The 144,179-nt window shown below is 39.3% G+C and overlaps 2 protein-coding genes across 2 annotated transcripts; both read left to right on the top strand.

Moving 5' to 3' along the window:
* The first annotated feature begins 67,706 nt into the window (after positions 1-67,706).
* On the top strand, positions 67,707-87,901 carry IFNGR1 (interferon gamma receptor 1). Its single transcript, XM_030853358.3, has 7 exons — positions 67,707-67,927; positions 77,625-77,739; positions 78,431-78,594; positions 79,787-79,959; positions 81,893-82,082; positions 84,561-84,688; positions 86,784-87,901. Exons 1-7 carry the CDS (start codon positions 67,843-67,845, stop codon positions 87,336-87,338), a joined length of 1,410 nt encoding a protein of 469 aa, XP_030709218.1. The 5' UTR covers positions 67,707-67,842; the 3' UTR covers positions 87,339-87,901.
* Positions 87,902-97,000: 9,099 nt separating this feature from the next.
* On the top strand, positions 97,001-110,295 carry IL22RA2 (interleukin 22 receptor subunit alpha 2). Its single transcript, XM_030852858.1, has 5 exons — positions 97,001-97,061; positions 100,804-100,939; positions 103,306-103,484; positions 109,001-109,167; positions 110,146-110,295. The coding sequence occupies exons 1-5, from the start codon at positions 97,001-97,003 to the stop codon at positions 110,293-110,295; spliced, it is 693 nt and encodes a 230-aa protein (XP_030708718.1).
* Positions 110,296-144,179: the final 33,884 nt, after the last annotated feature.

The raw sequence follows: 144,179 nt of genomic DNA, 5'->3' as shown, positions 1-144,179 counted from the left end.
CAAACAGAGCTTCCTGCTGGCTTCAGTTACCTGGGAGTTTGGAGCCTGTGGTTTGAATAATGTTTTCCCTACAATAGGAATGACAGCAGAAGTGTGGAGAGACTGATGGGGCTTCCTGCAGGCTCAGCTTTTAGAGTTCAAACTCATTCTTTATTCTCAAGTAGAAACGATAACAAATGTATAAATAAATAGTCACTGATCTTCTGATGTTCCCTTTTTGGTGCTGGGAATTACATAACAGTTCACCCAGCAGAGGTGAGCTGACTGTATCAAACTGTATTCCAGAATGATGTAAGTTTTCAAAAGAGTTAGCAAAGAAGCATTTTTCATAATTTCACTGGAAAATAAATGTCTGTATATGAGGTTCCTGAAGAAATAGGGTTTAGGCAACTGGGGCATTGACTAAAGATGCTTTGATGATGAATAACATAAAACCTGTAATTCTAATAGACTTCATACACATGTTTAAGTTCTAATTTTAATAACTATGGTTTTGACTTCTCATTTCTGGAAAACATTTTGCCAGAATAATAAAAATTTAAATATAAAATGTTAAATTTTACTATGAAATATAGTACCTATACTACCATTCATACTTTTTTTTCTGAAAGGAATGGTTAGATATCAGAAAGGTATCTCTTTGATTCCTCAGGTAATTGGCTAGTATTTGTCTGATTTTCAGACAAGTCAATAAAAAGACTTAGGCAAAACATTTTATAATTGCATACATTATCCTCTAAGTTTCTAGCTGTTCAAATTATACTAATTATCAGTCCAATTTTTTGAAATCTACATATGTTTCTGTAATTTAGCAGTTATGTTTCAAGCAATGCCCGGAGGGAAATACTTTAACTTCTGATAAATTCACCTTTAAGTTACAGGAAAGTGGAGACAAAGAAAATTCTGGCATGAGTCTGACTGAGCTATAGAGCGGTAATGAGAGACCACCAGAGGGCAGCATCCTCCAATGATTGTGGGTGGGGGAGGGGCGAGAGGTGACTAGGATGGAATTGGTGTTAGTTAGCTACCACCTACTTAGAAATTCAAAGCCTCGTACTGTTTACTGATATTCCCACTCCAAACCCAGAAGTGCGAGAGCAAGGATTTTTTTCTCCAACTTAAAAAAAAAGTGCAAGAAATTCCAAAGCAGAAATAATAATAATAACACTTTACAGCACTTGCCCGGCACTGTTCTAAGTGCTTCATGTATATTCATTCATTTAGTCCTCATAACAGCCCTGTGATGTAGTTATTACCCCTGATCTTACAGATAAGGAAACTGAAGCAAAGGTGTTAAGACAAGTTCACGTGCCCGAAACACGGTGAGGCCAAACAAACTGAAACGTCGGAGTTTGGAGCAGAGAAAGGATTATTGCAAGGACGTGCAAAGAGGTGGCTCGTGCCCTGAAAAGCCTCAAGCTCCCAGAAGGGTTTTGGCAAAGCGTCTCTAAAGGCCAGAAGAGGGGGGTGGGTCGCAGGGTATGTGATCAGCTTGTGCACAATTCTCTGATTGGCTGGTGGTGAGGGAGCAGGGTGTTGTCACAGGGGTTCATATTATCAGTCCTAGGCTCCAAGAGGCCTGGGGCTATGTGCTCATGGTCATCAAGTAGTTCTTCCGTGTCTTGGGGGGAGGGGGGCAGGGTTCACATCTGCAAAACAACTCAGGAAATTTGCATCAAATGCTGTTATTTAGGTGCTTCAGAGAGCAGCTAAAGCAGAGGATAAGGCGGAAGGCCTGTCCCCGGAAGGCCCCATAGGGTCGTGCTCCGTTACACCGGAGCTTCAGTCATTTGCTCAAGCCAAGTGGTGGAGCTGGATTCAGACCAAAGCAGTTGGTTCCAGAGTCCAGGCATAAGACATCTCTCCTAGCACTGAGACTTCCCAATATACTCTCTTCTGTATTAGGCTGGGTCATTAGACCTCTCTGATAAACTGCAAGTTGGACACTAATTTCTTCCTCTCACCCCATCGTCTTGAAAGGGGTGAGAAAATTCCTTTTTTTCTCTTGTTTTCCTTAATGATAACCCGTCTGTGCCTTTTAAAAAAAGTCTGTACTTTTTAAAAAAATGCAATCTGTATTTCCTTGAAATTCACACTATTACAGACATATCTATCGTATTAAGACTTGTCAAAGAGAAGGAGGTCCATTTTCGGTTTTGAGTTTTCAGAAGACAGAAACCTCAATGTGCACAAAAATAAATGAAGACTAGAGTCTCAGCCAGCGCTGGGCTTATAAACTGGTTAAACCAACAGCCCACAAACGAGGAAAAAGAAAGAATATCTACAAAGGAAAGTATTATTAAATCCTCATTATGATATTGAAAAGGGTGACTAAAGAATGACTGACTCTGAGTTAAAATATAGAAAGAATGAATAGAATTGATTAATCAGAAGTATCAAATCAAAGCAACTTAAATTTCCAACCCCTATAGAACAGAGAAGTTGCCAATTGATATGAATTAAATCTAAACTGTCAAGAAGCTAGTTGTTCTCTCATTCATTCACTCATTCATTCTTTTGGCTATTAAGAAGAGTTAGAGGCAGAATGAGTGACCTCCTTGTAGAGTAGAGCCTTGAAATATAAGTAGGATTTTCTTAGAAGAGGTGAAGAGGGACAGATGCTTAGCAATGGGATCGACAAGAGACAAGCCCAGGGTTGTGGAAGAGCCGGCTGTGTTTGGGGAATAGCAAAAATCCCTACCTGGCTGAGCCTCGTGGTCCTTGGAGGGAGGTGTGGGGAGAGGGAGCTGCAAACCTAAAGGGCGAAATGGGTGTGAAGAAACGGGAACGAAAATCTTAGGATTTTCCTTGTAGGAAATTGATTAAATTCAAAGATGAGCTAAAGTGCACATCTAGTGTGCAAGTAAAAGGTCAGTCTTGGATGTGGTATTAAGTATTCGCATGAATGATTGACTAATGAGTCCCTTTAGGTTCACAGGGGCTGCCAGATCAGGAAAGCAGGCTAACATTTTAATTGTCTTGATGAGGTGGAGAAGCAATGATTAAAAAGAAGTAAGTAAAGACAAGGGAGGAGAGGAAGTAAGTAAGGACAAAGTGAGGACATTTAAAGAAGAGCTGAGAGGAGTAATGTCTCCAGAACATGCATGGGATGGGAGTTAGAAAACGACAATCCATTTGCCAGTTAAAATCCATCAGTCTCAGACCAGCAGAATGATCAAGAGGACCCAAATAGCTAAATCAGAACTTTTGGAACATAAGCACATGCCGCTCAAACATCTTGAGTGCCTACTATGTTCAAGGTACTGTGCTAGGAACTGGGTACTCAAAGATGAAAGAGAGATGATGCCTGCCATCAAGAAGTTTGCAGTTGTACAGAGACAGGGTAGAGGGGACAAATCATTACCCTGCAATTGAGACATTCTCATGAATAGCTGTCTGCATAGTCCTGTGATATTAGAGAAACAGGAAACTAGTCATTCAGAAGTATTCCCAGCTTATTGTTCTCTGGAACTCTCACTGTCCAGTATGCTCTTCCTGTCCTCCCCTCTTCTAGAAAATTCTATTTATCTCTCAAGACTCATTTTTCTGAGGTGGTCCCTAATTCTTTCCTTCCCCCCCACGCCCCCCACCCAGCACTTAATAATCCCAAGGCTACTGAGGGATTGTAATGATCCTGTCTGTAAATTGTGTGAGGCTGAATTGGAGAGGAACACAACTGCAGGGGGGTTACTGAGTGTGGCAGATTCCATTATTTGTTCGTAATTGTTTATTCCCTCCCTACCCTTGTCACATTCACTGACGTGCATAGTATACCTCTCTACCCCAACGACTGTGAGCTTGACCAAAACACTCACTTTGGCCAACAGAATCTTGCTGGACATGATGCCACTTCCAAGCAGAATCTTTCAGTGTGAGTGATAGGGCTCTGTCCCCATTGGATTTCTAACCTTGGCCGTGAGACTAGTAAACCCCAGAGAAAGCTGCTCCTTCAACCTAGGTCCCAGAATGAGAAGATGTGTAAAGCCCAGCCAAGTTCAGCCAAACTCAACCTAGCCCAACCTAGCCCTGTAGTCCTCATGAAAGTCAAGCACTAGATGAATGTCTGTTTTGTTCAATTACTAAGAGTTGGGGATTGCTTATTGTCACAATAATTGATCAGGTAAAATATTGTGCTAATCCAGGTGAAGAATGATTGTGGCGTAAATTAGAGTAGTGACATTGAGGTCGCAAGAGTTGAGGGCTATTTAGGAAGTGAAACCAAAAAAAATCTTAGTAATTAATTGGAGGTGGAAAATGAAGAAAAATAGAAGGATGAATCATGATATTCACATTCCTGGCTCAGCAACTGCGGAAGGGAAACAAAGACTTATGTTAAAAAATTAAAGGTGTCGTATTCTTTAGGGAGTGCAAAGAAAATAATGGAGAATCAGTTAATACTGAAAAATAATTTAATACACATGTGTGCGATTGTAATAATTAAAAGTGACTATCATCCATCTCTATTAAGGATCTAACAAGTGGAAATAAGCTTAATTTGCATGAAAAGGGGTTATTACACTCAAGAATGACACTTCTGACTAGAGAGGTTGTTAGATATTAGAATGCATTATCCATGGTATTCAAGGAATTTTCTTTTACAGGATATATTTCGTTCCAGATTAGACATGGAATTTTCAAATTAATTATGAAGGAAGATCTTTTCTAGCAGTGTGATTTTACACTTTTTTCCTATTCTCCAATGACTTTGTTGGGTTAATTTTATCTCTTCTGGGCCTTCCTTTCATCATCTCTCTAAAACAAGGAAATGAAACTAGATGATTTTCAAAGCACCTCAAAGCTTGGAAATAATAAGACAGAACCCCCCAGTACCACAGGATAAACCCACAGTCTAGGTTCTAAAAGGAGCTATAGGCACTATGGGAAAGATGTCTATATATCATGTCATTTTGGTATACTGACATTGACATTGATTGATAGAATATATTCTTCTTAAACCACAGATATACTCCTTTCCTTATGAGGAAAAAAAAGGTTAAATTATTTTTGACATTACAAACTGTTGAGAAATGTAACTTCCCGCAGATTTATTTTTCTACCAATATAAATTCAAATATTTAATGCCTTAATCCTTGCTCCATGAGCCAGCAAAATTAAACTTCACAGTTTGGTCCAGTTGCTACCCTTTGTCTTGGGGGAAATGTTAGGGTAGCAGGACTGTATCTACGTATGACTTTAGACCTTATGCGCATAAAATATAATATGTAATACAATTCTTGGGTTTGACAACTGAGCTGATTTTACAGCGATTTGGATCCTAATAAGTGGGTGCTTTAAGTACAGTTTAACGTTATTAAATAAGATTTTCCTTCCAAAAAATATATATATAAAATATATATAATATGCTAAATATTTTGTAAATATATATATATTTAAAGCCATTAGCATTTTCATGCTAGACCTGTTGCAGGGGCTCAATAATGCAGGTAGTTCTAAGTTTGATCCAAAATAACTGCAATAATAGATTACCAATCAGTTAACAACATTTATTGAGTAGAGAGTCTTGCAAAGTCAAACACTATATAATGCAGACGGGAAGGAAATCAGTGTTAAATTAGACTCTGCCATATGAGACCCAAAGAGGAAGTTGGGTTGCAAAATGTAGAAAACAAGGTTTCTGATCACAGAGTTCCTTAAATCTTAAAAATAAATAAGAATATGCTGACTCTTAACCTACCAGCTCAAGATAATGCAACAGTAGTCTTAAAACACCGAAGGAACCAGATGAAAAAACCTGCAATCATGAATCATGAAATAATTATTTACACTATCAATCCAACGTTCTTTCATACCCTTGTGGCTAACAAAAAGCTTTACAGAGAATTTCTGCTGGACTCAGAGTTAGAAGGGAACGATCTTTTTGAGCTAAAAATGTCCTGTATGTAATTTTTCACAGTTACTCAATAAAAATGAGTTGACTGATAGATTATTAGGGTTAAAAACCTGTAAAGGAAAACTGACTACTGTTTTATCTATTTGGCTCAACATATCCAGCATGGAATAATTAGAGTCATGACCATTTGCCAGAGATTCCTCCCTGGTAATTATTTGCAAGCGAGCATTATCTGCAGGCAACAATGTTTTTAGTGAGAGGGGAAACAACAAATAATGATTACCTCAGGTGTCATTCTCAGTATTATTATATGAAATACTGGTCTTAATTTATGCACCATTAATATAAATGTATAATAATGCCAAACACTTATGGAGCATACATGCACCAGGCACTGTTCTAAGCACAATTACGTGTATGTGTAAATACTCAGTTAATATTCACAAAGACGCTATGAGGTGGGTACTATTATCCCCATCTTACAGATGAGGAAACCAAGGCATAGAAAGGTTAAGAATCTGAAAAAGAACATGTACATATATATATATATATATATATATATAACTGAATCATTTTGCAGTACACCTGAAACTAACACAACATTGTAAATCAACTATACTTCAATAAAAAATAATAAATAAATAAAATATTTCAAAATTGGAAAAAAAAAAAAAGAGGTTAAGGAGCTTGATTCAGAGAACACAGCTGGTAAGTGATAGCACCAGAATTCTCTCTTGTAAGACTGGAATGTCTCCCAAGGAAAACTGCAGCGACTCAGGCCAAGTCTCATAAATTCTGGTGTTGCGTATTCTCCTTGGTAAACTTACAATAACTATTAATGTTACAGGGAAATCGCTTTAACAGATCTCTAGTCCCAGCTCAATTCAATCTATCCTTTCACTTTATGATATGAAAAACAAAACGGCAAATTTACATATATTTTAATGATTACCATATTTATCCGATCATCTAAACTTTGAATGGAAGTGGCTGAAAAATCGAGTTCAAAAGGAATTTGGTCATAGAATGTAATTAGATCTTTAGTTTGTGACCCTGTGTTTTTTTTTTTTCTGTAGGTGGGCCTCTCACTGTTGCGGCCTCCCCCGCTGCGGAGCACAGGCTCCGGATGCGCAGGCCCAGCGACCATGGCCCACGGTGACCCTGTGTTTTTCAACTTTTATATACTGTAAATAAAATTATAATCCCCCTTGTAATCATTTCCACAGACAGTGATTTTCTGAGTAATTTGAGTGATAGAAGCTTGTCAGTTTTATTATCAGTATGTATCAGGCAGTTGAGAAACCATTAAGTCCATTCCACCCAGACAATGCCTAACTCCAGGTATATTGGTCAAAGGAACCCTAATGATGACCCTGCTTCAGGAGTGCAGCACTTTTGAAGTGCTGCTGTAATATCCTGCCTGTGAATAACTGCGCAGGGTCTGAGATCTTTACCCTGCATGCAAGCTAACAATTTAGCGTGCCACAGTTCCACGCACAAAGGCAAAAGACATGAAAGCCTCCAGCACAACAGGCAGCATGAACTTTCATGTTCACACCAGTCCCCAATTCTCCTGTCAGCTGAAGAAGCCTAAACTTAGGAAACTCAATTTTTTTTTACGGGCTATAAGCATAGTTTCCCAATCTTTGCCCCCAGAGAAAGGGAGATTATTATACTGGACAGCAAACAAATCTGCCTTCTGCTTTGGAGAGAGACACTGAACTTTCTTCTTGTTAATCGGTCTATTCGGTTATTTTGCAGGCCACCAACCCTTGAGCTTAACATGATGGCGGAAAAGTTTTCCTCCCGACACTCTCTACACACATTACTTCCACTCACATTCATTGGCCTAGGTAAATTACATCGCAAAACCTAAACTCAAGAAGGTGGGAAAGTACCTCATTTCTACATGCTCAGAATTAGAAAACTGTCAGGGATTGGTGAAACTTTATAACGTCTAACTCAGTAGGGATTGGGAAAGAAAGGTGTTCACTCACAATTGAGTTTTAAAAAAAGTAGAATTAGAAGAAACCCAAAAAATGACTCTTCTGGGGATCATATATGTTATAAAAGATGTACCCTATAGCGTGAAACTGAATCCACTGATGCAAGATAGCTTTATCTCTTCTACAGGTGTACTTCCTAAGCTCCTAGACGGAGGAAAGCACACATATAAAGCCATTTGGCGGAAAAAGTCTATAATTTCTAGTTATCTAGGATAAGAGTAAAAATAATAGTTTTGATTTGATCACTTTTTTTTTTTTTTGATTTGGAGAAAGCCAGTTGAGAGGATGAATATTGGATTGTTAAGAGTAGGAGAGGTGGAAGTTGACACAAAAAAGGATTAGAAACTCTTATTCAGACTCTGCAGAAACTCAGGCTTCAGACCTGATCAAATATCTGTGTTTCCACTTGGCAGTAAGTTAGTAGACAAGCATGTAAAACTAGTTATTATTTGTATCCAGCAGAAGAATAGGTTAAATGATGAATGCTTACGTTGCATAGTGTCTGAAAAGTTACCCATCATGTTCCTGCTTGGAAACTAGTGTAGTCAGGGATGACACAGTCCGGCTGCCCTATCAGGCCTCCTGTGGTTCAAGCACAAAGGGAACTGCAGGCTTCCCGTCAAGCACATACATTTGCAAACTGCCGCCAGTCAGTTCCCAAGGCCAGGGACTGGCCATTGACAAAGGAGACTGAACTCCAGACTTATCAGTTCTACTCTCCCTGCTGGGCAGGCCCTGCAACTCAAGAAAAGCTACAGGATTCCTTCTTCAGAGAGCTACAGATGATCCGCAGGAATAACTCAACATTTCCTTTCCATGATAAAAGAAATACTTTCATTGAAGAAATAATTTTATCCAGGCTTCTCACACAGGTCACTCAGAAAGCAAGGAAAAGCTAAAAGAGTCATCTTTCATAAATTGGACTTTCAAAACATACCTGTTTTTGATGAGTTTGGTTGTTTAATAGGGATTAGAAGTTCATGGGCAAGAGTTTTAAGTAAGCTCAGTCCTTAAACAAGATGATTTTATCAAGGACTTAATGTCTAATTGGTCTACCATATCTGCACTTCTGAAGCTTTGAACAGACTCACTAAAGTCTGCCTAGACAAATTAATTTACCTGCATACGAAATGGTAAAATGCATGTACACTGAAAACACCTTAAAAAACAAAACTTCTCTTCACAAGTGTGCTTTTTGGGTTGTTTGATTTGCTTGGGTTTTTGATTTTTTTGGCCACACCACACGGCCTGCGGGATCTTAGTTCCCCGACCAGAGATCGAACCCACGCCCCCTGCAGTGGAAGCAAAGAGTCTTAACCACTGGGCATCAGGGAAGTCCCATAAGTGTGTTTTTGTTTTTGGACTTCCACCTTAGATAATGTCGGAAGTCAGCTGTTTACTCCCCTCCTCCAAAATTCTCAGTGAAACTAACAAAACCTAATATTTATGAAGTCCTTCTTGTACCGAAGATCCTGTACTAAACACTTAACAAGGTTGAATTCATTTAATCCTCGCCACAGCCCCTTCTGAATGAGTATCATTACTGTGTTCATTTTTCAGGTGATAAAGATCAAGGTTGTGAAGCTAGAATTTGGAGAGAGAATTAAATCCAGGAAGCCTGAATTCAGAGCCCACATCCTTCATCAGTACACTCCTATTTAAAGCAACATCTTGATTTTCCATAGGGCTTACCATCATGGCATGTAGGTCTTGGCACACTCCTTGAATATTAGAGATATTGGGCTCATTAGATATTTATCCAGTTTCAACTGCTTCGAGAAATTATTGTTCGGGATAAAAGATGAACTTAGAAGGGACATAGGTCAAAAGTTTTAAAATTATAAGTTTTAAAATGCTCAAGCTGGTCCAATATGCATGTGCTTCTTAGAACTACATATATGGGTGCCTTTGGCTCCATTAAGACAGACAGGAGCAAGGGGGACTGACATTTGTGTATTCGTGTGTCAGGGCTTTATGTGTTACTTGATCTTCATAACACTTCCAAACAGAGATTATTTTTTATTACCTCTGTTTTCAGAGATAGAAACTGACATTCAGAGGCATTTAGTAACATTTCAAATAGCCATTAAGAGCATAGCTAAGATCTGAACCTAGGCGTGCCTGGCCCTGGAACCTTTGGTCTCAACACGCCTATGTCCCCGGTGTCTCCTGACAGTGCAGTTGTATGGGGTTTAACTCCCGCCAGACAAGTGACGTGAGCTTAATCCAAATAATGGCTTCTCGGCATCTTCCGATACGCCTACATTTATAGATTACTAAGTGGGACAGAGAAAGACATTCTCAGTGGAGGTTGGCTTGCGCTGAGCACTAAAGGATATAGAGGAAAGAGAAGTGAGGAGAGAAATTGATGCTGTCAGACAGTCCATATGTGCCACCCTCTTGTGGAAGAGCATTAATGTGAGAGGTCAGTGACACATCGCCGGGCTGAGAGTCACATCATTCTAGCTCGGCCACCCTGCACTACTAAACACTAGTTACCTAATATAAATTGTTGTTGCCATGAAGTTCGTATATAGTAACCCATATACAAGTGATTATTTTAAGTTGCTGAGCTCTTAAATTCAAATGCACTCTGACATTGCTGCACTTTTACTTCCCCTCCCCCATGTTTAATGTTTTGACATCATACTTTACGCTTTTTTGTTTCGTGTTTCTCTTAACTACTTATTGTGGATGTAGATGATTTTACTACTTTTGTCTTTTAACCTAGCTTTATAAGTGGTTGATCTACTATCTTTACTGTATGTTTACCTTTAGCAATGAGACTTTTCCTTTTGTAATTTTCATATTTCTAGTGTGGTCGTTTCTTTTCCACTTAGAGAAGTCCCTTTAACATTTCTTATAAACCTGTAATGTGATGCTGAACTCTTTTAGTTTTTGCTTTGTAAAACCCTTTATCTCTCCTCCTTCAAATCTGAGTGACAGCCTTGCTATGCCCACTGGCCTTCTTCAAAGCCAGATGTTCTGGGGGACTCATCTTCCAGTGCAGGCTCCCTGGGCCGAGGAGTCCAATGTGGGGCTCAGACCACTCGCTCCTTGGGGAGAAACTCTGCAGTTGCGATTACCCTCACATCTGTAGGTTGCCCACATTGGGGTGTGGGTTTTGACTATTCTATGTCTCTGCCCCTGCTACCTGTCTAGTTGTGGTTCCTTCTTTGTATCTTTTGTTGTGAAAAATCTTTTCTGCTACTCCTCAGATTGTTCTCATAGACAGTTGCTCTGTAAATAGGTGTCATTTTTGGTGTGCCTGTGGGAGTAGCTAAGTTCAGCGTCTTCCTACTCTGCCACCTTGACCACACCTTCACTTTTGTGCTTTTTTGAAAAAAAAAAATCAGCTATTTCAATTTGGGATTTTATCAAAAAATGATAAATAATAATGATCTAGAAATTCATTGATTTTTGTTCTGGTCTTAAAGTTCTATTCCTATTTTTCTCTGTGATCGTTTTCTAAGGTTTATTTTCAATTTATTTTTGTCTGCGTTGGGTCTTAGTTGCTGTGCACAGGTTTTCTTTAGTTGCGGCAAGCGGGGGCTACTCTTCTTTGCGGTGTGCAGGCTTCTCACTGCAGAGGCCTCTCTTGCTGCGGAGCACAGGTTCTAGCTGCAGGGTTTCAGTAGTTGTGGCACACGGGCTCAGTAGTTGTGGCTCGAGGGCTCTAGAATGCAGGCTCAGTAGTTGTGGCGCCGGGCTTATTTGCTCTGTAGCATGTGGGATCTTCCCAGACCAGGGCTTGAACCCGTGTCTCCTGCATTGGCAGGCGGATTCTTAACCACTGCGCCACCAGGGAAGTCCCTGTTTTCTAAGTTTTGATTAACCATCTTATTATTTTCACTTGTTATAGAAAAATACACATGGATAAAACTCTCATAATTGAATTTTCTGTAGGAAAAATAGCTTTTTAATGAGCTTCTGAAACTCCCCAGTTTCTAACCCCCTTTTACCCAACTACCTAATTGAAATCAATATTTCGTAAAATATTTGTGAATACATGGGCTTCTCAAGGACCAATGATCACGTTATAGCAGAAAAGACTTTTCACAATATGATTATGATGCTAGCAGGTCAGCTGTCTCTTGGGATTCTCTCCCTGCTGTAAGCCCTTACTTTCTTCAAAGTCCACCTCAAATCCCATCTCCTCCATGACAGCTCTAAATACTCAAGCCAATACCAAATTTTTCTTTGTATGTGAAACACTTAGTGTTACCATCCTATAACAGCACTTAAGACTATTTTATGTGATTTCTGGTTCATGGGGTCAATTTTTTCTCCACAAGATGTCTATAAACTCCTTAAAGACAGCAACCTTGTCATATGTGAGCTTGTTACACCTGCTTCTGGGGAGCCCATTAGTGGCCGATGGTGCAAATAACTGAAGGGAGAAGCACTTAGAACTACATCAATGTAGAAGTTAGAACTTGCCTAAATTCCACACTCAGCCCACACAAACCACTTCCCTTACTGGTGTAGACATATCCATCTTTTTCTGGACTGTATCCAACTTTGAAGATAAGAATTATGTCTTATTCATCTTGGTGTTCTCTCCCCTTCACTTTGCAGCACCCACCCTCTCCCCACCATCCCACTAAAAAAGTCCACCAAAGTGGTTTGCAAAAACCTGAGCTGGCCTAGAATTTATACCAAAAAGCTATTTACCGAGAAATGAATCCTGATGCTAAAAAGATAAATTGTGGATCCAGCCCTGAGAGCACCTTCCAGCTTGGCTGACGGAAGTTTCTGCTCAGAGGCCTCCCTTCTTTACTAAGCTGAGAAAACCACACGTGGCACTTGGCGATATGATCAGTTTCCTACCATTGCTCCACCCCTCCCCCTCCCAACAAAAAAAATATAAATAAAAAGAGAAAAGGAGGGTGTTTCTCTCCCTCAAGACAGGGAAGCTAGAACTCTCCCAAATGGGACTCATCTTGTCTGTTCTATAAACTGGGTAGTCTCAGGTAGCTTCATATACCTTAAGGAAAGCCCTGTCTGGCCACTCTGATCAAATGGTCCTCTCCTATCAACTGAGGAGCCTGAAAGCCTTTACTCCTGCCTGAACCAGAAGTAATAAGTCTATGATTAACTGGGAAGGTAAATGAACTTTATTTACTGGGCAGAAGTAATCAATTCTACCACGTTTTTCTGTTACTTGGTGTTTTGCCAATGTCAATTCCATCTATATGTCCTTTCCAAGACTCAGACAATCTGTGTGTTTTATCTCATCTGCTTCCTGCAGATGAGATAAAACCCCTCTGTGGGTTTTAATCTCTATGAGCTGAGTTTCCTAGGAATTGAGGAAGTTGAGAAGTTGCATGAGCCAGTACAGTTGACATAATGTGTCAGAGGACGGAGAAATACAGCCAACAAGCACAGATTAGGCACTGACTTAACACAAAGTGCTGTGTTAATTGTTTGGACAGGAAGGTGAGTAAGTTACAAGTCCTACCCTCAAAGAACTCACAATCTGTTGTGGGAGATGCATACACACACACCCACACACCCACCCACCCCTGATACCAGTCAGAGTGTACCATTATTCCACAGAGGGATTAAAAAAGTGCTGAGGGAAGAGAAAAGAAAGAATGTACTCTAACTGAGGATATTAGGAACTTCATAGGTAAATTAATATTTCAGATACAATCTAAGACAGAGTTTCTTCCCCTCTCTCTTTTAAAAGGTACAACTCATTGATTTTTAGTATATTCACAAGGTTATAGAACAATTACCACCATCTAATCCCAGAACACTTCATTCCCCAAAAGAAACCTCATACCCATTTGGAGTCACTCCCCATTCTTCCCTCTTTCCAGTTCCTAGAAACCACAAGTCTACTTTCTTTCTCTATAAATTTGCATATCCTGGACATTGCATATAAATGGAATCACACATTATGTGGCCTTTTGTGTCTGGCTTCTTTCACTTAACATAATGTTTTCAAGGTTCATTCACATTGTAGGATGTATAAATACTTCATTCTTTTTCATGGCTGAGTAATATTCCATTGTATGCGTATACTATATTTTGTTTATCTATTCATTGATGGACATTTGGATTGTTTCCACTTTTTGTATATTATGAATAACGTTGCCATGAGCATTCATGTACAAGTGTTTGCGCAGATATATGTTTTCAATTATCTTCAGTATATACCTAGAGGTAGAATTGCTGGGTCATACAATAACTTTATGTTTAACATCATAAGGAGTTGCCAGGCTGTCTACCAAAGTGGTTACACCATTTTACATTTCCGATTTTCTACATCCTTGCCAACACTTGTTATTATTTCTTTTGTTATTTTTATTATAGCCTCCCCAATGGGTATGAAGTGATGTGTCACTATGATTTTGGTTTGCACTTCCTTAACAATTAATGATGTAGAGCAACTTTTCATGTGTTTATTGGCTATTTGTACATCTTATTTGCAGAAATGTCTGCTCATTTTCTAACTGGGTTAATTGTCTCTTTTTTGTTGAGTTGTAAGAGTTCTTTATATATCCTGAGTAAAATCTCTCATCAGGTATACAAGTTGCAAATATTTTACCCCACCCTCTGGATTACCTTTTCACTTTATTGATGGTGTTTTTTGAAGTACAAAAGTTTTTAGATGAATTTAAATGAAGTCCAGTTAATGTATTTTTTCCTTTGGTTGCTTGGGCTTTAGAAATCTTTGCTTAGTGCAAGATCACAAAATGTATACCTATGTTTTCTTCTAAGAGTTTTATAGTTTTAGCTCTTACATGTAAGTCAACCCATTTTGAGTTAAGTTTTGTGTATATTGAGAGATAGGGGGGTTAACTTTATTTTTCTGCACATGGATGTTCACTTGTGCAGTTCCTTTCTTTTTAACCTTCAAACTCCTCCACGGAAGAAACTGTATTTTCATTAATCTCTTGCCCACCTCTAGGGTTATATGAAACACATAGCAGATTTAAAGCTTTTATATACAAAAAGAAAACTGTATAATCTCAAAAACTTCAGCTGGAAACACCAGTGTATTTCCTTTGTATATCCACTCTTCTGCCTGGAGACTCAATTCTAACTTGACTGATGATTAATTAGCTTATAACACTTTCATAAAGGCTTGCAAAAAGATCTCAGGTTAATTCTTAGAACTCAGCTTTTCATTTTCACAATGTAATCATCTAATCATAAGGACAGAAAAAGACACTTGCCCAATAAGCCTCACTTAGACATAAGAATGGAAAAGAGGGAATAAGCAATATCAGGAAGCAGAAATTAATAGAAGAATACAGCTTGACCTACAATAAGATGAAGTGGATGTTTTACTAACATATGAAATAGTCATTCAAAGTGCATTTTGTAGCCTTGTAGGAAGTACTGGATCCTATTAAAATATTACCCATGGCTACATCGGCCTCAAACAGATGTATTACATCAGTGATCACTGCTACATTTATTAATTTCAGTGATCATTGCTAGACATTTCTTTAATGTGGTGAAATATATAGGACTCATCATGATATTAATTGAATTTTATTTTTGAATCATGATTTTACCAGCAAGTCATATAAGAACAGCAGCATCCGCAGGACACTTTGTAGTGTATTCACGTGTGTTGTCCAAATTCATTTTGATAATAACCACAGGAAAAGGCAAAACCAGTGTTATTATTCCCATTTTCTAGATAGAAAAACTACTAATTAGTTATTTTTATTTTGTTTCTAACATTTTGAAAACTCTTAAGAATAATTAAAATGTAAACAAGATCTATTAGCAGCTTTATCATCTCACCAATTTATCATACTTGCTTGATAGTTTTTAAAAGAAATAGAATTTATAGATACAATTAGAATTTTGGGAATAACTTTTTAATAGTAATTAATTTGTGGGGTTAGATTATTGTTAATAAACATTCACACATCTCCTCCTTAGATGGGATGTACTTGCTCACCCCTTGACTTGGACTTGGTCAGGTAGCTTCTTTGGACAATGGTATGAGGACTGAGGTGAGACTAAGGGTTTGAAATGTTTTGCATGAATATACCTTATATGCTTGTGCTTCAGCCCTTATCTGAGAAGAAAATGAACTGGCTAATCTGCTGGTCTGATACTTCCTGTGAGACAGTAAGAAATGTAAGTATGTGACTTCTAGAAAACGTAGAGCTATGTTAAGTTTCCAACAGCGGCAAATGCCACATCCCTGATGTTAATTAAGTGCCTTCTATATATTTGCTTCTTTTAACCAATTGTATCCTCTTTTTTTTTCTTTTGACAGTTGTTTTTGAAATTGTGGCTGGAATTTTAACTAAATAAAATCGATGGATAAATAGAAATAGATAGACAAATAAATAAAAAGAGAAGTACCCAGTCTGAGCCTATACAGGAAGCTCATAGTAAGTTTTCTGCTCGTTTAGGTTATAGAGTATCAGTGCAGATGGAGAAGCATATTATGGTCCAATGGAGTCCGGTGGCAAATTTTAGAAATGAAAATCATAATGTATTTCTTCTTTCATTCTTTTTTTTTTCAGTTTAAAAATTTTTTAATTTGTTTCAAAGTTAAACCCAAGACACATTGACTTTTTAGGAAATCCACTGAGATGTATTTTTCTAGGCTGAACACCTCTTTCCCTTTAGTCTCCCCCAACAGGGCATGCACATGTTAATTACTTTCATTTTATAATCACTGCTGTCCCACCACTATACCAAGATCACCTAAACTGTGTGTGTAGCATTCTGAATGTTCTTAGTTATACCCTAATTTCACTAACTGCAACGTTTAGCTTGTTTTTTGATTTGGGATGATCTGCTGTAAACCAGAGCCAGTTACAGGCCAACATTCCTCTGGCTGAAACTCCATCACCTGCCTCACACTGGCATTTGGTAACATGATCCGTCTCACTTCTTCCATCACTTTGTAACAGTCAGCAGATGCTCTTGTGGCTTCACATTGTCCCACCGTAATTCTTCATGAAACGACTTGCAACTGGTACCCATATTGAAAGATGACCTGAACTTAGAACACAATTCTCACCAACCAGTATTAAGGTTGAACTAATGTTTTCTCTCCTCTAATAAAAATGTTTACATAGAGTCCTTGCTTTTGGTTTCCCATTTTTGCCTTTAAAAGAGTAAAGAGGTTCCTTCCCCAGGAAAAGGGAAAAAGGATTCCATGATCACCACTGGTTTCTCTGAGCTGGGATTGTGTGATAAGTCATCCACGAGCTCTGCTTACCCTTTGGAAAGAATAGAAATCTATGGCTATTTTCAGCTGAGCTAGGAAATCATGAGCTTGCCAAAAGTCTCAGTTTCCCTTCCCCAGTGCCGTTCTTTCCATTGGACACACCCTCCTGACAAAGCTTCAACCCTGAATCAAACTTGGTATCTGGCTTCTCAGTGCCCACACCCAGGCTGCATGTGTAGCTGAGGGAAATCTCAAAATCGGGCCACTAGGAGATCCAGTCGTGGCCTTTGATGCTTCCCGAGGGTCCTCCTCCTTCCTGTCCCACTTGCAGCTACTTCACACACACACACACACACACACACACACACACACACACACACATACAAATAAAATGACAGCACATCCAGCCAGAACGACTCCATATTTCCCCCTGGAATATCTCCATTTCTACTCTCCTTCCTTTCTGGTTTCAGGAAAAAGGGTGCCCTGTGCTGGATGAGGTTAACCTTCCCCCAACACTCCAGCCCCTTGAAGATCTCTCCCCTGTGTCTCCTTTACCACCCACTGCCTACCCACCCGGCATGAGCTCTTGTCCCTCAACCCGCAGAATCGTGTCTCTTCCTGTATTTTAAAAAACCCTTCTTTACCTATCAACATCACTCTCTCTTTCCCATCACAGTCGGTCAAATTGTGATCATTTTTCAGTCTCTTTTGCAGGCTTCTCTTTTTCCAGCAGCCCTCTGGTGGCCTCCAGTTTCCATCCTTGGCCCTCCTATCAGTCCCTGCACTTTGCCCAGATCATCTTATGCTCATCGATGCTTCCATTTTAGAGACTCAACACCATACCCGTACTATCTTTTTTTTTTTTTTCACGGTACGCGGGCCTCTCACTGTTGCGGCCTCTCCCGTTGCAGAGCACAGGCTCCTGACGCGCAGGCTCAGCGGCCATGGCTCACGGGCCCAGCTGCTCCGCGGCATGTGGGATCCTCCCGGACCGGGGCACGAACCTGTGTCCCCCGCATCGGCAGGCGGACTCTCAACCACTGCGCCACCAGGGAAGCCCTATACCCGTACTATCCTGACCTGCATACACCACAGACCAGACCCACCTGAGCTCTTCAAATTCAGCATGTTCAAAATGGACTTATCTTCTCCCCTGCATACCTGCTCTACGTCTTGTACTTATCCACGTTGGTGAGGGCCACCACCATCCTCCCCGCTCACCCCAACCAGAAGCAGAAGCTGTCTGAGCTGCCTCATTGCTCGATACTTGCTGGAGAACTCGTGCTACAGCACCTCAGGGAATCTCTCTGGCCTCCACCATCTTCCTTCCTGTCAATCTGGTAGCTCTGTCCCACCATCGCCAGTTACTTTGTTTCTTGTCATTTCTGATGAACTATGCTTGTTCTTATCCCTGTGTAACACAAATTCAAGTGTTCAAGATATGTCATTTCACTCATCGTCTATAACTAAACAATTTCAATCCATGTCAATTCCAGGTAGCCTCAATTTTTTCAGCCCTCCTGTCCCTGCCCCCATTCCCAACTTTCCATAAAAGAAGGGTATGCAGAAGGGACTGACCACCCCAGGGAACATTGGGAACATGTGGTCTCTCCCTATACCAAGCAGGATGTGGAGAAATTCTTGCCACTATCCTACCTGTCTACTCAGGCAGCCACCTCTAGCGTCCCCACTGCACACATGCAAAATCGATGGAAAATCTATGTGGCTCGCTCCCTCTCTGGGCTCCTCTGAAAGCAAGCCTCAAGTGCCTTGGGCCCGTGGGTTGTTCCTGCCTCTCCAGGGCCACAGTCATGTATCCATCCCACCTTGAGGACTCAGCCTGGGACAGGGCAGGGCAGAAGAGGTCAGAGAGCACAGCTCCCTCTGGAGATACCTAATATCCTTCCAACTCTCTTTCCCAGACCAAGTACTCTTTTTTTTTTTTCTTTTTTTTCAGACCAAGTACTCTTAACCACACCTGTGTCAGAAGACTGCTTTAGTCATCACACATTGGTCTGAAGCTAATGTTTGCGAATCAGCTCCATGTCCTGGACATTCTAGATTTAAACTGTTGATTGTCAAGAGCTTTCAGAGTTCAAAGACCTTATTTCAGCTGTGGCATTCTTCTCCTGAGACTACGATGCCTCTAACAATGGAGGAAGGGCGACGCGTGTGTACAGGGAAGGAGAAAAGCAGGGAATAAAACCACCTCTAATGTCTCTCTGAGCATGATTCCAGGAGCTCTCAGCTCTTCGTCCAAAGACCAGTCCTGCTATCTCATGCTCCTCTTGACTAGGAATCTTCCAAGAAGTATCCTTAACTCCTCCTCTACTTCACTCATACCTTTCCTCCTTCACTTCATCTCTCAAATTATCCCTTCACTTCCATTCCAACGGCCACAGTCTTAGATCAACTAATCTGCCAAGATGGATTTCTAACTGTCTCCCCTCTTGCCCCTGACCTCCCCATCCTGCACAATGACCAAACCAGAATTTCCACCACAAATCTCATCATGTCCCCTCCCTGCTTAAATCCATCACTGGCCCCATCACCTTGAGCACAATTTTGGAATTCTTCAGCGTATCACAGAAGGCTCTTCAGTGGCTGCTTGTGTGTACACATGGACCTCAGCTCCCTCACACTCTGCCTCCGGCGCACAGCTGTTTCCAGTAGGGTTTCTAACCTCGCATCCTCTCTGTATTTTTCACGTTCCGTTCCTTCTTCTCGGTAAGTGCAAATCCACTCTTCACCACCGGCCTCACCACCCCATTACCCCTGCTTCATTTTGAACTCAGTAGAGAAGGCACTAAGAACAATCAAATGGTGACGTTTTCTAAAGCAGCTTTCCAGAGAAACGACAAAGGGAACTGGTTTTCTTTAGTCCACAAAAAAGTGGCATAATAATAATTGTTTGCTGCACTTCATTTTCTTCCCAGCGCTTCTCCATTTCCTTAGCTTAAAGATGCCCACTTTTTCTTTTTTTTTTTGCGGTACGCGGGCCTCTCACTGTTGTGGCCTCTCCTATTGCGGAGCACAGGCTCTGGACGCGCAGGCTCAGCGGCCATGGCTCACGGGCCCAGCCGCTCCGCGGCATGTGGGATCTTCCCGGACCGGGGCAGGAACCCGTGTCCCCTGCATCGGCAGGCAGACTCTCAACCACTGCGCCACCAGGGAAGCCCGTGCCCACTTTTCATACTGCTTCCTGGATGGGAAGACATAGCCTATGTGTGGCTTTTGAGCCTCACATATTCAGGTCCTGAAGAGACTCTAGTAAGATCCCAGGGCCTAGGAAGGGGAGCAGCGCCAGAGAGCAGGCGTGATCTTAGATGGTGGTGAGCCCTGCGCACTCCACCCGTGGGTAGGTTTGGAAATTTCAAGATCGGGAAGACCTTTGCCTTCCCTCAGTGAAGCCCAGGGGCTGGAACATCAGCCCCTAGGGTTCCCGTGACCAGAAAGCTGCAGAATCAGAAGAAAGGTCTGAATAGTGAGTCTAGGGAAGAGCCCTGAAACTGCCGCGTTCCCCCCAGGTCCAGGATGGCATGAGCAGGGGCTTAGGAAAGGTAAGAAAGGACTTCCTGTTTCCAGTATGCTGTGTGAGTGGGGAATGTTTTCTTTGTGCGCTGAAGAAAAGCAAGATGTGGATAACACTGAAGGAAGATGGGGACTAAATTGACTGAACTTACCTTCTGCCACTCGAAGGAATGGGGCATTTTCAGTGAAATCTGTTTCAGTTACAGATAAGCTTCTTACATGCTTGTTGTAGACTGAGGTTCATACTTACACCTCCCCCTCCTCCAGTATAAACCGAGGAGCACTTTATTACACACTTTGGGGTTTGGGAGGGACAAAATATGAGTAATCTGAATTGTTCATTGATTTTCACTTGAGATCAGGCAAGAAGAAATGGGTTTAAAAGGAGGTAGGAAGGATTTCAGTTGGACTTGAGGGAGATTTTCTGGAATATAAGGACACCACCAGAAAAAGCGTATGATTATGTCATTTTTAAAAGAGAAGATTGGCCTGTAAACCTTCTGAAATAGTCATTCAGATTTTGGCTCGTGAGGAGTTAAAATAAATAAATCAAGCCAGTTCGCAACATGTACTTCACCCAGGAGAAAGCAGTTTGGGCCAACCCCACCTTGGGTCGTCGCCACACACACCCCTGACTCATCAGGCTGCTCAAGGCAGAATAATCTAACGACCAACCCCTGACTTGTACACAGCAACACCCCCAGTTGCCGAGTCACTGGACGCAGAGGACACAAGGGTTTTCTGCAAGTTCAAGTTTGTATACGCATCTGAGTAACAGACTTGATGTATGGGACTTTCTTTCTCACAGTGAGAGAGGAGACAGGGAGTCAGGACTGTTCTTGTATTCAACCTAAGAGTTTAGGCTTTTCTCAGATTTTAAACTCTTCAATTCTTAAAAATATGTGACCAATAGTAATTATTATTTTGATATTTAAAAGTCTTACCAGGGTGTAAGTACTTATACAAATATTCCAGGGTGGCAAGGCCGGTGAAAATTTTTATCAGTTCAGTTGCCTATGCCTCTGTTGGACTGCATGGAACAAAAATGGTCTTCTATTTTTTAACTCTCCAGATATATTACATCGCAACACTTTTGTACAATGATGACAGTCTAATTAAAGTTGGAGTGAGCCTGGTGGCATGCTTCATACAGAAGCACACCTTGTTTTAATAAGTCCAAATTCTCTCCTGTCCATTTAAAGAAAGCAAAGCAAAATGATCACTGTTTTAACTGCTAGGTTTCAGAATGTTAATGACGAAATAGAGTTGTAAGATGCAGTGAGCAGGGAGAAAAATCCAAAGAACATATTCACACATGTGCCGGCACAAACACGCACAGATTTTATGAGGGCTGGTGTTTACCGAGGGCAGTATTTATAGCTCTGTGTAATTTATAGCTTTTAAATGTAATGGTATAATGCAAATAAAGTTTTTTCTTCCCAAGCAATGAGCTCATGAATAAACTTGAAAAGGATGCTAGGCTGGAGACAGAGATGGGAAGAGGAGGCTGAGAATGAATCAGCATGCCCTGCTTTCGCCAGCAACTGTCACTTACAACCCTGGGATCAGTTCCCCGCTCAGCATGAGGACTCGGGGCTCGTCTATGTGTGACACAGCGCTGAACAATTCCCATCCGGGGCAACAGAGCAGGAATGCTGCTCGGCCCACCGTGCAACAAAAATGTATGAAATCGCATTAGCAGAAAAACAAGATTTCTGGGTCTTATCACAGAAAGGCTTTTTTCCCCTCCTAGATGAATGTTCACCTCTAATTGAACAACTGCTACCCTCTTTATTTCTACCTGAAAGTGGCTTTTACAATTCATAATTAAGGGCAGGATCTTTATAATCCCATCAGGATGGAATGTCTTTTTAGCGCCTAAATGCTGTTCATTAACAGGATATTTAAGGCTGTTGTTGTTTTTTTTTTTTTCCAGTGGTTAATTGGACCACAATTCATTTGCATGTCCTGAACATGCATTTTAAGTCTATACAAGAAGAACTCCATTTAGACACTTTCTAAAACACATTCTGGAAGGCTGGCATCCTTGACCCTTGTAAAACAAACACGACAGGCGATGTGATTTGTACTTGAGAGGGAAATCACAGCAGGGAAAAGAGCTAAAACCAAATCAGCTATTCTCTAAAACAATTTGATAAAGTTGTTTTTAGGAGAGAAAGAAATTATACAGTATAATATTTTTAAAAGTTGATGCCTCTTCATTAAAACAAAAATGGTATAAAAGTTCTGTAAGAATCCAAATGTAGAATTTTCCCCAAAGGAACTGTGTGTGTCACAGAAGCAGGGGTGGACAGCACTCCTGGGTGCTCACAATGGACTTTTGGAGGTTGGGGAGGCTTAAGCGTTAATTAGGTTAAAATTCATGGCTGATTTTATGGGAAAACATGATCTATTCTACTCACAGGTTGTTAGATTTGGAAGACTATGGATACTATAGGTAGAACAATTCATTTAATAGCTCCAAATAGTACCTCTTCAGCAGATGAAAACAAGCCCAGCCAGAAAGTTATCAAATGATACAAAGTTACGAAATAAACACATTTTTCAATAGAGACAGATATTTGAGTTTCATACACTTTGTTTTTTTAGATTGCTACCCACCTACACTAACAGGCTCAGATCAGCTTTTCATATGCAATTCGTTTTATTTTCCCCACAAAATTCTATAATGTCTTTTCAATCAATCTTTGTGCATACGGACACTAACCAAAGCTATTTAGTCCTGAGGCTAACCTAGTACTATCAACCTTTACTCTCTACCTTCCTTTCACAGTAACTCTCAAGCACCCCGAAAACCCTCCAACCATGGATAATTCCAGGATCCTTTAAAGAATAGGTTGGTAAACTGGCAGGTCTTCAAACTGGTAATTCCCTCAAATTTCTTCTAAGAATAAATACAGACCTTCAGCTAAAGGCATGCTCCTGAATTGGACACATTTCAAAATTCTCTATAAAAAAAGAAAGAACATTAGCTCAGTGCTCTGATTTTTTTCAAGGACAAAAAGTCAATAAGTCTTCTAAAATTTATAGAGCTGTCTATAGAAGTTCTCTTAGTAATTGTCTACCATCATATATATACATATATATAATACCAAGACTCAGATTAAGTGATTTATCCAGTCTCTCAGCCAATCTAGAACTCAGATCTCTGTTTTGAAGGTTGAGCTCTTTCTACAGCACTACTCTGCATCTGAGGTTTTTTATTTAATTTGTTAAATATCATGTATTGCTATAAATTAAGTGGTAAGTTGAGATCACTACATTTCTAACAACCCCTTGAATAAAAACTGCTTACAAATCGATGACAAAAAGCACAAACAAGAAAAGCAAGCAAACAGACAAAGCCTTGTAAGATGAGTTTAAATAGAATACACAAAAATTAAATTTTAGGAATTATTTTTAAATTCTTGAGCCATAGATTAGATTAAGAACATGTTGCTTTAAAAATAATTTACTTAAGTTTTTAGTTTATTCACAACTCATTATGAATATAATTAGATATAAAAACTTTTCATAGTTATTTAAAGCTCTTGAAAATAAATCTTAAATATAGTGGCATGCATTTAAATCCATGGGTGTGAATTTAAGTTCCATGGTATGATTTTAAAACGCATGGTATGTATTCAAATGTAATGGAAGGAATCTGATATTTGGTCTCACTCATTGAATGTATTTTAATTAAAATAAGAACTTTGGCTGTTCACTTAATTGGAGTAAGTGTTTGCTCTATTTATTCATATTTTAAGATAAATTTTATCTCAAGATAAATTTTATCTCACTGTATCTCAATAAACGTTACTATTATTATATTTAACATGTTATACATAAAATATATATTAACATACAGACACTATCCAAAATGAAAATCACTTAAAATTACCTATTACATGCTGATAATAATTGCTAAAACTATTTTGTGTGAAACATAGCACCATTATGGTTTTCTCTAAGAGAATTTACAGTTTTGTGAACTGTCTCAAACTGAACTCAAATTAACTGACTCTGTGTCTTTGTGCAAATAAACACATAACTGTTTCATCGAAAGGATGACAAATGAAACTTTTGGGTTATTTTTTAAATTTTATTTTTAGCCCTAGTAAATTATAATGATCTCAGTGTCTAAAACCCCCAATGACAAAAAGACTGGAAATCCCTTCAATACTTTATCAGAAATGTAAAGAATATATTTTACACCAAAGAATACACCAATATAGAAATGTTTACATATTTTAAGTAAACAACAATACCTTTTACTGACACAAGGTATCAGACAAAAAATGTGATTATGTACATGAAACATTTTTGCTACATAAAGTTTGATGATTAAGCAATCGGAAGAATAAGGATGCTATCATTTTTACATGTTGAAGTATGCAGAAATCTTAACCTGAAATTACATTCATGAATCAATTCAGATGTATTTTTGTATAAGTGCCTTTAGAATTATTTTTATTTTACTATTTTATTAGAGATGTCTACCTTACATAATTCATCAAGAAATAATACAAAATGATTTACTAACATACATCCTTTTGCAGAGATGTACTTAAGAATTTCTCTGAATATTGTTCATCCAGAGTTTTCTTTAAGTGCTTACAAATTTATTCTCAGTCAATAAATTCCAATAATCTGCCCTTAGGATAATAGTAATTAAATGTAGCCCTTGGGTATTATATCATTTTTGGCAGAAAAAATCAGTTTTGCACAACAATACAAATTTCTTTCAAGTATGAAAAAGAAAATTTGAAATGGACCTAGTAAAAGGTCTATGATTAAATATATCAAACTTCTATTTTTTAAAAAGCAAAATTATTGCAAAAGTCACCTTGAAGTTTGTTTTATTTATAAATTTATCAGCACAGATTTTTCCAACCTACTTCTACAATAAACATAACTATGCTATATAAAACAGAGGTGGTTTGTTTTATTTCATATTGTGTTTTTTTCTTAGATCATTTTAGCTCAAAATGCATTAGTAATGTCTACATTGTGGGCAGGATTAAGTTTATGTTTTCACTATTAAGACCCTTTCTGCCCAAGTAGTATGCATGGAATATGTCGCCCAAGATTTATATGAAGAAAATGCTTCTTATCTTAAAAAATTAGCTAGTTAACAAAGATATTCTTAACGAGATGCAGAATTGATTTATATTTTATTTATAGACGACCATAATAATGCTGAATACACTCACAATTTATTTTATTTGTAAGTTTATTTTATTGTGTTAAATATAATGTTTAGAATAACATTTCTAGTGCAAATATAATGTTTAGAATAACATTTCTAGTGCTTTGGGTACTAAGACATCAAAAAAACCAATGTAGCTACATTTTACTTTTAAAAAATTTCAGATTCTTATTCTACTTTAATGATATTCAAGGAAAAAGTACTGTATAAGAATAAAATTATTTTATTAACTCTTAGATTTGACTCTAAAATATAAAGTGAAAAACTAGTGAGAATTACTTTCTTAATAAAGAAATTTATATCATGTTTTGATTATATTATCAAAGTCTATCTTAACAGGCTTTAATAATCTATATAGGCACTTATCATTCTTTGCCTATGATATGATTATATACCTGGATCATCCAAAAAAAAAAATCAAATAGCAACCCATAGAGTTCAGTGAAGTGAGTGCATACAAAAATCAACAGCCACAGTCTGACATACAAATGCCTAGAAATAACCCTACAAGATATGAGCAGGACCTGTTTACAGAAAACTGTAAACTTTCATGGAGGAATAATAAAAGGTAAGCTGAAAATATTAGAAACACTTCATATTTATGGATAGCAGAATGCATGAGTGTAATTCCTCCTAAATTAATTTTATATGTTAATGAAAACGAAATAAAAATAACATGGCAATGAGGTTTTATCTGAGATGGGATACACTTTCCAAAATGATTAGGGAAAAATTAACAAGAAAGAATAGCCCAGGGCTTCCCTGGTGGCACAGTGGTTGAGAGTCTGCCTGCCGATGCAGGGGACACGTGTTCGTGCCCCGGTGCGGGAAGATCCCACATGCCGCGGAGCGGCTGGGCCTGTGAGCCATGGCCGCTGAGCCTGCGCGTCCGAAGCCTGTGCTCCGCAACAGGAGAGGCCACAACAGTGAGAGGCCCGCGTACCACAAAAAAAAAAGAAGAAAAAAAAAAAAAAAAGAATAGCCCAGGAATATTTAAACCAAAACAAGAAAAGAGTGTTATGTTTATAAGTATTGTAAGATTTCAATGTAAGTGATACTGTATTGATAAAAGCATTAAGACAGATTAATAGAGCAAAGCAGTTCAAAAATCCTAATACATAAGAAATAGGTGTATTGTAAAAAAGCATCATAAATGCAAAAGAGATGGAATATTTATTCAGCAAAGACTTGGAAATTTATCTATTTGAAGAATAATTAAGATAAGTACTTAACTTATGTCATACTAATGGTTCTATTACAGATTTTAGTGTGAACAATGAAACTATAAAATACTAGGTGAAAACAGATTTTTTAAACTCGTATGAAGATACAAAAGAATTTTCTAAAATAAAGGCAATGAAAGAGATAAAGGAAAAACGATGTAATAAAATTAATAAGACTTTTGTACTTTAAAAAAAAGCACAAAAACATAAACAAAATATAAAAGTAAACATCTAATTGAGTAGAAATAATTTTGACAAGAGGTGGCTATCCTCAGCACATAATAAAAGGCTCTAAAAATCACTAACACTCTAATAAGGAAGAACATGTACAGATAATTCTTGATTGGAAACACATTAATTACAACAAGTATATCAAAAATTACCATACTCATTACTAGAGAAACATGCAATTAAGCCACAGTAATATATTATTTATAATCTGTACAATTGACAAAATATACTTTAAATGTTAATTTAAGTAACTCATACAGTATTTGTAAGAATGTAAATTGATTATTAATTTTAAGAAAACAAACTGACAATTATCTGAAAACTGTCATATATTCATAGTCCTTAAAACAGTAATTCTACTTCTAAAGAAATAATCATAGATAGGTTCACAGATGTATATGCAAAGATGTTCATTGCAGTGTTATTTATAGTAGAGAAACATTAGCAATAATCAAAATGTCCAACAGTAGGTAAATAGCAAAATAAACTATGACCTGGGGACTTCCCTGTTGGTCCAGTGGGTAAGACTCCATGCTCCCAATGCAGGGGGCCCAGGTTCAATCCCTGGTCGGAGAACTAGATCCCGTACACATGCCGCAACTGAGTTTTCATGCCACAGCTAAGAGATTACCACATGCCGCATCTAAAGATCCTGCACGCAGTAACGAAGACCCCACGTGCTGCAACTAAGACCCCGTGCAGCCTAAATAAGTATATATATTTTTTAAATAATTTAAGAAAAGTAAACTATGATTTATAATTCAGGAATTTGGTAGAATATTATTCAGCCATTATAATGATGCTTCCAAAGCATAAGACTTGGAAAATTTTCATGATACAGTGTGAAATGAAAATTCAAGACTAAAACTTATATTTTTATAACTATTAAAATAAACAATCATTTAAAAATAAACATAAAACAAAATATTGGTAAGTTTAAATATATTTTTATTTTCTTCTTTATACTTTCCAAATGTCTTACAGTGAAATATTTTCCTTTTATAATTATAAAATTCCTTAAAATTTTTTTAAAGACATAACTTCATAAATTGAAATTACTGGATAACAATTAAGGTGAGATAGAGTACAAACAGATATAGAAATAGATATAAATATGCTGCTACTATATATATGTATATGCATATATATCACAATATCATAATAAACAGTTACCTTAAATCAGGTTTAAGTAGCATTCACTCATGTGTTTACATTAATTTTCTGTCACAAGGTAATTTACTAGCAGAGGATGGCCTTTGCTTTTCCCCTTTGTATTAAAAGAGTTTTCATAAAGCTTAAAACTAGTTTAGTTCTCTACTGACTTCCTCCCTACTTTTCCTTTTTGTCTTCATTTTTGAAAATTAAGATTTAATTGACATATAATATTGTGTAAGTTTAAGGAGTACAATATGTTGATTTCTTACCTTTATATATTGCAATATGATTATTGCACTAGCATTAGCTAACACCTCTATCATGTCACATAATTATCATTTACTTTTGGGGGTGAAAACATTTATGATCAAGTCTCTTAGCAACTTTGAGGTGTATGGTACAGTGTTGTCGACTATAATCACAATGCTGTACGTGAGATCTCCAGAACTTATCTTCTAACTGCGTGTTTGGACCCTTTGACCAACATCTCCCCAATTCCCTCACCCTGCAGCCCCAGGTAACCACTATTCTATTCTGTTTCTTTTTCTTCATTTTTCTGATAACTCAAATTCTTTTCAAACAAGTAAGATATAAATAAATACAAATACGACTGTCATTTTCACATAGACCTGATACTATTGCCTGGGCTTCCCTGTAATTTTTATTTTAAACCTTCATTAGACAGCTGATTGGCCTTCAGGAATGGCTTCTGCATGGAGATGCCAATGTCTGGACCTGGAACTCAATTCTGCCAGAGACTGCAGCTCTCCAGGCCTGCCTCTCCAGCTGTTTATTCCCCAAAATGTAAATATTCACAACCACAAAAAAGCCTTTGCAAACCATTTCCGGCAGGAGGAATTCCCCGCAGAAGGAAATCACTAAAGCATACGTGTCTTTCCTTCTTGCATTAGGGCTGGAGAGTGTCAATATCACATTTTCACTGTTCCAAGTGTATCTAAAATAAATACGAGGGATTTCCCTGGTGGCGCAGTGGTTAAGAATCCACCTGTCAATGCAGGGGACATGGGTTTGAGCCCTGGTCCAGGAAGATCCCACATGCCGCAGAGCAACTAAGCTCGTGAGCCACAACTACTGAGCCCACGCGCCTAGAGCCCATGCTCCACAATAAGACAAGCCACCGCAATGAGAAGCCCACGCACCACGATGAAGAGCAGCCCCCGCTCGCTGCAACTAGAGAAAGCCCACGCACAGCAATGAGACCCAACACAGCCAAAAATAAATAAATAAATGTATTAATAAATAACTAAATAAAATAAATACGAAATAGAACTATATAGTTTTTAAGGAAAACCTAGACTTCTGAATCTATCAGTGACTTCCTAGAAATCCCACATAAGTGCAAGAAAATGATGCAAAGTTCCAGGAGTGTTATGCATTATGTCCTTTATCAGGAAGAACGAAGCTTTCCGCAGCATAGTTTCTGGGTTAAAATGGAGTCTCTGTATTAAAGTTCAAGCAACAATGTAATTGTAAATAGAATATGTCATTTTGTTAAAACGGTGACTATTTTAGTAATGAATTCACCAAGAAAAGAATGTAAAATAGAGATTTAGATTTCTTGAAGCAGAAAGTTATCTTAGTGAGTATACATTACTATTCTGACCTTAACTGGAAATCCGTAATTCTAAATTGAAGATTTTCTTATCAGTAGTTTACAATTGAGATTACAACATAAACTTAAATAATTCAGGTAATTAATGCAAAGTGAATCTTTTATTTGAATTATCAATAGTTACCTCAAGTTATTAGCCTTGTCTTCTGTTGCAACCCTGATCATCGCTGGTTTAGGGAATTGAGAAATAATTAGTATTATTCTTTCTAGTGTTGTGCTTTTACTAGTTCACACAGTTCCTGGTTAGGAAAAACTACATGCCTTGAGTGTGTGTGTGTGTGTGTGTGCGTGTGTGTGTGTGTGTGTTTGCGTGTATTTGCTTGATGTTCAAACATATTGAGTATATTATCCGTAATGGTACACAAGCAAAAGGGAGAATCTTAAAAACTAAATTCTAACATCAATAATTGTCTCACACTACTACACTTGAAGTTTTAATGAAAAATATTAACCACTATTTCACATTCTGATTTAAACATGATAACCTTCTATATTTAAAATTATTTTTATTATCATCCCTTTTTTTCAAGCGGAGGGAAATAATACTATGTTTATTTTTATCTGCAGGATAAATATCAATTTATCATAAGGGAATTAAAATCTGTCATGGAGCCAGTTACTAAATTAATAACTTAATAAGTAATTTCACCTTTATATAATGTAACTCTAAACATTATACTTTGTTGGCAAGACCATTAACTCTGATTATATCGAACAAGATTTCTCCCAAACAGACCAAATGTTAAACCGTTATTTAGCGAACGAATAATTGATTTTCAAATGTTCATGCCACTTGCTTATCTGATAGGAAATAGTCTGCCAGTGTTGATTTGTAGAAGAGGAACTGAATGTTTAAACTTAAACGGGAAGAGGAAACCTCTGAAAAAATATTACCTCTAGTAGAGTTAAGCTTATAGCCTTTGAAGGTTTATTTATGGTCTTTTTTAAACAAGATTATTTTACATTTAACTTCTAATGAAACTGAATAACACGAATGAAAATTACTATTGCTCTTATTCTTCTGATTTTAGGTCTAAGGATCCAAGAGGCTTAAATGACAAAAAAATAGGTTGCTATGTTGCATTGACATCTGGTGGATTCAAGCAGTTATTACAAGGTTGGCGATAGCTCTGAATTTAATGACGTTAAAGCGGAAAGACATGTAAAGATCATCTCTAGTCTAAGCCAGTAATTTTTCAGTTATGAAACTGAGGCAAAGAGAAAGTAAATTTGTCAGAAATATTTGAAGAACGTTGAAAATACATTAAATAAATATAGCATTGGTCATGGTAAATAGAAATTCAATTTATGAAGCAGAAAACAAATACTGACATAGAATATATATATAGTTATAAAGTATATATAAAGTATTTTCACCTTTTTGGCAGGAAGATGGGGTTTCATTACACTGCTCTCTCTGCGTGTGTTTGAAATAAAGAGATTTTCAAAGAAAATGTAAAACTGTAAAATTTTTTGTGAAGTAATATATATATATGTATTTCTGCTACTATGATAAAGTACTTTGGCTTTTTAATTTACCCGAATGTGAAAAGAGATGAGACAAGAAGAGAAAATGAGGACTAACGTTGCTTCTGCTCTCTGTGTATTTTAGCAGTCCTCTGAGGTGATACTTCTTAAGGAGGAAATAATGAATCAAGGCATTTCCTTCTCAAGCTCAAATACTTTGCCTCTTAAAATCCTTCCTCAGGGGCTTCCCTGGTGGCGCAGTGGTTGAGAGTCCGCCTGCCGATTCAGGGGACACGGGCTCGTGCCCCGGTCCGGGAAGATCCCACATGCCGCGGAGCGGCTGGGCCCGTGAGCCATGGCCGTTGAGCCTGCGCGTCCGGAGCCTGTGCTCCGCAACGGGAGAGGCCACAACAGTGAGAGGCCCGCGTACCGCAAAAAAAAAAAAAAAAAAAAAACTTTCCTCAAAGAAACTTAAACACAGTATCACAAGAGAGAACAATCTTCTGTGTGGCTTTTCAGACATTGGCTCTCCCTGTCCACGTGACCTTCCTCTCCCTGGATGCACGTGGCGGATGCCTGTGCCTCCGATGCCTGTGCCTCGCAGCCTACTCTCACCCCAACCCAGAGTCCTTCCTAGAAACAACTCTGAAGACCCTTCCTGGCTCTCTCCATTGGTAGTTTCCTTGCATACTCTCCCTACAGCACCGGACATATAATCTTATATGTGTTTGTTTCTCTTCCTAGACTGTAAGCTTCTGTAGGGTAGGGACGCAGCCTGTAGGCCATTCTTTCCAGTGCCTAACAACTTCTGGGAAATAGTAGGAGCTCAGTTAGTGCCTGCCAAATCATGTGTGCTATGGTACTAGTTCCTGCAGGCCTTGCTAAGTTTTACATTGCTCCCACTACCAAAAATCCCTGTTATTAACTTCCCTTACTAATATTAAGTTTTGAAAGATTCCATCTAGCAGAAAACCAGTATTTCTGAAGTAATAATTCCCTTAACCAACTTTGTTGATCAAAAGACAGTACTTGCCTGTCAGAATTTCTAAGGGTCCCCATCCAGCTAAGGAGTTCTCATCTGGAGTGTGTCCAAGAAATTCCTACTTAAACACAAGTTTGTTATCATCTGGCCTAGAAACCTAGAGAATTAGCAAGACATAGGACGTTATTGTTTCTTTTGGCCACGCTGCGGCACATGGGATCTTCGTTCCCCTAGCGGAGTCTTAACCACTGGACTGCCAGGGAAGTCCCAAGACATAGGAGTTTTAATTAATCGGTTTCTGGAAAGTGAAATAACAGCATAATTTATATTATTGTCAGTTTTCTTGACTTTTTTTTAAATATCTTTACTGAGAGACATCACATACCATAAAATTCAAAAGTATTTTTCAATTTATAATTACATGAAGTTCATGATTCAGTATTTTTTAATATATTCACAGATTTTCTCAATCATCTTTACAATCTAATTTTAGAACGTTTGCCTCATCCTCCGCCCACAAAAACCTATACTCATTAGCAATCACTCTCTATCCTCCCTGACCTTGGCCCTAGGCACACACTCATCTGTTTTCTGTCTCTATAGATTCGCCTATTCTGGACATCCACATAAATGAAATCATACTGTAGATGGTCTTTTGTGATTGACGTTTTTCTTTTAGCATAGTATTTTCAAGGCTAATCCACATTTTAGTGTGTATCAGTACTGAATTCCTTTTACTGTCAAATACTATTCCATTGTATCGCTCTACCATAGTGGTTTCCAATTTTTGGCTATTATAAATAATGCTGCTGTGAACATGGATATACAAATTTTTGTGTGGACATGTGTTTCCATGTCTCTTAGATATATATAGCTAAGAGTGGAATTTCTGGATAACTTGGGTAACTCTATGTTTAACTTTATGAGGAACTGTCAAACTGTTTTCTCAATTGTAATGCATTGATCTACGTGTCTTTCCTTAGACAAGTACATTGTCTTGATTACTGTAGCTTTTTAGTAAGGTTTGAAGTAAGTGTGAGTTTTCCAACTTTGTTCTTCTTTTTCAAGATTGTTTTGGCTATTCTGGGTCCCTTGCATTTCCATATGAATTTTAAAACCCATACATTTTGTTCTTCTAGAAATTTGTTATTTATATGTTATTTTTAGTTATGTCTTCTAAGCTTTTAATTTCTTTCTGTCATGATTTCTTATTCTTTTTATATTTACTCTGTCTCTTGAGATTAAAAAACACTCTCCCAGGTAACTAATTTGGGTTTCAACAGTGATCACCTTATCTTTTAATTTTTAATTGCAAACATTTTAGTTCCAGAAATTTTAGGGTGGTGTGTGTGTGCGTGTGTGTGTGTATTATGACTAAATCTTATGTCCTCTTATTACTATTTTATTTAATAACAGCTTTACTGAGATATAATTCACATAACATAAATTCATCCTGGTAAAATGTAAAACTCAGTGGTTTTTAGTATATTCACAGTTCACCTAATTCCGTAATGTCTAATTTGAGAACATTTTCATAACCACCAAAAGGAAGTCTGTACCCATTAGTTCTTGGCAAATTCTTGACAAGCCTTTTTCTTGACAACTTATTCTTTTTTTTACTTTAATAAAACTACCACTTTGCCTTGAGCTAGTCACTTATTCAAAACTAAGGTATACTCAGGGTACTTGTTATGATTCACCTTTCTCTAGAGAAATCTTAAAACTTTTTCGGGGACGTGGTCAATTATTGACATAGAATTGAAAAGATTTTGCTTCTCATCACTTAAAGCACAAGGCTTTCCTTTCTTTTAAGATTATTCAGGCTGCATTTCAAACCCATACTGTAGCTGTATATTTGAGCATTTAAATTTTATGAAGTGTCGAGAAAAAAAAATTGACTTCCTGGCTATATCCTTTTTGCCTGTCTCTTCCTTTTACACAGCAATTGCATTAATAAATGAGTATTGTGAGAAAAATTAGTGAAAATAATTTAAGCACAGTGTATTGGTACTCAATTCTATATCAATAATGAATAAGTTTCTTGCCCACCCCATTGGAAAACATTACGTTGAACTCACCTGTAGAAGGTCCCTGAGTTACGTCAGAGGAAGCTTTTCTAAGAACAAACAAAACAATGAGTTCAAACTTGGAGACAGTCCTACTCTCCCATTATTTTCAAAATCATCAGGAGAGCTTTGAACCCCTTCATCGCCTGGAAGCATAGTAGAATAATCTTGAGCTTTGAAGTTAGGCAGACCTGGGTTGGATTTCATTAAGCAGTTATGTTATCTTAGACAATTAAAAAAAACAAAAGACAAACAAAACAAAACCAGAAACAAACAAACGGACATAAAATCTGTGAACTTCAGCCTCCTCACCTATACTGTAATCTGATTTCATCCTGGCCTCACCAGCCAGACATGCAGATGAGGTCACATTAACCATAATGACTCATACTTCCTTGACAATTGTCCCCTCCAGCTCAGGCAGGATTTCTGGTTCCGTAAGTTCACTTCCCCAATGTGCCTCCAGGTGTGCCTCACAAGTGCTTACTTGAAGATAAGTTAGTTCCACTCATACCATCAAGGGCACTGTCCCTCCTCCCCATCACACTGAGAGCTCCAATCTGTTCTCCTGTTCCTTGGAATAGAGGATTGCCCACCACCTTGGGCCAGATACCTGAAATGACCTTGGTACTTAATTCTCAAAATCTCTACCCATCTCTCCCCTAACCTGAGCTTCTATCTGGTTTTCTAAGGGCAGGAAGTCTATGCAAACCATCTTTAAAGATGTGGGTTTCCAACCACAAGGTGCATGAGGATCACCTAGTGAGTTGTTGAAAATGCAGCCTCCTGAGCTCCATGCAGGTTTCTAAACTGAATTTCTGGTGTCAAATTTCCATGGGCCACCTGGAAAACACGTGTCTGGTGTATTGCTGATTGGGATGGTGTCAGCCTGTCTGAAGCGTCCACGACTTGACCTCTGTCATTTCCAGACCTTCCCTCCTATAGCAGGGTGCCACCCACAATCCAGCGCGGCCTGGGAAGGGCCAGTGTGTAATCGGGAGCTCACCTGGCTTTAGCTCTCAGGTGATTAGCCATGATAAAAATGTCCTTGGTAGAGAGTAGTCTGAGGTGTAAATGGACAGCGTCCTAGATTATCATCATTTTTTTCTCCTAACTTTTTTATCTTCCTGTGTTCCCTGGGCACATCTATTCACTCATTTCCCCGTAGCTGACACCTAGCAGTGATCATGGATTCTTTCCTCTTTCTTATTCCCAGTATACAATCACTCACCAAGCCCTGTCTAATCTCCCTCCTGGGCCCCCTTTAAATCTGCCCCTACTCTCCACTGGGCCGCAGCCACTGAGTTTAGGCAGCACCATCTCTCACCCAGACTATTAAGACCAACTCCCAATTCTTCTCTCTACATCCAGTTCCTTCCTTACGTTGAAATCTAACCTCTAGCCGAATGATTTCTCAGAAAGGAAAATCCGTCATCCCACTTCTCACCATCCCCCAAATCAGTCATTTCCCTCCATAATATTGTACACAAAACCCCAATACATTAAACTGATAAAACGAGCTGCCCAGCTGAAGGAGACTCCTGAAATGGGTTGATGGGAGAAGGAAGAATAGACCTGCAGGCACCCACTCAGCCTTCCTGGACCTCCCCCACCTTTCCTGCCAGCCGCTGCAGCAGCTCTGAGTAACCACCTCCACAAAACCAGTGGTGTCCATGAAATGCCGTTTGAAAACCACATCTCTAAAAGATAAATTCATAATTCCCTGTTAAGCAAAAAAAAGCCTCCTGTAATCTAAGCCCCACTTAATTCTCCAGCTTCATCCCCTCCCATCATTCCCTAGAGATACCCTGTGCTCTGTAGCTGTGCTGACAATATGGCAGTCACTAGTTACATGCAACTCTTTAAATTTAAAGTAGTTAAAATTAAATTAAATTAAAAATCCGGTACCGCTGTCAACTAGCCACATCTCAAGTGACCAAGAGCCACCTGTGGCTGGTGGCAGCCACGATGGCCATCACAGATACAAAGTATTTCCACCTTTGCAGAAAGTTCTGTTGGCCTGCACTGCTCTAGTGATATGAAACTAACTGCAGTTCTCCAAACCCCACCCACTTTCTCACAGTCTAGAGCCTTCACACATGCTGTCCTCTCTGTCTAACATCTTTTCCTCTCTGTTGTCTATTTGGTAAATTCCACACATTCTCCAAGAGTCTGTCTGGAGAAAACTGCCCTTAGGAGCCTTCCCCTAACTTTCCAATCTCCTGTCTCTTTCAGGAACGACTTGAGCACCGTTTCCTCCCTGAACGCTTTTTACTCTAAAATCCTTCTACACTCTTGCCAAGGCTGGCAGGAAAGGTGGGGAGGTACGGCCCTTTTCACCTGTTTTCTATTTGCTTGGCTGTGTATATAGCATATTGGACTGGGAGCAGAGATATTTTAACTCATCTTTGTAATCAAAGCAATCGATAAATATCTATTAAATTAATAAATTAATTGGTAAAGGATGGAGAAAAATCAGATTGCTAAATACATTTGGGTGAACATGATAATCATCATGGAAATGGTGGATGTGTTAGGCAGCAGAATGACCCCGCCTCCAAAGATGTGAATGTCCTGTTGCTCAGAACCTGTGAATATGTCACCTGACGTGGCAAAAGGGACTTTGCAGATGTTGGTCAAGTTAAATTGTTTGAGACAGGGAGATTATTAGGCATTATTCAGGTGGGTCAAGTTAATCACAATGGAATCCTTAAAAGTGGAAAAGGAGGCAGGAGAGAAGATCAGAGTAATGCAATGTGAGAAGGATTCAGTCAGCAGTTGCTGGCTTTGACGAGAAGGAAGGAGGTCAGGAGCCGAGGAATGTGTGTGGCCTCTAGCAACTGGAAAGTCAGGAAAACAGATGGTGCCCTAGAGCCTCCAGAAAGGAACATAGCCTGCCTACCCCTTGCTTTTAATCCATTGAGATCCATTTCCGACTTCTGACCTCCAGAACTGTAAGAAAACACATCATTTTTGTGTTTTCTTACATTTTGCGTTTTCATTTATGTTGTTTTAAACTGCTATATTTGTAATAATTTGTTAGAACAGCAGAAGGAAATGAATACAGTGGAATTAGGAAGGAAAGGGTGTTGGTACAGAAAGAAAGTATATTTAACTGGGGGACTTCTCAGCCCTGGGGTCCTGGAGTCCAAAGCGGGGAGAAAGCCTCACTGCTGTAGAGTGAGGACATCATCACTGACCCCAAGAGGATGTGTCCTGGGTTCTGGCTTTAGTCTGAGAATCACAGTCAGGTGTGAGAGGGTTTCACCAGACCCTGGAGCTGGGGATTTTAGTCCAGGCAGGAAGAGGGTTTCTCTTGAAAGGCCCAACAGTGCTAACACCTAGTCTACATTTTATCCTCTTTGAGAACACAGAAAATGACCAAATGACATTCCCTGGGCCCGACCCTCGGCATCTAAGCATCAAGCTGCCATAGCTGTGAACTATGTCTGTGAGCATCTGTGCTTTGTCTCAGTTTATTTTGTGCATCCAACAGCAAGATATGTCCTAAGGTAATTGCTTCTTCGCTTTGGGCCTTCCCGGCTTGCTAAAGCTGTCATGGGAAAGCTCTCCTTTCAGATGGTGGGGAAACTTGTAGATACAAATATTGAATTCGTGTGTAGCACACCTGAAATGAATGTAAGGTCATATGTCAATTATTTCTCAGTTTTTAAAAACTGATCTTGCACTTAATGTAAATGCCACCTTAGGTAATTGACAGGAGAATGTTCAAAGGCAGATTTTGAAATGCATCCACCACACCCAGTTCAAAAATTTATAAATTTTCTCTAATCCCACCATCTAAAAGCCAGTCCTCCCCTAGGCAATTCCTGAACCCCCAAAACTGTATGTGTAACTTCCAGCTGTGCCTTGTGTTTCTTTTTTTTCCCTCACTGTACAGTTATCTACTTAAGCAAAGGGTCTTCTTCATAGGTCCTTGTAGCTTGCTACAGTGTCTATCACAAGGCACCTAGTAAATGCTCAATGTTCACTGCAGCACTATTTGCCATAGTCAAGACATGGAACCAACCTAAATGTCCATCAACGGTTGAATGGATAAAGTAGGTGTGGCACATATATGCAATGGAATATCATTCATCCATAAAAAGAAACGAAATTGAGTTATTTGTAATGAGGTGGATGGACCTAGAGTCTGTCATACAGAGTGAAGTAAGTCAGAAAGAGAAAAACAAATACCGTATGCTAATGCATATATATGGAATCTAAAAAGAATTGGTACTGATGAACCTAGTTGCAGGGCAGGAATAAAGACATAGACATAGAGAATGGACTTGAGGACACGGGGTGGGAGGGGGAAGCTGGGGAGAAGTGAGAGTAGCATCGACATACATACATTACTGAATGTAAAATAGCTAGCTAGTGGGAAGCAGCAGCATAGCACAGGGAGGTCAGCTTGGTGCTTTGCGACCAACTAGAGGGGTGGGATAGGGAGGGTGGGAGGGAGGTGCAAGAGGGAGGGGATATGGGGACATACGTATGCATATGGCTGACTCACTTTGGTGTAAAACAGAAACTAACACAGTATTGTGAAGCAATTTTACTCCAATAAAGATTTATTTAAAAAATGCTCAATGAATATTTGTTGAGTTCCTTTATCCCTTTCATCAATAAGTAGATGTTAAGTTGCCCCGCTATGCAGGGCACTGTGTGAGACAGTGAGGATACAACAGGAGGCCCATTATGCACAAATCCTGCTTCACGGAACTCCCAGGTTACTGGCCACACAGACATTAATCAAAACCTCACAGATGCAAGTGTGATTTCAGTTGTGATTTGCAATCCAAAGGCAAGATGTGGTGTTGTGACTGCCTAGTAAAGGCATTTCCAAACCAGGGAGGTCCAGGGAGATATCTCTCAGGAACTGATGTTTTGAGCTGAGTTCTGAAGGAAGAATGGGGGTTAACCAAGTAAGGGATTGGGGAAGTATACAAGACAGAAGGAACAGCACTTGCAAAGTCCCTGAGCCAAGATGGAAAAGGAAAGAAGGAATGGATTGACATCCTCTCCTAGAGCAGGTCGGCCACCAGGGAAGAAGATCAAGGCCTCGCACGTCTCACTCTCCCTTGCCCTTTCCCCACCCCTTCATAATATCAGTATCAATGTTAGGTGGCAAATAACCCTACATTAAAACAGCATCCAAAGTTTGGATTTTTAAATGCATTAAAATTTTTTCATTCACAGTTCATGAATTTTATTTTATTTTATTTTTAATATTTATTTATTTGGCTGCACAGGGTCTTAGTTGCGGCACGCAGGATCTTTAGTTGAGGCATGCAGGGTCAAGTTCCCTGACCAGGGATCGAACCTGGGCCCCCTGTATTGCGAGCTCGGAGTCTTAACCACTGGACCGCAAGGGAAGTCCCAACACAGTTCATGAATCCTAAATTGCAGATTTGTATGGAGAAACAGTCAGTGGCACAAGAATCAAAAGAATTTAGGTTCTAATTACTGTGTAATCTTGGTTATTTGCTTAACTTCTCTGGGTCTTGTTTTCTTTTTTGTTTTGTTTTTTTTTTGGCTGTGTTGGGTCTTCATTGCTGCATGCGGGCTTTCTCTAGTTGTGGTGAGCGGGGGCTACTCTTCATTGCAGCGTGTGGCCTTCTCATTGCGGTGCCTTCTCTTGTTGTGGAGCATGGGCTCTAGGCACGTGGGCTTCAGTAGTTGTGGCATGTGGGCTCAGTAGTTGTGGCTCATGGGCTCTAGAGCGCAGGCTCAGTAGTTGTGGTGCACAGGCTTAGTTGCTCCGTGGCATGTGGGATCTTCCCGGACCAGGGCTCGAACACATGTCCCCTGCACTGGCAGGCAGATTCTTAACCACTGCACCACCAGGGAAGTCCTCCCTTGATTTCTTGATTTGTAAAATTAGGAGGGTAGACCATAGACTGCTGTAGAAGTTCATCTCTGCTCTAAGTCTTCTATATTTATGTGGGTTTAGGTATTTAAGGTTTAAAGAGGCATTGGCATGGTATAATAAAATAAATAAATAAATAAAGCAAAGTATGACATGTTTCTCATCTCTGATCTGTTACTCCATAGCTGTGTTATCTTAGGCAAATGACTTAACCTTTCTGATCCACAGTTTCTGACTATAATAATGTCTACCCTGCAGAGTTATAAGAAAAAAATATATAAAGTAGTTGACTCACAGAAGTTATTACAACTGAAATACACTATTTTAGTACTCTGAAGGATTCTATGACCTCCTTTTCAAAGGAAATTGTAAAACAATACACAGTAGTTTTAAGAAAGATGAATCTTTTTCAGAGTTTTCCAAAGAGTGTAATCATTTTTCCTCGATAGATGCAGGGTGTTATTATTCGCTATCGCCACTAACTTAGACACACCCTGATAAGTAGAAAATTACATTTACTAAGCATTTGCCCTTTTGCTGAAAAGATCATTGAATTTGAGAACGTGAAAGGCCTTTTTCTCATCAAGTAATAGGGATTCTCTATTCCTTATTCTCTATCAATAGGGAATTTGCATCTACAATCTAACAATTTTTGTTGGTTTCAGCTTTCATTCTAAGAGGCATTGTCCTCAGTATTTAGGGAACAAAATGTGGGAAGTGAACCCATCAGTGTGACAGGCTATGAGAATGCTCACCGCAGAGAATCGTGCTATTAATTCAGTGCAGTTTTAGGAAAATCTCATGAGAAATAATTTTCCCTAATGTCTTACCTACATAGGCCCTGGACCCGAAATCCCAGCAAGCATAAATCCTCTCTCTTCTCTGAATAACCGACGTGAACGGTGCTATGTGCTTCTGTGACAGGTAAAATTAGATTTTTGAAGACACATTCTTCATTCCACCACAGAAAAATGGTTACAATTATTTCAAAAGTTTAAATCAAAATATTTAAACCAAAAATGTTCATTTCTTTTACATCATCTCTTTTACTAAAGTTTTAGAAATATCACGTTATTTATTCCACTTCCATTTTCATCAGATGGAATATTGTCTACTGAAGGAGAGGAAAAATAATTTTTCCTCTACACCTCCAGTTTCTTGGCTGACCCCCCCCCCCAATAAAAGAGAGATTAACAGGAAAAAAACAGACAGAAGTTTAATAACATGTATATCTCCTGTATCCATGGGAGATACCCAAGAAAACTAACTCCCCAAAATGACCCAAGCCACCACCTTAAATACCATCACCAGCTAAACATAAAAGGTGTCGGGGGTGAGGGTGTGGAGAGCCAGTTACGGGGGGTTGCCAGGAAAAGCACAGTAAACAGGGGCAAGGTTCTGCAGATTTAAGTCCTGTCTCTCCCCACTAACACAAGTTTCCAGAATTTTAGACAGCTTCCTCTTCTTGGTACAGAGACGAAAACATGATTACAAATGGAGGTTTCCCTTACAAATGTAAATTTCTCTTACAAAAGGGTAACTTTGGTTTTCAGAGCTTCTCCTGTGTCTGTTTCTTGAAAATAACCAGCTCAAGATAATCTTTATGCCAAAGAGGCATATTTTGGAGTGGGGTATTCTGCTCCCCTTCACTGTATTGAGAAATCCTCCCAGTACAAAACACTTACATTAAAATTACATTAAAAGTATTTTGAAATGCATGATTGAGCTTCTGGGACAGTAAGGCAGTTCTTGGAGGCCCCATACAACAGGGCTAAAGTGATGTTTATGCTGAGAGTATATTCCTAATTCTGGTGGCCCAGGGCATGTAGTCTGGGGTTCAAACCAGTCAGATGGAAGCTCCCTGAATAAAACATAAAAGGAGACTAACTTGAGAAATAAAAATGCATTCTGCAGAGGTAGGTGCTGGGGCTAGTTGCCAATCATAGCCATGCAGCAGGAAGAAAAAATAAGGAAGGAAGGGAGGGAAGGAGGGAAGGAGGAAAGAAGGAAGGAGGGAAGGAAGGAAGGAAGGAAGGAAGGAATGGAGGGAGGGAGGGAGGGAGGGAGGGAAGGAAGAAGGAAGGGAGGAAAGAAGGAAAGAAAAGAGAGAGAGAGCTTAAAGATATAGGGGAAAATAGAACGTAGGGAGAGAAGGAGAAGAAATGAAGGGAGAGAGGTGAAGGGGAAGAGGAAAGGGTCTTTTCAGAGAATTTCTATCCTAAACTGAAACTTACGTGAGCTTGAGAATTAAAATTGAATTAATCTGTGTTCTCAGTAAACCAAGCTAAAAATTTAGTTTAAAATCTCTAGGTTGGTAGTATACTAAGGTGCTTAGCAGAACTAAGTGTAACTATGCTCTAGAAGAATTCACTTTAAATCCAGACATCAAGGAATTCCCATAAAAAAAAAAACCTTTTCCAAGGAGCATGATTTGACAGTCATGACCTCAAGCTATCAAGAAATCAAGCCACCATCAGCAAGAGTCATCAGGAATAACAAAATGCAGAATGAGACACCCCATGTCTGCTAATATGGAGTTATCAGATACACGTTATCAAATAAATATGTTTACTGTGTTTTAAAGAAATAATCGAAGGAACTGAAGATAAGATGAAGAAGTAAGAGGTTATCAAAAATGACCAGTCAGAACTGAAAATAGCCAAATAGAAGACAGAAAATGAAAAAAGTAATACTTGAAATTAGAAACACAATGGGTGTAGAAAACTTGCTCGTCCACCAGTTCTACAAAGACTGAGTCATTAGCCACTGCAGACGCTAACTGACCTGCACCCTGAAAAGAATGTAGGATGAGAAGCAGGATGGGGCACTCTGTGCTTTGGAAAACCAGACCTCTTATAGTTAGTTGTATGTCTCAGGAAGACTCTTGCATCTTCCCATACACGGAAAAGCACTAAAATCATTAACTGAGATATCAGTTCCTTGTGACTAGCAGTAAACTTTAACAGAGATGTGTGCTTGACTACACAGATTCCCTAACCAAAAATCATATATATACTGACTTCTCCCCTACCTCTGTGGAGCAGTTCCCTCAGAGCTACTGAGAGGCTGTTTCCAGGGCTATAGTCCTCAATACAGCCCCTGAATAAGACTGAAATTCATAACTCTCACATTGTGCATTTTTCTTTTACTTGACAGTTGCACAGCAGATTAGACACAACTGAAGAAAAGATTGCCAAAAACACAGTCAGAAAGTGATGAGATGGAAATTAGGAAAGAGGTTGAAAGTTTCAGGTCATAGAATGAGAAAATGTGAAGTATAGCTAATCAGTTTTCCAGAATGAGCCAATAGAATGAGAGAAAAAATTTTGAAGAGATATTGGTGAAGAAACTTTTGGAATTTATAGAGAATAACAATTTTCAGATTCAGTGAATCCAAGGAACCTCAAGCAAGATAAACAAAAAAAAATCTATACCTATTGAAAATGTACTGAAACAAAAGAACACCCAAAAGATTCCAAAGTTGCCAAAAAAGAACAGGTATTTACCTCCATCTTCAAAGTGCTAAGAGATTTTTATATTCAGTGAAACTGTCTTTCAAGAACAAGGGTAAAATAAAGACATTTGCAGACAAAGACAAAGGTTACAAGCAAAGAAACTCACTAAAGAACTTCTGAAGTATAATCAGCACTCTGTATCCACAGATTTTGCATCTGTGGATTCAACTAACCACAGATCAAAAATATTCAGAAAAAGAATATTCCAGAAAGTTTCCAAAAGCAAAACTTGCATTAGCCATGAACTACTTACATAGCACTTACATTGTATTTACAACGATTTAAGTGGCATTTATATTGTATTAGGTATTATAACTAATCTAGAGATGACTTTAATTATACAGGAGGATGTGTGTGGGTTATATGCAAATACTACACGGTTTTATATAAGGGAATTGAGCATCCAGGGATTTTTGTGTCCATGGAGGCCTTGGTCCAATCTCCTATGGATATTGAAGGACGACTGTATGTTTTTCTGGAAGAAGGAAAATGATCCCAGAAGGAAGGTCTCAGATGCAAGATGGAACAGTGAATGAAGAAAATAATAAATGCATGACTAAAACTGGAGACTCACTGATTACATAGAATAATAATGCCAAAAATGACTACTTTTTGCAAGTATAAAGATACGGAAGGGCTTTCCTGGTGGCGCAGTGGTTAAGAATCCTCCTGCCAATGCAGGGGACACGGGTTCGAGCCCTGGTCCGGGAAGATCCCATATGCCGCGGAGCAACTAAGCCCGTGCGCCACAACTACCGAGCCTGCACTCTAGAGCCCGTGAGCCACAACTACTTTAGCCCGCATGCCTAGAGCCCGTGCTCTGTAACAAGAAAAGCCATCGCAGTAAGAAGCCTGCGCACCACAATGAAGAGTAGTCCCTGGGCTTCCCTGGTGGCGCAGTGATTGAGAGTCCGCCTGCCAATGCAGGGGACACGGGTTCGTGCCCCGATCCGGGAAGATCCCACATGCCGCGGAGCGGCTGGGCCCGTGAGCCATGGCCGCTGAGCCTGCGTGTCCGGAGCCTGTGCTCCGCAACGGGAGAGGCCACAGCAGAGAGAGGCCCGCGTACCGCAAAAAAAAAAAAAAAAAAAAGAGTAGCCCCCGCTCACCGCAACTAGAGAAAGCCCGTGCGCTGCAATGAAGACCTAACGCAGCCAAAAATAAATAAATAAATAAATTTATGAGAAAAGAAAAGATAAGGCAGAATCAAAATCCTTGATAAAAATAGCACTGAAGTTAGGAAAGGGGTAATCAGGGGCAAAGCATTCCAAAATGCTAGTGTTTAAAATGAAGGTAAATGTTTAAGTTGAGACTTAAGTTAAATGTGAATATTAAACTCTCTAGGATCACTACTAAATATATATAAATAAAATGTATCACTTCCAAATTAGCAGAGCGAAAAATTGGAACATGGCAGGGGGATGCCTTAAATCAGTGCATTTACAGAAGTCAAAAACTGCAGAACGAAGTAATATATATTTTCAAATACATAGATGGTGAAATTACATTTTTTAAAAAGCAAGGGAGGGCTTCCCTGGTGGCGCAGTGGTTGAGAGTCTGCCTGGCGATGGAGGGGACGCGGGTTCGTGCCCCGGTCTGGGAAGATCCCACATGCTGCGGAGCGGCTGGGCCCGTGAGCCATGGCCGCTGAGCCTACGCGTCCGGAGCCTGTGCTCCGCAACGGGAGAGGCCAGAACAGTGAGAGGCCCGCGTACTGCCAAAAAATAAAATAAAATTAAAAAAAAATTAAACAAATAAAAATAGCATAGGAACAGAATAGTTCAGAGACAGTCCTTTGTATAAATTCACATGTAATCAGTAAGGAAACGATGGATTGTTTAGTCGGTGATTAGCTTATTATAAAGAGAAAAATAGATTTCTGCTTCCCAACATACATTAAGGTTAGCTCTACATGTTTTAAGGAACTGAATATGAAAACTATAAGGTAACAGAGAAAAATGTAGAAGAATATTTTTGCAGACTTAAGGTGAGAAGGAGTATTTTAAATAAGACCCCAATACTACAAGTCATAAGGTTTAAAAATAATTGATAGATAAACTTATGTTGAAATTAAGGATTTCTTTTCCAACAAAAATCACACAGATGAGATAACCTCATTGGTGAAAGATTGGGAGAAAATATTTGTGATACCTAAAATCTAAAAGGGATTTATTTCTAGAACAGAGACATGTCAACAAAAGACAGGAAACAATAGAAAAATGGACAAAGGATATGATACAATTTAAAGAAAAGGAAATACAAAGGCTAACAAGTCTATAAATAGATGTTCAACCCTACTATTAATTGGAGAAATGCAAACTAAAAAGATTGAACTTTAGATAAATTTAGGTAGATAAACTAGACATTAGATAGATAACAATTAGGTAATCAAAAAAATGTTAAGTTTTAGTAAAAACAGAGGGAAATGGGAACGATTATGTACTGCAGGTGGGACTGTAGTGTTTTAGCAATTCAGGAGAGCACACAGGTTGTCCTCAGCAGGTCCCATGAACAGGCATTCCTACCCCTGGCTATATTCCTAGAGCGATCTCCACGGAAGTCTACAGACTTGGGTCTGCACACAGGAACTTCACAAAGCAGGAAGCTAAAGACATTACAGGTGTCCAATACTAGAGGAACAGATGAGTAAAATCTGGTATGGAACTGTTACACAGCAGTCGGAAGGAATACGAATACAGTCTTAAAAACAGTGTTGAGTTTTAAAAGTAAGGTAAAAGATCACAGCACGATACTATCTAAATAAATTAAAGACACGTTTATATACAATCAGCAAGGTAACTCTTGCAGAATATATGTATTTATACATCGTATTTTTAAAAAACCCTTTGGGACCAGTGAATAGGAGCCTAACTTGAGTCACTACAATGAGGAATCACGGTCTCTCATCCAGCTCCCAGGTATGGGCCAGTTATAGAGGCAGAGTCACTTGAATGAAGAGCCGATAGAGCTCCCTTGAGGAAGGACCCTTCATTACTGCCATAATTATGTACCATAAATCTTTTCCTAAATCTCTAATAAATAAGCATGAGGTCCTTTTCCAGGGTGACTAAGCACTGGGGAAAAGAACACTCCCAGACTTTGGGGATATAATTAGACACTGGATCTGAGCTGACCCTAATCACCATGGAACCTGTATCCTGCTTGGGTCCATTTGTCAAAGGGGCAGATGAAAGGGAAGTGTTGGCCTGAATTGGTCTCAAGTAGTCTGCAAACTCAACTTGTGGCTGTTTCTCCAGTCCCTGGGTGTACAGTGGAAACAGTTGTAATAAAAATCTTTGAGCCATGGAGTAAGATATATTATGGTAGAAATGACAAAGTGGGAATCCCTCTGACTGCCTCTTCCTCCTAAAATATCAATCAAAACAACAGCACATCCTAAGGGAATCACAGAGATCAGTGCCACCCACCATGAAACATGTGGAAAATGTGGGGATTGAAGGGTGACTCTTATGACATCCTCACTTAATTCACTTGTCTGGCCTGTGAAGGAGACATATGTCCTGAGAATGCCTGTTAATTATCATAAATGTAAATCGCAAGTGGGACAACTCCAATTAAGGTATTTTTACAAGTCTGGTCTCTTTCCTGGAGCAAATCAACCCAATTCAGTCCCAGTAAATCATTGGGGTCAGGGACTATCTGTCATGATTTTCATATTAAGTGGTCAATTTTGTGGAAGACCAGAACAACTCAATAAGGATAGGACCACTAAGGGCTCAGGCCTTTCAGGAATGAAGGTTTCAAAAACTCAACCAAGTAAAAAAATCATCCAACCTTGTAAAGAATTCCAACCAGCTAAGCTGCTGGCTAAGGGAAAAGAGAATACGAATGGATAGAGGATGAATAAATATTATAAATATCAACTAGCATAAATATCAACTAATCTTGTGATTATTTGCAGAAAGAAGTTCTAGACTAATCAGCATGTACTAACTGCACAGCTATACTACTCGCATGTCATCTCTGAGCATCAGTTTCCTGGTCTATAGGTCTATCCTGAGCTGAAGATAATCATATCTACTGTGCAAGGCTTACAGGATTATAATCAATATCTATGCATTTGACACTTAGTAGGTGTTCAGGACATGAAAATCATCTTTTAGAGAGACACTAGGATCTAGTAGAAAGTGGTTAAGAGCCGAGACTTTGGGGTCAGAGTAGAGGTTGTAATCCCAAATATTTATAGACCCGGGGCATGATGGTTAAGTTCTCAAAGTCTTAAATTTCCTCTTCTGCAAAATGGAGTTAGATACACCTATTTAGCGGTTTTCTTGAAAATATTCAATTAGGTAGAGGATGACACTTGAAAGTACTAAAAAATAGAAGCAATTATTTTTACGAGGTAGAGCGCAAGTTCCTTAAACCTAGTGGGGGAAACACACATAAGTAGATATGTTCAGTGTAAGGTGGGAAGTAGGAAGAAACATGTCTGTTTGATGACCAGGGTGCAATGAGAACATGGCCAAGTGAAGATAATGGAGATATTTAATCCAATCTGGTGGACACTGTTAACAGAACGAAGTCCAGAAAAGTAAAAGTGAATTTGCTCATGGTCCCAGATATAATGAAGGAGAGAGTTGAGACCAGAATATAGAACTTCTAACTATTGCACCAATTTCTTTTATGTGTCTAAATGTTATATTTGTATGAGATTTAAAATAAATACACCTTATTCAATTTTCCTATGCAGAATTCTCAGAAGATAAGATGCGTCTATCATATAATTATATCTTTTTGTGACTAATAACCAAAATATATGGGTTTCTTGTTTGGAACCTCTTACCTCTCATTCAAACCGATCTTTTCAACATAATATAATATGGTAAGACCCTTAACATCTATAGGAGCCATAAAGGAAGCAAAAGACCTTAATTCATTCACTCAAGAAATATTTTAATATCTTTTATGCCAGGAAACTTTCTACATGCTAAGAGTACAGAAGTCAATCAAATCAAAACAGACAAAACTGGGGGAGGATTATAAATACATAAGTAAAATATATAGAACTGTATCTGCCTTTATGGGACTTATGGTAAAACAAGCCTGCATGGGGATATGACTTACATATGTTTTCAAATCTTGCTGTTTAAAAAGAAGTGTTTAAATATACTTTGTAAAGTTAGGACTTGTTATAACTGTGTTTTTTGTAGCTCCAACATCTGAGAAGGGTGGCTGTGAAGAGACTGTTGAATATACACTAGGAAAACAATAAAGCTGGAGCTGAGGTTGAGAGAAGATAGAAAGTATTTCCTGATTAGTTAAACCATATCTATAGGGTTCATCCAGGCAACAGTAAAGCCCTTCATAGGAAGATGCAATCGCTATGGAAGGAAGGAAAAAGGAAATCTCAGTGAAAGGGAATGAGAACCTCTGAGAATGACCCTGAGGAAAGGCTGGAAAAACTGGCAAGAATTTTAATACTCAGTCAGAAAGTTGCAAGAAGAATGTTAGGTATTCTGACTCACAAATTAAGTCAAACTCTCAAAGCTCTGAAACATGCATAGCATGTGAGAGTTTGTGGCGTGAAGCACTGAGGTCTGGAGAGAAACTAAAGAATTTTTTTTTCAGTGAAGAATGAATGAAGAACCAGTGTTTATGAAACAGAGAAAAGAATGTTCATTACATTTAAGCATCTATATTTCTTTGATTCTTGTTCTAATTATATTTTTCAATCAGAAAAATAACCATGCTGGAATTCCCTGGCAGTCCAGTGGTTAGGACTCTGTACCCTCACTGCCGAGGGCCCAGGTTCAATCCCTAAAAAGAAAAAGAAAGAAAGAAAAATAATCATGTTCAGGCTTAAAGCTTTATGATTTCCTTAGAAATTCCTAATAGGAAAAACGTAAAGTTCATATCTGAATCTTAGCTCTAATATGATGACTCCTCATTTGGACCATGAACCAAGGCTCAGCGGATTCTGGCATATCCTCGTTTTAATATATGCGTATTCCCAGCACTGAGCTGGTACAATTTTAGCAAATACACAGTGACAGCAATTGTCACAGCCGGTCAGGACAATCCACAAGCAAAAAGAACTTCCAAGAAGCCAACATAGTTCTATGGTTTGTCCCCTCAAATATTTGACTACCACACATTAGATGTTGTTAGAGTGAACACAGCCCTACATTGTTGTCTCCAGCTAGGTACAGACTGCTTTCATCTCCAGTTAGCTTTCCTTTCAGTGGCTAGAGTTTGTGTCTCACATCCTGGTCAGCCTCTTCTAATAGGCGGTCAGTTTTCACATGAAGAACTGAGAGAAAGTCTGTGTGAACATTCTTTTTTTGTATGTTTAAAAATCATGACCAGAAAAGCAACCTATATCCTAAGGATAATGAATCAATAATAAAGACTTTTTTAGTGGCCAACAGAACATTTATGTGGGACATCTTTACAAAATCTAAACCTCATATCTTCGGGATGAAAAGGTTAAGGGAGTTTGAATAAGAGAATGTATAGCTTCTCTTTCTCGATAACTATGGTTAATTACAAAAAAAAGAGTTCTCCCTAAATAAGTTTCTATATCAAATAATAGATAATAAAACCATCTTCCAGTTTTTTGTTTGTTTGTTTGTTTGTTTTGTGGTACACGGGCCTCTCACTGTTGTGGCCTCTCCCGTTGCGGAGCACAGGCTCCGGACGCGCAGGCTCAGCGGCCATGGCTCACGGGCCCAGCCGCTCCGCGGCATGTGGGATCTTCCCGGACCGGGACACGAACCCACGTCCCCTGCATTGGCAGGCAGATTCTTAACCACTGCACCACCGGGGAAGCCCCTATCTTCCAGTTTTTAATAAAGGAACATCCAGTGTAAGGATTAGAAGCCTCACTTTAGAGGCAAAATAAAGGAGACAAGAAATATCACATGTTCTATTCTCTACAATCTGAAGAATGGGCTGCCCACGGAAAGCCTTTCCCATTCTACTCTAAGCAGAAAGAACTGCTGAACAACAATTTAGAAAGGTTAGAGCTCTTCTCAGTAACCCCAAAATTCCCAGTTTTAAGCCATGTTTTAGGTTATTCAGAACTATTCAATTCCCTGTAACAACAGAGAAACTTTTTAAATGGTCAGCATAAATAGAGTACGTTGTGCAACTTCCCTCAACCAAACCACAAACTGTCATGGTGTAAACAGTCAGATCCTTACAAGAGAGCAACTGAAAATTGTAGATCCAAAGTAGGGACCAGGGAAAAGGGACAATTTCTTTGAAATGTACCTTTATGTGCTTTCTGATGGGGAATACCTCTTTCTGTAAGTTTCAGAAATAATAAATAACAGTTATTTAGTGCTATGTGCAAGATACTGTACTGATTTATTCTTTGTGGAATTCTATGAAAAATACGTTGTTGTTGTTATTGCTATTGTTATTATCTCCATTTTACAGGTGAGGAAAATAGGCTTAAAGAGTAGGCGACTTGGCCTAGGGTGGTAGTAAGCAGAGGCAGATAGAAATGGTCAGATGCTGGGCAAGTTTTGAAAGTAAAGCCAAAAGCAAATGCTGCTGGAGGTGATGCACATGTGAGAGAAAGGGAAGTCGAGGCTGATCTCTAGGTTTGGAGCCTGAGCGTTTAGAAGAAAAGAGGAAGCCTGCAGGGGGACACAGGTTTGGGATTATGGAGGCCAGAAGTTTGGCTGTGGAGACGTTACATCTGAGATGCCTATTAGACACCAGGACAGCAGTGTTAGGTAGGTAGTTAGATATGCAAGTTGGGTTCAAGAAAAAGGTTCAGGCCAGAGATATAAATATTCAGAGGTGGAGGAGATAAGGAGGAATCAACAAAGGAGAAGGAGAAAGAGCAGGCAGTGCTGCAGAAGGGGATTCAGGAAGGAGTAGTATCTTAAGGTTAAGAGAAGAAAGGGGTATCTGGTGCGTCAATTGACCTACGTCAATGCTGGTGATAAGTTAAGTAAAACGCAACTGGAGGATTTCCTGATCACTGGGTTTAGTAAGATGAGGACTCTGTAAAACGCAGTTTCTCTTTAATATTGGAATCCTTTTTCTTATTCTTTAAATGTGAAACTTCAAGCATATCAACACCTTATTATCCTCACCCCAATATTCAGCTTTTAATTTAGATTATACTTTTATCCTATCCATCCTTTTTTTTAAAAAAAAAATATCCTATCCAGCCTTTACTAATACTACAACCTAATACAGGTCCCTGTGACCTCAGGACTGGGTTCCTGAGGCCCCTCCTACACTACCTCCTGATTTCCAGTCTCCTCACCAGCAGCCCATCCTGATTAGTCATCCTGGAACAAAGGTCTTCTCAGGGATTCCCCAAGCTCTTTGTCTGTTATCAGAAACATACTAATAAGAGGCTTTTCTCACCCACTTCCCCACTCCAATGCAGGAACATTCCTTCCAGATACCCAGCAGAGCTTGATGAACCTGTGAATGGCAAAGGTCTGCCTGGACCCCACAGAAAAGAAGCCCCAGTTTGAACCACCAGTAGAATGGTTGGGCCCCTCCCTTTGCCACAATTTGATGGACTCTCTTAAATCTACCAGGAAAATGTGGGACATTGAAAAATACCAACGCTGATTAAACTGGGCAAAAGACTGATGCTTTCCAATAAAAAAATAAGCTCACACACCGAGTAGAATGATTAAAGTAAAATTGAAACAAAAACAAAGCCAACCTTACAGCACCAAATATTGGCAGAGTCAAGAAGCAGCCGGGACTCTCATTCGCTTCCTGTGGGAATGCAAAACCATTTGGCCGCTTTGGAAAGTAGTCTGGCAGTTCCTTATAAAGTTAAATACTTAAAATAGGACCCATCAGTCCCACTCCTAGGTATTTACCCAAAAGAAACTAAAACATATATTCACATACGCCCAGAAAGTAGGTAAAAAAAACCCATAAGTGAATATTTACAGCAGCTTTATTCATAATCACCCCAAACTGGAAACAACCCAAATGACCATCAAATGGTGAACAGATAAACAAATTGTTGTACATCCATAAAATGGAATTCAACTCAGGAATAAAAAGAACAAATCTCAAAGGCATTATGCTAAGTAGAAAAAGCCAGACACAAAAGGCTACATAACAAATGATTCCATTTATATGACATTCAGGAAAATGTTAAACTAAAGAGAGAGAAAACAGATTCCTGTTTACCAGGGACTGGTGGTGGTTGGAGGGTCTGACTACAAAGGAGCCTGAGGAAACTTTTTCGGTGATGGAAAAATTACTGTAACTTGATTGTTGTGCTAGTTACATGAGTGTATAGGTTTATCAAAAATCATAGGGCTTCCCTGGTGGTGCAGTGGTTGAGAGTCCGCCTGCCGATGCAGGGGACACGGGTTCGTGCCCCGGTCCGGGAAGATCGCACATGCCGCGGAGCGGCTGGGCCCGTGAGCCATGGCCGCTGAGCCTGCGCGTCTGGAGCCTGTGCTCCACAACGGGAGGGGCCACAACAGTGAGAGGCCCGCGTACCGCAAAAAAAAAAAAAAAAAAAAAAAAAAAATCATAGAACTGTACACCTAAAAGTGGAGAATTTTACTGCATGTAAATAATACCTCCATAAACCTAATTTTCAAAAGGAAGTTCCATAAGGGCAGGTACTTTGTTATATTCACTGCTTTATCCCTAGCACCTAGAACAGTGACTGGCACATAGTAAGTATTTATAGAAAGGAAAGAATATAGGAATGAGAGGAGGAAGGAAGGAAGGAAGGAAGGAAGGGAGGAAGGAAAGGAAGGGAGAGAGGGAAGGAGGGAGGGAAGAAGAAAGGAAGAAAGGAAAGAAAGAGAAGAGAAAGAAAGGACAGGAAGAGATAAAGGGAGGGGGAAAGGAAGATCTAATTCTAGATTTTAGGCTGAACATTCTTTAGATTTTCTAATACAAAAATTCTAGAAACAGTAAGTAGCCCATTCTATAGCCTTAATTTATTAAACATTTGATTTCAAATTTATAGTCTAGAGCAGAGAGTAAAGGTCAATATAAGGATTAAGAAACTATATACATTTCTGGTTGAGATAATACAGATATAAAACAAAAAAAGAAAACTCACAATATAGTACATTTTTAAATTGATTTGGAGTCTGAAAGAACATAGAACAAATTTACCTTTACATATAACTGTAGAATTTTCTATTCAAATTGCCTAAGCTAGGAGTCAAAATCAGTCATTCAAAGTTAGATTCCTCTGCACAGAATCATCAAAGTAAACATTAGTGAGTTCTAGTAGCCAGAAATAAAATCTTAAAGAGAACTGCCTTTAATTAATCAGTGTGCTTTATGTCAAACTTCTACTATATTAAGTTCAAGTGTAAGAGTCTGTGTGGTCCCAAGGTATAGTGTATAGAGGATGCTTCAATTAGTAACAAGCTTAAGGAGTAACAGTAGCCGGGTCTTCATAAAACTATGTCCAAACATAACGTTGTCCAATTCATCTATTTTCTCAGTAGAGACTTCATTCATCTCACTACAGCAAGTAAAGTAAGAAAAATAACAGCTCAGACCTTAATGCTAACTAGTCCTCCAGATTCTCACAGATAATACTAAATACACAAAAAAGCATTTAAAGGCTGGCAAGAAAATGTTTCAGTAACATACATATACAGGAAAGAATTACGCTGTGAACATGACTCATCTATGTGTTACTACTGGCGAGAAAATGCATTGCTCTTCCTTCCTGGCAAGGAGTAAGTTCACCTTTCATAACACTTTCTTGCAAATGGGTAAAATGCTGGAGGAGGATGAGAACAACCAAGCAAAACTGGAAGAAAAGAGTGATGAACGTTACGTTTGTTTAATTAAGGCCACACCCAAACACTAGCAGGAAAGGATTTTTGAAAAACTACCTTGTGAAGTATATATATCAGCACCTATACAGAGGGAGTCAGTTAAGAACATGGTAGGGAAAGCAACTACAATGTTGGGAAATGAAATTAATTTTTAACAAAAAGTTGGTAGAATTAGTTACGTCTGTGGCAAGTAAGAAATGTAATAGTAAGACTGTTCATGAAAAGAGGGAAGGGAAAAGAAAACTTGGAGGCTGTTTTTCTCCTCTCTCTGCTTACTTGTTTTTAAACCTCAACAGTAACCAAGCAAAAGAGCCTGAGACCAACATGGTGACCACAGGTATGTAAAGAAAATGGCAGAAATGAAGGACATCATTTTCTAGCTTGGGAGATGTTCATGCGAGCCACCTATGTGATTTGAAATTCTCTAATAGATATATTAAATAAGCATATAAAAGTATAAAGAGACAGAGGAAATTAATTTTGATAATATATTTTATTTAACCCAATATATTCAAAATTTATGATTGCTCAACGTATCATCAAAATTAAAAGAATATTAATGTTATGTCCTACTTTTTTTTTGTACTAAGTCTCCCAGATCCGGTAAGCATTTTGTACATCTCTATTTGGACAAACCACATTAAAAGTGCTCAGCGGCCACAGTAGCTAGTGGCAAGTCTAGGCTCTTCAAACATCTTTAGATGTTTTACTCTTTCTCATTTCCTAACCTCCAAACCACACTGGGTTTACAGATTTTTAAATCCAAATCTTCACCTTTTAAAAATACATTGTATGCGCGGTCCATTTTTTGTTGTTGCTGTTCCAAAATCTTCCATGTAAAATAGAAGTGTTCGTTCACGTAAATCTGGACTAAAGCAATGTGTACAGTGAGTGATCTAGTTAAAAACTACAGTTGTGGGGCTCAACCAAGTCCCCAGCTCCTCTTCACTGCTGACACATTAACACACGCATTTTCAACCACAGAGTTGAAAAAAACAAATCTTTTGAAGTGATGATGAAGTAATGATTAGAATCTAACACCTTCGAAAAAGGAAACGCCTCGCTATAGCTATATAAACTTCTAGGCTCTAATTTTTTTCGACAGAGAAAATGACAACAATTTTTACCATCAAAAATTGTTATTTCTCTATTTTCTTTTTTTTTACTTAAAATAACAAAAAATAACTTAAATGTAATACAGTCATCATTACAATAATCATTTTATAATGAAACTATTACATTGCTGAAAATTTTAAGGATTGGGGGTTTTACCTGCAACCTCACCCAGTCAGAAATTCGGCCCAGGTCCTGCAAGTCAAGATCAGGATACTATTCACCTCCTTCATTTTGCCTCTGTCTCAGATTTCCAATTTTCCTGAGGTACCTTGCCCAGCACGTATGTGAAAACTGTAGCGGACACCAATTGTCTTCTTCCTGAAGCAGATTCTACTAATTTGCCTTTTTCTGGATGTTTTGCTTCTCACAGGTAGTCAGGTCCAAGTTCAACAGTGTAGCTAGGAAGTTAGGCCTTTTCTGACTCTCCCAGGCCTGCTTCTGGGAATTTGGTTTTATGCCAGTCCCTACCCTCTTCCTTGGCCGGCTTGGAGACAAAGACCCCCCCGAAACTGCAATAGCAAGATCCAGTTCTGTCCACATCACAAACCAATACCTGCGTGAGTAGGAAAAACCTATGAGCCAGTGAATTGTATTATCCTGAGAAAGTGCTCAGAGTCTAACTTTACATTTAGTATCTATGGTTAATGTTATGGGTCAGCTCGGTTGGGTCACAGTGCTGAGATAGTTGGTCAAACATTATTCTGGATGTTTCTGAGAGAGGGTTTTTGGATGAGATTTACATTTAAGTTGATGGACCTTGAGAAGGCAAATTGCCCTGCATAATTGAGGAGGGCCGAGAATGTACGGCTGGGGCAACTCAACCCAAAACCCATGACTGCTACGTAGCAGGGGAGGGCTGGAAGAGGTGCTGCAAGGACAACCACAGCGTTCAGAGCAGATCCCCACACTCTCCCTGACTTGGTCAGAAAGGCTATCGGCAGAGTCTATAAGTAACCAACTAAACGTGTGAAACGCTAAGCATGATTGCATAAGCCAAGCGAGATGTATTTTAAGCAATTAGCTCATATCATCATGGAGGCTGACAAGTCTAACATCTGCAGGGTGGGCTGGCAGCTGGAGACCCAGGAGCCGATGTTGCAGTTCAAGTCTGAAGGCTGTCGCTGGCAGAATTCCTTCTTGTAGTGGGAGGTCAGTCACTATTCTATTAAGACGTTCATCTCACTGAATGAGGCCCTCACTAATTGTCCGGCCCTGTGGCCTATCATGGGTCCCCCTGCCAGCCTTCTCTCTCATGGTGATTTTCTCTCAGAGGCCTGCTTCTCACCTCTTCTGTCCTTCATATCAGGGTCTATGTTCCTAAGTCCCAGTTGCAGGCAGGGTTCAAGGTCATCTCAAGAGGTTCCCAGTCCCATTTAAATCAGAGGATACAGGGACTTCCCTGGTGGTCCAGTGGTTAAGAATCCGTCTTGCAATGCAGGGGATGCCAGTTCGATCCCTATTCGGGGAACTAAGATCCCACATGCCGCGGGGCAACTACGCCCACGTGCCACAACTACAGAGCCTGCACGCTCTGGAGCCCACACGCCACAACTAGAGAGAAGCCCGACAACAGCAATGAAAGAATCCACGTGTCACAGCTAAGACCTGACGCAGCCAAAAAATAAATAAATGCATGAATATAATATTGTGTTAGTTTCAGGTGTATAGCAAAGTGATTTAGTAAAACATACATATTAAAAAAAAAAATCGGGCTTCCGTGGTGGCGCAGTGGTTAAGAATCCGCCTGCCAACGCAGGGGACACAGGTTCGAGCCCTGGTCCGGGAAGATTCCCACATGCCGCGGAGCAGCTAAGCCCGTGGGCCACAACTACTGAACCTGTGCTCTAGAGACTGTGAGTTGCAACTACTGAGCCCGTGCACCACAGCTGCTGAGCCTAGGGTCCATGCTCTGCAACAAGAGAAGCCACCGCAGTGAGAAGCCCGTGCACTGCAACGAGGAGTAACCCCCGCTCGCCACAACTAGGGCAAGCCTGCACGCAGCAATGAAGACCCAAGGCGGCCAAAAATAAATGAATTTAAAAAAAACCAATCAGAGCATATGGCCTAGCACCTGTTTAAGGCTCCTGAACATTTCATGACAGTCAGCAAATCCCCAATATTCCATGACCGTCCTCGGCTTGTTTGTTCCATGTGCTCTGAGGAGTTTAGCAGGATTTCAGCTGTTGACAGAAATAATAAACAATCCATAACAGTAATAGAAAAGAGTTTTATCTGAGCCAAACTGAGAACTATATAGCCTGGGAGACACAGATTCAAGAAGCACTTGAATTGTGTTCTGCTGGACCATAAAATGGGGGAGTCTTATAAAGGCAAAACCTGCAAAACTACATAAGTCGTTTGTCAAGAATTATCACTGGAGCTGGCAAGAAATAAGGGTGATTGTTGTGCAAGGATTGGTTGGGATCCGAACTGGTTGCATAGTTACCTTGAGACCATAAGGCTGCAGCTGGAAGCTGACAGCAGATATTGTTTTGAGAACGGCTGATGTTGTCCTTGAGTTTGATACAGTTCAGAAAATTCAGGTTCTCAGTGATGCAGGAACATGCCTGAAACTAGATTCACAATGGCCACCTTGCTCTGTTTTGGATGCCTGGACCACGCTCCATTTTTTATTTTTAAATACATTCTTGTCTTTAATGGTTAATGCAGATGTATAATGCATGTTTGACAGGCCATAAGACAGGCTGTTCTAGTTAGCATAAAATTCAAGCCAAGTTATGCATAAGCCAGAATGACTTCCACATACGCTAGTAGGTGAAAATTTCTTCCATCACACCTAACATACCAGCCAAAGTCTCAGCTTCAGCCCCACTAAATAACCAAAGTTAATGTCAGAAATGTCAAAATGGAATGGGCTTGTATATAGAGTGCTGGGATTTGGGGACAGAGGAAAGATGATGAAACTGTGACCAGATGATGCTAAGAAAAGAGAAATACTAGCTATGATTTCTCAAGCACTTTCTCTGTGCCAGGCATTGTACTAATACTTTTACCCCCGTTCACTGAATCCTCACATCTGCCCTACTGAGGTGAGTATCCACATCTCACAGACAAGAAAATTGAGGCACACAGAGATATAATAACTTACTCAAATGCACAGAGTTATTAAATAATGGGGCTGGGATCTGAGCCCAGACAGCCTGGTTTACCACACTCTTAATTAACTGCAGTATTCTCTGATAAAGGGACTACATACGTGCACAATCAGGAAATGACATCTCTCTCTGGGACTCTGCTGGGGGCATGCTAAACAGTTTTACCTTCCTGAACTCCACTTTTTTTCTGTGTTTCCAGCATAACCATTCCTCTTCTTCTGATGCAGTTTTTTTTTAAATTATGCTAATATCTTCACTTAGGTCACAATTAAATTGTTCCTCGCTCTTTTGGCCTAAGACATAAGTGTTAACTTCATTGCATCTTGATTTTAATAAGCAAGCTCCTTCATAGATAGAGAACAAACTGAAGGGTTGCCAGAGGTGGGAGGTAGATGTGGGTGAAATGGGTGAAGGGTGTCAAAAGGTACAAACTTCAAACTTCCAGTTATAAAATAAGTAAGTCATGAAGATGTAATGTACAGCATGGTGACTCTAGTTAATAGCACTGTATTGTAAAAAAAAAAAAAAAGTTACAAAGGGACTTCCCTTGTAGTCCAGTGGTTAAGACTCCCAATGCACGGGGCGCAGGTTCGATCCCTGGTGGGGGAACTAAGATTCCACATCGCACTGTGCAGCCAAAAAAAAAAAAATTTAATACTGTATTGTATATTTGCAAGTTGCTAAGAGAGTAGCTCTTAAAAGTTCTTATCACAAGAAAAAAATGTTGTAATTATGTGTGATGTTAGATGTTAACTAGACATTGTGGTGATCATTTCACAATGTATACAAAGGTTGAATCGTGTTTTACAACTGAAACTAATAAAATTTTATAGGTCAATTATACCTCAGAAAAAAACCAAACAAGTTCTTATGGTCTTCTACCTGACTGCCAGCGTTCTTAAATCTGACATGAGTGACTAAGGAATGGAGCGTGGTCGAGGTGCAGAGTTTGTGGGTCTCTAGTTCAGGAGTTATAAAAGGCAAAAACAGGGGAAATGCAAGCCGATTCGGTACTTGTATCATTGAAATTTATGGCAGTGAGCATTTTTCTTGGTCAAAGATAGTCATTTCTTAGTAGTCAATAGGAAAAAACGTACTGTTGAAATTTTCTATTTTATTTTGTCTGCCACTATTTGGTGGTTGCTAGGAGACCAAGGTAAGAGTAAAAACTGGTTTCAAGATTTAGTTCAAAAATTCCTGCCTTTGTAAAGAATTTCCTGATTATTCTCCACCACTCTGAATAGAACTGACCACTCCCTGCTGTGTTCTCCCTAGAGCTGACACAGACTTCTATTACAAGACAAATAAATCTGTGATACCATTTTTAGTTTACAACTCCCCCCCTTCTCTCTTATAAAATAAGTTCCTTCAGAAAAGGAATGATAGCTTATTCTTATCTATATCACTGTGTTGGGGGATATTGAGCAAATACTAATACAGCTAACATTTATCTACTTTCCTGTCAGGCCTGGGGCTAAGCAATATTCAAAACTATCTCATTTAACCTTCACAATGATCCTATGTGGTATACATTATTCTATCTCCACTTTACAGGTAATGAAACTGAGGCACAGAGAAGCTAAGTAACTTGACCAAGACCACATGGGCTATTCAATGGTGATGAACCCGGGCAGACCAGCCTCAGAGGCTTCATACTTGACCATTGCACTGTACTGTCTCTCTCATAAAATGTCTGATGATGAACTGACTGAAGAAAAGACTGTCTTGCTCACTGCTAACCAGCAGCCTGGATTCTGTAACAAGATTAACACACTTCCACATGATAAATTTCCACGTAGATAAAATTGTTCTCTACATACTTTGGAGGACTATCTTAGTCTGTTCAGGCTGCTGTAACAGAATACCATAGACTGGGTGGCTTATCAACAACAGAAATTTATTTCTCACAGTTTTGGAGGCTGGGAAGTCCAAGACCAAAGTGTCAGCAGAATTGGTGTGGGTCCTCTTCCTGGCTCATAGACTGTCATCTTCTGGGACAAATGTGTTCTCTGGGGTTTCTCTTATAAGGGCACTAATGCCATTCATGAGGGCTCCACCTCATGACCTAATCACCCCCCAAAGGGCCCACCTCCTAATGCCATCACATTAGGAGTTAGGATTTTTAACATATGAATTGTTGGGGTTGAGGGGGACACAGACATTCAGTCTATAGCAAGTAGTAAGAAATTATCTTCTTATTTTGGTTTGATTTCTAGTCCAAAATATCATATTATGAATTCTTCTTTCACACATACTTAATGTATTTCAATTCTCTTTCTAGAGGTCTGGATGGTAGGACATATACATTCTTTGATCAAAGTATTGATCATGATAGCTTTGTGGAAAGCTTTCATTAAAGGTTAATTTAAATGAAAGAATGATATGAAGTAGAGGTCCCAAATCAAATGCCTACAGGAACCCAGAAGGTAGCATAAATAAGCAGCGTGTGAAGTGAATGAGACAGTGGGCCTGCGGTTCAACTGGGGAATGGTAGGCTGTAGAGAAAAATTTTTTGTTTTATGTGTTTATGTTTCATGCTATGATTTTCTGAGCAAATTTTACTGACATTCGGGATCTGAGCTAAAAGAACAAGACTGGATGTGAATTTATGAGTGATTGCCTAATGAGAATTCCAGAGAGATTTACCTAGAGCTTTTTGTTTTCTTTAGCGTCAAAGAGCAATGAAAGCCCCTCACGCACCCACCCCACCTCATCCCCACCCCCGCAGGACCATGCAGACGTCTTCTGTGATGTAAAGCTGGAGCCTCTAGTCTTATCTTGTATGTGGATAAATTGATTCACATCCCAAAGGGTAAGAACCCAGGATCCGTCTCCTTTGTGTCCTCAAGGAGAATTTGTTCACAAGAGGGAGCAAAAGATTTCACTTTTTCTCTGAGAAAGGGAGACATATATAAATGTGTAGGCTGACTGGGGGGAGAGTGATTTGCTCCCCTAAAGGAGACGCTGTTGCAAGCAACATGACATCGTATGGCCCAGGGATAAGAATCGGGACAGAGGGGAGACGGGATGATTATTTGCTGTAAGTAAATAATAATCTGCTCTGGGGCTCCCCTGGTGGCACAGTGGTTGGGAGTCCAGCTGCCGATGCAGGGGACATGGGTTGGTGCCCCGGTCCGGGAAGATCCCACATGCCGCGGAGCGGCTGGTACCGTGAGCCATGGCCGCTGAGCCTGCGCGTCCGGAGCCTGTGCTCCGCAGCGGGAGAGGCCACAACAGTGAGAGGCCCGCGTACCGCAAAATAAATAAATAAATAATAATAATCTGCTCTGCTCTAGAAACCCAGTATTGGTATACAGGATAATATTAATAAATATAAATATCAAAAACTTAAAAGGAATCTATACTCTACCTAGAACCAACGAAAATAAAATTATCTCTGCTGACCAAACAAAACATGTCTACAGGCTGACTTTAGTCCATGAGCGGCTAGTTTGCAGTAACTAGTATTAGGTGTGCCCTGTCTTTTGGAAAGTGGGTTGTCATATAATTTTAAAGGTACCTAAAAGACCCCTCTTTCAGAACAAAATACGTTACTCTCTCGGTTTTTGTCAAGACCTCCGATGTCATGGTTGTAAATTCATTGCTGTGCTAGTTAGAAAGTTATAATGCTAAAATATGTAGGAGTATTAACCCAAAAATGGCTTTCAAAATGCTGATATCTATAAATTAATCTGTTTATTCATCTTTACTCAGAGCCAGCTAAAAGCATCTGCCTGCAGATTACAGAACCATTTATCTAAATGTTGATCAAAGATTAAGGTGGAGAGAAACCTTAAGCTGAAGCCTTGTGACCCAGGGCAGTTCTAGGTATTCTCAAAGGAGGACTCCCAGTCGCTGAAAAGCAGCAAGAGGGCATTGGTGTGATGTGGGAAAGCACTTTGAGAGGAAGAAGCTCTGAAAGAGGAAGTGCGAAGCACTGCAGACAAGTTGCATGCCTCTTTACATTGCTTCGATCCTGCTCAGCAACAGTTTATCCAGCCCTGTGTTTTGTGTGATATTGAGAAATGTTTTCTAAAAGAACACGATAGCTGTCCTTTATGGAACTGACCACACATGGCTGGAAATTACGTTAGGTGGGTTCTTTTAGTTGCAAGGGACAGAGACCCTCTGATCAATAGGGCTTTATTTTTCCTCGTATGACAAAGAGTCCAGAGGTAGGTGATTGCAGATATTGGTTCAGCTGCTCAATGCTAACTTCAGTATCTCAGGTTTTCTATTTTTCTATTCTTCCATTTTTAGCTGTTGGTTTTTCATCCTTAATCGTGTTTCCTCATGGTTGCAAGATAGCAGCTGCAGATCCAGGCATCATGTGCCTACTTTTAAGGCAGGAAGATTAGAGAAGGGTCAAAGCCAGCAAGCTCTCTTGTTGCATCTCTCTCTCTCTCTCTCTCTCACACACACACACACACACACACACGTGCTCACAGACTTCTGCTTAGGCCCTGTTGACCGGAACTATGTCATATGACTATGCAGCTGCCATGAAGCTTGGGAAAGTGACTATTGAGCCTTTATAGACTCTATAGTGGGAAGGAAGCAAGGAGAAAGGTTATTAGCAGTCAGTCAATGAACAATGCCTGCCACAGTCATAATCTAGCATGTGGCATTGATCTTAGGCAGTGCTCCAAAACAAGCCATCTACTAGAAGACTCTGCAGTCTATGGATAACTGCCTTTGAGTCAGGGGTTTGATCTGATATGATCAGACGTCAGCATGAGAGCTCTCCTCAAAAGGGGGCTGTGTGCAGGGCAAGAACAAATAGTACTTGGTTTGGTACCAGTATGATATCCAAACATGGCTGAATTCTCATCAGTGATCAATTATAGCTTGATCGACCATAAGTTTAACTATACCTGCTACATTCCCACAAGCTTGCTTTGTTCACAAGCTTGCTTTGTCCATTCATACATTTATTCAATAAATATTAATGGAATTATAGGCACTTACCCTGGTGCAGGGGATATGGCAGTGAAGAAAATAAGGAGCTTACTTTCTAGTGGAAGAGAGAGAGAATGTATGCTCCAATAATCCTGCTCTTCTCTTTGTAATAATCACCACAATTTCAGTGCGTATGTGTTTGTGGATACATAATGGCTAAAACGTAGTTAAGTAAGGGGCAGTGTGGAGGCAAGGGTAGAGTGTGAGAAGGTAGGGGAGTATCGGCTTTAATTTATAGAACAATCAGAATTCAGAACTAAATGCTTTAGCCACAGGGGCTTCCCTGGTGGAGCAGTGGTTAAGAATCCGCCTGCCAATGCAGGGGACACAGGTTCGAGCCCTGGTCCGGGAAGATCCCACATGCTGCGAAGCAACTAAGCCCATGCGCCACAACTACTGAGCCTGTGCTCTAGAGCTTGCATGCAACAACTACTGAGCCCGCATGCCACAACTACTGAAGCCCACGTGCCTAGAGCCCGCGCTCCGCAACAAGAGAAGCCACCGCAATGAGAAGCCCACGCACCACGATGAAGAGTAGTCCCGCTCGCTGCAACTAGAGAAAGCCCGCGCACAGCAACAAAGACCCAACACAGCCAAAAATAAAAATAAAAAATAAATAAATTTATTTTAAAAAGAAAAAATAAATGCTTTAGCCACAAACTTTTCAATCTGTTTCCTTTACAGGGAAAGCGGCAGACATTTCTGCTCTAGAGAAAAAGGGAAGGAAATGCTCGGGGCCAGGAGTCAAAGTGTGGTTTGTGCTGTACACCCAGTCTCTGCTCTTATTACAACATAGTTTTAATTTCTTAAATTATTTTATTTGGCCTTTATTTAACTTCCTCTAGGCCATGTTGAACGTGGCCTACAAAACGCAGCTTTGCTCCTGAGCAGCACTACTCTTTACACTTGGCCCTGGATTTACCCACCCCATATCCCACACTGGGTTTTTTTGGATTTAAAGACTCACCAGAGGATATAGTGGGGACCAACGTATACTTGGATACTCTCTGGCCATTAGGCATTAGATGTTTACCAAGGGAACTGGCACTGTTCATTCGCCTTCTGTGTGACTATATAAGATTTATTTATTGGATTTTTAAATTATTTTACTCATCTTCCTCTTACCTCTCTGTGATTCTCCCTTCCCCCAGCTTTATTCAGGCTAATCCTCTTTTATCCTTCAGGTCCTAACGTAATTGTAACCGCCTAAAGAAAGAATTGCCTTAAAACTTAGACTAAGTTCCTGTTTATGCTCCTGTAAATCCACGACTCTCCCTGATAATAGTTATAAGTTCAGTACTTATAATAGCTTGATTAACATCTGCTTAATCCCTCAGTAGACTGTAAGCTCCATTAGGGCAGGGGCCATGTCAGTCTTGCTCAGGTCTACACCTCAGTGTGGAGCAGTGTTGGATACACACAGTGGCACTCAATAATATTTAGTGAATTAATAAATATCTTTAGTCTCCAAGCGACTAGCACAGTGCTGCCAACGGATGCTGATTGTGAAGCTCTGCCCAGGACTAGGAGATTTAGCTCCATCCTTGCCCTGCTGCTGGGAGTGCTACTGGCAGACACCCTAGGCTGCCAGTACTCGTTGGAGAATGCCTTACTTAAAGAAACAGGCAACCCCAAATCATGTCCCCTCTCTGGGTGGTTTGTATCCAATGACTAATCAATGCTGGGAGTTGAAGGTAAAGCCACTCGTGCCAATTCAAAGATACCTCTAGAAGGCCATCCTGGCTCCAAGGGGTCAGCTGAGGCCTTTGTTAGGATAGCATTATAGATCATCTTCTGCTCAATCCTGTTCCTTCCACCTCCCTTTGACAGGAATCGATCCCAAGAGCATACAAGAGCATGTCTTGCACATCAATCTCCCCCAAGAGTCTACTTCGTGGGTAATCCAACCTGTGATGTCTGCTACGAAGATATTTACTGAACTAAACTGAATGTTATATTCAATTGATTTGAATGTTATGCTCCATAAACTCCCAAACAGCAACGATCATTTCTTACTTATCCTTGTATCCTTGCAATGATTAGAAGGTGACTTTTATATAGTGAGTGCTATGATCTGAATGTTTGTGTGCCTCCAAAATTCATATGTTGAAATTCTAACTCCCAAAGGTGATGATATTAGGTGGTGTGGCCTTTGGGAGATGCTTGAATCATGAGAGTGGAACCCTCATGAATGGGATTAGTGCTTTATAAAAGAGAGATCTTTCCTTCTTCTGTCATGCCAGGAAATAACTAGAAGCTTGCTAGCCAGAAGAGTAGCCCTCACCCGACCATGCTGGCTCTCTGTTCTCGGACTTCTAGTCTCCAGACTGTGAGAAATACAATTCCGTTGTCTATAAGCTACTGAGTTTGTGGTATTTTGTTATAGCAACCCAAACAGACTAAGAGAGCGGACATCACAAATACATGAAATGAAATATTTCCCAAAACTTAGTCTAGCTGAGTTAAAGCCTTACTATGCAAAGTGTGGCCTTAGTGCCAGTGGCATTGGCACTCTTTGTGAATTTTGTTACAAATGCACCCTCAAGGCCCAACCTGAATCAGAACAACGAAATCCAAACTGCATTTTAACAAGAACCCAGGTGGTTCACATTGATTTTCAGAAATACTGAGCTAAGGGATTTATTCATATAAGTAAAATTAATATTTATTCATACAAATAAATGAATATTTTTCATATAAATAATATAAATAAAGCCTCTATTTTGTACAGCATCTTCATAAGGTTTTTCTCTAAAATTTTTACTTAATGCTAGTGTAATCATGCCTTCTTTCATCCAACAAATACTAAATGAGTGCCAAAGATTTCAGCCCTACAAAGCTTACATTCTAGAAGGGGGAGAAAAATAAAATCAATATGCATATCATAGAGTGTGAGAGAAGGTTAAGTGCCACGAAATAAACAGTAGGGCAGTGTAAAGAGGACGGGAAGGTGGGCTGCAATTTCAAATTTTTGCAGAAGGCCATAATAAGCAGAGACTTGAAGTAGGTTCGGTAGTTAGCCATGTGCACACCTGAGCACAAGCCTGGAGTGTTCTAGTAAGGGCAGAGGCCAATGCGCCTCGAGTAGAATAGGTGAGATGATGCAGAGTAATAGGAGATGTGGTCAGAGAGGAAAGATCTCATGATGAGAGGCTGCTTAATAAATCGCTATTTGATATTTAATTGCTGAAAAGGTAATGCAAGTTATTTTTCCTCCAAGAATAAAGTAGTTCATGGCCGAGCCAATTCTATTTGGGCTATGCAAGTTTGCACAAACCATTTCACCCGCGAAGCTTCGGGTTCCTCAGCTACAAATGCAGGGATTAGAGAAGGCATGTAAGGGCTATTTCTGCCCTAAAATCTAAGTTCCCTGACGCATTGATGCCGAAATCTTATATAAGATAAAGTAAGCATTGTGCTGGGTTGTGGCCTAGGGCAAAGTTCTGCAAGTCCAGAACACTGCAAAAAGAGGAAGATGCATCACGGAAGGTCATGCAAAGCTTAAAGAACATGACCTTTGGACCCAAGTTACTCACAAACCTGCGAGCCAAGGTCGCGACCACAGACTGTCGTGCCCCTAACGCCGAGCTACCACAGAGGCGGCCTTCGCGTTGTAGTCCTCCTCCCCTCCCAGGCCGCGCTTCCCCGGGCACCTCCGCCACCCCGCGCACCTCAGCCACCCCGCACGTCCTAACTACCACGCTCAGGCCTAACTCCACGCCCCGGCCCCGCCTCCGCGCCCCGGGCCCCGCCCTCGCGCCCCGGGCCCGCTTCCCCCACTCTGGCCCCGCCTCCCGTCCAGGCCGGCCTGCCAGTCCTGGTGGCGGCTTTGCTGTCCGCGCCCCACTTTCCCGTCCACGCTCCGCCTCCCGCTGGCGGGATGGTCTGCGGTGGAGGAAATGACGCCAGCCTAGGCCCGAGGGCCGCGCCGGGGGCCTCCCGCAATTCTGGGCAGCACCGGAGTCGGTCCGGAGCAGCATGGCTCTCTTCCTTCTCCTCGTCCTTACCGTGCAGGCCGGAAGCTGGGCTGAGATGGGCGCCGCGGATCAGAAGCTGTCCTCAGGTATTGTCGCTCGCGGCAGCGCCGCGACCGGGTGGGGACGGGAGGGGAGAGAGGAAACCCCACCGGCCAGGAACCCTCCCCCGCGCTGAGGAGCCGCGTCCGCATTTGTCCTCGACTCTCGCATTTGTCTTTGATGCCCGGTGGCTTCGGGTCCTAAGGGGGCGGCCACCGGGAAGGCGACGCAGGGTTTCCGCGGTTTGCAGCCTTCCCTTCGCTTTCTCCGGCCCCTTCCGTGGTTACCAAAACAACAAAACACGTTCTCTTAATTTTTAAATAAGTGAGTTCCCTGGTCAGCAGTTGTACACTGTGGCCACAGCTCATGACTTACATATTCGTAAGGTAGGCCCCGAATCCTTAGAAGTTCTTTCGCCAGCTGAGAATTGTGAAAAGGCAGTAACCGCCTCTTACGTGTAAGTCTGGAGGTGGTCCAGTGCGTGCACTCATGAGCCCATTTGTCAGACAGTAAGGTCTCCTCGCATAGCCTAGTTCCTCGTTTATCTCCGCCTGCTTTTTGATGTTTCCCAGGAAACATGATAAGAACATGTTTTTTCTAAAGCTAGGTATAATGATAATTAAGAGCTCCAGTGAAATCAGTAGTTTTTCTGCAAAAGGGATAAACCTAGATTTTCAGAAAACCGGACAGTCTTGAGTGTCTCCTCTGTGCAGGCAGGTAGCAGCTGCCTGGAAGGGGTCAGGGAGACCCAGCCTCCTTTACCCTTGGCAAACTCTGGGTCTGCACCTCTGTGTTATGACTTCCTCAGTGAAACTTGTTAGATGTGCTCCATTCATATCCAGCTCTCCTTTGGCTTGCTGTTTAGAACTCAAGCAAACAAATATCATTCCTTGAAAAAGAAATTGTGCCAGGTGTTGGGAATACAAAAATGGGAATTATTTAGTTTCTGCCTTCAAGGATCGTGATTTTATAGCTAACAGTTATCAGGCACTATTTTAAGTTCTTATCACACCATTTCCCACAAGTCCTATAAAGTAGGTGCTGTTGTATCTCCAAATATGGATGAGAAACTGAGGCACAGAGAGGTCTAGCCAAGTTGCTGCTATTCACTGGGGGGCTTGGCAGTTGGGTTCCAGAGTCCAAGTTCTTGACTCTGCACTCTGCCATTACCTAGGGCATTAGTCATCCACAAGGGCAGTTGCAATCCTTTGTGATAAGATATTGAACTTACACATAGGTTACTGGAAAGCAAGATATGGGTGTCTGCCTCTGAGCAGGGGAATCAGGAAAGACTTCACAAAGAAGATGACCCCAGAGTTGGAACTGGAGGTGGAGAGAGACTTGTGTGTGCAGAGGAAGGGCTGTGAAACAGCAGGTTGAACTAGTGGAATAATTTAAGCATTTTATTGTACAGTACGTGTGTGAGGATATAAGGGGAGAAAGGATATGTGGAGAGGTAGGAACCAGTTAATGAAGTGCCTTGTCATGTGTAACAGCAAAGGACAGAAACACAGCTTTGGCTCTCACAGACAAAAAAAGGAATTTATTGGCTCAGAGAATCCAAGTGAGAGTTGAACAGAAAGGTACAGATGCCAGCTGGGCCTCAGGAAGTTGAACCTGGAACTCAAAAGTGCCCAGACCCTCCATTTCTTACTGCTGACTCAGTGTTGGCAGTCTTCTCGATTTGGCAGAAATCATGGATGTTGACAACTCTTGGGTTTTGACATCTTGCAGCTTCCTCCACCATAACAAGATCCTGGAAGAAGGCTCTGATTTGCCTAGCTTGGGTCAGACGCCAGCTTGCATGGGAAGGATATTGTTACAGGTGGTGGCAGTAGGAGACTTCCCAGTAGAAGAGCAATAATGTTCCTGAAGGAAGTACAGGTGCTGAGCCAACAAAATAATAGGCTCGCTCTCCCTTGCTCAAGTCAGTGGACAGCCGTGGGGTTATTTTAAGGAGATAAATGGTTTCATGCAGGATCAGATAGGCCACTTAGAAAGACCATTCATCTTACAAAATAGTTTGGTGGTAGACTCAAAGGAGGGAGGTCACTTAGGAGACTGCTGCTCAAGTCTGGGAGGAGGCAGTTTAAATGGAGAAGAAGAAATTAGAAGACAGACTCAGCATAACTTGGTGATTCACTGGATGTGGGAAGAGAGGAAGAGGGTGACCGAAGTTCCTGGCTAGGGCAGAGCATTAAACCAAGTGCACGGCCCTTCCTTCTGAGTACAGAGCCCTCCTGAGCATGGGGCCCCTCGTGACTACACAATTCGTATGTCCTTGAAGCCGGCCCTGGGAGTAGGATTGCCTGCTTTCCCCCCACAGGAAGATCTTCTGTGGCTTCTGTACTTCAGCATTTTATAAACACAGGTGTCAGCCACCTTCTTCCCGTTTGTTTTTCCACTCTGGGTATCATCTGAAGAGCATACTGGTTTAGCACAGCAGTGGGGCTCTTAACTTGCCTTCTCCACTTGCTTATCAACTCTTCATTCTCTAACTTTAGGTAATGCTCTGGGTGTGTTGAAATTTTTCATTATTTTCTTTGGAATCTGTATGTTTTTCAGAGATTCAAAATACTTAAATCTGTGCATTTCAATTATATTTATTGAAGAGGGTATTAATAATAGTTTTTTCATTTTATTCTGATTCATGGTTTGTATGGATTTTTGAAAGATCCACCTTTTGCTTCTATATAAAAGAAACCCTAAAGAATTGAAGACAAAAATAACCCCTTTAAAGAGCTGTCTTATACAATTTGACAGTAATAGCGCAATTTTTGTATAAGCTAAATGGATAATTTATGTTTCCATTTTAATTGGACAAAGAATCAGAATGAAAGACGTACCAGAATTAAGAGAGTTCCTGACAAGAAGGAATGAGTTTACTTGTAATTTTCTTATTAAGGGAGTGTATTTCAGATTATCCCAATACTATTCAATAGATATCCATTTCAATCATGTCCATTCTAAATAAATAATTTAATTTAATACATTGTTCAGATTTTGCAGTGCTGTCATGTGATGTGATGGTATGATAAATCAGGCAAAATTACTTGAAGCAAATGCTTGTGATGTCATCAGGAAACAGTTATCTCCAGTTCCTATTTATATATGGAGATTATTTTCCCCATCTTTTATTAAACTATCATAGAAATGATGCTTAAGCAGCTTTTGTTAATTAAAAACAACAAAACTTTACACACTGTCAAGTCTTTAAGTAGCTTCTCTAAGCCTTTTTTCTCTTTTTGATAAATATTACCTCCCTCCTAGGATGGTTTTGGTGCTTAACTGAGATAATGCGTAACAAAGTTGAGCTCGTAGCTTGTCATGTAGTAAATGTTTAATATATGTTGGTGACTATCGTTCAATTATGTGCATCATTATTTTCACAAATATATTTTTAAATATTAAATTGATTTAGTTATGAATGAGAAATTGTGTCAGCTTTTAAAAAAACTCATCCAGGGCTTCCCTGGTGGCGCAGTGGTTGAGAGTCCGCCTGCCGATGCAGGGGACACGGGTTTGTGCCCCAGTCTGGGAAGATCCCACGGCCCGTGAGCCATGGCTGCTGAGCCTGCGCGTCCGGAGCCTGTGCTCCACAACGGGAGAGGCCACAACAGTGAGAGGCCCGCATACCGCAAAAAAAAAAAAAAACTCATCCAGATCAATATGAAAAATTTAAAGTAAGCTCAGCAGCTGACTCCTTCCACCTATTTCCTGTTCTTCATAGACTGAAAAGGCCTCTTTAGTTTTTTCAGTTCCTAAACTATTTCTCAACTTAGAATGAATTAGTCCAAAAGGGAATTAGTCTTGAGAAATGACTTCTCTCAGGGACTGGGTGGATCTGGTTCAATTAGAATTTATTGGCATGCCAAGCAACCCAACTAGATGAAATTGAATAAACAGGAACAATAATAGAACCCTGCATTTCAGATCAGGAAAGTGGCTGGGGAGAAGTTTTTTGGATAAGCCCTAACTTGGTGATTTGAGTGAAAGATCTGGGGGGATTTTAGTTAATTACGGGTTCAGCGTAAGCCACTCTTTGATATGCCCATCTCTTCAAAAAAAAAAAGGAGGAAAAGTATTTCATTCACATCAGGTGCATTACTTCTGGGCCCACATTTAAGAAAGAGAGAGTGAATGGTAAAACGTGAAGACAGACAGGAGGAAGAGAAGACTGCAGGGATACTAGGGGTCTTGACCCGGCTAAGGAGCTATCATATGGAAGGTGAAATGGTCCTGAAATATTTTAGATGTCCTCACATGAACCCTTAGTTCTGGTACTCTTTTTCTGAAGGTACAAGGAAATAACAGAAGGAAGTAGAAAAAGGACCGTTTTTCCATTAGTTTCACAAAGTGATGGATATGATTCATTTCAAAGCCCCCAAATATTGATATGTTTCAGTTTTAAAACTTCTATGAATGCTTGAAACACCATGTGCAAGAATTCTTAAATGTCTTTATTCATCTTAAATCTAGAGGACGCTGCTACTTGCTAAGAGAAAAAGTTGGAAAGCATTAAGAAAAAGTTATTTTATCAGCACTATAAAATCATTCAGTAGATAGATCATAATCCTAAATATATCTGAAAAAGATGCCAAAGTCCGGATTTGATGTTTTTCACTTTTTCTGCCTGGATTTCTCATGCCATTTCTCATTTTGCAGTATAAGAAGAGACCTTTGTGAAAACGTCCATGGCCCCTCATCTTTAACACGAGGAAGTTGTTAGCTCTTTTCTCTGAGAGTTGTTCATTCAGTAAAGGGTCTGGGTGCTTTAATTTAGAGTGTTTGTTTTTGAGTTGTAGTGTCAGATGACCTAGAATCCTCCAAAACGATTTAATTACTGGCCCGTGTATCCTTACTTCTTCATGCTTCTCAGTTTGTCCTTCCCATAGAGAGGTTGGTGAGCACATAGTCACATGGTGTCTACAGAGTACAGAGCTCTGTTTGGCCTTAGATGCATGCATCTTTTATTTAGTCTTCGAATGCTATTATGTAAAAATCGGTGAACTACTGAGACTGTGCCTCTTCCAGTAGAGGCACAGATACTTTTGGTGATTATGGGATGGAGCACAGGAGGCAGCCCATGCTTCTGTCACCGTCCATGCAGAGGAAACCTGGAGATGTCTGTAGCTGTTTGCTTCCCCTTCTGCTGCCTTCCCCAGTAATTACTACAGAGCTGTTCTGGCTGCTGGTTCGGGGGCTTCCGTGACATCTCCACTGCCGCATCTAGCGGCACTGCTTCACCACTTGCTGATCTTCATATGTCTTTTCTGTTCTCTGCCTTGATCTTTTTTCATATTTATCACCAGGAAACAGTTAGTTGTAACCAGAACTCTCCTTTTTGTCTGCATTGTACTTAGAATGTTGTGAAAAGTGATTCTTCTCTCCTTTGTTTGGTTTTGTTTAATCCTCAGCTGCTAGTTCCTAGAGGAGTTCTGGGAAGCAGATCTTAAAAGAGCTAAAGTTCACTCTGGATAGGATGCAGATACAATGCTCCAAATAACTCTGAACCATTTCCAAAAACAACACGTGTTACAGAAAACTGTCGGCATTTTAAGAGCTAGGGAAATCTGCAAGATTATTCTACTTAATGAAATCCTCTAGTAGAATCTTTCCTTTAACCCCACACTCTATTTCTACATATATTTTTATTGACATAGGGTAAATTTTTTATGAATAGAAGTTTGCTGTAAGCCTCAATTATTTATCTGAATATGAAGCCATGTAAACTTTAAGTTATAAAATTCTGAAACTTAAGAAAACGAGTTACTCATGTCAATTTATCATGAGATTTTAGCAAAGATGACAAAGGCAGATGTCTAATAACCGCATGGTTTCTCTTCTGGTAGCGTTAAAACCACAGGTTACATCCTTTGGTGTCAATATTCAAAAGTTTCTCCTATAATCTAGTAGTAATTTCTGTTTGCTAGTTCCGTTGAAACCTCTTCTCCTACCACCTGTCTTGATTGCTTTGGAAGCTATGGTTTAAGTCCTTATCCTAGTCTAACCATGTCAAGCTTTTACTTAAATTATGGGAAATATCACCTGACTCACACGAAAAACTAATCTAATGTAGCACAAGTCTATTGCTGTTTGTATTTTATAATGTATGATTCAGTAACCTCTTAAATTTAAATGCACTTTATTTGATATTCTAGAATACAGATTGATTTCTATATGCCTTTTCCTCAAATGCAGAAATTAATCTCAGATTGAGTACATACAGTTAAAATGTCATTCCTATTGGGAATAATTTTTTTAAAGGAGGCTTAAAAGGAAGTGAAGAACTTCACTGGAAATGAGAAAGAGGATCCTTGTTACACAGTGGCAGGAAGCTTAGCAACACCATCACCTTCAGTAGCAGGGAAAGTAGGAAATGTACCTGGTGAGCCCAGTGGCCTAGTGAAGGAGGTTTCCAAGCAGATTGCAGGTGCCACGTGGTTTCTTCTTGTTTCTTGTAAAATATAAGATTAGAGAGAGTAATCGAGGGAAGGACTGTTAAACAAAAAGAAACCAGGGCCTGATGGTTTGTAAATTCTCAGCCATGAGAGAAGCAAAAGATGCTAAAATTAAGAAATGGCTTCTGAGGGAAGTTCTGATTCATTATGAGTTTGCTTAACATCAGGTACCTCTCTTTCTTATCTTGTTGCAAATTTGTATGTGTGATTATTATTTGATATCAATGTTGAATTGAACCTGGAGAGGGGTGCCTTAATTTCCTCCTCAACCATAGAATGTAAGCTGTTTGAGATGGTTGTTCTGAAGTTGAGGTGTGAACACACCATAGAAAAAGGAACCCTGTTAGGGAGACCTTAGTCTACCCTGCTGTGTATGGCCATGGGAACTCCACCAAAACCAGGGCTGAATCTGGCAAGACCAGTGCTTCCTGACTCACCTGCAAGGAAATTGCTTAGAGAACCAAAGATGATAAGTACCAGCAGCCATCAACAGTATTCCAGAAAGAAAGAGTAAGTAGGAAAATGGTAGATATCTGATCACTGGCTGCAGATCAAAGGGCATGTTGTGCTTACTGAGTACTTGAATCTGAGACATCCTTCCAACTTCATAATCTCAACCTTTAGGCAAAAATTGTTTTGCTGCTTTGGTGAGTCATACGGAAGTTAGACATTTCAACAGTAACCAAAGCTATTCGCTGAGCGGGAAACATAAAATGTACTGGTTTATCAAAAAAATTGTTTTATTTATCTATTTATTTATTTATTTTATTGGAGTATAATTTACAATATATTAGCATCAAGTGTATAACATAGTGATTCAGTATTTTTATAGATTATACTCCATTTAAAGTTATTATAGAATATTGGCTATCTTCCTTGTGTTGTACAGTATATTCTTGTAGCTTACTTATTTTAGACATAGTTTATGCCTCTTAATCCCCTACTCCTATCTTGCCCCTCCCCCCGCCCCCGCTGGTAATCACTGGTTTGTTCTCTATATCTACGAGCCTGTTTCTGTTTTGTTATAGTCTGCCATTTGTTTTTAGATTGCACATATAAGTGATAACATACAGTATTTGTCTTTCTCTGACTCATTTCACTAAGTATAATACCGTCTAGGTCCATCCATGTTATTGCAAATGGCAAGATTTCATTCGTTCTTTTTATGACTGAGTAGTATTCCATTGTGTATATATACACCATATCTTCTTTATCCATTTATCCACTGATGGGCACATGAGTTACTTCCATATCTTGGCTATTGTAAATAATGATGCTATGAACATTGGGGTGCATGTATCTTTTCAAGTTAGTGTTTTCATTTTCTTCAGATATATACCAAGGAGTGGAATTGTTGGATCATATGGTAGCTCTGTTTTTAGTTTTTTGAGGAATCTTCTTACTGTTCTCCACAGTGGCTGCACCCATTTACATTCCCACCAACAGTGCAAGAAGCTTCCCCTTTCTCCACACCCTCTCCAGCATTTATTGTTTGTAGATTTTTTGGTGATGGCCATTCTGACTGGTGTGAGATGATTTCTTATTGCATTCTGTTTTTAAATTAGTTTTTCCTCCTAAATAAAAAAGATTCCTAAAATTATAATAAAGCAGCGTTTCTCAGTGTTTGGCACTCGTGGCATTTTGGACTGCCAGAATGTGGAAAGCTATCCTGTGCATTATCCGATATCAGCAGGATCCCTAGTCTCTATCCTTTAGGTGCCAGTAGCACCCCACCACTAACACCCAGTTAGGAGAACCAGAAATGTCTCCAACAGTGCCAGATGTCCATGGGGGACAAAATCACCCCTTGTGGAGAACCACTGATAGAAAGGAAAAAATAATCAGAAAAAAGGAAAAAAATGGTAGTAGAATCTAATTGTCCTTTAGTCCATATAACTCTTGATCCATGTTCTGCTTTGAAACGATAATACAGGTGCTAAATAGTTGTAAATTAAGACAATGTACCAGTTCGGGTTCAAATATTGGAATTTTTACTTTGGGAAAAACATAGTAGGTGTTTTCTTCAACAGTAAGCAAATAGCCTATGTGTGTGAAATTAACACCTCACGTGACAGGTGAGGAATTCTGAAGTAACTCTTTAGTAGTATAGCAAGGAAAGAACCCAGATTTCTTAATAGCCAACCCAGGGAATATTTTTCTTATTAGAGCAGTCTACTAAGTGTAAACATAAGTGATCATCATTATCATCTGGGATACTTTAAAAAAGTATAAACTTTTGGCTCTCTTTGAATTTTTTAGGATGATAAGTTATGTTTGGAAGCCACTGTACCTGACCACATTGCTATTCATTTATTTATTTTATTTGTATAAGCACATCATGTTTAGTGGCGTTTTCCAGATAGATCGGATTGAATAAGCTTAAATTCCAGGTCATATTGCGAACTCTGTCTATACCTTCATGTTCATTCGTGAAGAAGGGAAGGAAAGGAGGGAAAGAAAGAGGGAGAGAGAGAGGAAGGGAGGAGATGTGTGTGTGTTCAATTTTTTAAGGGGTGCTGGACAATAACCTTTTACACTGAGCAGGGGAAAAAATAGCTGCTTTTAGTAACTAGATTATGGTCATGGTAGTGTTTGATTATAAGATGGTAAAATGACTTCTGCCTGTTCTCTTGTGTGACACTTTCATGTCTTCTCAACAAACGTTTTCTTAATTGGTTTAGAAGAGCAAAAGCAGGAAGAAATATAGGTTATGTTTTGAAAAAAGCCATGCACACCTCAGAGAGCAAAATGTTGATGAAACTGGAATGCTTGATGGCTCCGTCAAGCAATCGTTAGGCATCTATTCCTGTGCTAGAGAAAAGGTAGTAAAAGTGTGTAATAGTCCTGGGTGGAGGGTTGAGAGCCCAGGTAGTATTTTAGAGTGAAATTGACCATCCCTCTTGTAGCCAGTTCTTCTCTAGACATTGAATACAGTCTGTGGTATCAAATATAGAAAATTCTAGTGATTAAATGAGTTGAGGATTATTATTGCAACAGGCAGTGCAGTTATTTATAAAAACTCCTCAAACATTCTAGGAATTTATTGCTCATACTATATTTGTGTTCCCCTTGCATTACAATGTTGTTTCAGTAATTTAAAATGAATTCAAACACTTCTATACATTTTTTAATAAAATTAATTTTTAGAAATACCTTAATTTAAATACATTTATTATCTGTTCCGGTGAATTCTTTTCTTCAAGTACATATTTGGCTAATTTGGCTTCTTATATTGAGGTTCTCTAATGTTAATGTTAGTTTCTGACATCCATCCATCTTACAGTGCCAACACCAACCAATCTTACAATTGAGGCCTATAACTTGAATACTGTTCTGTTTTGGGATTACCCAGTTATGCCACGGAGCCCTGTGTTTACCGTACAGGTGATGACCTATAGGTGAGTGTCACTCTTTTATCTTTTTCATTCTGTTTTTGCCTAGGTCCTTGCACGTTTCATGACTGTTTCCTTCCATCATTGTTCCTTCCCATGTGGCACAACTTCCTGAACGGCTTATAGACTTCCAGAAGTAATGCAAATTAAGGATGCAAATTAGTTCTTTTCAGAATACTTCCTGCCATTTAGTTCTTCTTCCTGTCAGAATTGAAGTAGAGGAGTATCCCTAACTTCTGACATTTTATGGCATGACAAATAAAGGTGACAGTTCTGTATTAAAAACAGTGAAGTCCTCTTACTTCCTATAGTGTATGTACTGTTGAATAGAAAGAAAAATTTAAAAAATTTTTTTGACAAGTGTTAGGAGTGATTGTAATATGTTGGATTCTGTAATTAAGTAATGACTCAATGAAGTCGATTTGTTTAAAGAACAGATTTTTAAAAATTACATGTGGAATGTGGTTTGTACAGGTCTTATTTTGAATTGAGCCTCTTTATTGTAAATGAATTTACTATAGACCTTCTAACCAAAGAGTAAAGGTTTCCTACTTTGTCTAGCTTCTCCACCCTATTCTTACTCAACTCTTTCTACCAGCTCCATGCTATGAATGGAAAGCAAAGCACAGACAGAGATGGTTCAAGTTTATGTATTAACAATAAAAATTACCTTTGTGTTTCTTTTTCTTCATTTTAGGGATGGGCAATGGATTGATGCCTGCAATACCTCCCATCATTCTTGTAATATCTTTTCCATAATTGATGACCCATCAAGTCCTCTCTGGGCTAGAGTTAAAGCCAGGCTTGAACAAGAGGAATCAGTCTATGCACAGTCAAGAGAATTTATTTTATGCAAAGAAGGTGAGTGGAATGTATACATGTCTAAATTTCAATCTTATGCATGTCTTCTGTATATATTTGCTTTTATAAGCAGTTGCTAAAAATTATCAGAATGCCCCAGAAACATTTGGAGGAATTTAGGGAGTTCCTGTCTTCTCTTCTCCCAAGCCCCACAAAATAGGGTTAAGAGGCTCCCCTCACTTTGCCCCTTCTAAGCTGTGACACTTCCATCCCATGCAAGTGTGGGTCTGGACTCTGCACCCCTTCCTCTCTCTGTCCTCTGTCACTCCTCCCTTAGTCGCGTTCACTAGGACTGTGAGAGCTGCTCTCTGTCTTCCCCTCTACCTTAACTCCTCAAGGCCTTTGGGAATTTTAATACCAATTTAATACATTAAAAATTTTAGAGTTCCATAATCGCCTTCATCCTAGTTCAGCTTCAGCCCCCACCTTGGTTCTGCTCCTTCTTTTTTGGATCATGCCTACTTTTTTCTCTTCTACAGGCCCCTCCTCTACTTGCCCTTGAAGTAGTTTTATTCCCCAGAGTCCATGCTTTTGTCACCTGACAATTATACCATCTGTATGTCAGACTTTTCCCACACAGATTTTTCAAGGGCATACTATGTGCCAGAAAGTATGCTAGTTCCTGAGGATACATTGGTGAGTAAAGACAGACCTGCCTGGCGCACAGTAGGTGTGCAATAAATACGTGAAGAATAGGTAAATGGTTCACCTACAAGGTTCCAGACGTCAAAGACATATAGTAAATATTTGTGGAATCAGTGAATATCTAGTTCTGATTTTCATAATAAAAATTGAATGTATTTAGCAAACTTTTATAGAGCCTCATTCCAGGTATCCATAGGCATTGGAAATACAAAGAGTTTCAGTGAGGATTCAAAGATAACTAAAACGCCTTTTCTGAAACGATTTTTAGAGAACATTTTCTGTTTTCTGTTTAATGTTTTTTAATCTACAGAAGCAAAGATGAAGGAAAACTAACTTCATAGAGCTTCTACTATGTCAAGGCTTTTTACCAAGATTCACTAAGGACAGTTAAAATATCTTCTAGGTATCTGTGGAATGATTTAAATGTGGTCCTGCTTTAGAACAACAAGAACAAAAAGAGTAGGTTGATTGAGTTTTGGTAGTGACATGTAATACACTGTGAAGTTCCAAGGCTGGTACAAATTCTACTTCTTTTTTGTCCCCTCAGGGAAAATTGGACCACCTAAACTGGTTATCACAAAGAAGGAAGACCAAATCATTGTTGATATATTTCACCCTCTAATTACTGTAAATGAAAACGAACCCGAAGCCATATACGATGATGAAAATACTTGTTATACATTCACGTACAATGTGTTTGTGAGAATAAATGGAAGTGAGGTATGTTTCTATTTCATCTTTTTCAAAATGGAAATTTTTCTGTTGCTGGCATAAGTTGTTTCCATATGTGGTGTAATGAAAGTGGAATGTTCATGAATATTCAGGCAAGACTCATGGATCGTAAGTTTTACTAAGAAAAAAGGAATATATGAATGCTGCTGCAGGGAATCAGTACTGGCATTGATCTTTAACACTGGCCATGTGAAAACATTTTAAGTTTTTCTTTGCCTCTTTTAATAGCATGGTCCTAATCTAGGATATTAACCTGTGTTTTTCCATTTCTCCACTGGTAAGATGAGGATAATTTTAATCTTTTCCTCCTCATTGGTAGTTTTGTAGTGATATGAAATAATATGAAGCTCTAATTGGAATCTTTGTTTTTGAAAGAAAGCACCAACAGTACTACTGTGTGACATGATTACATTCTAGCACTGGTGTGCAGACCACACTTTGACTAGACTTTTTCTGTTCCATTCATTCTCCACAGCACTGCCATTCCTTTATTTAACAATATTTGTTAAGCACACGCCTGGTGCCTTCTAGGCACCAGGAGATAGCCGTGAACAGTACAGACAAAAGAACTCCAGTGATAAGTACTGTGGAGAACAACACAGCAGAGAAGAGCGCTGGGCAGTAGTGGTTTTCAGCAGGCCGGCCAGGCCTCACTGGGAAGTGTTAACTGGAGCCAGGGCTGGAGGAGGTTAGGAGGTGAACTCTGTGGATGTATGTGGGAAGAGTGTGTCAGGCAGAGCCTGGCAATAGCACCAGGCATGTGAAGGGAGCAGCAAGGCTGGCTAGAGCGTGGGGGCAGATGAGGTCAGAGAGTTCACTGGGGGCCACTTCTCTAAGGGCTTTGGAGGGATTGGACTCTTATTCTCAGTGAGACATTGTGCCTCTGGAAAGATTTAAGCAGAAAAATGACATCTGATTTAGGTTTTAAAACATCACTTTGGTTGCTAGCTGAGTTGTCTTTCTAAAGTGCAGATCTGACCATATTACTTCACTGCTTAAAACTCTTTAACAAATCCCCATCGGCTACAAAATAATATCTAGATCCTCTTCCATGGCACGGCCTGCAAGGCCTTCATGATTTGGCCTCTTGCATCATTTCCAGCTACCTGTCTCCCGTTCCTTCCAATTCATTTTCGTTTGTGCTTTGGTGAACTGCTTCCTGTTCTTAGTTGCCTGAAGGTACACTGCTCTTTCACAGAATGCCCTTCTCCACCTTTTCTGCTTTGGAAAATTTCTGCCCGTTCTTCAGTATTCAGCTGGCATATCATCTCTCCTTCGAAATCTTTTCTGACAAGGTGGACTGTTTCCTCTTCTGTGGTCTGGTTGTTCCTTGTTCCATAGAGTGGTCCCCTAGGAGTACTTGTGACTCTCTTACATTTCTTTCTTATCTCTCTTCCACACTCTATCATAAGTTATTTGAGGTCAGACACCACTGCCCTACCTTTGTGTTCTCAGGCCCTAGCACAGTGATCCATGCAGTGTGGCTGGTTGAATGAATGATCAACTCCCAGAGATTGCTTCAATCCCTTCTGTGTCACTGCCAAGAGATCCTACAGCCTTTGTATAATACCTGTGTCATTCTTACCATGAGATAGATGCTTTTCTCTCTCACCAGCTAAGTTTCTAGCACTAGAGGAATAGGACTAATGAACATTTGTTGGTTTGACAACTAAGAGTGAACATTACTGCTATTTGAGTTTTAAATTCATAATCTCTATTTTAATTTTTAAATTTATTATCTCTATAAAGAACATTTTAATGGATATATAGCACCATGCCATGTTGAAGTAAAAAATTGACTTATTGTTTGATATCAACACTATTTTCAGACATGTTCCCAACATTCATCATATTGAATGATATTTTCTTTTCAAATTAAAAGGAGTCATGCATTTTCATTGTTTTTTTCCCCTCTTTCCAGACCACAAATAAAATGTACATAAAGAAGGAAGATGATTGTAATGAGACTCAGTGCTTCTTAAGTATTCCTGTGTCCTCGCTGAATTCTGAGTACTGCGTTTCAGCAGAAGGAGTCTCAGAAACGTGGGCTGTTACAACTGAGAAGTCGGAAGAACTTTGTATTACCGTTTCTGATAATAACAGCACAGAAGGTAAGTTCTTGCCATTTTTTCCTAAATGTAGTGAGTGATCACTAAAATAGGGTAATGTAAAAAGAGGCAATTTGTAATTTCAATAAACCTCTGCTCTTTTAAAAAATACTCAGTAGTTCCGTTCTTCAGAGAAGTTCTAAATTAAAAATAAGGCCATTTTTCAGGCATTAAGAGATACAAAGCAACCAATTTAGAAAGCCATGTGATGACATTTTGACCCAGGAAAGAAAAAATATAACAAAAACATAAAGCCATGTGCATAAATGTCTGCATTTCAGGATCATGCATAATAATATAAGTTAGTTTATTACTCCAATATAACAAGATGTTATATATCCATTAAAATGTTCTTTATGGGGACAGTAAGTTTAAAAACTAAAAGCCGCAATGTTCATTGACTAAAATTGTGTGATATGTGAACTGGACAAGCATTGGAAATGAACATCCAAAAATAAATGTAGATTGGTTTAAATGATGGATTGTACGTCAATTTTATAACACATTTTAAAATCATTATTTTTATTTTATTATTTCCTGTGTGTGTGAGGGGGATGCATATGATAGAACTTCAGAACTGGCATTCTTATTTGGCAGGTACCTAACAAAAATTTAGACTTTTTTTTCATGGTACAAAATTTAAATGTTCATTATAGATAATTTATAAGGAAACAAAATTATCTGTAGTTCTAAGTTACAAACACTCAGTTACTCACAGTTTGGTGGTTTTTTTCCATCCTGTTTTTTCTTTTGCTATGTAGCCTTGATCATATTATGTAGTATATGTAACTTTGTATACTGCCCTAAGCATATGCTATAAATATTTTTCCATGTTATTTTACATACTTTATTAATATTATTTTTAATATCTCTAGAACATTTTATTATGAAGATCATATTTATTTAATGTTCCTCAATTTTTGGACTTTTGATTACTTGTAGATTTTTCGCTGATAAATCATGCTTTGGTGATTGTCTTTGGGTGTATATATAATTGTTTTGATTGTTCAGATGTTTTTAGAACATATCTTCTAGGTTAAAAAAGTGTACAAAAAATGACACAGTACAAATTTCTTTTTGAAGAATGGAAATCTAGGCTGAAGAATCAGACCAAACACCTAAAATTAATACTAAAAACTTTTAGGCCATTATATGAGGGTTTCAAATAGGTGACTTAAAATAATGCAGTGCATTTAATACCAGTTTGTGTTATACTATTTGGAGGAAGAAAATCCTCATCAATGCATAAAATTTGAAATAATATAAATGCCCTAGATTTATTTAAAAAAAAAAATCCTGAGTTACAAACTGGGCTGATACTGTGTCCACACGATGGCACCATCGTGGCTCATAAGCAGCATCCCCTACCTGCCTGCTCAGTGCTTCTAAGCAACGTGCCAGTGTTTCTTATGGAGTTATTTTATCTTTTCCTATTGTAATAATTTTTTTCACCTCCTGTAACAGGTGTGATTGATAGAGGCATTTATTTGAGTAACTTCCAGAGTCATTATTAGAATAGAAATTAAAGGTAATAAAATGCTATGAAGGAGGGCAAACACCACCACAATATGTAGAGTACTGTTAATTTGTTTGTTTGGTTTGTTTGTTTGGTTTTGGATTTGTTTGTTTGTTGTTTTTTTTTTTTTTTTGGCTGTACCACACGGCATATAGGATCTTAGTTCCCCGACCAGGGATCGAACCCGTGCCTCACGCCTCTGCAGTGGAAGTGCGGAGTCTTAACCACTGGACCGCCAGGGAAGTCCCAAGTACTGTTAATTTGGAAGAGAAGACTATGGGAAAAAAAATCTTGAAGATTGTGCTGTGAAAATAAAAAGCAGCATTAGAGAAAAATATACAACCGTGATTATAGATGTTTGTGCTCTGAAACAGATCTTCCCAATTTTATATTATTCGTTGTATCTGGTTTTCATTCGGGGGACTTTATTCCTGTTCAACTTTCCTGTGTGTGTGTGTGTGTGTGTGTGTGTGTACACACCTGTGTATTTTTATAAGTTTTTGTAATCTTTAAATAAATAACAATTTAAGAATTCAGAAGGGTGGGACGACATTATTTTAAGAGTTGGAGACATTGCCAGAATTTATTTCTAAAGAGATATATTTAAAATTTTTTTCTTTTGCCTCTTCAACTGAGAGAAAAGCGTAACTCTAGAAACACTCTGTATTTGGGGCTGTAAGGAAATTGTTATGAAAAAGTTATTTTAGCCACATCATATCATGACAGTGTAGTCGCAGAAAGTTTAGGATCTCAAAGCTGGGAAGAATCATGTTGATATCTAGGACAGGTATGTAATTTTTTACTCATCTCTCCTGACTTCTGTGTCAGTGTTCTTTAAAACTGTGACCATATTAATTACCTGATATGTAAATCTGTTGAAGAATAGCACTAAGACTTTATAACTATCTGATGGATATAGCAGTGTTCCATTGTAATTCTAATTTGTGGTTTTTCCCTTTTCTTAGATCCTGTTTGGATTCCAATTGTTGCTGCTTTACTACTCTTTCTAGTACTTGCCCTGGTAGTTGTATGTTGTCTTGTTAAGAAGATGAATCCATTTAAGAGAGAAAACATCATGTTACCCAAGTCCTTGGTAATATATTTAAATATTTTTTCTTTAATTGTATACAGTTGGCCCTTGAACAACACAGATTTGAACTGTGTGGGTCCACTTATACTTGAATTTTTTTCAATGAATATGCTGGAAATTTTTTGAGATTTGTGAGAATTTGAAAAAACTCTCAGACAAACCACATAGTTGAGAAATACTGAAAAAATTAAGAAAAAGTTAGGTATGTTATGAATGTATAAAATAGATGTAGATATAAATATAAGATGCAGAATATGTGTGAATTGACCATTTATGTTATTGGTAAGGCTTCTGGCCAACAGCAGGCTATTAGTAAAGTTTTTGGAGAGTCAAAAGTCATATGTGGATTTTTTGACTCCAGAGGCGCTCAGTGCCCTTAACCCTTGTATTGCTCAAGGGTCAAATGTACACTAAAATGTTAATTTGAAATTTTCGATAATTCTTAAAATTTGTTTTTTAAAGTAGAATGATGTTCAGCATGTCACCTATCATAAATGAGTCTTCCACACATCCAAAGCCACATATTTTTTACTATGCACTATGCTTTTTTATGCATGGGGCAAAGGCACAGTGAGACAGTGCTAAGGAGCTTAAAGTCCAGTGGGAAAAATGATAAGTATTCAGTGGTTGTCCAGTGTGATAGGTTCAAAGACAGACGTTTATGTACATGCCAGTGAGGACTTCTTTTCTTGTACTTTTGCAGGGTAGGGTTAGTCATGGCTTTTCCAGAGACAGTGATGCCTGAACAGTCTTGAGGGACAGATAGGAGTTTACCCAGGTACTAAGGGACAGTGTGTGCTAAGGCCCAGTGTCAGGAAAGCGTGGCTTTTGAAAATCTGTAAATACAGAAACTCTTCATGGTGGTTAGAGGGTAGAAGGAAAGATGACCCAACAGTGAGTCTAAACGAGAAGTGTGACATTTTAATGCCTAACATTTAAAAGTCTTTGTCTGGGGCTTCCCTGGTGGCGCAGTGGTTGAGAATCTGCCTGCCGATGCAGGGGATACGGGTTCGTGCCCCGATCCGGGAAGATCCCACATGCCGCCGGGAAGATCCCACATGCCATGGAGCGGCTGGGCCCGTGAGCCATGGCCGCTGAGCCTGCGCGTCCGGAGCCTGTGCTCCACAATGGGAGAGGCCACAACAGTGAGAAGCCCGCGTACCGCAAAAAAAAAAAAAAAAAAAAAAAAAAAAAAGTCTTTGTCTGATGAAAAGAACATTTAAAAGTATCAGAATGATAACTATTTAAATCAAATATGACAGGCAAAATATCTGTGATATGCAAAGGGCATATTTAAATGTGTTATGGAAACATTATCTTTAAGTAGCGGGGTTAAGAACTATCAACAGTTAGTAGACAATTCACCTATGAATTATAATGTTCTTACTACTAGTAGTTAAGCACGAACCAACCTTGCAGCGTGCTATTTTACACCCGCTAGAGAAGGAAAAATAAACCTGAATATCCATTAGTACCTTGTAATAAAACTGGTATATGCTGGCAAAAAGTAATTATAGCCCTGAGGGAGGGTAAGCATACAGTGGGTGTACAGAGTAGTAGCATCCTAAACATGCCACACTCTTAGATTTAGTAATTCCTCTCTTAAGAATTCTTAAAAGATAATTTCATAAATAATAAAGATGTATAGAAATATTCACTTCAGCATGTTCTATAAATGGTGAAAATTGGAACACCTTAATACTTAGTATTAGAGAAATTATTTAACCATCAGTGTAAAATTACTGAGCCCATGAAGATTAGAATTATGAAGACAAATGATGAAATACTACATAAAATAAGTAGCTGTACTCCTATTACAAATGTAACATGCATACGTGTCGAAGGTAGTACACAAAAAGCAACATAGGTTGGTGAGATAGTGACTTTCTAAAAGTTCTAAAATATTGTTTTTGATCTTAATATATTTCCATTAAAAAGAAAGAAAAGGCAACTATCAGATTCTATTACACTGTTATCCTAAATATGCCATTCAGTTGTATATTTAGTTAACCATTACCATTAGACCATTTTTCTTTTGAGGATGAGCACTTAAGTTTAATAATTTATTATTTTTAATCACTGATTTCTCTTCCCCTAGCTGTCTGTGGTAAAAAGTGCCTCTTCAGAGACAAAATCTGAATCAAAACATATATCGCCCATCACCTACCAACCAATTGCCGCAGGAAGTGAGCAGCTCTCTCCAGGGACAATTTCAAGCGTGCATACTGAGGACAGTCCAGGAAAAGCAGAGCATGGAGAAGACCTTTCTAGTGAAACAGAAGTGGTGATGACTGAAGAAAATATTTCTGACTTGGCCCCTGGTAGCTCTCTGACCCCAGTAAAGGGAGAAAATTCTATGCATGCAAGCAGTAACCAGTCTGAAACCTGCAACATCACTTTAAATGTGTATCACTCCAGAAATGGTTCTGATGGTGGCCTTGTGGTATCAGAAAACTGCTCTGACTCAGAATTTCCCCCAAGTAATAAAACTGAAATAAAGACAGAAGGACGAGAGTCCATAACGCTGAGAAACACCACCACCTCCTTTGGTTATGACAAACCCCATGTGTTAGTGGATCTGCTTGTAGATGAAGGTGGTAAAGAGTCCTTGATTGGTTATAGGCCTACAGCAGATTCCAGAGAGTTTTCATAAGATCAACCAAGGTCACCAACTTGGAAGGATCTGCTTTTCCTGAACAGTTTTTCTGCTTTGATTTCATGAAAAGATCATGATTTCAGAAATTGTGTCTTCTTGGTATTAATCAAGTGGAGTGTCATGGTTTAGATAAAAGTGTAAAGAGCCTGTTTGACACTGTCACTTTTGGTCAGAAAACTGCAGAGTCTTTAATAAAAAACAAAAACCACTGTCACATGTGAACCTTTCCATCTAGATTTGTGAACAGTAACAGTGAACGGTCTCTAATAACCCTGCTTCCTATAATGGTAGGTGTTATGCCCAGGGTCTTTTGTAACCACTTCAAGAGATAAAATGGATTTTTTCCTTTCTGTGCCTCAGCATGGTATTTGTTTTTGGAAGTTTATGTATATAGTCTTTCCTAATACTTTCAGAAAAAACATGAATGCTTTTCAAAATTGTCCTTAAAATTGAATTGAAATCAGTAGTGTTAATAGAGTGTGTAAATAAAAACATGTATATATTTTTTATGGAACATTGCATTTAAGGATTTTTTTATAATAAAGTAACTTCAAAGTTCATTTTGGTATTCATTTATTCAGGGTTAACTAGAATATTTTTTATTCATTTGCTTGTTTCCATCCATTAATGTTACAGAATCATTTTCTAATTATTCATCTCTGATCTTTAAAATAGTCCTAAAAATAGCCTAGTCTTTAAAAATGGTCCTTTTATATCTGTATCTTAATATTTAGCAATCAGTGTGCAGAACACACAAGCTGTGTGTCCCAAGCTGTTTGGGGGGAGAAGCAGAGATTTAGCTGTAGAGGGTGTAGCGTGGGGAGTCTCTAGCATAAAGATGGTGGTCAAAACCACAGGAGTGGGTGAGGAAGAGCTAAGTAGCATGTGGCGTGAAGAGAGAATCCCCAACCAGAGGCAAACCAAGCGTTTATATACCACAGAAAAGTTCTTGGGAATTACTAAGAGGATAGGAATTTTAAGACTCAAAAGTGAATTAACTGACTAAAAAAAAATGTTAAATATAAATTACGTGAGTAAATTAAGCCATGGAAAAAATATTTCTCCTCATTTAAAAGTGCAAATGGAAACGCGTTGCTGGTTTATTACTGGGAAAAAGGTACCAGTATACTCATTTGGGGTATACTCATAAGCAATGTCTTATGAATTGCTTTTTAAACTGGTATAGGAGTACACATAACATCCCATAAAAATCCATATCCTTTACAGAATCTAATCTCTATTGAAGGAAAATTATAAGAAGTAAATTTTTAAGGCAAATGAAAACTGTAGACATTAGAATGGGAAAAAGCAAAAATATGAAAATAATGGATATAGCCAAGGATAAGGTGATAGTTACCACTCTTCATAAGGAAGGTGATAGGTATTACCACCAAATGTAAACAGAGTACCTGTTCTTTTTACCCTAGCTAATTCTGATAATCTTTTTCATTTCTCCCAGTCTTTATAGAAAAAATAATGCCTTCATTTACATTTCTTTCATAATTAGTAAAGTTGGGCATATTTTATATATTAGGTATTTATACTTCTGTGATGACTAAAGTTGTCCTTTGTCCATTTCTTTCTGGGCTGTGTACATCTTTTTTATTGACTGTATCCTTTGTCTGCCATGAGTTACACATTTATAATTTCTTGCCTTTCACCCAAGTCTTACTACGTAGATGTTTAAAACGTTTATAAAGTCAAATTCATTTTTCCTTTCATTCTTAAGAAAACCCCCTTTCCCAAGAAGATAAAAATTTTCACCCATGTTCTCTTCTACTATTTGGGAGTCATTGTTTCATTCCTACTTTTAATTCTTTTATCCGTCTAGTTTCTTTTTTCTTTTCATATAAGGCATGAGATAGGGATTCAGCTTTATTATCTTGGTTTCTAGGGCTGCCATAATAATTACCACAAACTTGGGTGGCTTAAGACAGCAGAAGTTTAGTCCCTCACATTTCAGAGACTGGGCCAAGTTCTGTCTGACAGCTCCCTGGAAAGGTCCTTTCTTGCCTCTTACCAGCTTCTGGGGGTTGCTGGCAACACTTGGTGTTCCTTGACTTGTAGATGCATTGTTCTAATCTCTGCCTCTCTTGTCACATTCTTCCCTATGTGTCTCTGTGTCCAAGTCTCTCTTTATAAAAACACTAACCATTGGATTACGGCCCACTCTAATCCAGTAAAACCTCATTTTAATTTGATTAGATCTGCAAATAGGTTATTTCCACATAAGATCACAATCATAATTACGAAGGGTTATGACTTAACATATCTTTTAGGACACACAATTCAACTCATCATCTATTTTCCCCTTATAAATTACTCAGTTGTCCCAACGCTACTTATTAAAACATCCAACTTTTCTGTGCTGATTTCAGATGTCAGATTTGTCATATGCTGATCCTCAGTATTCCTGGGACTGTTCATTGTTTTGTCTTGTATCCATACCACACTGTTTTAATTCTTACAGCTTTGTACTGGGGTTGTTTTACCTTGTGAGCCCCTCCTTAATACTTTGGGTCAGTGTTCACTGCTCATGTTTCTCGCAAATGATTGTTCTTTCAGGTGAGTGGTAGAAATTTTTCCCAAGTTTCCCCCAAGATTTGGAGGTCCTTTTGGGATTTTTATTAACCTGCATTGACTTTGTACAATGTTTAGGAATAACTAGCACTTTCCAAATTTGATGTTCTGCAAGAATGGAGTATTGAATATAGTATTTCTTTATTCAAGTCTTACATCCCTCATTAGAGTTTTATGCTTCCTACAGGTGTATGGCATTTCTTACATTTAGTCCTTGATATTTTGTATTGCTGATGGCAATATAATCTTGCATTATGACTTCTAAATGACGGTATGTAAGAAAACTATTGTTACAGATTGTTTTTCATCCAGCTAACATCTAAACTTTTCTTTTAATGAAGTTTCAGTTGATTGTCTGGTTTTCCCAGAATACAACTGTGTCGTCTATAAATAAGAATCATCTTGCCTTCTTGTTGCCAATAATGTACTTTGTATTTTATTCCCTTGTCTTCAAACTTTGATAAATTGGAATAGTCTGTTTCTCTAGAGCAACATACCTACTAAATTGGTCAAAAGCTGGTGACTGTGGGTAAATCACTTAGCCTCATGGGAGTTGGATTAAATTCTCTCTACCTTTGGCTCTAAGAATCAGTGTTTCCATTTACATTAACTAATAAGGGGATCCTCTTCCTGACACAGTTCTGATTCTTAAACTAATTTTTCCCCTAAATTACTACTGCTTTCCAAAAACTCGTGCCATTGCATCATCATTTCATACCAAGTTAAATTGTCTAAGATTACTGCCTGTGTCACCTTTAGGATACTGGATTTTATGCCTAAGAAGAGTATAAATGGATGACTTAAATCATAAATCCCAGCTTCGTTTGTTCGGTGACTAGTTTATGAGGTGCAGGACTTACTCTACATTCTCCCCTTCTATGCTTCCACATTCTCCCCTTCTATGCCTCTATATTCTGGAGCTTGGACTCTTGGTCACTAGAGTTACCAGCTGGGAATGAATGAACAAACAAAAACACATGTATAATTATTGAACTGTTTTCAAAAATACCCACCTCGTCTCATCTTTACAACACCCCGTGAGGAGGAATTGCTGTCCGCATTTAAGGTGAGATTAAGAGACTTACCCAGTAAGTGGCGGAATGGGGATTCTGCTTCCAGTGCTTTCTCCAGTAGATCTCAGCTGCCGGCTGGTGGTTATGGCATAAATGTGTGGAATTATAGTCAGATGCTAAGAAAAGCTAGACAATTTGCAAAACTAACAAACAAAAAAACAGCTCTTTTTTTTAATGGATTTGTACCTGCTATTTTTTTTGTTTAGATACCATTCGTATGCAAATGGGCATAAATCTGTTTTTTTAATTCATTAATTAATTTAATTTTTGGCAGCGTTGGGTCTTCGTTGCTGTGCGCAGGCTTTCTCTAGTTGCAGCGAGCAGGGGCCACTCTTTGTTGCTGTGTGCGGGCTTCTCATTGCGGTGGCTTCTCTTGTTGCTGAGCAACGGCTCTAGGCGTGCGGGCTTCAGTAGTTGTGGCACGCAGGCTCAGTAGTTGTGGCCCACAGGTTTAGCTGCTCGACCAGGGATTGAACCCATGTCCCCTGCATTGGCAGGAGGATTCTTAACCACTGCACCACCAGGGAAGTCCAAAATCATCTCTTCGGTTTTTTAAGAGTACCAATCTTCACGTTCCATAACAGGGTGCTAAACTCAGTGAACTGATTTTACCTCAACAGTTCCACCTGTGTTATGCCATCTATAGAACTGTTCTTTTCCATCATTTCCAGTGTTGTCGTGCAGGGCTGCATGGAACCAGATATGACTCTCTCCAGATCTGTAGGGATCCTCTGTTCCACATAGCAGGATTCCCACTTGACTCCTGCTGAATGTTTGGGAAACATTACTACAGCTGTCCCCACACACCCAGCCTGCAGGTAGGACTCATGTTTATCAAGTCTCTGTTATAAGCAGATGTTTGGCAAATTTCTCTTACTGATCCCCTAGAGACCTGGTGAGGTGAGTATTACACATTTTTTTCCAAGTGAGGAAACTGGGGCACAGGAAAGCTAAAGTTGTTAGGTAAACTAGAAATCACAGAGATATGCCTTGGGAATATAATAGGAACTCAATGTAAATGAAATTTTGAGGACAGCAGGGCTGAGGCCTTGTGCAGCTAGGGCATGGGGACAGGTGCAGCTCAGAGGCTAAGTCAGCCAAGCGCTGGGATATGGGAGACAGGAGCCCAGCATGACCTTGAGCAGGTCCCTCTGCGGGAGTCTGTCGGGCTGAGGGAAGGACACATCCCTTCCCCCAGGGATTGGGGGAAGGCAGACGGCCTCTGCAGTTATGAAGGTGGAGTCCCTATTTTGGGGAATATGGGATGTTTAAAAGAGTCCAGAGACCCCAGTAATCAAAACTTAGTCAGTGTTCTGGGTTTGTCTGGGCACTTGGGGGAGGGGGATAAAAATGGCATCCTATAGGACTTTGAGCACCAGGATGGGGACCCTGCTGCAAATGAATGAATCTTAGAGAAATGAATTTCAGACTCAAACTCGAGTTTCACTTATCTCCGAAGTCCAGGCTTTATCCACTGTGGTCTGATGTCTCTAGCTTCCTATGTAAACAAAGGGACACTAAACCTTCCACTTGTCTTTGAATATACGTTATTCTTTAACTTTGACAACAGGCACCTACCTCCAGGTACAGCCTTCAGTGAAGCTGTAAATACACTGGAATAAGTTACGATGGTTACTCATGATGCTATAATAAAATAGTACATAAAGTACTTTATGTAAAATAGTACATAAAGGCATTATTTTAAAATAGTACATAAAGGCATTTACATAAAGGTACTTTCCTTACTCTCAGGTTTATGAGGATTAAAAAAAATTTTTTAGAAGCTCAGTGCCCATCTTGTTGTATTGCCTGGATGTTTTACCTTTGCTCATGAATAATAAATGAACACTAATCTGTTTCTCTGCCCTTCAACTCCCAGAAAGCAAAACAATAGGAAAGGGGATTTCCAAATTGCAAATGGTTGCCAAAGTCAGCGTATTTTTCTTCCCTGGGAATCATGAAAACACAACAATGAGAACTGAAGTGAAAAAGCTTCTCCACTTGGAAGGTTTGTTTTTTAATTCTCTCTGTAAAAACCCTTGGGTCAGAAAAAGTAATCTAAATTGCAGAATTGTTAAAGAAATAGATAGAGAAAAAAATTACATTTCAGAGCCAAAGGGAGAGCCTGTGGGATACATTCCAGAGTAAATTCCTAGTGTAAATACTTGTACTGATATAAAATAAAGAATAAAACCAATGAAATAAACATCTGACAAAAGGAGTTTTTTGTAAAAAAAAGAAAAACAGATTAAATAGAAGAAAGATAGAAGAAAGGAATTTTAAAAGGTAGAAGGAGATATGAATGAGACATTAAATTTTTAAAAAGCAGAGTATATAACTAATCATAAAATCTGGTTCCTTGAAAAAATTTTAAAGATACATAACTAGCTAACCTAACTAAAAATAAGAAAACAAGGGAGAAAATATCACTACTTAACGTAGGAAATTATAATAGGGAAACTACAGAAACGGAAATTGCATACATCATAAGGGAATGATTTGCTCAACTCTCCGCAAATACATTTAAAAGCATAAATGAAGTGCACACTCTTCTAAAGAAAATATAATTTGTAGACTTTTCTGAAGAGAATAAGGACCACGTAGCCCTTCATTACCAAGAAGGGATGAAGAAGATGACGTTGGCCCCCTGTGGATGGGCTCTGCTGGCTTGTTCAGTACTGGATGCCTAACCTGGGGCCTGGCACACAGCACATGCTCAGTAAAGATTTGTTTGAGTGAATAAAGAAAGGAATGAATGGTCAAATCTTTCTTTATGGAATCAACATTACAAGTGAAAACAACACATGATTTTATAATAAACCTCATACCCTGAGGGCAGCGAGATCTGACTGCACCCCTCACTGTGTCCCTGCATGCTACGGAGCCTAGTCAGGTTCTCCTAGCCTCTCTGTGTCTCAGTTTCTTCATCTGTAACATCAGGATAATAATACAGACCTCCTGGGCTTGTTGTGATGATTAAGTAAGATAATGTATGAAAATGGGACTTCCCTGGTGGTCCAGTGGGTTAGGCTCCTTGCTCCCAATGCAGGGGGGCCGGGTTCAATCCCTGATCGGGGAACTAGATCCTGCATGCATGCTGCAACTAAGAAGCCCACATGCTGCGACTAAGGATCCCGCATGCCACAACTAAGACCTGGCACAGTCAAAATAAATAAATAAATTCATTCATTAACTTTAAAAACAGATAATGTACGAAAAGAATCCATCATAGTGCCCCACAATTATTAGATATTATTATCAACACTAAAACATCATTAAAATTGCTGTAAGAAATTTTATAAAGATGACATCTTGTAGATAAGCTTAAAATTTTTTTCTTTTGTTATGAAAATTTTCAAATATATACAAAAGTACAGAGTATAATGAACCCCCGTGCACCCAATACCCAGTTTCAATAATTATCAGCTCATGGCTGGTCATCCCCTTCCCCAAACACTTGGATTATTTTGAAGCACATCCCAGACTTTATGTCATGTCATCTATAATACTTCAATATCTATTTCTAAAGCAATAATAATAACCAAAATCCCATATCACACTTAAAAATAAATTAATAATGATTCCTTAATTAGATGAACTGTTGGTCGGCTGGAAGCCACAGGAGAAAAGAAGAGAATCGAGTCGGTCCAAGGCAGAGCTTTAGGTAAGTTCTCTCCAGATCCAACATGATAGAGGCATCCACTGTCACTGTCAAGGCGGTCTCTTTGTGCTGAGGGTCTGATGGCTGAGGGGTAGGGGGGGTGAGATAGAGGGGAGGGGAGGGAATAAGTTTGAAGCCAGCATTTCATGCCTGAAGAAAAGTAAAGCAAGGGTCTCCCATTATCTGTAATTTTCTTACTTCCCAAAGCAAATCTCATTTCATTTGAAACAATTCTGTACAAATTCTTCTGCTTCCAAATTGATGAGATTTTAGAATTGAATTGTATCTTTTCATTACCTTGAGTCACAGTTGGTAGTGTGGCTTTTATGCAGACTCTGATATCACACAGTGAGCTCATTTAAGGGTGACAAGACTAGTTTAGTTTCTGAAATTTTTTTTAAAGATTTTTTGATGTTGACCATTGTTTAAACTATTTATTGAATTTTGTTACAATATTGCTTCTGTTTTATGTTTTGTTTTTTTGGCCCCGAGACATGTGGGATCCTAGCTCGCTGAGCAGGGGTTGAAGCCTCACCCCGTGCATTGGAAGGTGAAGTCCTAACCACTGAATCACCAGGGAAGTCCCTGGTTTCTGAAATTTAACATAGCACAGAAGCTCACACATCTCTGAGAGAATTCAGTTCTTAGAATATTTGAGGCTCTGCTCTCTTTCCCCTATTTCCCCTTATTTGTTCTACAATATCAGGAACCCAGTGGAAACCCCAATTTCCTTCTCTGCTGCTACTTATTAAACCTTAAATTAAGATATTTTCTTTTTTTCTTAACTGGAATTTGAAGCAATTTGGTTGCTCCAAAACATAAGCTATTGGCATTAAAGATATTGAACATCGATAGTTCAAACCCAGATTTCTATTCCCCATTTAAAACCAAGGTGAATGAAAAGTCTAGAGTTCAGTGGCTAACATGAGCAAGGAGATGAAGGACGATGCTGAGGAGGTAGGAGACAAGGAGTCCCCAGAAGGGGCAAAGGGCACCTAAGATAGGCTGCTTGTTTCTTCTTTGAAAGCCTAAGCCAGCTTAGAAGCAATGGAAACTTCACCTGGAGGAGATAAGGAGTTTGGATTCAGAAGTCTGACCCAGCACAACGGCACTGGGAAACACCCTCCATCCTGCTGGGGAAGTATGCCTACTTCCCCCTTTAGAAGTCTGGTTTGGGTAGGTAGGGCAATGTCTATTTTATTTGCTGCTGCATCCTTGCTGCTGAGAACAATGCCTAGCACGTGGTAGGGCGGCAAATATATGTTCTTGACTTAATTAATTAATTAATTAATACTTAAATAATTATCGATTAATTAGTACTGCTCAGCAGCCTTCACTATTCCTTACTAAAGGGGCTATTCTACCAAGAACTTGAAAGTTTGACTACCCAAGAGGGAAAAGAAACCAACATATATTTCTTCTTTGGACCCAAAAAGCCCCTTTAAAACAATCTTTATGACTTTCTTGTGCTTTAATGTATAATTTTAGTGACTCTAAAATCATGTGGTAAAAAAAATTCTTTTGGTAATAGAACTGATGTAGTGAATCATGGGCAAAGAACAGATGACCTAGTTTGATTAGATAAGAAGATAGGACAAAGATTTAATGTAGTTCAAAATGAACATTGCCCCCGCATTCATCCTTTTAAGGGATTACTTGGTTTGACGGGCTCAAAATCTTTATCAGCTAGGTTGCTGGAAACCGAGGGCAGGAATGGAAAAGGAAGAAGCATGAGCTGAGTGGGGCCCATTGACCGGGGCGGCTGTGGAGTGTGGGAGGGAGCCCTGCAGAGAGGCTGAGGGGGCAGAGGGTATGAGGTCTACACCAGGGAGGTTATTCGAGGAGCTTCCATGAAAGCAAGAAAAGGAAGAATCAACCAGAGACCCCACCTGCTTGAACCGCTGCCAGGGGCCCTGATCATTGCAACTGCCAAGCCCTTTACTCAGAATCACCCTGGCAGCCCCTCTGCCCTCTCTGCCAGAATCCCCGAAGGCCTCCTTCACTCACCTGCGAGCATCTTGCATAATTCCTCACCCTACCTGCCCTCTGGGCCACCCATCCTCAGTGTTTTGCCTTTTCTCAGCTAGCAAAGCTCCCAAAAAAACAAGCGTCCACATCAAAGTGACTTAACAGCAAATGTTTTCTGAAATGATTCTTCATACTTATTACCCCCAAATTATAATACAATATAATTTATGAACGAAATGAAATTGTATTTGCTTCAAGAACCATGGTTACAACCAAAAAGGGGATGTTGAGTGGGACGATTCGAGTTTCCTCTCCTGTCCAGAGCTGTCCTCCCCTTGAGGGGAACGCCGGTCGCCTGACCAGTCTCACTCGCAACCATGACACCTAAATGTTGTTTTCTAGGCTTCCTCATCGGTGTCCTCCTGCCTGGTGTGGTAGGTAAGTCCTTCATTTCTTTTTAATTGCTCACAGCTTTGTCATCTGAGTCTGCTCAAGGGGACTGTCAGACATGGCCGTGGTGCATTTCTGGGCTTTGTAAAAATTTCAGCTTTCTCCTGTCACTAACTGGTCCGGACAGACATGGGGTCCGTTTCCCTCTGCAGCCTGAATAACTGCATGTGGACTTCACGAGTAGCTACTAAAGAGGAGGCGCTCTTGTGGGTGCAAAAACTTCGCACAGGACAAACGTACACCCCTCTCTGTCTCCTTAGCCTTTCTTTCGCCTTCAAGGACAAGATAGCATACTGGTTACCAGCATAGCTCCTAAGCCAGACTGCCTGAATCTGGACTTCAACTCTGCCATTTTATTATCTAGAAAAACTGGGGCAACTAGCTTAAAGCCCCTCTGCCTCAATTACTTCATCTGTAAGGTGGGGATTGTAGGTCACTGTGAGGATTAAATGAGTTAATACATGACAAGTGCTTAGAGCAGTGCCTAGCACAGAATAGACCATAAATAAACAACATGTGAGAATTTGCTGTGGGTATTCATGGAGAACTCTTCAAGAGCAGAGGGCATCGTATCATCCCAACATACCTCTGAGCAAGGTCATTAGGACCCCCAGTTAACAGATGCATACCTCTCAGTATAAGTGTCTCAAGTAACTTTCACAAGACTGTACAGTTGCCCAGTGACTGATAACATAACAACAATTCAATCCTCCATTTCCCAGAAATATGTGGATCTGAGTAGACTATGACTTTGGTCTTTGGTCAGACCAAGAACTCAATTAGCAGAATACGGCAGGAATTCAAGTGGTACCCAAATGACCTCGGCTCTGCATCTTACCAGACCTGTAACCATATGGACAAGATACACAACTTCTTTAGACCTCAGTTTCCCCACGTGTAAAATGTACTAATAAAAATACCTACCTTATTGGGTGGTTGTGAGAATGAAAGAAGGTGTAAAGCTTTGAGCACAGGGCCTGATATACATTTAAGGTTCAAATACGTTCAGTGATTAATGAAGGCCGGCCAGGGGGAGGAGGCGGAGGGAAAGAAGAAGGAATATCTTCAGCCTCTCGTTGCTCTGCTTGCTCCATTAGCTCCTCTCTCCTGAGGCTCTTCTGTGGGTTTGCTGTGACGGGTGAGAGGCAGGCTCCAGGACCAGACAGCCTGGTTACAAAATCAACCTCACCGTCTGCAGCTGCACCAGCTCTTTTACTTCTCCAAGACTTGGATTTTGGTCTGTAAGAGGAAGACCGCAATAATATCTTTTGCACAGATGAGCTGGGCAGACTCAGTGAAGACAGGTAAAATCCCCTCTGTGTCTGCTACAGAGGGATTGCTATTTTCTTTGATGGAGGTTAGCAGTGGTGTTACAAAAATGAGAGAAGAAATCTGAAGACAGACAAGGTAAAGGACACTGGACTATCTATGTTCAGGACAGCAAATCGACTCTAGGAAGGATCTTCCGGAAAATGTGCGTGCTTGTCACCTCCTGAAAATTTCTGCTAAGTACAATTTTATGTGCTAAATACGATTGATCGGGTAGTGATCTGGGTGAACAAAACCAATGGTGGCATTTGACTCCTTCCAAGTACACATCACCACTTGATGCACTGAAGGAGGTCCAAAAATAAAAATAAAAACAAACAAAAACCAAATAACAGTAATGACACTATTTGGTTGGTAAAAATAACTACCTAAGGAAACAGCCCCATTCATTAGAAAATAACACATCTTGAATGTTCAGAGCTGAGACCATGGGCTTAGGAGAATTTGCTTCCGTCTTACTGATATTTGAGCAAAGACCTAAAGGAGATGAAGAAATGAGGCATGTGGAACACCCGGGAAGAGTATTCTAGGAGAAGGGAAGGGCCAAGGCAGAGACCTCGGATGGGGCCATTCCCAGCATGGTGGACCAGGAGAAAGGAGGTCACTCTGGAGAAGCCAGGGAGCAAGTGGTAGAAGATGAGAAAAAGACAGAGGATGTGCTTCCTCATTCCTCCTGCTCACCACCTATCCCTTAGCAGAAACTTTGGGCCTATTGGAGAGGCAAAGCTTTACCTCTGCCCATTTTAGGTTTTCAGCTGGGACTCTTTTTTTTTTTTTTTTTTTAACTTAACACAGTGTTACATGTCAGATTTATTCAATAAAAAAGTCGGCTTAACAAAAAGGCAGATTAATAAAACAGTTTATTAATGAGTGCAGCACCCAACACCGGGGGAATCCTGTATGAAGAGAAACTCAAAATGGCGGCTTAGAATTCCAGCTTCTGTAGCATCTTCAACAAAGCACGATACACCTGTAGGAACATGATAGGACAGAGGAAAGCAGTTTTAGTCTTCCAAGGGAGGAAACTGCGGGAAAGTAAATATGTGGGAGAAAACTAATGGAGTAAGTTTCATTTGCAGATTCTTCTGGTGCCTTCTTTGGGCTGATAAGAATCTGTCTCCAGCAAAGTAAAAGGAGACTTTATTGGGCTGGCCAAAAAGTTCGTTTGGGTCTTTCTGCAAGAGCTTGCCAGAAACCCGAACGAAATTTTTGGCCAGCCTTATATATCCTGCCTTTAGGTGGAAAAAGGGGGAGGTCAAGAGAGCTTTTCCTGCATTTGCTGCTTCTTAATTGCCTTCAGCTCAAAATAATTTTTATGTCAAAGAGGCATATTTGGGGGTAATATATTCTGGTTTCCTTCAGACCCTAGAATAAATTTTGTCAAAGGTCTGTTGCCTCCAGTGGACTGAATGTAGGTGAGATTGAGTTCTCATGTTGCATGAATTGACCAAGAAAGCACAAACTATGCCAGTGCGAAATTATCCCCCTTCCTGCCATGACTCCTGTTGAGACTCTTCTCGGGAATGCTGAGTTCCATGGCAAGCCCTTGGGCAGTTTCCCTCCACAGCCTGGACCATTCCACCTGAGCAGTTATGCTCGGGCACTTGGAACCAGGATGCAGGCAGGTAAGAGCATCCACTCAGGAGTGGAACCGGCCTACATGCAATAAAGCCAGGTCAGCTGAGAGAGGTGAGGGACAATGAAGTAGGAAGAAGAGATGAAGCAAGAACCAGAGAAAGGGGCTTCCCTGGTGGCACAGTGGTTGAGAGTCTGCCTGCCGATGCAGGGGACACGGGTTCGTGCACCGGTCCGGGAAGTTCCCACATGCCGTGAGCCATGGCTGCTGAGCCTGTGCGTCCGGAGCCTGTGCTCCGCAATGGGAGAGGCCACAACAGTGAGAGGCCCGTGTACCGCAAAAAAAAAAAAAAAAACCAGAGAAAGGAGGAATGAGTTCCAGGCTGAGGTCCTGGAGGCAGAATAGAATCCAGGCAAAAGCTTGCCTCAGAGGAGCAGAAACGCAGGGTCTCCTAGGAAGGTGGGCAAAGTGGCCCTGGTGAGGCCTTTCATCTCAGTCATTACATTCCATCACCACCAGGGGTGGAATCAAGGACAATGCTATCTTTTCACTGCTGTTACTTCCTCTCCAGCTTAGGAGTGGGGTGGGAGTTTATCACGTATGTTTTTATAGTCTGGATCACCACTGTCCTGACACTTTAGCATGCATCAAAATCATCACATCAAAGATCAGAAATGTTGATTTCTGGGCTCCACTTCCACCATCTGCACCTGTAGCAACTATTTCAAGGAATCCTGATGCAGGTATTATTACATTGAAACTTATGGCTAATAACGATGGTGCTCATATCAATGTTCAGTGTTGCTCTGTTTCTTATTGTTTTAGAAACTCAGCCAGCCTACGAGTCTCTGAAACCTCAACGAGTACATTTTCAGTCCCAAAATTTTCACAACATTTTGCACTGGCAGCCTGGGCGGGCTTGTCCCGGCAACAGCAGTATCTATTTTGTGCAGTATAAAACGTAAGTAATCTGAGCTTCCTCCAGCTAGTAGAGATGGTCACTAAGATTCCATGTTCTAGAAGGCGATGGAGTGTTAGGATCTGAACTTTTGTCAGTTTCAGAAGGATTGAGAAGAAGCAGGGGTGGAGGCAGGAGTGTGTCTTCCCTGAAGGTGACACAAAATGCATGATGACGTGTAGTCTGTGACGGGAGATACTTCATCCCTCAGAGACCCAGCACTGAGGCTTCACAGGGTCAGCCTTTGGTTTCACAACAGAGACTCTCAATACACATTTGTCCAACTGAATGTTAGAAGCGACTTGTTTAGCACCTAGTAGGTCCTCAATTAAATTGACGCTATTGATAGTTGAAAAAGAAGTTGTGGGACACATGGATGTGAGTGTGTAAACTACATTTTCAATTTAAAGTTCATTTCTTTAGAGTGGGTTTACTATTTAGAAAATTCCTTTCAAAAATGAACGCCTCCTGTAAGCATGAATGCAAATTGGAACACGCTGAGGCATGTTCCTCCTGTGTGATCTTCAGACTAATTCTAGTGGATCGTTGCCAAAACTCAGATATAACCCACTCCTTTCCTGGATTAAGGCCTGGAAACAGAAGCTCCTGAATTGCAAATGGCAGGTTTTCCCCTTCACACATCTCTGCTCAGGGGGCTGGGGTGGGAGTATGCAGAGAGGAGTTGAAGCGCTTCCTTCTCTTACGTAGATTGAGATTCCGGCTGAACATGAGACAGGAGATATTATAGTTTAGCTTTTATGATTTTCTATTCAGAAATTCAGAAGATTAGATGTAGCTATGGACCAAAGTAGCAATTTTTGTGCCATAAATTCCTTCATGTCTCTCCAGCATGGGGTAGATCCAAAGTCAGATTTTCCGTTTATCAAGCTCTCACTAACGTCAGAAGGACTATTTCCAGAAGTTTCTCAGTCTTTAACTACTGCTTTTCTCAACATATTTTGTGTAGCAACTGTAAACTTCACAAATCTTTACAATAAAGATTTCTCCACTCCCAAAACAGATGTGTGCGTCGTTGGAAACGCTTCCCTGTAGGAAGTGGGGATTGGTGATCTTTTTATCTCTCCCCTGTAGGCAGTATAAACATATCCAAAGTGGGTCTATTTACGGTTCAACATAAACAGTGGATTAGACGTTGTTTTTCCATGTAATTAATGAAGATTAAACTTTAGGGCCCCATGGAAACATTTCATAGTTGTAATTCTTTTTCTTAAATAGAGCTCTTAAATTCGTATACATTTCAGAATACCTGGATCCATTCCTACCTATGTGATATTTTCAATAGCACAGTGCAGACTTATATTTTCAAAATCTTTCGTTTTGGGTCTATCCAGTTCTCATGGGTCTACTGACAGTTTTTGTCCCATGTAGGACAGGACAAAAAATGAAGTATTACACTAAAAAAGAAACCAGTCATTACAGCTGAATTCAGCTAGTAAAGGCAATGTCTAATAAGAGTTAGAAAACATTAAATTGTGCTTAATATATGTTGTTGGTTATGTTCTTATGGTGTCTTCTGATATAATGAAACTGCTGTCAGCATATAGTTTACAGAGTACAGACATCAGCAATGCTCTTCATTATATGGCTAAAAAGTTATATTTCAAGTCCTTCAACAAATATTTTGGAAGCTTTCTCCCCAGCCTCTAATTCCTGCTCTGTTCCCACCATCATCTTATTGCATTTTCTTTGATTTGTGACTGGTAAGGAAGGGAAGCATTAATCCTCCCTTTTGCTGTTACACCATCCCACAGTCTTAGGCTGAATCAACGTATCTGGCGCTTTGCCTCATTACCTTTTCTTCCTGGGTTCTCCCCATTCTCTGCCAGCCTCTAATTACAAAACTCCTTAAAGAGCCCTTCCTACGACCCTCGTTCAGTTGTCAAAAAAGAGATTGACGTTATGTGTTGGGTGTCACCTGAGATGAAAAGTGGTAGCAACTTCTCAGAATCAGCCACGTTACTCAACAGCAAGCTGATAAGAAGTGAGGAAAACCACAAAGTGTTGAAACCTCAGGAGGCTGAAGGACATGGAGAGCTCGTAGTCAAGAATGGAAGTTGGTTCAGACCCCAGAAGGAAAACTTCACTAAGTACTAAAAATCCAAAAACCCTCATGCTAGTGTTACAGAAGGTATCAAGCTTGAGTTTATATTTCAACGAGAAAACACTTTGGTAGCACTTCAATTAATTTAAAACTTTTAAAGATACTTAAGAACAGCTGTCAGCTTTCACAGTGGTGCTGATATTGGAGGACAAATTTCAGCCAGTCTGAAAACTGAATAGACTGAAAAAACTGAAGACTCCTTCAATGGAATAAAGGAATGCAGATTTTTGTCTTTTCCCTTCTGTAGGTATGGACAGAGACAATGGAAAGATAAAGAGGACTGCTGGGGTATTCAAGAGTTCTTCTGTGACCTTACCAATGAAACGTCAGACATATGGGAACCTTACTACGGGAGAGTGAGGACGACCCTGGCTGGGGTCCACTCAGGCTGGACCATGACACAGCGGTTCTTTCCCTGGTGGGAAAGTGAGTTCCATGGAGTTTCTTTGCATTTGCTTTTCCTGCCCTTGAATAGCCCTCATGGAGCATGGTTAGCTAGCTACCAGGCCCTGTGCTTTGGTGAGGTCCACACCATCGTCTCACTTGATGTCATTCTCAGAATAGCTCTAGCAGATGGCTTTTACTATTCTCATTTACAGCCCAGGAAGTCAGGGCACAGACACTTTAGTAGTAGCCCAGGTCTCAGAATTCAAATTTGGCTGCCTCTGATTCAGAGCTGACATTCTATCCCACTGCCAGGATGTTGCCTGCTAGAAAAAAGAAGTATTTTTAGATAGCAGAAAAGGAGCCATATGGGGTTATTCCTAAGCACGACGGTGAGGTTCTTGAAAATACACATTAGAAAAACTTTCTATTGAGGAAATTAAGACTTTTAGTCACCTGTCCAAAGGAGGAGACAAAAAGTGTTCTCTTGTATCCATTTCTCAATGATGTATATTCTTCTAATTTAGTCATAATGTCAGAATAATATACTATAATCTATGATGTAAATTATAAATGGAGCCATTGCCAGCAGACCTTATATAAGGGGCTTCCCTGGAGGCGCAGTGGTTGAGTCCGCCTGCCGTTGCAGGGGACACGGGTTCGTGCCCCGGTCCGGGAAGATCCCACATGCCGCGGAGCGGCTGGGCCCATGAGCCATGGCCGCTGAGCCTGCGCACCCGGAGCCTGTGCTCCGCAACGGGAGAGGCCACAACAGTGAGAGGCCCGCGTACTGCAAAAAAAAAAAAAAAAAAAAATAGACAAAAGGTATGAGAAAAAAAGTTTAATGTATATGTACAACGATATGCATAACAAGACAGAAAACATGGGTATTTACTACAGTCCTCACAATGGCAACTAGTCATGAAGCTGTAGTTAATATTTATAACTGCTTTTCTCATGATTTAACTCAACGTTCTCTTTCTTTTCAGCCAGCATCTCAACTTTCCATTTTTGAGGAGTTTGAGTCCTTTTGATCTTTTTCATATTAGCTTAACATAGTCTTAAATTAATTTTTATCACTGAATATAGGAGTTCTAAGAGGCACCTCCAAGGATACCAAGCATACTTGACTCCGCTGTATATATAATTCTATTTCCCTTTGATAATTGGAAGCAGTCACCCTAGACAACAGAAGTACCGCATTTCCTCCTTATTGGTTAAATGGCATAAAGAGATCCCAACCTTCAGGAGGCAGCCTCAACTTCCAATTCTTTGAAAATATTGTTGTTATAACCCAGAAGAATTAAGGATCAAGTGTATGGGCATTGCCTCCACCTAGATTTATTAAACAGCTTTATTGAGATAATATTCACATCCCTTACGATTACTCATATAACGTGTACAATTCAATAATTTTTTACTCTATTCACAGATAAGTACAACCATCACCAATAGTCAATTTTAGAACATTTTCATCACCACAAAAAAGAAACTCCATACTCTTTGACTATTACCCTCCTATTCTCTCCCTCCTTTAGCCTCTCAGCCCTAGGTACCACTAATCTACTTTCTGTCTCTAACGAGTTCCCTCACCTTGATATTTCACATGAATAGAATCATATAATATGTGATGTTTTGTGACTGGCTCCTTTCATTTAGCATAATGTTTTCAAGGTCTGTCCCTTTTGTAGCATGTATCAGTGCTTCGTTCCTTCTTGTGGCTGAATAATATTGCAGTACACAGATATACTGCATTTTGTTTATCCATTTCTCAGTTGATGGATATTTGAGTTGTTTCCACATTTTAGCTCCTGTGAATAGAGCTCCTATAAACGTTCATGTACAAGTTTTTGTGTAGACATGTTTTTATTTCTCTTGGGTATATACATACCTAGGAGTGGAATCACTTGGTTACCGTGTAACTGTATGTTTGATCATTTGAGAAACTGCCAGACTGTTTTCCAAAGCAGCTGCACCATTTTCCATTCCCATCAGCAGTGTATGAGGGTTCCTATTTCCCCACATCCTTAGCACCACTATGTCACCTTTTGATTATAACAATCCTGGTGCATGTGAAATGGTATCTCATGTGATTTTGATTTGCATTTTCCTGATGATTAGTGATGTTGAGCATCTTTTTATGTGTTTATTGGCCATTTGCATATCTCCCTTGGAAAATTGTCCGTTCAGATACTTTGCCCATTTTTAAATTGAATGATTTGTCTTTTAATTACTGAGTTTTAAGATTTTTGTATATTATGGACACCATTACCTTATCAGAGAGATGATTTTCAAATATTTTCTCCCATTCTGTGATTTGTCTTTTCACTTTCTCAGTGGTGTCGTTTGAAGTCCCAAAGTACTTAACTTTGGTGAAGTCCAATCTACCTATTTTTTCTCTTGCTACTCATGCTTTCGGGGTCATATCTAAGAATTCTTTGCCAAACCCAAGGCTATGAAGATTTATCCTAAGCTTTCTTCTATGAGTTTTATAGTTTTGGCTCCTACATTTAAATCTTTGATCAATTTTGAGTTCATTTTTATATATGATGTGAGGTAAGGGTCCAACTTCATTCTTTTGTATATGGCTATCCCGTTGTCCCAGCATCATTTGTTGAAAAGGTATTCTCTACCCATTGAATGATCTCGGCACCCTGTTGAAAATGCAAGCCATAGAGAGAAAATATTCACAGTGCATGTTTGGGACAAAGGACTATGTCCAGAATGTACAAAGAACTTTTACAAATCAATAATAAAAAGACAAGACAACTAATTTAAAAAATGGGCAAAGACTTGAACAGGCTTTTCACAAAAGGGAATATTCAAGTGGCCAATGAACATATGAAATTCCATTAGTCATCAGGGAAATGCAACTTAAAAACACAATAAATTGGTACTACACACTTACCAGAATGGCCAAAATTAAACTTTTAAAAAATAATAATGCCAAGTATTAGAGAGAATGTGAAAAAAACGGGAACTTTCATACACTGCTGAAGGGAATATAAATTGGTGTATCTACTGTGGGGAAATGGCAGAATTTACAAAAGCTAAACATATATAAACTCTATCACCCAGAAATTCCACTCTTAGTTATATTCCCAACAAAATGAATGTTTCCCAAGTGACATATACAAGAATGTTCCTGCTACTTTACTCAGAATATCCAAAAACTAAAAACAACCTAAAAGTCTGGGAATAACACAATGGATGAATTGTGTTATTCATAAAATTAAATACCACACAGCAATCAAAAGAAAAAACTCTTTTTTTAAAATGTTTTTATAGCATTCTTTATATATATATATATATATATATTTATTTATTTATTTATTTTATTACTTATTTTTGGCTGCACTGGGTCTTCTTTGCTGTGCATGGGCTTTCTCCAGTTGCGACGAGTGGGACTACTCTTCATTGTGGTGTGCAGGCTTCTCATTGTGGTGGCTTCTCTTGTTGAGGAGCACAGGCTCTAGGTGCGCAGGCTTCAGTAGTTGTGGCACGCAGGCTCAGTAGTTGTGGCGCACAGGCTTAGTTGCTCCACATCATGTGGGATCTTCCCGGACCAGGGCTCGAACCTGTGTCTCCTGCATTGGCAGGCAGATTCTTAACCACTGAGCCACCAGGGAAGCCCCGAAAGAACAAACTCCTGATACATGCAACATGGATAGATGTACAGACTTTAGATTGCCAGGGCTACCATAGCAAAATACCACAGACTTGGTGGCTTAAACAACAGAAATTTATTTTCCTACACTTCTGGAGGCTGGAAGTCCAAAATCAAGGTGTCCAGAGGTTTGGTTTCTTCTGAAGCCATTCTCCTTGGCCACTTTCTTGCTGTGTCCTTCCATGGTCATCCCTCTGTGCTCAATCGTATGTGTCTTCTTATAGGACACCAGTCATATTGGATTAGGGACCACCCATACCACCCATATGACTTCATTTTTTAAAAAGCCATATGCTTTTTTAAAAAAGACCCTATCTCCAAATGCAGTCATATTCTGAGGTACTGGGTGTTAGGACTTCATCCTATGAATTTGACGGGAGACACAATTCAGACCATAATTATATATATACAAATAAAAGTGAAAGAGTGAAACAAGGCAGACACACAAAAAGTGTATATTGTATGATTCCAAAAATGAATGTACATGGCGATAAAAGTTAGGAAAATTGTGGTTATCCTCTGGGGTTAAGTAACTGGAGAAAGGTGAAGGAGGTTTCTGGGGTATTGGTGATGTCCTGTTTTTTGTTCTGGGTGGTAGCTATACAGGAGTGTTTATTTGTAAAGATTTGTTGAGCCATATCCTCACGATTTATTTGTCTGTATCTATCTTGTAAGTTGATAAAAAGTGTATTTAAAATTTTAAAATTCTAACTAAACAACAAAAAAGAAAGCATCAACTTTCAACATGTGTTCACAATAAAAACACAAGGAAGCGATCAACACAAGCAAGGTTGGAAGAAACAAGTACTGGCTGGACCAGCGCTTCAAGGTTTTGTAATATTGGAAGCAGATAATAAATTAAATAAGCTTAAAGAAATAACAGAGGGAATAAAAACATAATCAAAGGACAAAATGTTACTCAGACCAAATAGATTGAAAAAGACCCAAATAGAGCTCATAGAAATGAAAAAAATATAATCATTGAAATTCAAAAAGTTGATTTGAGGGGTTAAAGATCAGTTTAGACATGACAAAGTAGTAAACTGATGGACTGGAAGACAGCTCTGAAGAAACCCTTCAGAATACTCCACTGAGGAAAAAAAAGATGGAAAAAGAAAAAAGAAAATGACATATGGAAAATCGAATGAGAAATGCTAACAGATGTTGAACTGAAATTCTAGAATAAAAGCATGTATGTCTCTGTCTCTATCTCTATCTATCTCTAAGTTGATTGATCATGGCTAGTTTTCAAGAATTATAAAAGATATGTATCTACAAACTAAAAATACATAATGAATGCCGAACAAGAAAACAAAACCCATTAATGAATTAAATCATTTAGAATTCCCATAGTTAATCTGGAGGAAATTAAAGTGACTATTAATTTATTTAGTTTTCTTTCCTAGTTAACGATCATCTGATTATTGATACCAAATGCAAGAAACAAAAATTCTCTTGATCCTTCTCCTGCTATTCCATAGTATATAACATAATTCTGTTGAAATAATTTTATAGCAACAAGTCTTCAAATGATTTTCAAGCTGCTTTGAAATTTTACATCTTTAAGGACCTACAAAATATTTGCCTTACACTAAGATCTTCACCCAAATAACTTTTTATACTTCGTTTTCCAAAACAATCAGGCTGCAGGCTGTGGAAATGATTGATAAAGGTCCTCTTAAAGCTGATTCAGAATATATGTCTTTGCAAATAAAGAATCATCTGCAAAGAAACTTCTCAGATATTTATACTTTAGGTGTTAGCAGTATCTCTTCAGAATGATTTTTGCCAGATCCCTGAGCTTAATAATGATTTTTTATTATGCATAATGTGTCCATATGAAATATTACATTTTTGGGTGATATTGTCAAATTTTCCTATTTTTCCTCAGCAAAAATAGATCCTCCATTCATGAATATAACTCAAGTTAATGGATCTTTGTTGGTGAATCTCCACGCTCCCAATTTACCATATAGGGACCAAAAAAGAAAAAATGTATCAATGGAATACTATGGGCTAGTATACCGAGTCTTTGTAATTAACAATTCACTGGAAAAGGTAAGTTCAGATGAATAGATAAGTTTGGTATTTTTTCTTTTGTTTAAGCAACATTTTAGCCATAAAATAGGTCCTGTCTTTTGCTACTCTATCCCCTCTTATTTTTCCTTATCGTTTTTTAGTTCCTTCTCACTTTCACCCTCATTGATAAGCAATTAGTGGTTACCATCGCCATCAGAATTGTGTGTACGTGTGTTTGCACCTTTTCCGTCATTCAGCTGGTTTCCTTTTGATTTTCCCTGCATATCTAAAGACTGGTATTAACAATATTTAATTCCATTTGATTGTCACAAATATTCATTTTTATGGACTTTACACACCTTATTTTAAAGTGGCTTTTGGATCGGAGCATTATATATTAGTGCCAGTTTTGCTCTGATATTATAATCCTCCATTGGTGACTTTATTTTGGTTTGGTGAATGTTCCTTTTTTTGTGTGTCCATCTAAGACAGGGTTCCTTTGGCTGTAGAAAACAGAAACCCATTCAAACCGGTTCAAATAGAAAAGTGGAGGGGAGAGGAGGATTTTTACTCGGAGGTAATGATCAATCTTACAACAGCCAGAAGCAAGAAATAAAGTGCTGCCAGGCTTTGCAGTCACTGGAAAAGAGAAATGGAGAAGGAAGTTGTAAAGAATCTCACTCTATTTCTCTGTGGTCACATGCCACATGTCTACAACTGTCTCCAAATCTACTCCATTCTCCTCACTGCACAGTTCAAATTCTTAAAAAAGAGACTCTGACCACTGGGTCAATCAATCAGCATCACTAGGGAGAAGTCATGTGGTTCCTCCACAGTCATGTGACCTGTCCCTTTCTCAGTCTGTGAGCTAGGACTCTGGAGAAGGAGGATGTGTCTCGGAAGAAACCCTACAGCCCATCTAAACTGATCATGAACAACTTAGTTTTATCAAAAATAGAGCAAGTCAATGACTTACTGGAAACCATTTTTCATCTCATTTTTCCCCCTTGTGTGTAGGAGCAAAAGGTATATGAAGGAGCTCACAGAGTTGTTGAAATTGAAGCTCTAACACCTCACACTGGTTACTGTATAGTGGCTGAAATGTATCAGCCCACATTAGACAGAAGAAGTCAGAGAAGCCAAGAGAGATGTGTGGAAAGTCCTTGAAGTGCTCTGCAGAGTGGCAATCCAAACTCTCTGAGAATAGGACGGCTCGTTTTGAAGAATCTCATTGAAAGTTGTTTATATATATATATTTTTCTGAAATATAGTTGATTTACAATGTTGTGCTAGTTAGTTTTTATATATTCTTAATGCAATGTTCACCATTATACTTCACAGACCTCTTTGTTTAATCATTCTTTCTTCCTTTATATTTTATTTGTAAACTAAATTTAAGCAGTTCCCCCCGGCAAAAAAAAAAAATAAAATAAATAAATTAGAATTTAAAGAAGAGGCAGAAAACAAAGGGCTCTGTGAAATACAGAACTTTATTTCTGACTGTAACATCTCTAACATAATCTCCATTCTTCTAAGTCAGCTAAGTAAAAAATTAAAGAACCAAGGAGCAGTAGGCATGTTTTTAAATGTTGAATGAATTTTTTAAAATAGCATCACAGACAAGCAATCCTGATGCAATCCTTTTTCACTATCTATTGAAAGTTAACTTGACATAGATATTTCAACTTTCACATAAGTGGAATTTTTATGTGAATGAGCATTTTCCCATACATTTCTATTTTATATGAATATACTTTCCATACATTAATTTTCTATTATATAATATTCTTACTTAATGAACCAATATTTTCTTTTAAATTCTATTCTATGTAAATAAGAATAATATTTGAAAAAAAACCTCTCATGATCTCTGGATTAATATCTAGGTTAAGTTTATCAGCAATAACATCTAAATACCAAAGGATGCCTACTCAATACAATTTCCTTCATTTAACACATACTCACATTAAGGTTTTCTTTTCTGTTTTTGTTTGTTTTTTAATATTGCCTGAGAAGAATGTATCTTTATTCTCAAAGTCAGGTATAAGATTTTTCAGCAACAAAGTAAAAAAGAACGTTTAACTCTAATTTATACCACACTCATTACTCAATCCTCCTGGTGAAGGGTCCCTTGCCAGTGGCATCTTCATAATCTCTATATACAAGGATCTTTTGAATGACAGTTTGATTGGGGACATAGGGTATGGTTGGGGACCAGGTAAAGAAGTTGACTTGCAGCTGAAAGCATAGCATGGGTGGTGGGTTTATTGGGGAGAGGGGCTGGTGCTGGCAGAGATTGTAGAGCCAGTTAAAGCCCACCAACAATCTCCTAGCAGCTCCAGCCCACAACAAGTGAAGGTCTATGGGCTCGGGCTCCGTGTAGCAACAGAAAGCTACCTTCCTCACCTTGGGCTCAGTGTTTAAGGCTGTCCTTTTTTGTGAAGAGATATGAATTGGAGAACATTTGTACTGACTCCTCATGAACATTGCTACAAAATGTGACAAAAATATATTAAGTGGTTCTGGTTATATACAATTACACACAATAATAAACTGATTAAAAATTCAGAAATGTGCGGAGGGAGATAGTAAGAGACAGAGAAAGAGCTAGAGAATTATTTTCACCGCTTTCCCATGTGGTCAAAAAAAATGAATTTGAGCACACATCTCGAGATAAAAATTACTTTAATCTATGTTTTTGAATTACGGTTTGTTGTTCTTTTTTTTTTGCTTGCTGTCCTTTTGAGGGGGAATTAAGAGCAATGGGATGGGTATGGAGTAAGGATTGTGCGTGGCCAACAGCATTTAAGTTTTTGAAATTCAATAGTCCTGAAGACTGATCTAAAAACAGTAATGGCTGCCTCATGAAAGTTATTAGGTAGCATAAAGTTTTATTTTATGTTTGTTGTACTTTGTTTTTGCTTTCATGCTTAGGCAAGTTATTTAGGCATGCTTAGGCAAGAGTAAAATACTTTGTAAAACATGATAACTGTTACATTCTTCATTGGGTTAGGAATATATTGTACTATTTCAATAAATCTTTTAATTTTTTTGCTTTGTATTTTGACATATCTGTTACTTGGGTTTTTTAAAGGATAGACTTGTAAATTCTGTCAGATGAAACCTTAATTAGACTTCTTAGACCTACACTAAGTTCCAACCAGAAAAGAGCAAACAGTGTTGAGCAGGACTTCAGGCATTCCTTAACCTTGCCCTATGATCAAATGGCAATTCCACTCTTACAGGTTCTCAGGCCAAAAGCTTTAGGGACATCTTTGTTTCCTCCCTTTCAGTCACATCCTATATTCAATCTGTCAATAAATTCTACTGGCTCTAAACTCCAAAATATAACTTTTCTCACACCTACCTTATTCCAGGCCAACACCCTTTCTCATCTGGATGATTTCTAGAGACACCTGGCTGGTCTCCCTCTCTGCTCTTGCCTCATTCTAGTCTGGTCTCAGCAGGGTGGCCGGGTGATGCTTTGAACATAAATCAGATCATGTCATTCTTCTGCTCCTAACCCTCCAATGGCTCCCCGTCTCATAAAGGTAAAAATCCAAAGTTCTTCCCATGGCCTCCAAGGCCCTGGGTGATATGATTCCTTTTCTCCTAATCTCTCAGGCCTCAGTCCCTAATTCTGGCCACTCTCACTTTTTTCCAGCACACTGACCCTGCTGCTTGGCCCTCAAATGCAAATGTTCTGGCCTGAGGGCCTCTCTACCAGCTGCTTCCTGGAAAGCTGTACCAGCAGTCCATAGGCTGGCGCCCTCACCTACACTAGGTCTTTGCTGCAAGGTTGCCTTATCAGTGACGCTTCCCTCACCATTCGATTTAAAATGGCAAACTACCCACCGTGACTCTCTCTACCCCTCATTTTCCCTCACAGCACTTAAACCACCTGACACACTGTAGTTCACTTGTTCATCTTGTTTATTGTTTGTCTTTCCCTCCTCCACTAGAATGTAAAGGGGGGTCTGTCATTTTGTTTTGCTTTGTTTTGTTTTGTTCCCACAGCTGTCTCTTCATCCTCTAGAATAGAACCAGTGCATAGCAGATGCTCAATTAATATTTGTGAGATAATTTAATGAAGCAAGAGTGGAACCACTGACATCATGGGAGAGTTGGTGAGGAGGACAGGGGAGGAGGCTTTTCTTATCATTTTGTACAATCTGCTGCCTATCTTCCTCCACAGGTTAGTGTGGGGGAGTGAGCCATTCTTTACAGAAATGCAACGACGGAGATAAGCAGAGATAAGGTCTTGGGCAATTCTGAACAGAGCTATTCTGGAGTAATTGTTTCTTCCTCCAACTGAGTGTCACTTCCTAAGCATTGTTTGCTCTCCTTGGATACTCATGTCCAGAATTCCCGCCCCAGGTTTTCTTTATAAGGAGAGAGGGAGTGAAATTGGGAATGTGAAAAAACATACCCACTTTGATGAGAAGGAATTTTAGAGAGAGTTCTCAATATAGGGTTGAGGTAGGTGTTCATGGAGTAAATTCATTTCTAGGATGGGTTCTCACAGGACAGCAACCCAAGATCCCACAATTTGGGATTATTTATATGAGGTTTATGGCATCCTTAGCAATGGCTTTTTTTGCCAGAAAAAATTATTCAGGAGATATTGGGATTGTTTTTAATTAATTCTTGATTTATGAAAACTGCAAATTCAAATCCCTTGTTATTCTTTGTTTTTAAGTTCAACTCATAAACCTTATTACTCTTGTTTATAAATCTGGCAACTTTCAGCAATCACTTTTAAGAGGGCTTTTACAATTTAATTGAATGATTTTAGATATTTATAAATTTAATATATTCCATATCCTTTTGAACACCTCAATTGTATAACACACAGGTTGTCAAGAACTGTAAGAGGTCTGATAGCTTACCCTGCTCAGAAGCTAACAAGTTAGCCTGTCAACATTTTTTCAATGCTAGCAGCAGACGTGAGACTCCTGAGTCAGAGACAAAGAGCTTTACCACTCACAGCAGTAGCCTTAGCCAGAGTATCATCATTTTGCATCAGTTCACTGTTCAGTAGGTCTGGGTTAGGGGCTTCCCTGGTGGCTCAGTGGTTAAGAATCTGCCTGCCAGTGCAGGGGACGTGGGTTCGAGCCGTGGTCCAGGAAGATTCCACATGCCATGGAGCAAGCAAGCCCATGCGCCACAACTACTGAGCCAGTGCTCTAGAGCCCATATGCCACAACTACCGAAGCCCACGCACCTAGAGCCTGTGCTGTGTAACTAGAGAAGCCACCGCAATGAGAAGCCCGGGCACCACAACGAAGAGTAGCCCCCACTCGTCGCACCTAGAGAAAGCCTGCATGCAGCAACGAAGACCTAACGCAGCCAAAAATAAATAAATAAATAAGTTATAAAAAAGAATAGGTCTGGGTTAGGACCCAATTATAATAGGACAACTAAATTTAATGTGGTATCCTAAATGGGATCAAGAAACAGAAAAAAAAAAAAAGGACATTAGGTAAAAACTAAGGAAATCTGAATAAAGTATGGACTTTAGTTAATAATAATGTATCATGATTGGTTCATTAATTATGCCAAGTATACAATACCAGAGTAAGATAATAATAAGGGAAATCAGGTGTAGGGTATATAGGAAATCTCTGCACTATCTTCATAAAATTTTTGTAAATGTACAACTATTTTAAAAGCGTTTTTTAAAGTTGAGTAAATGAGAAATGTTAAATAAATTATAGAACATATTGTACTGGAGTATTGAAAACACTGTGAAAATTGTAATCAGTGACTGAAATCCAGGAACACTGCTTTTGAGCTTACCAGGGATGTCATTCTTTCTCACCGGTGTGACGTGGGAAGATATGTGACCAAACCACATCAGTGTCCACCCATAAGTTACAATTTCAGATGATTCTTAGCACTAATTAGAAGTCTTTCATCAACCACCCTGAGAATGAGCAGAGACTAACCACCAAAAGCAGAGCTGAAACATCTGCAAGAGTGAAACATGTCTGTCTAGAGGGAACTGGGGCTTCTTGGTGTCTGGGTTCTCAGGGGATTTCTTAGGTGGGAAGTCACTATTAACACTAGGCTCTGGTTTACCACAGGGGTGTGGCTCTTCAGAAGCTTGTGTCTTTCAGCAATCCCCTTGACAAACATGAGTCCTTATCTACACAGGCAAGACCCCTCACTCTGGAGGTAGGGAGAGGGAATTAAGGGCCATATTCACTGATGCCCCATCCTCAATAGCTCCCTAACCATCTGTAATCCCACCCTGTTCACAATCATCTAGGGATTATAGCACTATCCCTCCCTAAACACTCAAAGTCCCAAAGTGAGAGACGAGAGTGCCAACATTCCTCGTCTGTAAAATGGAGGACAACAGGAAAGGGCTGGTCTAAGTCAGTGGTCTGGATCTTCAGTCTATGTGAGAACCATCTGGAGGGCTTGTTACAACACAAGTTACTGAGTCCCCCTCCAGAGTTCCTACTCAACAGAGGGCCAATAAGTGGCATTTCTGACAAGTCCCCAGGTGATTCTGATGCTGCTGGTTGGAAAGCCACTCTTTGAGAACCACTGGCTTAAAGGATCTTGAGGACATCTTTCTACTTTCGTATTTATTAAATCCATGTATCTCAGACTCATGTGGTGATAAAAATCACCTGAGAACTTGGTTAAATATACAGATCAGCAGGCCCTACGCTAAACCTCCTAACTCAGGAGCACCAGGAGAGCACCCCAAGTGATTCTTATGATCAGAGGAGTTTAAGAAAATTCATTGCATAAAAACTCAGGGGACCATCAATGAAGATGATGTTAGGTTGAGCAGGGCATGGTGGGGAGATCACAGGCAATCAAGGACAGCATGCAGCCCCAGAAGAAATGGGTAAAGCTGAAGGAGGGGATGAGAAGGGATCATCAGGGGCACAGTTTTGCCTTGACCCCTGCCCACTGGGTGTAAAGCACTGCAGAAATCATCTCAACCACTTGGCATGCTTCTTTACTACTCTACCAGTACTATTGGATGGGAAGGGCAGGAGGCTCCAGGGAGGACAAATGGCCAAAATGTGATAGATACAGGGTTAAAGAGCAATATTGGAAGGTCATCAAATGCAGCATTCATTGAGTGTTTTGAATGTGCTTGGTTTTCCCTAACATATAACAACACATCAATGGAAAAGCCTTTTATTATTTATTTATTTATTTACTTTTGTATCCTCTCTTACATGAGGGACAAAGCTGGTCTTATGAGTAATTAGAGCATATGGCTTCTAAAGCCTCTTGTGGCCAGGGAGACCATATGTCCAGGTTTTCCCCGGACAATTTACTATTATCTCAGTTTCCTGTGCAGTCCTCACCCCCATTCTCTCTCAAAAGTATCCTGGCTTAATAACTTACATTACTTATATAAATTACATATAGCTCTAAAATTCCACACGTCCATAGTTCTAGTCATAGTCACTTATATTTGTCTAATGCCTTACATCTTAAAAGGCATTTTTTGTAAAATGAGTTGAAGATCTTATCCCCACTGTGACATTCTGGAAACAGACTCAGAGAGCCTAAGTGACATGACCAACATCACAGTGCTATTCGTGAATCAGAACTGAAGCCTCTTCTATACCCTAGACCAATGGGTTTCTCCAAAATAGTATTATTTGAAGGTAAAGTGTTCCTTCTCTTTAAATTATATTATCCATGTATCCCAGAAAACAAAAATTCTGTCATGAAGATGTTCATTCCTTTTTTATTTATTTTTAAAATAAAAATATTCTAAGCCTCCATCAACTAATACATCTGTGGAGCTAAGTAGAGAGGTAGTAGAAAGCTGGGTCTACTATAGTAGGTAACAAAGCATATGCCACTACCGTAACCGCACCACACCCTGGCAGGAAGTAGAAAGAAAAATGGTAACAGAAGGAAAGAACAGTGAGTAGAAAGGCAAATCCCCTCAAAGGTATTTTTTGAGGGGAGGTGTAGGGCAAGGAGAGCATCACAATTCCTGCTTCCCAATTTTACCTACATAGTGTCCAGTAATGCTAGTCAGTTCATATTAAACAGAAACTAATTCTGTCTGAAAGCAATGTGAGGCTTTAATTCAGCCTAAATTCTCCTCTTATAGATTAAGCAGCAGAGAGAAATTTCTCCCTATAGAGAAAGCCCTGGCCCAATGATGGCAACCAAGATGCTCCATTTAAAAGACCGTTTTCAAAATGCCACCATCCTAGAAAGAAGTCTTATTTAGAATGAGACCAAGACTCTTCCTGGAGATATTTCTCCCTTTCTTCTCTGAAAGGCAGCTTCAGGACCATGTTGTTTTTCCGTGTTGTGACCGCCCGCCCTTCTTTCCTGCAGCACGTTCAGGGGGGCTGCTTGATTAAACAAGAGACTCAAGGAGAAGGCCGTTAGAAAATTGGAAAGAGTGGCAGCTAGAGACCAGATGCTCCTGCCTTATAAATTAGTAGAAGATTATGCACAGCCAGCTGTACCATATAAATGCCCGGCTTTTATACCACACCATGACCCTCTGTGTTTATTACATGGTCCAGCATCTGGTCAATTCCGTCCCCAACTCCCATATATCTATTCAAATCAAGCATTGGCTAGGGATTTATTTATGTATATGCTTCAGTCTCAATCAGGATACCCTCCTGAGGTCCTAACTTGCAGCGTGGCAGAGAATTAACCCAGCAAGTCCTTTGTATCATGACTATAAGTTCCTCATTCATCTGGAGGATCATTTTATTTTCACAAGGTTTAGAAGGTGAGTAGTGGCCAAATAAGGAATGCATGCATGTATGTAGATAATAAAGACTAGATATAGATATAGATACAGATATAGATACAGATATAGAAATAAAAGCCTCCAAGTCTTTACATACCAAGATATGGATTTTCTAGAATAAGGTAGAAGTAATGTTTTATATGCCTTGAATAATTAAGATAAAAAGGAAAGAGGCTTTCTTGTGTTTTTAAATCTTGAGCTAAATCTGAGGTTACAAAAAGTCTTCTAAGTTTCTTTTGTAAAGACAGTTTTTCCAAGAAAAAAATCCATTAATTGATTACTTGGCTTTGGGTGTTTGGCTTTAAATGTCTTTGTTCGTTTATTTTTAATGTGGCCCAAGTTATGTGGTCCATCTTTGTGGTGCAGCCCAAAGAATACTCCGATCTTCCCCTCATGCCACACATCAAAACAAATTCTAGATTGACCAAAGAATTAAATGGAAAAAAGTTAAACAAAAAATAAAATTAGAAGAAAACGCTTTAACAATTTTTTCTGATCTCTGGAAGGTAAAGGACTTTAGATTATAAAAACAAGGGAAGACATTATAATAGAAAAAGATTGATAGATTTTATCCCATAAAACTTTAAATTTTCTAAATTCCCAAATTTAGCACAACCTGAATTAAAAGACAAACAGCATGGTGTGATTTTCTTTTTTTTTTTTTTGCAACAGATAATGAACAAAGAATAATCTTAACATATGGAAAACTCTTAGGGATCAACAAGGAAAACACCAAAGCAACAGATAAATAAGAAAAAGACAGAATTAAACAGTTCTCAACAGAGAAAATACAAATTGTCAGTAAATTTTTGTTTTGCACAATTCATTAGTAATGTTAAAATCTTAAGTTGAAACAAGGTACCATTCTACACCTATCAGCTAGGAAAGATTAAATTATAATAGCAAGGATGGGATGACATCGATAAATGGGGCAATCAATCTGGAAAACAAATTAGCTTCAAAGTGTTCAGATCCCTTGACTCAAATTTTATTTCTGGGCCTCTGTACTAAGGGTGAAAATTTCAAAATGCAGGTGTAAATTCAGGCACAGTGATATTCACTACAGGGTAAGTTTAATAGCAAAACAAAGAGTGGAAACCATCTAAATGCTCTTCAGCTATGGGGAAATGGCAAAGTATATTGGATGTGTCCTTTAGGCTATTAAGTTCTCATTAAAAATCATTCTTACAAGAATTTGTAATGACATAGGAAGGGGGAATAAATTCACATTTCTCTGGCCTAATTAATGTGGCACCTTTTCCATGGGCATTTGATCTGCATCGTGTCCAGCCTATGTGAAGCTTTCCACACAGTATTGAAAGGAATAAAGGTATACCACCCCCAGATATGTCAATTTGACATAAAGATTATTTTGAGCTAGAGGAAATTAAGAATCAACAGACACAGGAAGACTTCTCTGCCCTCCCCTTACTTGCCTACATGCAGGGCATAAATTTCCCTTTGTGAGGGGTGGCTTAAGTTCTCCCCATGTTCCTGCTCCAGAATGAGGAAAGCGACCTTTATTACGAGAGACAGTCAACACCAAGGTGACTCTGCATAAACAAACTTTACTAAAATAACCTGTATCTTCCACTAGTTCCCTCATACATTTCCTTGTTACTTCCCCACAATTTATAGTCCCTTGAAGTCCAAACCCTCTTTTGTTTGTTAAAATGTTACATAAGTTAAAATGTTACATAACAAAAGAGTTTCACTTCTTTTCTGTGAATTCCTGTGCATGTAAAAATATTAATAAATGTGTATTTGTTTTCTCTTGTTAATCTGTCTTTTGTCAGTTAAATTCACAGGCCCCCAGACACAGAACCTAAGAGAATAGAGGAAAGGTTTTTCCTCCCCAACAGTTTTTGACATGTAGAAATTCTTTCATGAATCTTAGCTATTATTGTCATTCTCATTTAATCCTTGAAACAACTCTGTAAAGTTGGCATTGTTTTACCCATTTCATGAAAGAGTGAAACAAGGCTCACTGAGGTCAAGTGCAGGGATATCTAACTGAACTACTGTTTGAACAAAGGTGGGTCAGAATCCACAGACCATGTTTTTCTCAACACATTCTGCTCCAAAGACTGGAGAATTCAACAAGACTCATCATAAAATTCAACAATATTCCACATTAAAAAGTTGTTTTCAATTGTTTGCAGGGTTGCATTTTGTACTTTGGGGTAGGTATAGAAAGAAATGGCTAAGAATGACTCTGATTGGTAGGAAGGAGGAGGGTTTAAGATATTAAGATTATTCTAAATTAAAGCAATATGAAAAAGAGCTATCATACTAATAGTAATACTTGACTTGCATAAAAAAAAGAGTTTAAAAAATTTGCAGTAGAATGATATACCTTGTTTGCTATGATTTTATCCAACTTCAAAGTCTTCTGATACCTGGAGGCAAGTATGCCTATAAATTGCAAATCTGAATTTCTAAACCTGGACTCTGAAGCATGTTTTGAGTGGAATGCTATAAATGTGACCCAGCTGTTACCTACACTTGCAACAAACAGAGGTGTCTCAAAATGGCTTCAAGTGACTTATAAATATCAGTGATGCAAGAAAAAGAAATTACTGACACAAAAACAGAAATATAGATCAATGGAACAGGATAGAAAGCCCAAAGATAAACCCATCCACAGCTGGTCACCTTATCTTTGACAAAGGAGGCAAGAATATACAATGGAGAAAGACAGTCTCTTCAATAAGTGGTGCTGGGAAAACTGGACAGCTACACGTAAAAGAATGAAATTAGAACACTCCCTAACACGATACACAAAAATAAACTCAAAAAAAAAAAACAAACTCAAAATGGATTAAAGACCTAAATGTAAAGCCAGACACTATAAAACTCTTAGAGGAAAACATAGGCAGAACACTCTATGACATAAATCACAGCAAGATCTTTTTTGACCCACCTTCTAGAGTAATGGAAATAAAAAACAAAAATAAACAAATGGGACCCAATGAAACTTAAAAGCTTTTGCACAGCAAAGGAAACCATAAACAAGATGAAAAGACAACCCTTAGAATGGGAGAAAATATTTGCAAACGAAGAAACTGACAAAAGAATAATCCCCCCAATATACAAGCAGCTCACACAGCTCAATATCAAAAAAACAAAAAACCCAATCCAAAAATGGGTGGAAGACCTAAATAGACATTTCTCCAGAGAAGACATACAGATTGCCAAAAAACACGTGAAAAGATGCTCAACATCTCTAATCATTAGAGAAATGCAAATCAAAACCACAATGACGTATCACCTCACACCAGGCAGAATGGCCATCATCAAAAAATCTACAAACAATAAATGCTGGAGAGGGTGTGGAGAAAAGAGAACCCTCCTGCACTGTTGGTGGGAATGTAAATTGATACAGCCACTATGGAGAACAGTATGGAGGTTCCTCAAAAAACTAAAAATAGAACTACCATACGACCCAGCAATCCTACTACTGGGCATATACCCTGAGAAAACCATAATTCAAAAAGAGTCATGTACCACAATGTTCATTGTAGCTCTGTTTACAATAGCCAGGACATGGAAGCAACCTAAGTGTCAATCAACAGATGAATGGATAAAGAAGATGTGGCACAATGGAATATTACTCAGCCATAAAAAGGAACAAAATTGAGTTATTTGTAATGAGGTGGATGGACTCTAGAGTCTGTCATACAGAGCAAAGTAAGTCAGAAAAAGAAAAACAAATACCGTATGCTAACACATATATATGGAATCTAAAAATATGGTACTGATGAACCTAGTGGCAGGGCAGGAATAAAGATGCAGACATAGAGAACGGACTTGAGGACACGGGGTTTGGGGGGAAGGGGAAGCTGGGATAAAGTGAGAGAGTAGCATTGACATAAACACACTACCACATGTAAACTGGATGACTAGTGGGAAGCAGCTGCATAGCACAGGGAGGTCAGCTCAATGCTTTGTGACGACCTAGAGGGGTGGGATAGGGAGGGAGGGAGGGAGGCTCAAGAGGGAGGGAATATGGGGATATATGTATACATATAGCTGATTCACTTTGTTGTACAGCAGAAACTAACACAACATTGTAAAGCAATTATACTCCAATAAAGGTGAAAAAAAAAAGGAAAAGAAGTCTGTTTGTTTCTACTATACCATGATGTTAAATGCATTCTCTTTATTAGATTTTGTTACCTACATTTCCCCTTGGTTTATTTTTGAAAGATAACATCCCTTTTACCATATTTGAGACATATGTCAGTATGGAGGTTTGTACGTTAGAGTTAGTAAGAGAAGGGGCTGCTGCAAAGTGTGTCTCTGTTTGGTACAGAAAGGAGTCATTGAAGACTTCAAAGTGATTTTGAAAATATTTAGGTATTAGAGGGAAAGAACCATCATGCAAAAACATTAAATTCAAAGAGAGGATTTTTAAAAAGCAAAAGAGGTGAGGGAAATGAGCTGCCTCCTTTTTTCCAAGATTTCATGTCATTTTGACTTTTTTTTAGGTACTCTGGATGCAAACATGTCTGTAAACATTACCAATGCGAAATTGCACTTCTTGAATTGGAAGCACATTATTCAGTAGAATAGTATAAACACGATCACAGCTGTTTCAAAACACACGTGTCCCAACATGGTCCACCAAGTGGCTTTTAAATATTGATGATGCAAGAAACACTAACTTGGTTTTATGTAATCGGGCACTACTGAGATTTTGCAAGGCTTCAGATTTCACTGCTAGTAAAAGCTGTAAGTCGAGTCCTCCCTCACCACCAATTTCTTCACCTCGGACCTCCCTCCAACCCCTCTTTTCCAGCATAATAAACAGTTGAATCCCAGCATAATAAACCAGTTTTATAAGATGGTTTTATAATCAACCTAGAATATAGATGATACATATGTCTTTCCCTAGTATGGGGACATTTATGAGATCATCCTTTCTGACCGTTTCATTCCCAAGGCAAGGGTGGAGGGGTAGGCAGCCGAGAAGAGTGAGAGGAAAAAATTCACCTTTCCAGGTGCTTGAAAACCAAACATTATATATTTGCCACAGGAAAGAAAGAGATGAAGAGAGGGAGAGAGGAAGGAAGGAAGCAGAAGTTCTCCTGTCAAGAAACTTGCAGTGGTGAGTGTGATGTGAGAATAAGAGCAGTTTGGGGAGATAAATAGCAGTAGTTTGGGATTTGTTTTGTTTTTAGTTACTGGCTTCAAATCACAATGGAAATTTCAAAACCAGAAAACATTAACTTTAAAAACTGAACAAATGGGGCTTCCCTGGTGGCGCAGTGGTTGAGAGTCCGCCTGCCGATGCAGGGTACACGGGTTCGTGCCCCGGTCCGGGAGGATCCCACATGCCGCGGAGCGGCTGGGCCCGTGAGCCATGGCCGCTGAGCCTGCGCGTCCGGAGCCTGTGCTCCCCAAAGGGAGAGGCTACAACAGTGAGAGGCCCTACCGCAAAAAACAAACAACAAACAAAAAACTGAACAAATGACCCTCAACATCATTTGAAGGGTAAATAGTTACCTTCAGATACAATGGCTAGTGGCCATATGGATCTGTGTTTTAATACTGACGCATGTCACACACGCAAGCGTACACAATATTTCTGCTGCCCTCTTACTAATGGATTTCAGAGGTATTTCCATTCAGTCTCTTTGAGGTCTGGTGGGGGTGGGGAAATGAGAGAGGAAGTCGCTGCTTCTATGGGAAACGGAGCTTGGGTGCAGTCCCTTGAGCTGGAAGAAACATAAGCCACCTGGGATCCAGCTAACTCATCCAGGCAGCTCAGGATGAGTACCCACAGCCATCCTCAACCTCTCTTTTTACTTTTTAATTAATTTTTATTGGAGTACAGTTGATTTACAATGTTGTGTTAGGTTCTGCTGTACAGCAAAGTGAATGAGTTATACATATATCCACTCTCTTTTAGATTCTATTCCCATATAGGTCATTACAGAGTATCAAGTAGAGTTTCCTGTGCTGTACAGTAGGTTCTTATTAGTTATCTATTCTATATAGAGTAGTGCGTATATGTCAGTCCCAGTCTCTCAATTTATCCCTCCCCCCACCCTTTCCCCCTTGGTAACCATAAGTTAGTTTTCTACATCTGTGACTCTATTTCTCAGACAATTTTCTACAGTATGGTTGAAACCCTGCTTTCTGTGCCTAGGAAATATTTTTTATATTGGAATATCAAGAAACTAGGCTTCTTTTGAATTATCCAGCTTTTCTTTCACAATCGTTGATTGTTTTGTGGAATAAAACTTAGGAGAAACTCAACAATCCACTAACCAGAATCCTTCTTTAACTAGTAATTTTGCATATTTCCTGTAAAATTAAAGTTGAAGCTCACACCCTTCAGTGCTTTTGGTTGCAAACAACAGCAAATTTTCTGGCTAATTTAAACAGGCATTTGCTCAAAGGATATAAATTACTTCATAGAATTGTTGGGAGAACTGTGTTTAGGCAGAAACTAAGGTCAGCAAAGCCCAGCCCACGTCCTGCTGAACTCCGCTCCTCCTAGGTCCTCGCTGCCGGGCCACCAGCCTCACAGCTGCCATTACAAATAATATCTAAGTGGTCCCAAGCCTTTGATGCTCCCAGTGAGAGCATCTGACTGGCCACCCTTTGGCCACCCACCCATGCTCTAGCAGTCAGGGGTCAAGAGTAGAAAATGGATCTGCCTCCCGTGGCTTCCACTGGGGTTGTGCAAGCCCTGTCTCCCATCCATCTTTGGATTCTCCCCAAATAGGAAGGACACTGGGCACCCACAGCCACAAATTTTAGGGCTTTATGATAGGCACTTTACCTACATTGTCTCATTTAACTATGACAATAACTGTATTATCCCCATTTTTAAAGATGCAAAATTGAGGCTCGGATAAGTTCAGGTGTCCATTAGGATGAGATCCAAGGTACTGAAGTGCTATCCCAAACATCAAAGAAATCTGAAATTATGCATACTCTAATTCTAATGATAGATGTGTTTGTGTATGTTTTGGGTTTTTTAAACTTTTTATTTTACATTGGACTATCGTTGATTTACAACATTGTGTTAGTTTCAGGTGTACAGCAAAGTGATCCAATTATACATATACAGAATGTATTTTCTTTGAACAGTGGTGATCTAAATGTGACCCAGGTGGTAACACCCTTAACCAAAACATAGGTTTAATAGAACACCATTTCCTCAGACACACTGGTATCGTAGTACATGAATCTTTAAGAAGAGATTAGTGCCTCTGCTATTTTATAAGCTGCAAACATACTTTCCTCAAGCTACTCTATCAATCTATCTGCAGGTATGGAAGGAACAGATGCTCCTCGTTAAGAAGAAGGAATCTATGCATGAAAGAGCAGAGAAGGTGCAGTTTTTTACCTCTTGGTGACCTCACAGAACACTACTGACCCCCTGTGGCCGTATTTCAAAGTGCCGTCTTCAACTGAAACCCAGCTGCTTCTGAGGGCCAAACAGCAACAGCAGGAGAGGTCCCCTGAGTGCCATGGTCCCTGTGCTCCTGTGTCATCGTTGGGAAACTGGTTGTCATTGTACTGGCATGTGGAATCACTGAGCTAATAGGCCCAGTTTTGCTCTGCTCGAAAGCCACAGCCCACATCCTGAGGATTCGCCCAGTTCTACCCACAGCACGACGTCTGTATTGTGTTTGTTTATATTTACCGAGCACCTTTCCTATTTGGGCCTTCTGACAAAAATTTGCCCTCCATTGTCTCATTTAATCAGTGCAATAATTGTGTTATGCCTATTTTACAGATGAGAAGTTTAAGTTCAAAGATCAGTAATTCCTCCCAACCCCACCCCAAGTGAGATGAATAAAAAGAGATTTTGAGAAAAGGATTCAAATCTTCCTCCCAAGGTCTGCTAACATCTCCATGAAGGCTCCTATGACTATTTGGCCCACAGAAATCTCACCCCTTCTAGACTTTAGTACTTAGCAGATGCTGTTTTGTATTATCTTATGTGTGTGGTAAAAACTTTGGGTGGTTGCTGGGTGGGAGGGAATGTGGGTTTGTAAACCCAGAGCAGAAAATCTTTCCAGGGCTGGAATCTGCACACGTATGAAAAGAGAACAACAGTGACGGCTGATACGTAACAACGGCTCACCGTGTGCTGGGGACAGGACATCTCAAAATGCTTTACGTGCTCTAATGATTACATCTTCATATCAACCCCACAGTGTAGGTATTAGTAATAACTTCGTTTTACAGATGACAAAGCTAAAGCACTGAGAAGTTAAATAAATTGCTGTTATGAGTTGAATTGTGTCTCCCCAAAATTCATATGTTGAAGTCCTAATACCCAGCACCTCAGAATGTGACCTTACTTGGAAATAGGGTCATTGAAGATGTAGTTAGTTAAGAGAAGGTCATACTGCAGGAGGATGGGCCCCTAATCCAGTATGACCGTGTCCTTATAAAAAGAATGACATGTGAAGAGACAGACACATACACAGAGAGAATGCCGTGTGAAGACTGGAGTTATGTTGCCACAAGCTAAGAACACCAAAGATGGCCAGCAAGCCACCAGAAGCTAGGGGAGAGGACTGGAACAGATCACAGCCCTCAGAAGGAACCAACCCTGCTGACACTTGATTTTGGATTTCTAGTCTCCAGAGCTGTGAGATGATAAATTTCTGTTATTCTAAGTCACCCAGTATGTGGTACTTTGTTAGGTGGCCCTAGGTTGTGTAAGGTCACACAGCTCCTAAGTGGTGAAGGCTGAAAATGAACCTGAGCTGTGGGGCTTGGGAGCCCGTGCACAGTCCTGGAGAGAAATGGGGAGAAGGAAGGAGGGAATTGATGACAGAAGTTCCTCCAGGCCCTTGGCAGGGTGGCCAGCACCTAGGACCAGGTGGGAAAAGAGATCTGACTCAGAATCCCCACACTGCAGAAGCTGTAACTCTGTCCCCTGTCTCTCATTTGTACTTCTTATCACCCAGGATCCCCAGGTCGTCGTAGGAGCAATGCCATCAGCAGCAACAGTGGCAATGGTGATGGCTGCCCATGCCACCTTTGACCTTTAAGTTAGGTGTGCTTACCGCCTGTCAGACACCCACAGCAGCAAACAAGTATCCCAGAAATGTTAGCAAGGTTTTGTAAAGTTAATAGCTTTATTTACACACGGCTGACATACAGTAAACTGCACGTATTGACAGTGTACAGTTTGATAAATTATGTCAAAGGTATATACCCATGACACCATCACCACAGTCCAGATACAAAGCATGTCCATCATCTACAAAAGTCTCATTATGTCCCTGTGTATTATCTCCCTCCATCACTTCTATCCACCTCTCTGTCTCCAGGCATCATTGATCTGCTTTCTTTCACTATACATTAGCTTGTATTTTATCAAATTTTATATAAATATAATCATATAGCATGCACTATTTTTTCCTGTTTTCTTTCACTCAGCTTAATTATTCATCAACTTAGTTTTGTGTATCAGTAATCCATTCCTTTTTATCACTGAGTAGAATTTCACTGTATGGGTATATCACGATTTATACTTACACCTGGTTTTTTTTTTCATTTTTTTTCATTGAAGTAAAATATGCATAACATAAAATTTACCATCTTAACCATCTTTAAATGTACAGATCGCTGGTATTAAATACACTTGTAGAGTTGTGCCACCATCCATCTCCATCCATCTCCATAACTCTCTTCATCTTGTAACACTGAAACTCTATATCCATTAAACAAATAACTCTCCACCTCCTTCTCTGTCAAAACCTTGGTAAGCAACATTCTACTTTCTGTCTTTATCATTTTAACTACTCTAAGTACCTCATCTAATACGAGTTACACAGAATTTGTCTTTTTGTGACTAGTTTATTTCACTTAGCATAATGTCCTCAAGGTTTATCCATGTTGCAGCATATGTCAGAATTTCCTTCCTTTTTAAGGCTGAATAATATTGTATTGTATGTATACACCATGCTCTGTTTATCCATCGATGGACACTTAGGTTGCTTTCATGTTTTAGCTAATGTGAGTAATGCTGCTATGAATTCTTTGAGATCCTGCTTTCAATTCTTTTGGGTGTATACCCAGAAGTGGAATTGCTGGATCACATGGTAATTCTGTTTTTAATTTTTTAAGGAACTGCCATACTATTTTCCATACTGTCTGTACCATTTTACATTAAAACTTTCACAAAGCCCAATTGGTCTACTTTTTCACTTGGTGCCTGTGCCTTTGGTTTCACATCAAAGAAATCATTGCCATAGATTTTGCCCTGTGTTTCCTTCTAAGAGTGTTATAGTTTTAGGTCTTTCATTTAGACCTTTAAACCATTTTTAGTTAATTTTTGTATGTGGTGTTAGGTAAGAGTCCAGTTGCATTATTTTGCATATGGATATCCAGTTTTCTCAGTACCATTTGTTGAAAAGACTGTCCTTTCCCCATTGAATGGTTTTGACTTCTTGTCAAAAACAATTTGACTATATATGTAAGGGTTTATTTCTGAGCTCACTATTCCATTCCATTGACCTATATGTCTGTATTTATGCCACTACCACACTGTTTTGATTACTTTAGCTTTGTAGTAAATTTTGAAATCAAGAAGTTCAAGTCCTCCAGCTTTGTTCTTTCTTTTGCAAGATTGCTTTGCCTATTTTGGGTCCTTCAAGAGTCCATATAAGTTTTAGGATGGATTTTCAGCCAAAAAAAACTCCATGCCATTGGGATTTTGATAAGGATTGCATTGAATCCATAGATCACTTTGGGTAATATTGACATTTTAACATTATTAATTCTTCCAACCCATGAACATGGGATGTGTTTCCATTTATTTATGTCTTCTTTAATTTCTTTCAGTCATGGTTTGTAATTAACCTTGTATAAATGCTTTACTTCTTTCATTAAGTTAATTCCTAAGTATTCTATTCTTTTTGATGTTATTGTATGTGGAATTGTTTTCATAATTACCTTTTCAGAACTTCTCTTCTGTTAGTAGAGAAGTTTAGTAGAGAAATGCAACTGATTTTTGTGTGTTGACTTTGTATCTTGCTACTTTGTGGAATTCATTTATTAGTTCTACCAATTTTTTTGTGGCATCCTTAGGGTTTTTTACATATAAGATCATATCATCTGTGAACAGAAATCATTTTACTTCTTCTTTTCCAATAGGATACCTCTTATTGCTTTTTATTGCCTAATTTCTCTGTCTAGGACTTCCACCCTATGCTGAATAAAAGTGGTGAAAGTGGTCATTATTTTCTTCTTCCTAACCTTAGAGGGAAAGCTTTCAGCCTTTCACTATTGAGTAGGATGTTCACTATGGGGTTTTTTTGTATACGGCTTTTATTATGTTGAAGTACTTTCGTTCTATCCCTAGTTTATTTTTTAATTTTTATTTTTTATACAGCAGGTTCTTACTAGTCATCAATTTTATACACATCAGTGTATACATGTCAATCCCAATTGCCCAATTCATCACACCACCAACCCCTCACCCCTGCGGATTTCCCCCCTTGGTGTCCATACGTTTGTTCTCTACATCTGTGTCTCAATTTCTGCCATGCAAAATGGTTCATCTGTACTATTTTTCTAGGTTCCACATACATGTGTTAATATACAACATTTGTTTTTCTCTTTCTGACTTACTTCACTCTGTGTGACAGTCTCTAGATCCATCCATGTCTCAACAAATGACTCAATTTCATTCCTTTTTATGGCTAAGTAATATTCCATTGTATATATATACCACAACTTCTTTATCCATTTATCTGTTGATGGGCATTTAGCTTGCTTCCATGACCTGGTTATTGTAAATAGTGCTGCAATGAACATTGGGGTGCATGTGTCTTTTTCAATTATGGTTTTCTCTGGGTATATGCCCAGTAATGGGATTGCAGGGTCATATGGTAATTCTCTTTTTAGTTGTTTAAGGAACCTCCATACTGTTCTCCACAGTGGCTGTATCAATTTACATTCTCACCAACAGTGCAAGAGGGTTCCATTTTCTCCACACCCTCTCCAGCATTTATTGTTTGTAGATTTTTTGATGATGGCCGTTCTGACTGTAAGACTTTATTTTCAGTGTATCTGGGCTTAGTATAAATTACCTGTCAAGTGACATCCTAGCTGAAGTTGCCTGCAGGTGAAAACAAAACAGGATGGTGAGAAGTTGGCCTTTGACATATTGGAGATCCATTTATGGAGATGCTGCTTAATGGTTCAGAGGATAGACTCAGAGCCAGACCATCTGGGTTTGAATTCCAGTTCCCCTCTTACCCACACCAAATCTCTAGCTGTGAGATCTTAAACTAGGTACACCAATACTTTTGAGCCTCAGTTTCCTCATCAATAATATGAAAATAATACTTTATCTATAATGTGTCTGGTTTAATAAAGGGAATCTAGTCATTACGCCTCACACTTTCCCTCTCTTTCATTCAAACCATGACTAGGCGACCCAATAGAGCTGCCATATATTTTCTGCTGTGATTTAGCTAAATCTGCAAACTGAAATTGAGGAGAAGTCCTGACAGGATGCAAGGCAGCAAGAATTTAAGTGCGTGCTGCACGAGATCACTGATATATTCTCACAGAACCACAGGAGGGAGGAAAGATAACTATGTTCTTACTCTAATCAACCTGAAGCAAGAAAAGTCACAAATTAATGTACTTTTATTATTGTGATTGGCAGAGTGTAAAAAAATTGTGCTGCTTCAACAAAACAGAAAAAGACTCAGGTATTCTCATATTTCTTTTCTGAGCTGGATTTGAATGGGGCCATTCTATCTGATTGTAATTCCTGTAGGTAAGCAGATGGTCAGGCAGCACACCAAGAATTATAATAATCTATGTGGAATGTTCCTAAAACATGAGTTAATGCTTTCAAACCCATAAAGCTTGGAATTTTACGGAGATGAACCACATTATAGAACCACAGGCAAGCATGTGCTCATCAATATTACCTCAGCTGAATCAACAGCTCAGCTCATTTGCACCTCCTGACCTTCTGGAAGTGACCTGTGAGATGCATCCTGAAAGCAATTTCTTCCTTTTAAGGATTAAAATTAGATATATAAAAATACACACAACTCACAGTGATAGCATGTATTTTCAAGTTCAGATTTCTTCATCTAAAACAAACATGGGAAACAAGATAAACTGAACTGCCAAAAAACAAGTTTTAATTATAATCCATTGCCTCCCTAAGATTCCAGGGGACACTACCAGAGATGACTAGGAAAGAGATAGGAGGGAGAATAAATGGAAAAATGCACAATACCGTTGGCTCTTCATATCCACAATTTCCAAATCCAGGGATTCAACCAACTGCTGATGGAAAATATTTGGGAAAAAATCCCAGAAATTTCCAAAAAGCAAAACTTGAATTTGCCATGCACTGGCAACTCTTTATGTAGCATGTACATTGTATGAGGTATTATAAGTAATCTAGAGATGACTTAAAGAATACAGAGGATGTGCATAGGTTATATGCAAATACCACACCATTTTATATAAGGGACTTGAGCATCGTGATTTTGGTATCCACGAGGGTCCTGAACCAATCACCCCATGTATACTGAGGGTGGACTGTAGTAAACTAATCTCCATGGATTATACACAATTAATTGAGAGTCAGCTTTGGTGCAGTGAAAAGAAGGCACAGCTTGGAATATCCAAAAGGCTAGGTGTGAATCGTGACTCAGACACTTACGAGCCAGTGGCATTAAGAGGTTATTTAACCTCTTTCTGCCTCAGTGTCTTCATCCTTAAAACAGGGATAACAATACCTACCTCACAGCACAGTTGTGAAATAACCTATATTAAGCACCTGGAACTCAGTGCACAGCCAATGAATGTCTTTCATGTTTCTTTCTTCCTATATTTTTCTCTTTTTAGTAAAAATGTTTTTATTTTTAAAACATCTTACTGCTTTCAGTGCACTTCTACATAGATTTTCTTAATCCTTCTCACAGCAAAATATACTAACATTAATTCTGTTTCACATATGAGAAAACTAAAACTCATTCTAGAATACAGTCTGTTTTACTTCTAGTATTGTGCTAATCTCTCTAGAATGAATATTAGGATAGCTAAAACCATATGAGGAAAAAGGTCAAAACAGTGAGAAGATTCTAAGACGAAAATATAATAATCTAAGGTTTTTAGAGATCATTAGGTCAAACAGATAAAAGAATATCATGGCAATCTAAGTGACATTTATTTCATTTTTTACTATATAGTTGGGGCTTCAAGAGACTAGAAATAAATATCTCATTAAGAATTGTAGGGCTTCCTTGGTGGCGCAGTGGTTGAGAGTCCGCCTGCTGATGCAGGGGACACGGGTTCGTGCCCCGGTCCGGGAAGATCCCACATGCCGCCGAGCGGCTGGGCCCGTGAGCTATGGCCGCTGAGCCTGCGCATCTGGAGCCTGTGCTCCGCAACCGGAGAGGCCCCGACAGTGAGAGGCCCGCGTAGCACAAAAAAAAAAAAGAATTATAAAGCACACAATATAGGATTTAGGGGGCTTGTGGAGAGCTGTGAAATGATTCTTTTAAAAATCCATTCTTGTTTGCAATTACTGTTTGCAGAAATTTACAGATAACATATGCATGTATAAATTTATAAGACAGTTATTAAAAGCTCTTGCCTTTCGAAGTTAATGTTAAATAGTAAGGATGAATCCGTTTTAGCAACTTAAAAAACAATAAAATAACTCATAATATAGTTAAATACTACTGTGGAAATAACTTTTTTCGGTTTTTGTCTAGTTTTCATTTTATTACTGCAATTAGCGCACACACGATCACTATAAGTCTTCATTTAGAAAGAGAGCTTCAGAACAATTTTATGAACATCTCAGAAATAAAAAGGTAAAACAAAGAGGTAGAATTCAGTGTTCAACAAATTTTGGAAGAGAACAGAAATAAAGGTTAGTGTTTGAAAAAGGGCATACCCAGCACAGTGCCTGATAGATAGTAAGCCTTCTAGTCAAGTTTTTTTCTGCCAAGGGAACGTGTGTTTTAGGTTTGGAAGAATAAAAGGCAGAGATAATGAGTCAACGAAGATTAAATCTGAGAGCAGAGCAAGTAGCAAAGTAGGGTCAGGGTAGCAGGTTCGTGTTTTAATAGAGAGAAAATAATCCATCGATAATTTCTTGAACCACACCGTATGAAAACCTGGCTGGGTTGCCGTAAGTGATGCTATTCCACACCACTCGCATCCCCACTTCAGACTGAGGCGTTTCTTTTCCAGCTGCCGGAAGTGTTGGTTGTCACAGCTGAGTCCCTCCCAGGGAACGGCCCTTGGCTAAACGGAGCTGCCTTACACAAGGTTGTGCTCGCCTCTCCTGGAGCAGTTGGAACCCAGTGACTGATGGTTGCAAGGTTACAAGGCCCAGCAGCCTCTTCCCTCAATTAGGATAACCCCTCCCAGATCCAGAGCCCCTCATGGGATTGGCTGAAACCCCTACTGCAGCTACTACACCAAAGTTTAACCTCACTCCACCAACACTGCTTCCCTTGCTTCCTTAGCCTTATTAATCCTTGGAGTTCTAACCAATTAACCACTGCCCATAAATCTCCATTTCGGAGCTGTTCCCGGGGGACCCAACCAAAAACAGTTGGTTACAGAAATGGTCCTAAGAATAAGACTCTAACTTGGGATTTGGGAGATAGGTGGCCTGCTGGCCGGCTGGCAATGAGGACTCTACAAAGAGTCGTACGTGGAGAACTGATAACTTGGCACATTGTAGCAGTCAATTGTCAAAATGTCCAGTGGTGGTGAACTGAATGGGATAACATGCGGGGCAGTGCACAGGCTCAGGCATCTGAGAGGTACCATGGACAGCATCGTTATCAGGACTATGGAATAGGGAAAACCTGATTAATCCGGTGGGACTGACTTCACTGCAGAAGTGATTGGAGTTCAAGCCACACTTAAGGGTGAGTGTGTGTGTGTGTGTGTGTGTGTGTGTGACAGGGAATGAGGGATGGTTACCAAAGAGACTTCCAGCCAAAAGAAACAGCATCTACAGAAGCTCTGATGCACAAAATTGCCTGGCAATGAGAAGAACTGGGAAATGAATCTCTAGAGAGTGGAAAAGCAACAAGGGGAAGAATGGCGCCTGGTGAGCCTGGAGGAATAGGCAGGGGATAAGTCTTAGCCGTGGTAAAGACCTTGTTTTGTTGTCTTCTTAAGAGCAGTGATAAATCGTTGAAGGATTTGAAGCAAGAAAGCTAAAAGATAATATTACTGAATCCAAGTTCGTATGCACGACAGAAGCCAATAAATTGAGAGACAACGTGTTGGGGCAAGGAACAGCGACTTAATTTGGAAAGCCAGCAGACTGAGAAGATGGTGGACTAGTGTCCCAAAGAACCATCTTGCCTGGGTTTGGATGCTAGTTTCTTTTATAGAACAAAGAGGAGGAGGTGAGGAGGTATAGTAAAAAAAAAAAAAAAAAAAGGTGATAAGGTGTTGCAAATATTTCCTGTTTCTTGCCAGACTCTGGAGGGGATGTGTTAATTTCTTCTTTCCTGGAGCCATTCACAGGTGGGCTTGGTCAGCATGTTTTCTGTGATCTAAACAAAGATATTTTAGCTTAATGCTCAGGCATGGGAGGCAGGGCTCCTGGAGATGGGCCATTATGTCTACTTTAAGCTCTGGGCAACATCCCTTTAGTGATCAACTTGTAGCAAAAGCAATAGGATAAGTTAAATAAACAGAGCCAACATGGAGTCAGATTTGTTTTTCTCTCTTACTATAAGATTTGCTTTTAAAAAAATCTCTTTGGCTATGTGAACAGATTGGAGAGAGCAAAAATGGATATGAAGAAAGCAGGCTCTCAGAGGCCGTTGGAGTGGCCTATACAGGGATGTGGTGGCAATCAGTAGAACCTTTTTTACTCAGTGAGCTATCAAACCACCTTCTCGGTGATGAGAAGAACAGATGCACCTCCACTTACTTAGTTGACATCTATAGAAACAATTGTGTGATCTCCCTTTAGCTTAAGATTTTAATCTCTGTTTGAACACTAGAATGTGGGCTCCACTGTAATAGGAATTTTATCTGTTGTGTCACTGTTGTGTCCCCAGCTCCTAAAATAGTGCCTAGTACTTAGAAGGTGGTACTCAATAAATATTTGTTCAATAGTTGAATAAATGAGTTTAATAGGAAACATTCCTAATGGAAGTGTAACAAGTTCCTATATTCCTACCTTGATATGAATAAAAGTGAGCAAGCATAGGCTCAAAGGGGGCAGGAGGGAAGCAATGGGTAAGTAGCCCGTAGCAACTTGCCTACTTTATTCTACTTATATGGCTGTGTAAGTATGGAAAGCAAGCAGGTAATGCCTGTGAGTTAAAAATCTTAACGGCACTGGCTGAAGATGTACTTCTAAGTCAAACTGGAACCTTGCACTAGTCTTTCGAAGAGGGAGCAACTGTCATGTTTTGATATAAACTGGTCACTAAGCCTTGTTTTTCATTTCCTGTTTCTTTTTTTAATGGAAGAATTTTAGTGTTATCTTTGAATGTAATCTGAACCAGCTATGAAACCCAAATGATTTCCAGTCCTCGTGTCCAAGCCTGGGTCTGTAGAAGAGTCTTGACTCTTGACTAAAAGATAAACGGCAGCTGGGTTCCTTCTGGCAGCTGTGTTGCTTCCCCCGAGCACTGTTTTCAGGCTGAGACTATAGCTGAGAGCGGCACTTGAGATCACATATCTCTTCTAAACCTTTCTGTGCTGCTCAGAACCGAAAATAAATTTTATGTAAGAGAAGTAAGTGATCCCATATTGAGGAGGCCTTTACAGGTGAGTCTGTGCCCTCAGTCAGGGTTGTAAACTAGGACATTGCATATTCATGCGTAGAGAGACCAGCCGGACACCCAGACTCGGTAGCGTGGGAAACAGTGACATCCAGTGGCCGGCCGGCTGCATTTCTGATGTGTGGTGCACCCTGATTGGGAGGGACGGGGACTCACTCTTTACTCCAGGTGCTGACTTCCGCTTTTGGCCTTCCAAGCCTGTGAACCCTGTGAGACACCAGGAAGATTCTGATTTCAGATCAACCAGGTTTTACCAATAATATTTATCCTTCTACATCTTCTCCTGGTTTTTTTTTTTTACTTTCAGGATAAGCACTCATCTCTCCCTACAGCTGCAATGTCTTAAATTGTATCATAAAATTGAATAAATGTTAATGATCAACAACTGAGAAAACATAAAATTCCAAAATTACATTTTTTCCTGGTGTTGAAAGTAAGCTTTGTCATTCATTCAACAAATGTTTATTGTGCACCTACTAGGTGCCAAGCAGTGAGTACAAGAGGAATTCTTACCCTCCTGGGGAAGACAGTAATGTACACACACACATAGAGACATCCCATAATGTCCGGTCATGGTAAATGCTAAAAAGAAAAATGAAACAAGGGCATAGATTTTGACAAGAGAATTGCTGCTATCTTGGATGGTGACCGTACAAGGTCTCTCTGAGGACATTTGAGCAGAAACCTGAATTGAAGGGTCAAATCATGGATATATCAGAGGAGAGCCTTCCAAACATAGAGAAAGGCAAATGATAAGAAGAACTGTTGCACAAAATCCAGCTGCTAGAGAAAATTAAATATGATGTCAGTGTTGAAATAAAAATAATTATACATGAAAGCAGTTTAAATCTATATTTAAAGATGAAAAGAACCTATAAGCCTAAACTCAGCTTTCATATTTTATACGGGAGAGTGCAAGAGTTAATTACAGCCGATTTTTGGATTAGGAATTCAGACCCAAAGTAAAATAGTGTCATATGCCACTAAAATGCCACTATTCATAATCAATTTGCCACAAAATGCCACTATTTATAATCAATTTGCCACAAAATGCCACTATTTATAATCAATTTGTTTCAGAGTAAAGGCAGTGAGTCAGGAACGTGGATAGTCAGATGTTTCATTCTGTCCCCATACACAACATGCCCAGACCTCCCAGTGCTCCCAGGGGTAGCTAGGGTGTTACACACACACACACACACACACACACACACACACACACACAGAGTGGAGAAAGGGTTTTACATTCATTATGGTACTTGATACAGCTACTTCGGGAAAGATAACTTTTCTCTTTTTGTTTCCTCTTTTTGAGATATAATTTACACATACCTTTAAGGGTGCAGCTTGTTTAATTTTGACATATGAGTTTTGACATATGTGTAAGTTTAACCTCCACTGAGATCAAGGTATAAAACATTCCCAGCTCCTCAGAAGTGTCTCTTTTGTCCCCCTCCTTCTAACCTCCAAAAGATAACCAGTATTTTGATTTCTGTCACTATATATTTAGCCAGTTTTTTGAACTTCTTATACATGAAATCACATAGTACGTACTCTTTTTGCACCTGGGTTCTTCCGTTCAACATTCCACCTGTGAGATTCATTCATGTGGCTGCATGTAGCTGTAATCTATCTGCTTTCATTGTTGTCTAATATTCCATTATATGAATATGCTACAGTTTATATGTTCTACTATTGACAAACTTTGGGATAATTTCTTGTTTGGGTGGGGTTAGTATGAATAAATTTATTATTAACATTTCTGTACGTGTCTTTGGGTGAAAATAAGCATTCATTTTTGTTGAGTTTCTATCCAGGATTAAAGCCACTGATTCAGAAACTGGGCCAACTACCTAATTTGCAAGCCCAATGCAAAATGAAAATGAAAAGCCCCTTATTCAAAAAGTGGGGAAACATGCTATTAAAGATACTAAAATATAAAACTTTTTCCTTTTCCCCAAGTCTCTCTCAACTTGTCATGGTGTTCTTTTATTTTCTATTTAATGTCCTGTAAGTAAAAAAACTTAAATGTTTAGATTTTAGCATAAATTTCACCTTTTTAATGAATGAATATGAATGAATATTGTGCAATGGCTGTTTTATATGCAAATATTAAAGCATTTAACCTGTATGCAGGACCACTGAAATTACACAATTCATTTTTCATAGTTTGTATATGCATATGTATTTCATTCTTAAGAGAACAGTGAAAATGCTGCATGGAACTAAGTTAAATATTTTTGTGTCTTCTCTTTGTACATGCCCATTATGTCAACACTTTCTACCCTCAGCTTACTGGTGAGAAAGTAGGATAAAAAAAAAAACTATAGGTGGCCCTATCTTTCCTTTCCTTCCACGTTATCATTGTTAGCATACGCGTTTGGTTAATGCAGGGAAGTAACATGAGTAAGAAAGGCTATGATAGAATTCTTTGGGTTTTTGTGTGTTTCTTAAAACATCATTGGGTTCTTTCTGTTCAATGCAAGTTCTGGTTCAAGCAGAAATGGGGCTTCTCAGGGCTGTCAGTGTCCCCCACTTACCTTGCATTCCTTTGAATTTCATTGAACTCCCAGGCATTGGGGTTCCCCTAGAATACTGTGCCCATGGATATAGTGAATGCTATCCATGACCAGGGTACAAAAGAACAGCACAGACACACAAACTGCACTTCCTTTCCTGCTCAGGTGTATGCTCCGCAGTCTTGCAAGTCTTCACTTACAAAAAAAAGTTTAAAATCAGCAAGAATTTGGGGCTTTCCTGGTGGCGCAGTGGTTGAGAGTCCGCCTGCCGATGCAGAAGATACGGGTTCGTGCCCTGGTCCGGGAGAATCCCACATGCCGCGGAGCGGCTGGGCCCGTGAGCCATGGCCGCTGAGCCTGCGCGTCCAGAGCCTGAGCTCCGCAACGGGAGAAGCCACAGCAGTGAGAGGCCCGCGTACCGAAAAAAAAAAAAAAAAAAAAATCAGCAAGAATTTCAAAATGTCGACAGCAAGGCATCAAACCATGCATACAGCCCTTCTAAGTTATGGGCCCTGAGCATCTGCACAGGTCATCTGTCCATGAGTCTGTCCATGGAGTTATTCAAAGTATCTTTACCGTTTAACTCTCCCCCTAGAAATACATGAGAGTTCTAGCTGCTCCAACTCCTTACCCACACTTGGCATTTTAACCATCATAGTAGGAGTGTATTCGTATCTCATTGTAGTTTTAATTTGCATTTCCCTGATAACCTATGCTGTTGAGAAGCCTATTGTTTATTTTGATATCTTCTTTTGTGAAGTACCTGTTAAAACTTTTGCCCAGTTTTGTAGTGGGTTGTCTGTCTTTTTCTCATCAATTTGTGGGAGTTATTCATATTTTCTGCATTCTTTTGTCATACATATGTATTGCAAATATCTTCTGCTCTGTTCTTATTCTTTCATTCTCTTAATGGTGTTTTTTGATAAACAGCAGTTGTTACTTTTAACGAATTCTAATTTATCAATGTGCAGCGTTATAGTAAGTCTTGATGTCTTTGTGTAAGTTGCTCAGTTTTGTTCTTCTCCAAGATTTATCTTGGCTATTCTAGGCTCTTTTCAAATAAAAACTCTGAAATGACCTCTGTGCTAACCTAGCATTTTCAAAAGTTTTCAGACTTAAATTCCTTAAATTACCCAGCAGAGGGTACTATGCTACAACCAAGTAAAGCCAGACTACTCTGGATTTGGACCGAAGAGGATTATTAATGTTGTGCTTTTGTCTTTCCATACCAGAAAAGAGGAATCGTTAGTTTCTTTTCACATATGCTGGCTAATTAGCATGCCTGGCAGGTGCAACTACCAACTGAATTATTATACCAACAGTTGTTGCATTGAGAACTTTTTTTTTTTTTTTTTTGCGTTACGCAGGCCTCTCACTGTTGTGGCCTCTCCCGTTGCGGAGCACAGGCTCCGGATGCGCAGGCTCAGCGGCCATGGCTCACGGCCCCAGCCGCTCTGCGGCATGTGGGATCTTCCCGGACCGGGGCACGAACCCGTGTCCCCTGCATCGGCAGGCGGACTCTCAACCACTGCGCCACCAGGGAAGCCCGAGAACTTTTTTGATGATCATGAATGCCAAGGTCATTCAGCATTTGCAAGGATTTTCATCTTCTTTATTACCACCAGGCTTTACGGTAGTGGCTGAAGTAACTACTATGGCTTTTTATAAACCCTTCCAGAAGCCAGTTTCTGTTAGGAGTACTGTTTCCATTTTCCATAGTAGTTCTCAAAATAGAAAAGATGACCAAAAACACATTACAAATCCCTTAGATAAAAATGTTCTTTGAGACAAATATCATATGACATCAGATATACGTAGAATCTAAATTATGATACAAACAAACTTATTTACAAAATGAAAACAGACTCACAAACATAGAAAACAAACTATAATTACCAAAGGGGAAAGAGGATGGGGGAGGGATAAATTAAGAGATTGGGATTAGTAGATACAAATTATTATATATAAAATAAATAAACAACAAGATCCTACTGTATAGCAAGCACAGGGAGCTATATTCACTGCCTTGTAATAAACCATAATGGAAAAGAATAAGAAAAAGAATATATTTATATTATATATATAAAATTCATACTTATATATGAATCACTTTGCTGTACACTAGAAACTAACAAAACATTGTAAATCAACTATACTTCAATAGAAAAAAAGTTCTTTGAAATTAAAGTTGCTTAATATCCAGAAAAAATATATGTGTGTGTATATATATATATATATACACACATATATATCCAAAATATATGTATACATAATATAATGTTCTGCATAATACATGTTATATATGTTGCACATACAGTCTTTCAGTTTGCAGCTTGTCTCTTAAGTGTCTCTTTCAGTGTCTTCTGATGAGCAGAAATTCTTAATTTTAATGTAGTCAAACTTTCCAATCTTTTTATTTATGGTTAATGCTTTTTATACTTAAGAAATGCTTTCTTACACAAGGGTCACACCCAAAATCTTTCTGGTTTTACCTTTATGTTTAGTTTTTGGATTGGTGTGCTAAGGCTGCCTTAAGAAAAGTGGCTTAAATGTCTCACAGTTTTGGAGGCTGGAAGTCTGAAATCAACATGTCGGCAAAGTTTGCTCCTTCTGACACCTGTGAGGGGGAATCTGGTCCATGCTTCTTCCATAGCTTCTGATGGTCTACCTGCAATCTTTGGTGTTGCTTGGCTTGTAGATGCATGACCCAGTCTCTGCCTTTCTGTTCACATGGAATTCTCCCTGCGTACATGTTTGCATCCAAATTTCTCCTTTTTATAGGGACACCAGTCATATTTAATTAGAGGTCCATCCTACTCCAATATGATCTCATCTTAACTAATTACATCTGCAACAACCCTATTTCCAAATCCGGTCTCTTTCTGAAGAACTGAGGGTCGGGACCTCAGCATATAAATTTCAGGGGGAAAGGACATCATTTAATCTAAAACAGCTCTTCAATGCACCTCAAGTTGTTTTTCATGTGGTGTAAAATAAGATAAATGCCCTATGTTCCCAGAACCATTCACTGAAATCCCACTCTTTTCCCATTCTTCTAAAATATCTGTAAAATGTCGCCAACAAATGTCTATAAATGCTGGACTTTATACAGGTATACCTCATTTTATTAAACTTCACTTTATTGTGCTTTGAAAACAGTGCATTTTTTAAACATGGAAGGCTTGTGGCAACCCTGCTTCGACTAAGTTTATTGGTGCCACTTTTCCAACAGTAGTTGCTCACTTCTTGTCTCTGTGTCAAATTTTGGTAATTCTAGCAATATCAAACTGCTTCTTCATTATTATATTTGTTATGGTGATCCGTGATCAGTGATGTGTGATGTTATTACTCTAATTGTTTTGGGGTGCCAAGAGCCGCACCCATATAAGACTTAATGGATAAATGTTGTGTGTGTTCTGACTGCTCCACTGACCACTGTTCTACTGTGGGTAAAACTTTATCATACAGCATTGTATGCTACAGAGAAATCATTCTTGAAAGGAAGAGTCAATCGATGCAGCAAACTTCACTGTAGTCTTATTTTAAGAAATTGTCACAGCCATCCCAGCCTTCAGCAGCCATCTGATCAGCCAACAGCCATCAAGATTGAGACCACACCCTCCACCAGCAAAAATATTATGACTCGCTGAAGGTTCAGATGATGGCTAGCATTTTTCAGCAATAAAGTATTATTTAAGGTATGTACATAGTTTTTTTTAGACATAATGCTGTTGCACACTAAATAGACTATAGTATAGTGTAAACATAACCTTTATATGCACTGGGAGACAAAAAGAATTCGCGGACTAGCTTTATTGTGATAATCACTTTATTGTGGTCGTCTAGAACCAAACCTGCAAAATCTTTGAGGTATGCCTGTATACTGTTTCATTGATCTTTTAGTTTACCACCTTTCCTTGCTGTAACTTTACAATAAGGCTTGATATGTGGAAGGGAAAGTCCTTCCATCTGAACTTTAAAAAAAAAGTCTTTATTTCTGGACCTTTGCAATTGCACACAAATTTTATAATCCCCTTGTTAAGTTTCACAAAGGTCTGTTAAAATTTCGATTAGATTTGAATCTGTGGTCATTGAATATATGACCTAATTTTAACAGATATTGAGTCCTCAATCCATAACTACAATTCATATCTCCCCACCTAAAAAAAAATTATTCTTCAATGTCACTGATTGGAATTTCATACATTTTCTTATAAAGGTTTCTCACATACTAGGTATCTTTCATACTATTATAAACAATATTTTATTTAATTTTCTACCTGTTTAATGTTGGTGTACAGATGTGCAATTGCTTTTTGGATATTGAATTTATGTCTAGAAAACTTGCTAGACTCATATTGGTATTTTAAAATTATTCATAGATATTTTTTCAATCTACAGGATCCCTGGCCAATATTCCTTAAGACAGTCTAGTTCATGAACACATGGAAATATTAAGAAACTATCACAGACCAGAGGAGACTGAGCCATGGCTGTCGCAAGCAATGTGGTACCCTGGATTGGGTCCTGGAACAAAAATGGAAAAAACAGAGAAATCCAAATAAAGTCTGGAGTTTACTCAAAGGTAACATGCCAATGTAGCTTTCTTAGTTTTGAAAATTTACCATGGTAATGTAATGGGATGAGGAGTATGCTGAAATTCTCTGTACTACCTTTGCAAAATTTCTGTACAGAAGTACATAAATAAAAACTAGGGCTTCCCTGGTGGCGCAGTGGTTGAGAGTCCGCCTGCCGATGCAGGGGACACGGGTTCGTGCCCCGGTCCGGGAAGATCCCACATGCCGCGGAGCGGCTGGGCCCGTGAGCCATGGCTGCTGAGCCTGCGCGTCCGGAGCCTGTGCTCCGCAACGGAAGAGGCCACAACAGTGAGAGGCCCGCGTACCTCAAAAAAAATAAATAAAATAAAAAATTTATCATGGAACATCCTAGCAATAAAAAAGAAAAACTACTAATACATGTTATAACATAAATGAGCTTCAAAGACATTATGTGGAACAAAAGAAGCCAGATGCAAAAGGATACATGCTATCTGGTTCCATTAGTAGGAAGGGCAAGAAGATTAAAAAGTAATCAAATGGTAGTGGAAGCCACAATGGTGATTGCCTGTGTTGGAGGGATATTGATTGGAGCATGTGGAAATTTTGCAGAGTCCTGGAAATATTCTATATTTTGTTCTGTAGTTGGTAACATGGTTGTGTATACATGAAAGATTTAAGATTAGTGGACTTTATGCACCTTATTTTATGTATGACAATAAAAAGCATTTTTTAAAAAAGTCTCAGCCAAGTTGTTTTGTGGGAATTTGCAAGTGATTCTAAAATTTATATGGAAATGCAAAGGGAAAAAAATAGCCAAGGTACTCGAATAAGAACAAAGTAAAGGACTTGTTTGCCAGCAAAAAGATGATTAAAATAGTGTGGTATTAGCGTAGGAATAGACAAATAGATCAACAGAACAGAGGATGGTTATAAACAGACCCCTTCATGAAAGACAGTTTATGAAGAGCTGTAAGGAAAGGATAACTTTTCAGTAAATAGTGCTGGGTCAGTTGGACTCACATAAAAAATAAAACTTGAACCCTTACTTTACATCATATATAAAATCAATTCCAGGTGGATCATAATTTGAAATGTGAAAAATAAAATAATAAAGCTTTCAGGAGATAACTTAGAAGAATATCTTCATGATCTTAGGCTAGGATAACATTTTTTAAACAGAACACAAAAAAGCAATGACCATAAAAGAACTAATTGGTAAATTAGACTTGATTACATTTAAGAACTTCTTTTATTACTGTCTGAAGAGACTGGAAAGACAAGCCACAACAAGAAGGAAAATATTTGCAACATATATAACTGGGAAAGGCCTCATATTCAGAAGATGTAACAAATTCCTTCAAACCAATTAAAAATAAAATTAAAAGACACGATCATATAGAAAAAAATAGGCAAAACT

Source organism: Globicephala melas, chromosome 14 (genome assembly GCF_963455315.2).
Source record: "Globicephala melas chromosome 14, mGloMel1.2, whole genome shotgun sequence".
NCBI lineage: Eukaryota > Metazoa > Chordata > Mammalia > Artiodactyla > Delphinidae > Globicephala > Globicephala melas.
This window is presented reverse-complemented; position numbering and strand designations above follow the sequence as displayed.

Bases quoted from the DNA above. Each gene is read 5' to 3' on its own strand.
- IFNGR1 (XM_030853358.3), top strand. From the start codon at position 67,843: ATGGCTCTCTTCCTTCTCCTCGTCCTTACCGTGCAGGCCGGAAGCTGG. The intron at 67,928-77,624 runs GTATTGTCGCTC...TCCATCTTACAG, and splicing joins GGATCAGAAGCTGTCCTCAG to TGCCAACACCAACCAATCTT. The intron at 77,740-78,430 runs GTGAGTGTCACT...TCTTCATTTTAG, and splicing joins GTACAGGTGATGACCTATAG to GGATGGGCAATGGATTGATG.
- IL22RA2 (XM_030852858.1), top strand. From the start codon at position 97,001: ATGACACCTAAATGTTGTTTTCTAGGCTTCCTCATCGGTGTCCTCCTG. The intron at 97,062-100,803 runs GTAAGTCCTTCA...TTATTGTTTTAG, and splicing joins CCTCCTGCCTGGTGTGGTAG to AAACTCAGCCAGCCTACGAG. The intron at 109,168-110,145 runs GTAAGTTCAGAT...CCTTGTGTGTAG, and splicing joins TTAACAATTCACTGGAAAAG to GAGCAAAAGGTATATGAAGG.